The 142,789-nt window shown below is 46.2% G+C and overlaps 3 long non-coding RNA genes across 5 annotated transcripts; all 3 read left to right on the top strand.

The window, feature by feature from the left end:
• The first annotated feature begins 42,081 nt into the window (after positions 1-42,081).
• On the top strand, positions 42,082-45,035 carry LOC135329597 (uncharacterized). The gene is made up of 4 exons (XR_010391160.1): positions 42,082-42,168; positions 42,625-42,766; positions 43,223-43,414; positions 44,842-45,035. It is a non-coding gene; the product is annotated as an uncharacterized LOC135329597 (long non-coding RNA).
• A 14,461-nt stretch (positions 45,036-59,496) lies between these two features.
• Positions 59,497-83,144, top strand: LOC112988871 (uncharacterized). Its single transcript, XR_010391306.1, has 14 exons — positions 59,497-59,842; positions 60,096-60,204; positions 63,975-64,090; positions 67,234-67,402; positions 68,915-69,048; positions 69,303-69,419; positions 70,347-70,484; positions 71,360-72,121; positions 73,814-75,030; positions 75,483-75,601; positions 76,382-76,471; positions 77,194-77,340; positions 78,668-78,880; positions 83,040-83,144. It is a non-coding gene; the product is annotated as an uncharacterized LOC112988871 (long non-coding RNA).
• Positions 83,145-87,065: 3,921 nt separating this feature from the next.
• Positions 87,066-99,213, top strand: LOC112988868 (uncharacterized). 3 transcript variants are annotated; one of them, XR_010391305.1, is made up of 6 exons: positions 87,066-87,184; positions 91,893-92,071; positions 92,279-92,381; positions 93,107-93,313; positions 96,181-96,274; positions 96,996-99,213. It is a non-coding gene; the product is annotated as an uncharacterized LOC112988868 (long non-coding RNA). The 3 variants fall into 3 exon arrangements; XR_003260645.2 differs by having other exon boundaries at positions 91,893-92,381; XR_010391304.1 differs by lacking the exon at positions 87,066-87,184 and adding an exon at positions 90,325-91,400 and having other exon boundaries at positions 91,893-92,381.
• Positions 99,214-142,789: the final 43,576 nt, after the last annotated feature.

The raw sequence follows: 142,789 nt of genomic DNA, 5'->3' as shown, positions 1-142,789 counted from the left end.
AATTGACTCTTCCTTGTCTCGGTGAACGAAATAATTGTGCATCCGCAAATTCCTCCTTCCAAAGTGCAGAAGGGATTGCCGTAGCACTTTATTCAATATTTATTTAAATTCAATTTCTTTTTTTTTTTTTTTAAAAAAAGAGAAGAACTCATCCTGGTATACGAGGAACGCAGGAACGTCAGATCTGCAGCTGGTTTGGCAGCAGCAGCTTCAGGGATGCTCTGCGAAGCACGGCCAGCGGAGGCTGTTAGGAAAGATAGTTCGGAAACGCATTAATTTTTAGAAACCGTGACTGAAGAGCCTCATTTTAAAAAATTACCCCATATAGGCAGTAGAAGTATATCGTCGAGCTTAGCAGGACTGGATCTTAAAGAGAATAGCAACCTTGCTCTGCCTGCAAGCCGCTGCCCTGCGTCGCTGGCGTTGAGCGGGCATGAGCCACCCTCGGGCAGGGGGACTGCTGAACGCCCTCTGTGCCAGGGGGAAAAAGCTGGTTTTTCTAGCAATTGAAGGAAAAAACTAAAGCATGCTTCAAGCTGCGGCGTTAAGTCACTTCAGATTTTCCTCTTTTTTTTTTTTTTTTTTTTGGAGTGGAAATTGAGGGATGACTGAGTGATGTAGAGAAAATAAAGCTTCCAGTGAAGCTTCACCAAGCGTGGGGTCTCCACGGCTTCTGGCGAAGCACTAAGGAACGTGACTGAGAAGTGGCACCTCAACACCTCAAAACAGTCTCGATGCAGCCCCGTCGCTCTTGGCGTAGCTTTCCACCAGTACGAGTGAGGTCAGTCTCTTTGCGATAGATTCAACACGAGATTGGAAAAGAAATGAGATGTGTTGTGATATGATAAAACTAGCATGTTTCTGGGAGTGTTTAAACTGAGAGTGAAATACATAGTGAGGTATAATATTAAATAAAAGCGGTATTTTTCGTATTCGTTTTGCAAGTGGAAGTTCTAAGTCAAAATTAAAAAGAAAATGCAAGAAATGCTACTGGCGTCGAGTCTTCGAAAATCATGTGTCTTAGGGTAGCACGTGCCGGCGCGGTGCTCCGCGTGCCACAGCCACGAGCATCGCTGGGGAGAGCGGCAGGACAGCAGAAAACACTCAATGCACTCAAAAATAAGATGTTCATCTTAAGAAGAAGCTTCGGCATTTGTTTTGAAAAGAGCACGTCTCGAAACCCCACGGAGTGTTGGTGCAAGAGATGCCATCGAGGTTGTTTTCCGTCCGCCCCAAAAAGCAGCGCAGCTCTGCACTCCAGGAAAACCGCCTCCTTGCTGGTACCGCACGTGGCATCGAGCCGTCTGCATCAATTCTCGGCGCGTACGGAGGACGGGGAGTGCCGCTTTTAATAAATAATCGTGCTTCCCTACTGCATCAAGTACATTGCCAAAGGGATTAACCTGGCTTTCTGCAAAATGAGTTTTAAAAGGACTTTGATGCCTGCAATATTGGCATATGCTGAAATGCAGTGCAGGGGGGACTCAAAAATTCTTGTAGCCTGGGGATTTATTATGTATCTAGTTTTTGAAGATTTTCATCCTTCTGGAGCTGGTAAGCAGCTGGGCTTGTACCATTTGATTTCCCTGGATCCTTTTAATTAAAGCTGAGAACATTAAAGTTAAGGAATTAAGTGACCATTGCTTAATTTTTTTTCCCATTAAGATTTTTTTTCCTATTTCTCTTTCTCCAAGGATGTGCTGAGTTCAATTTGTTTCAGCAGCGTTTTGCAGTCGTGGTGCGATTTGCAGGGAGTCTGAAAGAGCGCTTGTCCGGTCGTCCTGTGCAGCGTATTTGCGCGGCCCCGGCTCGGGTGGCATCCAGTGCTCCACAGGTGCAAATTCCTCCTGAAAGGGAAAGAGAAGAAAGCATTGACTGAGAAACTTGTTAAAAATGTCCAGGGTTGCTGGGTGCCTCGTGTCTCCATGCACTTTTCCTCAGACCATGCTTCCTCCTGGATTTGGTGGAGTGCAGACGTTTATCACACTTGGTGTTAAGTGCTGCTGCTCAGCAGGTGTAATTGGCTATCTAGTAAAACAACGTTCAGTGCCTGGCAAATCAAAGAAAATCAGATAATTTACAGTGCTTCTCCATCGTACGTTATCTCAGACCAGATCCTGAGCATCAGGTCCCACCTCTCCCACTGATGTGGAGTAACCTGCTCAACACAACATCCCCTTGATACCAGATGACAACCGGCAACCCGCTATGATAATGTTATAAACTGAAATTCTGAGTAACAAATGTAGTTTTGGGCTCGATGCTTTCTGGTGTGGATAGTTTTACATTTATATTTGTATGACATTGATTTTCTGCTGGGTCATCGTTGCCAAGGTTTGAAACATTCAGACTTGCAGCGAGCCTGTTTCGGAAGTAGCAGCCCTGTTGCAGCGTCCACGTGCACGCGTTCATCTCACGCTTTCATCCTTCTCGAGAAAGGCTCGCAGATGTGGGTCTGAACCCAGGTGCAAAACAGACTGCCTCCAAAATTTCAACCTCCCCAAATCCATATCTGCATTCCTTACAGAGGCAGAGGCTCAAGCTAATAGAACAGGGATGTAAAAAAGAAATAGAGGTGATGCTAAAAAACAAAATAGGCAAAGCAGCTCTCGCCACACACAAAAGGAAGTGTAAATTGCAGTTGAAAAATGGCTTCTATAGAAGGTGGTTAACTCTACTGGGTGCTGTACTTCACCGTCTGGCAGTACCGTGCTCCTACTATGATGTCTAAGTGTTATTGTATAGCTTGACAAACAGGTATTTTTGGGAGCCTGTAAAGAACTCCCAGAAAAGTATTTCTTAAAATTAAGCGGCACAAGAGTAATTGTTTGCGTTTCCAGATGTTCTCCCTGCGGAGGAGCTTTGAAAAGGCCCAAAGCATTTCTGTGAGCGCTAGGAATGGCCTGGCTTTTCTGGTGAGGTTGTTGGGTGCATCTGCTTCCAGCCCGATCCTGCTCAGATACCCAGCTCATTTAGACATTTCCTCCTCTCTGTTAAACTGTTCTGGGCTTCTCACCAACGTGCGTGTGGTCACCCCAGCTGCTTCTGTCTCCCTTCCATTAAAACCGGAGCAACGCAAAATCGAGACGTGGGCTGCGAGGCGGAGATCGTATTGGAAACTGGGATGAATTAATTGCCAACGTTAAGAAATGGAATTGCACAGCTGCCCTAATGAAATTCATGGCCCAGGCCGCAAGCTGATTGCCTACGAAGGTCAACGAGAAATGCTTCTACCCGTGCACTTCGTTGCTCGGCTGGCTGTGCAGTCCTGCCCTGAGGTGCATGGATATATTGTAGTCATTAGGATATGGAGATTAAAATGGAACCATTGCGTCTGGAATTGTTAAGTGAGTTGTACGTGCAATATATTGCTTGTTGGACCTGTGCCCTACCTCTTGCTTTCTCTCCCCTCGTGGTTTGAAGGCCCTGCTTCCCCGCACGCTCCTCACCCGCGGGCTGACGAGCAGCAGCTCCCGCCAACAATGCACAGCTGAAGCTGCTCGGCCGGGTGATGTGACGCAGATGACGTGCAGGTGAGACCAGAGCCAGCCATTGGCATGGCCGTCGTTGCTGTGGTAGCCAAGGTCTGCCGTGCTCGGAAAGCCTGGAAGTGCCGCCGGCTCCTCCGTGTTTGATAGCTCCTGTGAGTGTTTCCTTTCTGTCTTGGGAGTGATGAGCTCTCTTTTTAATTTTCATAATTCAGAAATAGAAAAACTGGGGGGTTTTTTGAAAAGAGAAAATGAACTGCTATGAGTTCACACATTCAGAGAGGAAGTGTGACTCTCTTAAGGAGCTATGGTGAGTTGTATGTAGTGAGTGAGTGGTTCCACGCAGTATTATGTGTATTTTAGTGCTTCAAAATAGCTAATTTCCCAATGGATGAGGAAAATTACAAGCAAAATTGGCTGAGAAGAAAAATGTGGCCATAAACATTGGAATGGAAACTGGAAGTCTTTACAAAGAGTTTTATTAGATGACTAAAAAGATTGTGATTCCCCGTTAAGAGATGTGACAGCTTTTGGTGAAGATCTTCTATAGCTCAGGCCATCAAAAAAGGCAATAATTAGATATAAAAAGTGGTTTTGGCTACTCCATTAAGGTGTTCCCTAGGAGTTGTCGAGTTGCCTGAATAAGTTTGCAAATGCTGAGAAACCCTGAAGGATCCAAATTGCGTTAATATTGTCGCATGTTCGGAGGGGCAGGTAGGTGACCCAGTTTATTACTGGCCACTTATCCTGATGTGAATCCTGCTAAAATCATTTCAAAGCTGGTACAGATTTGGCTAATGAAGAGGTAAGGAATTGAATACATTTCACTGTGATAGATGATTTCTATTGTGTTTAGCCATGTGCCGTTCATTATCCTGTCACGCTACCAGGGGAGGGGAGGGAAGGGGCGATGGCTTTAGCATTTAAAGGCTGTCTCGCCTTCCTCGGGAGCTCCCTGCGAGGAGAGGCTTGGGAGGACCTTCCCCAGCGTCTGCCCTGCGCGAGGTCCCAGCGCGGGTCTGGGGTCCCCTCGCCCCAGGGCTTCTCCCTGCAGCTTTGTCTGAAAGAAGCCCTGTGTACAGAGACTTTTACAAGGCCTTTAACTCGGTGTGATATCTTGATAATATTGGTACTGTTATAAACAAGAAGTTACAGTATGTGATCTGCCCTTCAGCTGTTTGAATTCGCAATATCTTGATTGTGTTTTCTACATCTCTCCTGCTCTGTGCCTGCCTCATAAGTGCTCAAACTCGGTGAGCTGCTCCCAGCGTCTCGAGGACAGCTCGGGTGCCCTTAGCTACCGGCACTGTAGACACGAGCCGTGTCAGTGCTTGCGGAGAGCCACGTCTTGGATGCCGTGGAGTAGGTGGAAGTGAGCGATGGAGGGGGCACCGGTCCGCGCGGGCAGCCTGGCTGCTTTGCGGTGGGAGCCCCATGCGCCTCCATGCCCTGGTTCTGCAGCAGCAGCTTTGTCCGCGGCGTAGTAAACCCCAAACCCCAGCAACGAGGTGGAGGGAAGGCTTGCTTTGGAGGCTTTGTCGTCCTGCGTGAGCCTGCAGGTACGGTTGCTTCTGAGCTCTCTGAAACGCGTGGAGGGAGAGCTCGAGTGGGCACCTGCAGCAGGTGGGACATCTCTTGGTGGGACATCTCTTGGTGGGACATCTCTTGGTGGGACATCTCTTGGTGGGACATCTCTTGGTGGGACGCGTCTGTAATGAAGGCAGATGCACCCACGACTTTGCACGCACGAGACCGCACGTGGACGTTGCAGAGGGCTCCCTTGGCTTGGCTTGTCGCGCCCGCGCCTCTGCGCGTGGTCTTTTGCCGGGGTGATCTGTTAATAGCACCATGCATTTAACGTGCTCGTTCATAGGGGAAAAGAGCCAACAGGACTGTGGGTGTAGCACCTTGCTACCAGTCAACTGTATTTTTAGAGAATAGATGGAAGCCTGTATGTGTTTGATATTTTTTTTTAATAATGGAAAGGAATTCTTTACAAGGTAGCTGTTTTTATATTAATAATTTATATGTTACATTAAAACTATTTTTTATCCCCTCCTCCTTCCCAGTTTTGGAGCGTGTTGGGGCAGGGTCATAAATTCATTCTGAATTGTGCATGTTACGGTTTCATATTTCTCTTAATTTATACTTCTTCCCAACAGAAATTATTAGCAGGGTCGTTATTCAGAGAAGTCGGGTGGCGGGAGGAAAAACAGTGCTGGGAGCACAAGTCAGGGCTCCGGCTGAAATGAAGGAGAGACAGAAACTGGTTTTTGTGGTTTAATATCACTCGCATAAACAAAGCTGAAATAAATATGGCTATTGCCGCTTGAAAATCTGGGTGAGAATACTGGTGATTTGGGACTGCACTGAGGATTGCACTCTCTCTGAAGGTGTTTAACGTCATTCACGGTGACTTTTAATCTGTGGTTTTTATGTTAAATGTTTATAAATGCAGCACAGAAATATGACCCCCATGAAAATGGGAAAAAGGAGCAACATGCACATATAATGTGCGGTTTTGTGCTCCATCAATAACGCCGCGTGACCTGGGAGAGCGCGCTCCCCCCGATAGGGAAATGCTGCCTCTCTTGAGCAAATGGGGGGGGTTTAGTTTGGGCTTTTTTCGGAGTGCTCCCAAATAACTGCCTGCCGCTAATTCCGGTGGGAGCTGGATCCCCCCAGACTGTGTTTAAAATACTCGTTTTGATTTTTGAAGAAAGCCGGATGGATGTTTAGGCCCGGTTCTGGGCGGCTGTGGGAGGCAGCAGCCAGTGCCGGTGGTGCTGCGTTTCGGGAGCGTGGCGGAGCTGCGGTGAAGTGCAACGGATCAGACCCTGAGAAGGAGATCGGAAAGAAATAGCTGGAAAAAATTGCCGTACAAAACATGTTAGGAGCTCACATTATTATGCCAGTTATGATCCGAGCTGACTCTTGTCATTGGCCTCTCTGGTAGAGAGTTTTCCAGGAGCAGCCTGAAGCCTAATTGCACCGTGGCAAACTCGGCTCAACTGATAATAGTGGATAAAAGGTGAAAGTAATGAAACTAAGCTTAGGTTGTAAATTTTTCTTTCAAAAAATCCTTTGAGTGTCTCATTACTGTTACAGCCCTATATGGCAAAATAGGGAGCATCTCGGAGGTGGCGTGTGTCCCTCAGGCTCTGCTAAAATCGGTGACAAGCCTTCATGAGCTGTGCAGGGTCGGGGTTTGTCCACTGTGGCTCTTGGTATGTCAAGCATTTAAATACGGAGGTCTATGAAAAAACATTGTTGGTTAGGTTTCTGTGTATGTGTCAATACATAATGTGCACGTTATATGAGTATGAATATATATAGAGACAGATATTTTCAGACATTGGGGAAAAAATAAGCATAATTTGCCCTTTACAGTATGATGTTGCGAACAATCTTGAAAGAATTTTTTGATTTAGTTGCTGTTTCAGAAAGTGCGTTTGTCTTTTCTCCATGCTCACGCCTGTGGGTTGGCTGATAGAGGATACAAGGGATCTAAACATATTTCATGTTTCTGTTGGGACAGTCGAGATTGCTTTAAGATTGTGAAGATAAAAGGTGCTTTGAGGAGTTGATGCTTTTTAGCTCGCTCTTGAAAAATCTCTTATGAGCAATATTCTGTATCTAACACCCTACTGGGGATAAATTTGCTTTATTTATGTGTATTTAAAGTGCATACTTACTAGCAGTGTATTTGTTTGCTCTAAAACTTGTCATCTGGATGTTGAGGAGAAAAAATATTGCTTCTCTGCTCCAATCTCGAGTGTGTCAAGTGAGAGCCGGGGACATCTATTAAGCCGTATCTAGGCTTCCACGGCTTCCAAATCTCAATGGTAATCTCTCCAAAGCCGTAATTACTATAACTTATCACTTCTGCAGGTTACGTACCGGGATTTGTGTTAGCACTATTCCAGAATGATTACCCCAAAGAAGTACAAAAATACTACTCTGCTCCAGAAGGAAACACAGACGCGGGGTTGCCTTCAGGACAGACCCTGTACCCTGCCCAGGTGTGGGAGACCTGCAGCTGGGAGCTGCTCGCTCGCGCTCGTGGCCTTCTGCTGAGCTTGGCGACTCGGCAGCTGAACAGGTTCCCAGGCTTCTGCTGACTTACGGGGACCTGGGAAGAGTGACGGGGAGGGCATCGACACACGTTGCTGCGTGCCCATGAAAATGGTTTAATCCGAGGCTGCTAGGAGGAACCCTTCCCGGTGGACGCCGGTGAACGACCAGGACCCAGCGGGTCAAGGCACCCGTGTTGCTGCTTGAATGTTTTGTTCCTAGATGCCAGGTTGTTTCCCAAAATCGCGTGCTTCCCTGTGCGTCATGCTGCGTGCCGGGTAGGTACATGTGAACATCTGCCTCTCGCTGAGCTTTGCATTAGGATCACATCTCGTGGAGATCCTGCCAGGACTTCTAGCGTCCCAAGATATTGCTGCTACCTCGAGCATTCGAGCCATCTGCAGCAGATTAGCTTCCCCGGGCTTCTCTAAATCTCGCCTTCCTGTGGTCTCCAAGCACCATCCACAAACCCCCAATTTAGCCCTCCAGGTTGACCTTTAAGCCTTTCTTACCTCAGCTGAACCTGAAGTATGTGAGTTTATTTCTAACGCTTTATTTCCAGCATAGCAGGGTATTACAGTATGAATTTTCACCATATGGCACTTCCTTCACACTACGTCTTTGAGAAATTGTTTGCAGGTGCAGGGACCTTGCAGTCTGAGTCTCCCTGCAGCAGCACGGTGACCCTAGTGAATATTTTTATGGAGTATTTTCTCTCTGCAGGCTGTCAGCTGCTGAGCTCGCTCCTACTTTTCTTCCTTGCTGTGCCTTCAGTGACTCACTACCGCAGAAAAATCAAATAGGTGGAATAACGGCTTAGGTCAGAAATATTCTGTTGTATGACCTTTGCAAATCCTTTTTACTAGTGGGTGATATGTGATAAATTAATGCTTTAGCGAGAAAAGGTCTCGGAGCAGACATATTAAATAGCGCTCGTTTTTGACCTGTGGCATCATCAAGTTGGAGTTTTCCAGATTTTCTTGCACATGTTTCTAGCTATTGAGCTGGTTTGTAGCTGACATGTTTCTATTCATTTGTGTCTATTAGGAAAGCAACTGAAGTATTTTCCAGCAAACACCTGAGATTCAGCACTCGCTTTCCTTTCCTGAATGCAGATCACCTGCAAGTGTCTGTGGTTAAAAGGAGCACGAGTCCAGCCCGCTGATGCCTTGGCTGCAGCAGTCTCTGCTTCGCTAGCTGTCAGCCTCTGCCTTTTTTTCTTTTTTATTATTACTTGGTGTCCAGATACCTGTATTCCCTTTCTTCTCCGGAGATGTGCTTCTGCACAGATTTGAAAGCCATGTTGCCCTATGTGTTTTAAAATAGTAATAGTTATATCTTGTTCCAAGTGCGATGCTGTACAGAACCGCCCAAAGCCAGACAGTGAGAACAGCCTGCCTGGGCCCGTAACAAGGATGATGATGTATACGGGGGGAAAGGATAGGATATTCAATGGAAATGAGTGCCGAGCAATGGAAATTACAGTACCCCAGTAGAGGAGAGGCCTCGGCTGCTTGGCGTGACGTAATAAGGCAGGATGGATAATCCCAGCTGTAGATTAGCGAGAGCTGGCCCGTGAATTTTAGGCATAATTCTGAAGACTTTTAATGAATCCACATCTGAGGGGGTGCCACCCTGCAACTGGAAAATTATCTCATGTAATACTTCCCTTTTAAAAGGGAGAACGTGAGCCGCATAAGAGGCAGCTCCGGGTCAGCACTGTGCAAAGTGTTAGATACTTGGAAGAAAAGAGTTGTCATGGTCATAGAGGCAAATGGGAAGTGGCATGCACTGGAGCATTACTACTATTCCATTGCAATCTAATCTAATATCCTTTTTCCATAAGAGATCTCTTTTTTAGACAATGATATGCAATTGATGTGATCTGTGGAGATTTAAGTAGAGCATCTGACACACTGCCTAATAGGAAATTACTGTTTAAAGTTGATATGATGGTGATTAATATTAAAAGTATAAAGTAGACAAGGAGCTGGCTAAAGGGGAGGCTGCTGGGTTGTGTTTAAAAGGGAAATCGTTGAGGGGAACATCAGCAATGGTATATAAAGGTTTGCTCGCCAAGTTTGCAGTTGGCACAAATTTGAGTAAAATTGGCAACAATAAGGAGGTCTAGATGTGATATGGTAAGAAATAGATGGCGATATCAGGGTAATAAAAATGAGCAGAAACTGAATAGCATAAAAAGCAAAATTACGCTTTTACAGCAACACTTTGCTACAGCCTGGGACTTGTCAACTAGAAATGATGGAGAGGGAAAAAGATCTGATTATAATGGTTGATTGTAGGGTGACTGAGCTATCTGACCCACCTGTGAAAAGATAATGTGATTTATAGGCTACATTAGGTTAGTAAAGACTAGAAAAGGTTACAGCCACTGTGCAAGGCCTTGCTAGGACCTCTTTTAGAAGAATATCTTGTGCAGTTCCAGGAATTATGTCCCAAAAGATGAAATTAATTGGCTCAGGTGCAGAAAAGGGCCTCTAGGATGCTTAGAAGAACGTAGGATCTTATATCACAAGAGTTTGGCTTGTTCAGCCCGATAACACAGAGGTTAAGGGGGACAGCCTGACTCTCTGTAAATGCATTTGGGGGGGAAGAGTTGGGGGTTTTTTAGTTAAAGGAAAATAGAGGGTTTAAGATTAAATGAGCTATGAATTGAAAATTAATAAATCTGGTTGTACAATTAGGAGGTGATTGCTAGCCGTTCAAGGAGCGAAGTCTTTGGAACAAACAGGAGGGAAGAGGGAGCGTAGCACGCGTCCTTAAGAGCTTCTTTTAAAACGGGTATGTCTGTGCTTGATCCGGGCATTAGAAAGCAAAGATTAGGACGTGACTCCTAGCTGCCTAATTTCTTTCATCCAAGGGCGAATAAAGGAGATCTGGTAAGTATTTGCTTGTCGCTGCTTTGCGCTGCGTCTTCACCGTGTGACGTTCCGGGAGCTCGGCCACCAGTTCCCCGCAGAGGCGCAAGATTTTTCTTTTCCATCACCTTCTTTTGAAGCATTGAGAAATCGCAGGCTTTAAACGCGGTGCTGAATGAGAAAGGTTGGCTCCCCTAAGAGAATTAAAGTCTCTCGAGTGCCCGGTTCGTACACTTTGGTTGCACTTAGTGTTAAACCGGCCGCAGAGCTGGGATTAGCAGATGATTTTCCCCGGCGTTCGCTGGCGTGCCTCAGCTGGCTTTGTTCGGTCTCGCTGTTCACATCAGATCATCTAGGTGTTTTCCGTATGGATTCCCCGCTGTTGCGGGGATCCAAGACGCAGATGTCGTTCGTGGCCGCCGCTCTCGCCTAGTAGCGTTGTAGCTGGGACTGCTGGAGGCCGGGAGGTGCTGCGGGGCGACGGAGGGGCCCAGGAGGGCTGGGTGAACGTGGGTGGTGGAGGAGCCCGAGCGGGCTGCCCGGCAGCCGGAGGTCGGGCTGGGGGCTCCCGCGGCTCCGGGCGTTTGGGTGGGCCCCGTGCTGGATACGGGCACGAACGCGTGAGTTTTGTTAGCATCCCGCTTCCTCCTTGCAGGCTCTGCGTGTATTTTCTCTTCGCCAGTTCCTGATGGCTCCTCGTCTTCTGTTCCCCCTGGATTTCGTCCTCCAGCCCTTCCTCTGCTCCCTGCCTTTCCGCCTTTCTGCAAAGCAGGATATAAATCCTGCAATACTCTTGAGTCAGAGCTTTGGAAAGTGCGTGTTTGAGTGAATGTGAAATTAAAGTGGAATTAATTTCTTTTGCTCTAAATGTTATATTAACATTTCATTTATTTATACATTATAGCAAATGGATTCGAACGAGAGATTTATGTGCCTCCTGGAAGAGCGGTTTGATGGAGTCTGTTGAAATAAGCGGGAAGCATTACGAGATGCCTCTTTCAACTCGTGGCCCGCAATTAAAATGAAATGATCGGTGTATTGGCTAATTAAGAGAAGACATTTGTAATTTAAGTTTTAGTATTCAGTATAACCGTAAGTCACAGGGTAATGGTGCTAGTTAAAACAATATTATGAGAAATTGATATTTTTATTCCAGTGGTGAACTTGCAAAATGAATCAACCAATTTAAAGTGTAACGATGTCGTTACTGCGACTGAGCATGCATGCTCTCCCCCGGCCTTAAATGCAAAGCTGCCTTAAACAGGAGTTGATTTGGGCTTATAGGCAGCAATTCAGTTGAAAGGGGCTATTATTTGATGTCACTTCAACCTGAAGTGAGCACCAGTTTCCCGAGAAGGGAGTGAATTAAATTTGATTGCAATAATGCACATAAAAAGCCTGCGTAAAATCAAGAGTTAAATGCCCTTTTATTGAGGTGAGAACTGTTAGCTTTGCTGAAGAAAGTTTAAAATCTTGCAAAAAAGGAAAGAAAAACAGTTCTTTGCTTTACAGAGCGCCTCATGCTGCGCTGCAGAACGGCAGCCTGGCCTTTGGCACGCACACATGGACTTGATCCACTTTTCTTCCGAGTCCCTGCAGTTTAGTGTACCTGCGTGTGACGTTAAAATCGCCCGTGGGAGCAGAGGTGACGTCCCCTCCCGGCTCCCTGAATTCCCGCTGCTCGTCGGCATCGTAGCTGCATCCAGCTGATGCCGCGTGGTGGGACCTCCGGCGTGGACCGGTGCCGGGGGTTTGCGGGGCTTCTGCCTGCAGAGCTGATGAGTCCTGTCCCTGCAAAAACGGATCAGTTGGTTTGCGTGGGAGACTGCTGTGCGTGCGATAACGTGGTGGTGGGGTCATCATGGAGGTAGCGCGTGCCGAGCTGATTGCACGGGTGGTGCAAACTCTGGTGGCTGATTTAGCATCATGTCTGGTTGGTACTTCATTAGGTTGCGCTGACGAAGGACTTGTGAAAATCGGGAGCAGTGCTCGCTGTTCGAGTAGGGGCAACTGCAGCAGGGCTCTGAAATTCCCTCTGGGTTTTTCTCAAAGCGGTCGCTGAAGACACAGCCCTGGGCTGCGGTACCTTCGCGTGTTGGCAGCAGCCCCCGTGGTCCTGTTCTGCACCTCGGGGGGATGCGACGTTAGCGCTTCTAGACCAAGCAGTGAATAACTCAGCTCACTGATCGGGGGGGATGATGCTCGCCCAGCTGGTGGCCCTGGGTCCGCACTAAACCCCTTCGCTTTCGGCCTCTTTGGGAATAACAACACCAGCAACACTTTAGCAACAGGAGTTCGGGTGCTCTGCGGCCCCCCGAGCTTCCAGGGAGACCGGGGAGGTTGGACGGGCTTCGGGATGGTGCCCTCTCCTCCCTCCTGACAGCGGCCAGTAATGGTTTGCCAGTGAAATCCCTCAATAAATAAAAACTGCAAAAGGCAGTTTTTATTGGTGTCTTGTAAATTCCCAGGCTGGGCTGCAGTTGGCACCATATAAGCCAAGAAAATGCAATAAAAGCTGCGGTACGTGCCAGACAGACCGGGTTGCCTGTTCCCATCGTGCAAGGTGCCGGTGGGAAAGGGCTCCGTGGCACTTGACGTGATTTTAGGTGACGCTGTGTCTTAAGCTTGTGGTTAAGTATTGGGTGCACTGAGCCACTGAACTGCTTTAGTTGATATCCGTGCTTGCTTATCATACCTCGTTGATATATAGACACGGGTAAAGGTAACGGCAAGAGTAGCAGCCCTTCGTTGTGCTCCAGGGATGAGGAAGGCCAAGTCTTCCCGGGGCGGGAGGCGAGTGAGAGTTTTGCCAAAGTCTGGACTAGATCTGTGAACCTTGTGCACACACGCAGGGTTTGATCGTTGGATACTCACACTCCACGTCCAGAGTTGTTTCTAAAAGAACAAAATTAATTGAATTAAGGCAAGTAGCTAAAAACAAAAGGAGGAACTCACAGTTTGTTCATAAGTGACTTGTGAGCTTAAAAAGAGGCTACGTTTGTTGACTGAATCATTCACAATGAATTATTTGCTCAGCCCTAGTTGGTAAAAGATTTACAATAATTTCCTCCTCCTTTTCCTGTGCTCCTCTGTCTAGTCAGATGGCTGTTTCCTCTGTGGATACTGTATTAAAATCTTTATGTACAGTAAACACCATTTCTTATTGCAGGCATCTATCTTGAAAGCAAAAGTTAAAAAAAAAAAATAAAGGAAAATGCACCATGAAGATTGATTTCTTTTATGTTTATTGCAGACTTGAAAAGAATTGAAATGGGGCCTAATTTATCATCAGATCTGGTCTTTAAATAAGCCTCTTTCTATCGAAATATGTTCACAACATAATTTATGAAAGTAGCAATTTGGCAGATTGAACTATTTTTTTCTGAATTGAATCCCTCTTCTCTCTGATTTAATATTTTAATAACTGAACCATATCTGCTAGTGAACTAGATAGAAATGACAACTCTTCGTTGCAGTCTGGTTAGGGGAAGAAAATCCCGTAGGCAACAAATATCTTAGTTTACAAAGGATGCGTTTAAGCTATGCACTTTCTTTTCCTCTTCAAAATTCTCATCATAGTTTGAACAACCTTGAATTAGCAAATGTAAATTAGTGTTTTAAATCCACTTAAATACTTCAGAAAATTCTTGAAAATAGCTATTTCTTGTGAAGGGCCAGAAACTAATGATCTTTTCTAGAATTTCAAAAAGTGTGTAAGATTTTGTTTGGAATAAGATATTTGTACTGCAGAAGTAGGGCCCATATTCTTCATGTTATTAGAGATTTATGTAGCTCTAAATAGATCTGCACTGCCATTGGCTTGGGGGAGGCCCGTATTTAAGTCAAGCCTGATCTTATTTTAAAAAAATAAAAAGGGGAGGAGGTGGAAAGTCTCTCTAGTGCTGCTCATAAATTACCTTTTTTTGAGAAAATATGTCCCTTATCTTCAAAGATTTAACAGTGTAGGGCCTCTCACGTGGTCTCTGAGCTGCATCGCTAGACGCACACGACCCAAGAAGCAGTTGCTGCCTGAAGCAAAGCTGACATGAACGTTTGGGAGGTTTCGTTGGGTCTGAGCGAGTCGGTGTTTGTTAGGGATCGTCCCGACATGTCCCCGTGCTCCCGGGGATCCGTGGCAATGCGTCTGGGTCTGGTGCATGCCGCGGCACGCGGGGCGTTGCTCTTACCGCCGCACTCTGCTGCGGGGCAGCCGCTCTTCGAGAGGAGAATCGCAGCCCTGGTTGCACGATTTGGGCCCATATTACCCGCTTTCTTTCCTCCAACACTGGCCCCAGTGCAAACTGCAAGCCTAAATGTGCTTAGTAATATAATTACATAATACTTTAAAATACAGAAAGAGTCATAGCAGCATTGAAGCACAAAAAGCCCTTTGGCTTTTCTATTAAGCTGGCAAAAAGCAACAAATTTTGATTTGCCTAATGGGCAGTCGCCACCTGCTCAGCACACCCGCAAGTCCCCCCGGGCACGCTCTGGTAACAGTTAAACAGCTTTAATCTTGCTTTTTATTGTGTAGCGCGTTGGCAGCTTGCAGGCTTGGCATCAATATTTGGATGCAATCGGAATAAAGCAGTGTCGAGTTGTGGTAGTGGGAAACCAAGCTCCTTCGCCTGCGTAGCAACCTCGCCTTCCCTTGCAAAGCAGCTTGTCTCGTCCTTGCCGAGCATCCGTGTTTGGGGCCAGTCGTGGTCTAGAGGGGAGCGAGGGGGAGCTTTTAAATTTCATTTTGGATTTTTTTTTAATCGTAATTGTGCTTAGTCGTCCCCAAAGGTGTAACTGGTTTCTGCTTCCTTGCAGCTGCTGGGCAGCATCGTGCAGGCACCAAGGGCTCATGCATCTCCTCTCGCCCGGCGTGTCCTGTCTCTTGTCCTCTCCGGCGTGTCCTGCCGGCCGCAGCTCCGCATCCCGCCGGACAGGCAACAGCACGTGGGTCAGCCCCAGCAGCCGCTCATCCTCGTGCCAGGTCAGGCCGCCATGCTTTGTGCTCTAGATCGAGTCTTAATACACAAAAGCAGTTCTGCTTGTTTATTTTTAAATGATGCTAATGGTCCGAGGAGCTGCAGCGGCGGCTCGGCGTCCCCGGGGATGCGGTGCCGTTCGCGCCGAGGGGAGTGGGCACGTCCGCGGGAGGCTGCACCATGTCCCGCAGACCCCCGCCAGGCCCGAGCAGCTGGCGTGGCCCCTTTTAGCATCCTCAGGAATGTGCTCGCCCTCTTAAAAAAAAATAAATAAAATAAAATAGCTCTTCCCAAGAATCCTGGGACAGGTGAGAAACACGATCCCCAGACCAAATGGCCAACAGAGATGTCTGTTCAAGGAACGCTTAAAATAAACCTGTTACTGGGGAGGAGTGAAAGCTTGGCGGTGGGAAAGCGTAACAAGACTTGTAATGTGTAATTAAAATCAGATTTATCAAGGCTAGCATTCATTACACGATTTTTTTCCCAAACCCCGGGAACTATGAAGTTCTTCGAGCAGTGATCAATAATCCATTACAATAGTGACACAAACTCTGAACCTAATTACCAGCAGCCGAGCAGCAGAGCTTACCTAATGAGTTATAAGAATTACTGGAATGGGCAAAAGTGTGTGGGGTTAATATCCTCCTTTTGGTATATTTTTATCTATGTACCTTGATCTCTCGAGCGAAGCAGAATTCCGGCGAACGGGAGGATAATTAGACTTGTCCTTTATCCAGCGTTAAACTGCAAGCACAGCATCTATTCTTCGTGGCTTGGATAAAATTCTGCTTTTCTGGAATGAGGAAGCCCCTCTGTTTCAGTAGTGTGGCTACGAAAACTTGCTGTGTTTTCATTCTTACTGAAGCACGTGGATGTACAATATTTACTTTTTTTTATTCTCTTTAAAATGGGTAGGGTGCATAATCCGGCTTCCTGTGGCAGCTGGGATAATCCGTTGTGCTGGCTCCAGTGCTTTCTTCTCCTGAGAATAGCCAAGGTGATATACTATAATCAGATCATCTCTCCATCTCTTTTTTTCCCCTAACCTAGTTTGAGGTTTTTTCGGTTTCTCCCTGCCAGGCCTGGAGTCGCTAGGGGCATCTGCAGTTTTCCTTCAGTTCTTTAAACCACGTGGAGGAGTATTGGTGTCCGGCACCGGAGCAGCGTTGGTGTCCGTAATGCTGCGCGCAGAGGTACAAACCTTCCTTACACCTATCGCTGTCCAGGTAACTCATGCACGCATACATATTTACATATTTGTATATGTATTTATTTATATTTAGAGATACAAACATAAATTATCTAGGAACCTGCTGTATGTGACTGTACCTACCTGAGTCCAGTAAAATGAACATTCAGCCAACTTCCCCAAAATGCTAAAGCAAGAGAATTTCTGGAAATCATCACTTTATGCTGGGAAGTTATGAGCTTTGTGTTCTTAAAAAGGCAAAAAATTGCACCCAGTTTTAGCTAACAAAGCAGAATTTGGCTTCAGAGGCTCATTTAATCGCTACAAGGGCTTAGTTAGGAGGAGCGCCGCAGATGGGTGATTTATCTTTATTTGTCAGCTCCCCCAGGTCGCCTTCTCGTGAAGGGCAGGAGGGAACGGGAGGCAGGAGCAAACGGGAGCTGGCTGGTTTTCAACCCGAGGCTTCACCGGGGCCGGGGCGGCTCCGCTGTTGCCCTCGCCGAGCTCCGCGTGCCGCTCACGGTGCGGCAGACGAGTTCACGCAGTATCCGTTGGCTTGGTGCGATTGTACTTTCACGCTGTTTCCATGCAGCAGCAGCTGCGTGGATGGGCCTTATCCAAAGCCCACCAGAACCGATAGAAAGACTCCTCTTGGTTCAGTGGGGCTTGAATCTTACATACTGAAAACTTCACTAAAGACCATTTGCACAAATCCAGAGGAGCGTAAGGGAACTGCCTCCTGCCCTTCGTTTAGAGATGGGTCGCTCTCCTCATGCATGCCGAGTCCTCGGAAAGCTGTCCTTGGGGTAATTCATCACTTCGCGTGAGCAGAGCGTTTTGTCCCAGAGGATCGCAAGACGTTCCATCAATGACAGTAGCTAAGTGACATGCAAAACCTGCAGAAATAGGACAGTATGGTTGCGAAAATAAAGTGACATCTGGGAATGGGTATGTTAAAGTTCCCAACGATAACCTTCGCTCTTTTGCGTTGTGCTCCATGCTCGGTTTGTGGATGTGTTCGGGTTACAGCGTCCGAACGCGGTGACTCTTGGTGTGTTCTGGTCCTAGAGCTTGGCTCACAACCTGTCCTCTCCCTGTTGTGCTCTTGGACGACTGTCTCTCTGAACCCAAGTTTTAAAAAGCCTGTTCTCCGGTACTACGGTAGATAAAGCTAAAGTCCTGACAGCCAGTTATTCTGGTGGAACTGGTGGAAGTCTTCCAGGACAGACATATTTTCCATGGGGCTCTGCCTTTGCTGCCAAACATAGTTTTCCTTTTTTACAGAGTGGTAAATAATGTACGTTGCTATAAACTTGTGTTGTGGAGATGAAAGTCAGACTTCATCATGCTGTTGATTACTGAAATCACGCTTGTGCACAGGATATTAACGTTATTTAGCCACCATAAAAGCTGCTGGATTCAACATCGCAGCAGGGTTTAGCAGCGAGACAGTTAATGAACATCAGATGTCTCCCTCTAAACGTCGCTATCTTTATTCATAGCGAAGTCAGACAGTACCATTTCTCATACAAAGTCAGATGCCGCCTCTATCTTGCCTGCTGCAGGAAATCAGAAGTCATCTTGGAGAATTTACTAGACACATATAAAGCGTATAAATGGATGTCAGAGCTGTCAGTGTGTTGGGTAGCTTATGTCTGACACCGTTTCGTTACAAGATGAGCCCAGTAATGTATTTTGGGTTCATCGTAAAGCGAATCTGGATGTATGTGTGGGAAAACTTTCTTAAAATTTACTTTTATTAAGATTTGACAGAATGCAGTGAACTAATGCTTACTAATGACATTAACTAAAAATTTCTAAATTTAGGGTTTTTTTGAAAAATGCTGTTGATATCATAATGCTGTGTTTGATTGTCCTTAACAGAAATTGTGTTAAATATGCATGAGCAAAAATTGTTTCTCCAAAATGGTGTGATGAGCTTGGCTGTGATCACTGCTTTGGATGAGAACAAGAGGTTTTGGTTAGATGGAGTGCTCCGAGTTAGGGCTCACGCGTTTGCTTCTATCACATTATGGGGTTTATACGGCATTCCTTCATTTTTCTTTGAACATTTCAGTTTGGTTAATAGGACTTTAAAAGGGCAGAAGTCATCTTGAATTGATTTCCTTGAAGAAAATAATTCAGGAGAAAGTAAACCTGACATTTTGGTAATTATGATTGCTGTGGATTCTTTAGTTCCCTTGTCCTTTTTTCAATTTTTATTTCGTACTTTCCTGCCCCTGTTCATTTCTTACCTGCTGTCTTGTTTGGTGTAACCTCATTTAGCAGGGACGTAATTAAACAAGCTGGCCTTGCTGTTTACAGTGACGAGAGACTACAACCAGGAAAACAGGCAAGTAGTGTGTAGTAGTCGTCGCCTGTGGTCGATGTCAAATTAATGATTGATGCTTGCTTCTATATTGCACGTTAAAATGGATTTCGTCTGTTCTGGTGAGTGGATGGCACACACGAACTTCCAGTTTTGGCAGGTTCTGCCCCAGGCTGTGTTCTGTGAATTCCCTGTTCTTCCTGCTGTAGCTGGAAGTGCCGGGAAGCTCCTGCAGCAGCTCCAGCGTGAACCTGAGAGGGAAGGAGCTAGCAGGGATGAGATGTGAAAATTGAAATGGGTTGAGAGCCCGTTGGGAGGCTGCGGCAGTAATTAAAGCTGGCAGTAATTAAAGGTGTCCTAGCTCGATCAGGGGGAACCAACGGAGCGCCTGCGGCTCGCTCACCTGGGCAAGTGGTGCAGGGCTGGACCTGCAAAATAACGTAACTTCTCAGTTCTTGGTACTTTGTTGTAAATCACCGAATGCAGCAAGTCTCGGTTTCCCTTTGGGAAGGGTTGGGGCAAGGATCAAGTGGGACTGGAAGCGTTACTGGGCTGCGGCGAGAGGAAGGGGCCAGCGGCCACACTGCAGGGACGGCCACCAGCCCCTGCACCACGGGAGGTGTCCCCAGGCCGCGGTGACCGGTGGATGGTGCCAGATGAACCAGTAGCAGCCTTCATGCTCTCGTTTAAGCTCCATCCGCGTGCAAGTACTCGCTGAATTTTCTGCTCCCTAGGTGGTCACGACCACAGCAGGAGAGATATGGAGAGGATGGAGGAGGTCCTGCAAAAGGAGGAACAACTCAGTGTTGTGTAAACAAAGTGAGCTGTTCTTGCTTGTACCAGTATCCTGGCTTCAAGGAGACTGCAGCAAATAGCTAGAGCACAGTCAGAAAGCAGTGCCGGCTGGCTGCCTTTGTGTAAAATCTTCTTTCCCTCCTTCCTGCCCTTCGTGTTGAGGCCGAGGAGCTGTGAGCGCAGGTGCCAAGCTGCAGGCCGGCGAGGGGTCAGCCGGGGGGGACCCGCTCCTTCCGTGCCCGAGCCCCTCGGTCCCCTCCAGCAACCCACTATTCGGCGGTTCCAGAAACGCAGATCTTTGTTCCAAAAATCATTTTGGGTTGCTAAGTGACAAAAGCACACTTGCCTCTCATCACTTACTAAACCCAACTGCTAAAAGCAAGGGAACAAGCAGTTAAAGGCGTCCTCCGGCGCAGCGTGCTGGGTGTCACGCGTTGTCCTCGCTGGGTGTTGTGGCACACGGAAAGGTCCAGGTCCGCCCGTCTGTCCGGGGAGCTTCAGTGCTGCTGGTGGGAGAGGCACAGGGAGGACCTTAAAAACTGGACACGTCCAGTGTGTCCCTTGGCCACGGGGCCACGCACGCGATCACGCGTTTCATCAGCCCTCGTGCTTTTCTCCTCCTTTTGGAAATGCACCGACTGTTGCAGAAATTGCACAAAACCAGTTTTTAACTCCCACTGATGTTTTTTCCCTTCTGTTTCATTCCTGGAAAACCAGCTATCATTGTAAACAACGGTCTTTTTAAAAGATGTGTCTCCTTCTGAAGTGCCTTTCAGTGTCAAAATCTGGGTTCTGTTGCGTTTTGTACCTCTAATCTGAGTTTTCTCGGGAGAAAGAGAGGAGCAAGCAAACGCTTCCAAAAGGTGCACAGCACCCCAGCCCGGGGCAGGTTGCAGCTTGTAGGTCTGGTGTAAGCTCGGGGGCCGTCCTGACCGTGCTGCGTCGCACGGAGAAGAGGAACTGGAGGAAAACCCCTCCGCCCTGGCTTCTCCAGTGCGGCCCGAGGGGTTGCGGAGGGAAGGCGAGGGGCGCAGGCTCGGCTGCCGCCCCACCGCGGGCCCGCTGGGATAACTCCCTTGGTGCCTATGGGAAAACTGTGCGTGCCGGATGAGCGTGTTGAGCTGCGTGCTGCCTCCCCGGAAGAAGGGGCTGGAATTAGGAGCAACTAAAATAGCATTGCTTGATAAAAGCTCATTAACGGGGCTTGCGTTGCTGGTCCCGGCGTTACCCGTGACAAAGATGGGCATTTCATGGTCCCAGAAACGAGTGCTGGTGAAATACGGATCACGAGGTCTGTGTGTCCTGCTCGGAAAAACTGGCAGACGTTTTCCGTCAACAGCAGTTGACTTTTCAAAGCTCCTTGTCAGCTGCAAGAAGCTGTTAGGGGACGTTTATGGACACATCTAAAATAAATTTCAGAAAGCATCCGTCATCTTTATCATCCCACTCCAAAGTAAAAGGGTTTATTTTGTTGATGGAAAAGTTTGCAGAGAACTGAATGAAACTAGGAGAGATGGGAGAGAATTGATGGGTTTTAGCATCTTCCCAGACATGACGCTGGGTTTAAACACAAGAAAAGAGGGAGAATTCCTGCTCCTGTAAGACTGCAAATGGGCAGTAAAACCCTGCTGCCGACCGCAGCCGTGAGCGGGGAATCGCTGCCGGCTTGCTGGAGAGCCCTCGTCGGCCTCGTGCATCGTTGGGAGGCGGATACGGACGGGAAGCGTCGCGCGGTCCAGGAAACGGCGGATTTGCAGGAATAACGTGGTGTTTCTGGTTTAACTTAGGTCTTAACCCCACTCTTTCAAAGGTACGTTTTAGTGCACTAAGTTCAATGTGCCTCAAAAGCATCCGCGGAGTGACGGGGCTTTGTCATTTTGGTAGCACTTGGAGTATTCAGGGCTGGTTCCCAAGAGCTGGAGGAGTTTGTTTGCCCATGGCTCTGCCAGCACCGACCGTCGCTGGCGTTGGAGAGCTGTGGAAGAGACTTCTGCTTCACACCTTGCTCTTTAATGTATTGGTAGCTGTTACCGATGTCACAACGGGCCTTGATGAATTTTAGTTTGATCCCTTTGGTTATAACTAGTTCTCTTCAAAAGACTTTGTCTTATGAAAAATACTGTTGATCTGTTCGCCGCATTTTGTTTTCATGTGCTCTGGAGATGAATTTAGCAATATAAAAGCTATCACAAGTGCTGACATGTTCTGAAAAGAGATTTGGGCTGTAATGCAATGAGCAGTACTGCTTTAAAAATTCATGCTCTGCAAACAGTAGGAACTTCCTTAAAACCTGCAGGAGTTAGAAAAATTGAAATGAAACTTTTAAATAGCAGCGATATTGCAGGTATGATGTTGTAATCCATTGTGCTTTACATGATGTGGTAATTACTACTGTTACAGGACATTTTAATTGCAAGAGAGTCGAACTTCTGCATCTAATGAAAGCTCATGACTACAAAAACTATATTATATATGCACAGATACAGTTTTCTTACTGATATTTCCTTTCCTCTGTGTTTAGCTGTTATTAGCAAATGATCGTTGCTGTCATGTGTACCCTGCTTGTTTAAAAATTTCAAAATTTTTCCACAATTGTGTAGAAAAAGGAGCATTTTTTTTTTTACTAGACTTTCCAGATTGTCTATGGACTTCCATTTTATAAATTTGCTTTAAAAATATAGTTGGGCAGGAAAAAATACTGGAAATAGTGATTCTGCAACTAGAGAGTGAATTTAAATTTGAGTGGTGGCAAACTGTTACGGATACTTTCTACAGGTGAGATCAAAAATAACATCTTAAATGTGACTTGACAGCCCGATCTTAACTCATCAACAAAATCACAGGTAGACACAGAAACGAGCAGGCAGGTTCTGGCTGAGAAATGACCGTAAGCAGCTCCTTGACCTCCAGATCCAACCAGGAGGTGTTGTGAAGACCGAGATAAGAGGTAGCGTTTGCCGTCTGTCGGCTTCGCAGGTTCTCGGGGGTTTCTGACCCGGTGCCATGGGCAGTGTTGAGTAGGTGTTTGGCAGTGAGTGATAACGTGGTTTTACGGCTCCGAGGGCTGTAATTGCAGCAGAAGCGTGTCTAGCTTGCGTGGCGTGGTTTCTTGAGGGTGGAAACCTACAACTGTCTTGGGCTTGACCTGCAAAGGCTTTAGGGGCAAGGTGGAAACGGCCACCATGAAATGCTTTGTGAGGACAGATTTAAGTGGCTAGATGTGGCACTAAAAGAAGAGTTAGGTATCAGCTGATAGGAGTAAGATGCACCAGCCAAACAGCTAATGGTGCAAATCCACGTGTAAAACAGTGGCTAGAGTTCAGGTGCAGTTAGGTCGTGTATTGAGTTGTTGATCGTTTTGGAGCAAGGACCATGGGAACAGGCCCTGTTCCGACTTCCAGGACCTCGCTGCCCCGCTGGGAAGTGCTCAGGTCTGCTGGTGCTGGAGACATGGGCTTTTGCTGGATGCACTCACCAGCGTTACCGGGTTTCTGTGGTACCCTGAGGCAAGGTGGCAAGAGCAGCAGTAAGGTGAGCTGTTACGGGCTTCGTGAGTCCATGCGTGCTCCAAGAGCACCAGCATATACTCGCGGGGATTTTCCTTTGATGTTTCTTTAGTCTTCAAGATCAAAATCAACCTTGTGGCTGAAAGCAGTCTTTGCAAAAAGTCTTTGGCCATCTCTTGAAGATTGCTGTGTTACTGTAATCTGCATTGCAGATATTCAGCCATCCCCAAACCAGCCTTTCCGTGTGACCACCCTTCCCTGTTAAAAATCCTGCTCAAGAAGAATGGGATGGATAACTGTTCTGCATTTTTTTAAAAAGCCAGATTTTTTGCGTGAGAAGCAACTATCTGTCGGGTGCTTTTGGGTCAGTAGTAATGATAACGGAGCACCTATGAAGGAGTATGTTGCAGGGAGGGAGACGTGACGTGTACAGCTCGTGGGTGTCTAAGGAGCCCTTGGCGGACGACGGGGCTCTGAGTCAGGGGTATCGCGCGGGGCATGCGTGGGCAGGGGCTGCCGCATCCTGAGCAGGTTCGGGATTTGGAGGACACCGCTTCCAGGAAGCAGGTGCCAGGGGAAGAGGGAGATGGCCTAAACGCTACGACGAGGACGGTAACTCCACCACAGATTGCCGAGAAGCAGGGACACTTCTGGCCATCGTGTGTTGTTATTTATTTATGACTCCGTGCTTTATTGACGTGAAAAACAGCATTGGAGATGATACAGGCTTTGCAATTTAATTAGTAGCTATGTGGGGTTGCTGTGCGGTGAGACTCTCGCCTGGTCTGCTGTGGAAGGTGCCTTCATTACTGTACTTTTCTCTCTGTAAGGTTCAATTTGTGCTTGGGAAAATGCAGAACAAAAATAGGCACAATGACTAGATTAACTACCTGGCAATTAAACTGCAGCTCTTCTCGGGAGCGCTAAGACAAGATTAATTCCCGAAAGCGTTCCTGAAAATGGGAAGTTTCTTTGCTAAGGGATTAACCAGGTGGTGGACACAAAGGACCGTTAAGTCCATCCTCTTGTGAAGTCCATCACTCCTTCAGGAAACAAAGATTTATAGCCACGCGGCTTATATTAGGTGAAGCAAATCCTATGCTTTAAGGTGTTTACTAGAGAAAACATTGTATTCAAAGTTCAATAGCAGAGGAGGACATACAACACATACAATTTTGCATCTCTGAAATTCAGGTACAAAACATGAATGTTTTGTTCAAAAACAGGACCGTTTCCATTAAGTTTAATGTCTATTATTTTAGTGTTTATTGTCTACTTTAATGGAAAAGCAGAATAATTGTTCTTTACATCTCAGTACCAGCACAAAGTAATTTTTTTAAATGAAAAGTGGCTATTTAGAGCAATCCGTTTATCATTTATTCTTCATATTCTTGTGGTTGTTCTTTGAGCTGGGAAGATTTGGGGATATGAAAACGTGGCACTGGTGTCAGAGGACTTCATGCCAGAGAGCCTGTTACCCCCTCGCATGAGGGGCGACAGAGGCTCACCCAAACCCCCGTCTTCGGGCTGCAGGTTTCAGAGCTGCTTGAAGACTTTGTCCAGCTCTCTCTGAGCGCGGAGCATCCACGTAGCCTAAGTGCCCTCGACAGTCACATTAGTAAAAATTAAGGTCGGTGTCTCTGGAAGCACAGGAAGAAATGGAGAGTAAGTAGCTCCGTATTTCTAGAGGCTAGGTTTCTTTTACTGTAAGCTTTTCCCATGGTGAAAATCTCACTTAAATGTTTACTGGAACATCTCTTTCTTAAAAATAAGTTCTTGCTTTAGGTTTTACTGGTAGTATTAAAACATTTGTAGGAACAATGACACTTTGCACTGGTGTAGTAGCTGTTAAGCAGAAAAATCTCTATTAGAGTGTGTTTATAGTTTGCAGATACAGAAATTGTACCCCCTGCTGCTCAAAAAAAATTAAGCATCAATGAATATTATGGGAACTGCTCTGCATCAGCTTCTGGTAGAGGAGAGCTTGCAAGTAGGCTCTTGCTGTGCAACCGGCACTGATGCCGCGATCCTGCCTGAGAAATTACCAGGGGCTTCTTTCAGATCAGCAGCAGGTGGGACCTCAGTCTTGCACCTTGATAGAGACATGTCCAGAAGTACGTAAAAACTGCAGAAAACACACCTTGCTGTCAATTTGCTATGAGCAAGACCCTTGCCAAGCTCTCTTATACACTAATTTGGGGGTTTTGGTAGCTTTTTGCTATTAGTTCACTCATAATGAGTGTAACATATACTGCATTAAGTGGGATAGCTCCAGGTTAGGTAAATAACCTTTGCATAGGTATTGCCAAACAAAAATTGCCGGGATCGCTCCTACCTGCCGGCTTGTCGCCAGCTGCGGTTACGGTTTCTGATTTACTTCCACTTCAGAGTGTGTTGCCTTACAGGATCCTGAAAAATGCTTGGAGGTTCCTCGAAGCGAACTGGTCCTTAGGGCACTTTAATGCATTTTCAGAGTAACGCACTGCTAATTAACACACGAGCTCCTTGCAACCGTTTATAAGACAAATGGGTGTTTTTCTTGATTCTTATGCATGGTTTATGTTAATTTTGAGCCCTACAGAAAGTGGCTGTTTCCATGAACAAATGCGGATAATTAGTTGTGGATAGTTATTATGCAAATTTAGTGATTTGCACCTTTCGAGCGGAGGTGGATGAGCAAGCTGAGCATAATGCCCAAATTTTGGATGCAAATGGAAAAGCTGTTACAGTGTAACATACATAGGTTGGCCATGTTTAAGATCAGCTGCAGAAATTAATTCAAGAAATCAAAACCAGAAGTCAACCCAACCTTCTCTTAGTCTCCAAATGTGAACGTGGTTGTGGTTGAGAGAGGCTTGGACTGTGACTTCTCTTTCCCCTCCGATAAAACAGGAGTTTCCCGAAGCACGGAGGTTGCCGGGCACGTGGAATAACGTGTATAAAGGTGAATATTGGCTGTTTTGCTGTCGTTGCAGCTGCTGGGAGGTCTGCTCTCCTCTGGAGGCGCTGGAGCAGGAACGGGTCGGGCAGCCCCGTCGCGGCGGTGCTGGTCGTGGCTCTCCAGACTTGGCGCTGGGCGCAGGAGATTCGGCCGTGCAAAGTGCCTTGGCATCACTGAGCATCGCTGTTCCCAGCAGACGCTTCCCCCCTCGAAGCTATGAACACATAAGCCGTGCTTTTAGGGGGGAAACGCTCGCCGCACAGCGCCGGCAACGTTGGGTTAGCGTTGGGTGCAATGATGGAGACCGTCTCTAACGAGCCACACGGCGCTGGCGGCGTTGGGTTAGCGTTGGGTGCAATGATGGAGACCGTCTCTAACGAGCCGCACGGCGCTGGCGGCATTGGGTTAGCGTTGGGTTAGCGTTGGGTGCAATGATGGAGACCGTCTCTAACAAGCCGCACAGCGCTGCAGCCGGGCTCGAGCCCTGCCCTCCAACGTGAGAGCACCGGCGGGGCGGGGAATCGATCCAACCCGCCGTAGCGCTCGTTGGGCAGCTCGGCTAACGGGCTGGTGCCGCCAAGGGGTGGCACGTTGCAAGGGCTGCGGTGCCGTGCCGTGCCGTGGTGCCGTGCCGCCCTGATGTTAGAGGCCCGTCTCACGGTTGCCAGAGACTTTTTGTGAAACCAGAATGTTTGGAGAAGTCTTGCTTAAAAACAGCTTTGTTTAGAAAAATGCTGGTCACTTAGCTCATATTCAGTTTTATGACTGTATCTTCTTATCTGGTTTGGTCTTGAAGTATTTTTTTTAAAATGTGGTTTTCGGATACATAAAAACGCTTTCAGCAGGCTGGAGTGGAAAGGAATGTTTCAGGTTTGGGGACCGAAGCATTTAAACAAAACCAAAGTATTTGTTCGCTATTTAGAGCATAAGCCATCCCGTGTGGGTGCGTTTGCTGTTTTCAAACTATCGAAACTTCCCGCGGAGTGGAAAATCCGGTTCCTGGCCGGTGTTCACACCATACGGGTTGCACGTGCCTAAAACCAAGGGAAAAGCTGCCGGTGGTGCAGCAGCGGTGGTGGACTGGCGGCCCGGCATCCGCGTGCAGCGGGTACCAGCATCTCTGTCGCTGCGTGCTGACTCCTCTGAAGGGCACCGGCAGCCCAGCTGGGCAGCGCTCGCGGTAGTGAAGTGCTGACTACGTAGTTAGTCAAATGGAGTAGGAAACGGCAATTCGTTTTAGGAGCGTTTTGTCTACAAGAGGTAGTCGTGCTCTTTCCCAACACCGAATTTATGGCTTGCGGTGATCTGGGCTTTCTGTTCCAGGTCTCGGCTCCTGCCGTGAAGCAGCGCTCGGCGTCCGCTGCCCCGGGGTGGGGAACACGCTGTGCCTCGGGCCGTTGTCACCGCGCTGGGGACGTGTCGTCCTGCCCTTGGTCTGCCTGCGGCCCGCAGGGCAGGGCTCACACAGCGCTGGGCTGGCACGGAGGGGTTTGCTCTTCCCCAGGTGCTCCGGGACATCCTTGGTGGCCACAAAGCCCAGGAGACCTCCGTCCTCTCCTCTCCAGGTGTCCAGCTTCAGGCTGGCTCCCGCAGAAGGCGGCGGCGCAGGTAAGAGCTGCCTTTGGCTCAGCATCGTTTGTGGATACGAGCCAGGGGCTCCTCTCGGCCAAGCTCCCCGCGATGCAAATCGGGGTCCGTGCAACTGCCAGCTTCGTGCGTGCTGCCCACTCCATGGCCCCGATGTGCTCCCCCAAACGCCGGGGAAATCGCACGCGTGTGGGGCGCAAACGAGGGCAGCGCACCGCAGACTCCTGCTCCTCCGAAGGAGGACGGAGCGAGTTATATTTACGTTACACAACGCGTGCCCTGACTCTAAATATTTTAAAGCTTTGATGCAGACATGCTAAATTCTCCACCTGAACTGCGTAACGCTGGATATTATCGCCCAATCTTTTGATTATCGCGGGGGAAAAACCGCATTTCCATAACAATAGCACTTAATGACCAGCGAGGGTGAAAATTCAAGGTCTAATTTTATATATGGAAATAAAGATACAACTGCTCGGCAGAAATATTCGGAACTTCTTTTAAGAAAAGATGTTGGTGGAGAACAGATGGCCGCCTGGCGCCATCCATATTCATGAGCGCATTTATTTCATTATGCCTTCCCCTGGGAAACCCGGCACTTCAGCTTTTATAAGTTTGCCTGGCCATCAAATTGAGCAGTCGGAGCCCTCCGTCAAAAGCGCGTTGCTGTAGGAATCGGGGAAAGCGTGTGAAGGGCTTTAGCACTTTTGTCTTGACTTTTATCCCCGGAACACCTGTTAGTTTGAGATCTAAGCAGGGATTTTTATAAGGTATAATCCATGCTGCGTTTTGATAGAGCAAGCGACGTGGTCACTCGGAGGAAGTTGCTTGTACCTTGAATTTGTGCCACCTTTGGGCAGTGCTGTTTGATAGCCGGGAAAGGTGTGAGACCTGCTTGTTCTGCGGGTTTCGGACCCTCTCAGCGCAGCCCAGCGTCGCCAAAAACTGTGTCGGAGAAAAATAAGTCACGTGGATCTCTGCTCCGTATGTTAATTTGCCCAGGATGAATTTTACAAAGCAGCAATTGCTCCGATCACAAAGAGAAATAAAACATAGAGATAGAATTAAAAGTAAAATTTGAAGTTGCCTTTTCACCTAGGGAAACATACTGTTGAGAATTACTGAAAGCTAAAAATGTTTCAAGAGTTATTTTTCATCTACATCTGCTTAAGACTTCCGTGTGAAAACTGATCTAAATATTTTGGATATTTCAGATTTTTATGAAATTTGGCCAAGAGCAGGAGGTGCCTTTCCCACTGACTTGTAGCATCAGGTCAAGTGATGCTTGCCACCTTCCCTGGGTGCTGGCTGCCCGGCTGCTCCGAGCGGTGCTGTTCGGGTGCCGGGGAGCCGCCACCTCCGGACACGGTACGTGGGTTCAGCGGAGCAGTGCCGCTCGCCCGGAGGGAGGGCCGGCGTCGCTGATTGATGGCGCGGCCACCGTCGGCCTCTCCCAGACGCATTCACTGCCTACCGCCTGTTTCGGGGGACGTTTGGCAGCTGTTCCTTTGATTTGCAAAGCGAGGTTTAGTCCCAAAGAATGGGCCCAGATAGAGGGGATTCTGGAGGTCTGAAGTTCCCTTTTATCTCTCTCTTTTTGTAACTTCGCCCCTTTCTTTTGGGCCAGAAATATGTTTCGGTGCCTCTCCGAGCGGCCCCGGAGGGAGGGGAGCGGAGCGTGCCCAAAGCCCAGCCCGGGAGAGCTGCTGGGCCGCGAGAAACGTCCTGCTCAGCCGTAATCATTAGCAGGATGCAGCCCTGAAATGCGCTTTTTGGAGAACTTTGCTTAAGCTGTCGACTGTGCGAATACAGACAAAATTTGGCCAGGACAATAAGGAGCCTCCAGTGTGCTATCATGCTATTTTGCTAAAAATAAAAAATACGGTTAGTATCCTCCCGTTTGGTTTACTTGATAAAGAGGACAGTTTAATTAAATAAAATGTGCACAACTGAAATTTTTTTGCATTATGGAAATGTCAGTTTAGTGCACAGCTCCCAAAGGGTACTACAAGGATCATTTAATTTTAAAATGATTGTAGCCTTGAAATAACTTAAAAGGCACTAATATATTTAATCAAAGGAGGTAACTAATAATCTAGAAATAAATCATTCATGCGTATACATAGTAGCGCTCCAATGAGTGGGCAAAGCCAACAGGGAAAATGTTTGGAAGGAAATGCTTTCCTTCGGCACCTTTGTGCCAGTTTCTCTGAAGCCGAAAGACCGGTTTTGTCAAGGGCCAAATTTGGCCTTTATGTGTGCACAGTATATTGAGATGCCCTATAAAATATCTGTATTTATGCCTATACTCGTATGCATAATTTGTGCATGTATTCACTACAGAAAGCATGTATTGACTGTTTCCTAATTTAATAAGTTAAACGCCTCTCTAAATGTCAGGATTCAGGTTGCTCAAATAACCTTACTTATACCCTTTCATCCTGCACACTGAATGAAAAATAATAAAGAAGAGGAAAGTCGTACACGCTCCAGCAGTTCGGGTGTCTTTACTGAGACGGAGCCAAGGTTACTTCATTTCTGGTGTTACTTAACTTGTGAGTTTGCCTGGCTTCGCTGCGCAAAGAATGCGCTCCTAATAGCGGGCTTTTTTGTGAGTTTTTGTGGGTGTTTTGGGCTTTTTTTTTTCTTTAGATAAGGCTTGAAATTTTTTTTGGAGGGACGAGCGGCGTCCCTGCCTGCGCGCGCTGCGTCCCACTAGCACATGCTAGCTTCGACGATGTCAGCGCTTTACTAACGCCACTTTCCAGCTTTCTTGCTTTTTTTTTTTTTTTTTCTCCTTTCTGCCTTTGGGGTCAGCTCTCTTGGGCTGCACCCGCACGAGAGGGTTGTCTGACCGAAGCCCGGGGAGAAACTTTGCGGAGGAGCGCGGCGTTCCCGCTGGCTCTGCTGGGGTAGCTGTGGTGCCGCTTCGCTTCCTTCCGAGTCCTTCAAGCATCAGCATTTATGGGGATACAGTCTCCTTTGAACCCATTGCTAGTAGTCTTGGAAGTACATATTTCTGTTGGTTCTTTTTAATTGTTGTTTTATTTTTTGATATAAAATATACATTGTTGACAAGAGGATTTTTCCCCGCAGTCTAGCCAGAGCAAGTGGGACGTCTGCTGTGCTGGCAGCTCTTCCAAGGCAATTGAAGCTCGCTTCGAGTGCACTTTACGTTCACTTAAACGTCTGCAGCACTCAAAACCTATAAATCTTTTGACAAAGTACCCACCACGAACTTGATTTTTGTGCTCTGAAGTACGGTATTTTTGTTTATAATGCAGAAAATCTCACTCACAACTCATATTGGCGTGAGGAGATAGACCATTCAAGTTGGTCCTTCTCCTCATTTCAGAAATTGAGTCTTGGACCATCCAGTGCAGCCCTTACAATATTATTGCTATGTAAATAACTAAGTTTTAGCTGAAAGATGTGTATTGCATGCCATATCTGTTGTTACAGCTTTCAGCTTGGGTGGCCTTCTGTATCTTGAAGGGCTTGGCCTTAAAAAAAGAAATCCCTTATAAACAGGCATGAAGTTTAGTGTCTGCAGAAATCCTTGCAATGGCATTTTCCAGTAATTCACACAACTACCGCGTGCGCCCTGTTTCTCCAAAGCGTGCCTACGTGCCCAGCGCCAGCGCCTCTCATGCCGATGCTGGGCCAAGGTGGTAGAATAGGGGCATTTATTGGGGTAAAGACAGCGCAAGTGTTTATTGGGGTAAAGACAGTGCAAGTGTTTATTGGGGACAGCTCGAGAGCTGGGTGATGAACCCCTCCGTCTGTCCGTCCGTCCCTCCCGTGGGAGGTGCTCCCCATCCCTCCCTGCTCCCTGCGGGAGAAACCCGACATCCCTCCAGGTCCTGAAAGAGGAACCAAAGCGCCCTAGAAAAGCAGAAAACTGGCTCGTACGGAAGGAAATCTGTACTTTTACAGGGAGTCGATGCACTTTCTGCTGGTGCCTGGTGAGGTCCAGCCCTGCACCCCATTTCCCTGGGGAGCAGAGGCAAACATGTGCTGAGCCAATTAGATAGAAAAAGATTTTGGGGAACATAGTGCTAAGAAAAGAACCAGAGAATGATGTAACTACTGACGCTGCAAGCGAAGCGCTCTCTTACTGCCTTGTGTGTCACCTGGGTAATATCCAGCGAGCGGCTGTGAAAAGCTTGCCCACGGCTGAACAGAAGGTTTTAATAATAATTTTGCAAGCAGTTTACCACCAATTTCAGTAGGCCTGGGTGCCGGAAAGGACTGGAGGCCCTTCCAGTCCCTTGTGAGCCTCGCAAGTCGTTGTTTCATATCCTGCAGTTTTTCTTTATTTCCGTGAGTTGTTTGTACAGTGAGCAGGTGCCGTTTCGTATCTCACGGCACGGTTTGCAGTCTCCGTAGCGTCGTTTCAGGTTGCAATTGGAGCTACCCCTGGGCAGCTCTCGGTTGCGTTGGGTTTTGTGTGCCAAAGTGGCTGCAGCTTCGTAAGTAGAAATCGGGTAACTCAGCAGAAGAGCTTGATAAAGTTGCTTCCTGCGTGTCCATTGCGTTTCTTAAAGCAGTGTTCCTAAATTTGTAGGTGGTGGTGTAAAATATTGAGGCTGTCGATGCCACTGCAAATCTGATGTCGGTAATCGGCCCCAAGTGCGGCTTTGCCTGAGCTGCTTTTCCGTGGGCTCTGGGTGTGAGTCATGGTCATTTGCCGTGTTTTAAACAAAACCATCAGAAACAGGTTTGCACAGAATCCACCGCACCTCGTGCTGGGCTTCCTCCCATCTCGTGTTTGAGCGTGCAGGCGGCGCGGGCAGCACCGCTGCCGGGCGTGGGGAGATGCGCTCCCGGCAGCGTGCCGGGGGGGAGAGCAGGGAGAAAAGCCAAATTATGTTTCAAAGCTAACAGACCTTTAAAAAGGCATCTCCGGTTAAACAGATGGGGTTTAAATAACATAAATTGACTGTGTCCCTTAACGTAGAGGTGATAAATCCTAAAAGTACCGTAAGTTTCCCCAAAGTGCGGCGGAGAGGCGCTTTAAGCTACCTTCATTTCTGTATGCCAGGAGAGAGTGTTCGCTGTTCCCGTTTAAATTTTAGACTGTGAAGCAGCGGTTTCAATGTGCTGGCCGTCACCGTGGGAGGGCTACGGCCTCGTGAACGGGGAGCACGTTTTGGTGTTGCATGGCCATGAATTTTCTGGTCCTCACAACTACGGGGAAAAAAATCTTCTGCAGACCTTCCCGCGCGCTTGCACCGTGCACAAGCCAGGCCAGGCTTTTCCGCCGTCTTGGTGCAAACATCCTCTCGATAACAAAATCAAACAGGTCACGTTTACCTAGGATAGACTGTTTTGTCTAATGTTACCCCGATCCTTAGATCAAAACTTTTTCTCAAAACCAGCAACAACCGAAGTTTTTAAAGGGAAAAACGTGGGAGGACTGGAACAGCAGAAGGGTCTCGTGCCCTAGTTCCTACAGGCTGGAGCGGCTCCCTGTTTGTCCCTCAGATTATTTGTATGTATAGCGTTGGTTATTGATATGTAAAAGGCTCCAGTGCTAAGCGAAGCGGGTGGCTGCGAGGGGCCGCTGCAGCTCCCTTGGTCGGCTCCAGCCCCGCGCGTCCATCCCCGTAACTCGTGTTCCCGGAGAGATTAGACAGCGGCGAAGTGCTGCGTGCTAGAGCTGCTCTTCCAACGCATGCTTGTGTTTATCTGGGGAGCATTTGCAAATGATTGAGCATTTTAATCTCTTTCTTGCGTTTCCTCTTGTGTATCCCAGTAACGCGCACACAGTAACAGCGAGTGGACTATGACCCAGGAGGGATTTACGGGTCGGGAACAGCGTGTTCCCGCTGTAATTCGTTTCTTGTCTTCATCTTCTCCGGCTGTTTCTCCACCTAACCGAGCGCGGTGCCGTGGGAAAGGCCGTTCCCGGCCGCGGTGGCGGAGGGCTCGCCCCGGCCTGGCCCGGCTGCTCTTCGGGTGTTGCCCCCGGGCTGGTCATCGTCGCGTCGCGTGCACCTCGCGAGCCCTCACCGTAGCTGTGCGTCGCGGCTCGCTCTTCGCTGGTGGTTCGCTAGCGTCTGCTTTGGGCGCTTGCTTGGATTTGGGCTTGTGGTGTTGCGTGGCGTTTTCTTAACTCCAGTTGCAGAGACGCTGATGATAACCTGTGGCTCCCTTCCTGCACAGTGGCACGTCGCAAAACGGATAGGCAGTAATTTGCTCTGGAATTCAGAGCAGGAGTCTTTCTCTCGTCCAACCAGGTGATTAACTCTCTCAGCTTACGCTGAATAATTGTAGTCTCTTCTTCGTGCTCCCGTCTCCGTGTTGTTCCTCTGAATACCGCCTAGTGCATCTTCCCTTAGGGCATCACGACGTTTTTTCTTGCCACACCATTAGAATTTTAACACCTTCTAGTTTTCCTCCAAAAGGGACATAAGGAAATTAAAAAGTCAGATTTCTTTTAAAATAACATAGTTCTTGCTCTTCATCATGGCATATAATACCATTGCAAAAGGAGTTGTCTTTAAAGCGAATTATGCTGGCTGCTCACGCTCCACGTCAGAGCGTGGAGCTAGGACATGTTCCTTGGTGTCAGTGCCCTCCTCGTGCATTGAGCAGATTTGTCTTGCGTTTGGAGAGGGAAACCTTCATTTAGGAAAATAAGCTTAAAGAAAATGAAAATACTTCATGATCTCTTCGTATCAGATTGTCGCCTTCCTCCTTGAGTTGTTGTGTTGCCTTTGATGTGACTTCAGGCAGGGAAATGGAATAATTACTCGCAAGGGTTGCAAATCTGGCCTGCCCCATCCTGCGTTACCTCTCCGGAGGCAGCAGGTCTTCTCCTTCCCCATGTGCCGCGTTGACAACGTGCGAGATGAGCAGGAAACCGGAGCCCAGAGTCGTTCCTACCCTGTCAATGGTGAAAGAGTTTGTCATAGCTCTGTAAAACGTGGTGTTACACAAGTGTTTCAGCTTCTGTTTTAAGAGAAAACCAAGTTTCTGTTCCTTGCCATCGTTAAGAGGAAAAGGGGGGGAAAAAAAGTGTAATAGGCTCTCGTGGTGCTTAGAGCAACCTGGAGGGAGCAGCCTGGTGCCCGGCCATGGGCCGTCCCAGGCGGGTGGCCAGCATTGGGGCCCGTCCTGGCACCGTGTGTCCTTCCCTGTGCGTTAGAGATGTTCCCGGAGGTCGTCTTTTCTGGGAGTCATGCTGTTTAACAGTGTAGGAGAAGGTTCACGTACTTCATCCCCAATTTTAGTTTCTCTCTTCATCTCAACATCTTAGTAAAAATGAGTTTTAGGCTCCAGTTTTAAGTCTTGGAAGTCTTTATCATTAGTAAGGCAGTGTTTATCTGCTGTTTCCACACTAATGGGGATTTTCATGTTTTCACCCTATTTTTAGAGCTTTTAAAAATCTCTCTCTGTTCTTAACCTGGCGTGTTTTATCGCCCTTGGTGTGCACCACCAATGCGAACATGCCGTATGCTTCACGTAGGAAACGTTATGGATGTCAACCACAAGGTGCAGACTGAGAAACAGCAAAGATCTCGGTCGCGGGGAGATGCATGGAGCCTTCTCGAAGGTCACGCTGAAGAGCACGCCGCACGCGCGGGACCGCTGTGCGCCGAGCAAAGGGCCCTGCAGAGCACACGGGTGCCGGTGGCCACCACCGCCTTTAGGTACAGGCGGAGAGTGGTACCGCGAGTGAAGGCTGTTGGCCTTCTGGGCTGGACACGAGGCCGGTCCTCAGCTTTGTGCCGCAACGCGAGCGCGCGCCGTGCGCGTCGGGATGGATGGCAGCGCTTTCTGCTCCTCCCCGGACGCTGCTCCTGGGGTTATTATTTTCATACGAGGAACCAAACCCTATCTCAAAGTGTTCTGGCGTGACTGATATGAATAAACGGCACCGTCTTTGTGCTGGGGAAGCTTATTAAAAATCTGTCCCGGTATCTTTTGCCTGATGCAGATACCTGCATATTCTGTTTATTTTCAATTATCTGATAAAAGAGAGAAAGACCTTGGCTTGTGCCTTGCAGCATGCCTTTCGTTCGCGCCGTTTGCCAGGGCTGCAAGGGGAAACTTTGGGGCGGAGCTGATGAAATATATTTTGCAGCAGCATTAGCTGACTGATAATTTAACTTTTCTTATTTTATTATGCTGCTAAGCAACGTTTTAAAGCATTGCACGTTTCCTTTTTGTATGAGTGCCCAGAGAGCATGTACAGTCTTTATAATATGTTTTAAATCTAACTAAAAAGTTAAGTATATAGCACTCTAAGTCTTCATTGCACTTTAATAGATTTATTTAATCATCCTTTATGAGCTAGGTTAGCAGTTACTGCCTCCATTTTGCAGGAGGGGGAAGTGATATATCAGGAGGCGGCACGACTTGCTCGGGTCCGTGGAAGTGCCGTGGCTGAGGCACGCCAGCTCTCGGTCCCGCAGCCCTGCCGTGCCGGCCGCGGGCAAACACCTCCCCAGCTTTAATCATTTGCTTTTTGCGATGGTCCTCGTCGCTGCTCCAGTACAAATTTTGGCCGTTCCCCGGTCTGCCTTTGCATCAGGCTGTGATCGCATAATGTCGGATTGCGCAGTGTCTAGATTTTTCCAGATTTTAAAAATTGTAGTCGAAGATTTGCACTGATTTACCTCATCTCAGGACCTGACTCTCAGTTTGCAAGTTCGGTCAGAGGGAATTAACTGCTAATTTATCAGCTAGCAACATGATTGCTGAGCGGGTTCGAAGGAAATCCAGTTCCCATCATACATATTTCCTATCTGATCCATGCAAAACACCAGTCCTGCATATCAATGCCTGTGGTTACCTGGGCAGGCTTATTTAATAACCTCATAAAAAAAGATGGAAACAGATACTTAATGAATCAAAATGCACTCAGATTAAATGATTAGAAATTCCTAGTTAATCACCAGAAAGGAAACTAATTAAATTACCATTCAGCTTTTATGGGGGCCTTGGGATAGTATGCTAAAATAAGTCCCTTCAATCACTTTTTTCATTAGATGGGACAGGCGTCTTCAAGGTTGGTGAAGACAAATGCAATGTTCTCTGCTCCCTCTTGAAATTATATTGTTTAAATAGTGCTTTATGCTTCATCACCTAATACTAAAACTAAAGTACCCGGGTGAGAAGCAGCCATGGCAGAGAAAGCTCAGCAGACAGACACGCAGAAGAGAGGTGAAAATTATGGAATACATGAATCAAGGTTTAAAAGATTTTCATTTAATTATTGCTTAAATTTCTAATTGGATTTTCCCTTAGGTATAAGGTAGGTAGGTTACAGGGGAAAGTGAGCAGTTGTAGTTCTCATGTTCTTAGTGTATAGATATTTTCCTTACTTAGAGCAGTAGCCACTCATCACCGTAGCAGTTTCTGGAGGCAGCACTGCTATTTTATGGATGGGAAACAAGGAGCCTATAACCACAGGAATTTCTCACAAAATGGAAAATCCCATAGTGCTTCAAAACCAGAAATCAATATAACTCTCAAATAGAAGGCAACCCGTAGATTGAGGAAAGAGTAATAAATCTGAGTTTAACCATAGTTCTGAATATTTTGGTGTTTCTTTAAAACTGAAAGAAAAGGCAAAATTCTGCAGGCTCACAAATGTAACAAAAGATCCCAGTGATATCTCTCTTGTTCGGCACGAGGGAGGATTTTCAGAAGAAGGTTAAGTCGGTGAAATCTTTTCACTTTCTTCCTTAGCTTTTTAACATCCGTATCCAAGGTTTCTGACACCTCGGACTTGCTTGGAAAGTTAAGAAAAGAAAACACAGCTGCAAGACTTCAAAGCAGGTCACAAACAAGTCAAAATAATCTCACTTCAAAATCTGGGGTCTGCTTGTTCCTGGTAGGCTTTCCCCTGTATAACCCATGGAGATATTCAAGGAGACATCAGGTCATCTAGGTTGCTTGTTAAATTGTTGGTGACTCCACCTAGAGAATAATAACTAGTCTTTTGCCATGAGTGATCAGTTGTTGATACCCGAAGCCCACAACGCCTTGAGGTGTTGCTGATTTTTGTTTCTGAGTAATGCTGGCCGTTGCCGTACTTTGCCGGTTGATGGGATGGCATCACCCCGTGATTATCGCGGCTTTCATTAGAATAAGGAGCACTTTTCTAGGTATTTTGATATGCCTAAGGATTTTCTCTAAGAGCTTGAAAGTACAAACATAGAGGACAAGAAAGGAGCATAATTGTATTATTTTTCAATTTAGATGTTTTTAGACGAACATCAGCATTTTGGGGGGGGGCAGCATGTGGTTTCAAAATGGAGCTAAATATGCTTTTGTGAGTTATGCAAGAAAATACTCTCAAATTTTCTTCAGATAGTGGGAACTGGCTTCTGTGATATTGCACAAAATGCCTCGAGGGAGTATCTGGGATGCGAATGGGACGTGGAGCTTTGCTCCTCTCCAAGGCGTCCTTTCCGGCTCGCAACTTTTCTGGGGTCTGCACCGGCGCGTGGGGTGTCACCGGCCGCTCAACCTGGGCTAGGCACGGGGGGCCGGGAGCTGCCATCGTGCGGGGATGGTGGTGCGCCCAGCAGAGCCTGTGGCTCCGGACGGACTCCCCATGGAGCTGCTTCCCAGCTCCTTCTATCAGGGAAGGATTTTGGAGTTCTTTCCATATGTTTCTTTGCTTCGTTGCCAAAGTAATTGCCAAACCCTGCCCATGGAGTTTGTGTGAGGCCACTGGTGTCATTTTGGTGACCAAGAGTTGGAGATGGCTTTTAGGAGGATTTGCTTAGTGATAATCCGTTCAAGCAGACCCACTTCTTCTGGCAGTGGGGAGAAACTCTTTAGACACATTTCCAAATACCCAGTTATATAACTGGATTTGTGCAGCCTAGCTGCAGCGGTCGCTCGCTTTGATGTAGTTTGTTTGCATGGTGCTCAGGTGGCTTCGGTGGTAAGAAGCAGGGAGCAGCTCCAGTCGAAAGCCACGTAGGGTGTGAAGCTATGGCCGTGGAGGTCCCCAGTGCCGGTACCCGCTGCAGCAAAGCGGCGTCAGCCCTCGCGCACTGGGCTGGTGCCCAGCACCTCGCCGCCCCTCCAGCTTCAAGGCTGCATAAATCTTTTGGAGGACTTGCGGTAGGGCACGGGCTGTATATTTAGGATTGCCTGGTATCGTGCACTGTCCTTTGTGCCCTAAATAAGAGGGTTCCTGAGTCCCTTTGCAGACCGAGACCGCACCAAGGAGTGATGTCTCGGCAGCACGAAGCCTCGGCGAAGCGTGTGAGATGAGGAGACGCGTTGGCGGATGATCCTCCCCCAGTCTTGTCTGAGAACGCCGAACCTCGTTATTTACTTGTGGTTCATTGAAGCAAAATTTTGTTTCATGATCTAATTTCTCACATGGTTGGTGTTTGTCCTGTATTGCTGTGTTTGGCCTTAGTATAATGTCATGGGAAAATGGCAGCAATAAGCATTAAAGCCTCCGTGATGAGCAGAATAGCTTTTTACTGCTTTGATATGTTCTTCATTTCAGAGTAGGAGTAGTTCATTATGGCAGTTTATAGAGGCTTAAATATGATTATTTCTATATTACCGGTATAGCAGTAGTGCCTGGAAACCTCACTCACAGCCCAGGAATTCACTGTTGCAGCATGAAACAAAAATGTGTGGATGCACATTTAAATAAATAACTGCTGGATTTTACTCTTTGTTGAAGTAAAAAAGGAACAACAACCCAAACCCAGAAGAAATGCGAGAGGGTGAAAGCAGAGAGGCCCAGAGACCTGCATCCAGACAGCTCATAGAGCAGCCTTCTCCCAGCTAACCTTCCCCGCGCTGCAGCTCTCGTGTCCAGTGCTGGCCTGGGCCGGGTGGCCCAGCAGCTGCGTCTCCTGCCGCAGGGACCTCCGTCGTGGTCCCAGTGGTCTCGCTCCCAGTTACCGACTTCAGAGCTGAATAACAGGATGGCTAAATGTCGGGTGGCTTCTGTAGCTGCTCTCCCCCACAGCTGAAGGCTGTGTCTCACGTTTCAGGCGTTTGATCATTCACTGATTATTTTGTCATTATTTTGTGAACCTCCCAGTCTCCTGCAATCAAGTCTGGCTGGAATAATTAAGATGTGCAGAATGAAGGTAGCAGAAACCGTGAGTGTGCAAAGAAGTGATATTGTGAACTAATGAGAACAAGGGCACTGCTATTAAAAATTGTGCTGTTTATTATTTTTATTCCCAGGCACTGAGTCAGGTCCCAGGGAGATCTCCTGCACTCTGTGCGCGTGCACTGAAACACCCGCGGGCAGCACAAGTGTAGCACTGAATTTCCCCTCTTGTGAGGGAAAACTTGACATTGCGTTATATTGGATAATTGAATCTAAATATTTTACGGATTCTGTGGAAAAACTCAAAAAAGCTGAGAATCTGGCAAAGCATCCTGTTGAATTCAGCAGGGCTGTCCATAGGGTCTAAGGGGAAGGACTCAGCTGGATCAGGACCTTAATCTTTAAGTGAGTTATACCGAGATCATGGAGACCCTAGAAATGAGTTTAAATGGTCTGAGATCCCGTACAATATCCTGATGAAGTCTTCAAACATAGCTGGCACTTGAATTGGCGATCAGCCTGAAGGGAATGGGCAGAGGTGGCTGAGTGAGGAGTTTGTCCATACGGATGTGATAGAAAACACAAACGCTTGGGCAGATATCGTCAGATGGATTTCGATCTATAGGACTGATCCTATATTAAAGTGAGACAGGTATTAGGAAATAATTGGGGAATGGTAGGGAAGTGTGATGATATGGTTACGATAGGGCGTTATACTCAGAGTTGTATGAGCAGTCCACGCCGGCGTGCGCAAGGGTTTTATGTCTTTAACGACTTAAAAGTAATTGCTAGACAGGTGTTACATGGTGAATGGGGTCTCCTAATGCCTTTGGCAGCAGAAGAATTGCAAAAATAAAGGAAATAGAGGTCTGGGGAGCTGCCAAAAGCCTGATGATTTTCCGTGTGCCCGAAGCCCTCAGTGCACTTGTCGGTTTGCTTCACGGTACTGGGGGGAGACGATATCGATGCGAAACATCCGCAGCGACTTAGGATGAGGAGCAGGGATTTTTTCAGTTTCTTCCTTCTTTGCAGCCGTAAAAGCACGGTCTGAGGCTCCGAATGCCAGGGTGCTGCTGTTTCCTTCCTGCCGCTTCGCAGGGGAGGTCGGAGCAAGAGCAAACGGCGGATGAGAGGCTTTGAGAAGGCGTGAAACCCCAGCCATGCCGAGGGAGGGCTTGCAGAAATGGTTCCCAGGGAGCTCTGTTAAAAAAAAACAAATACTGCCCTTGGGAAGAGCCACGCGATAATTGGTAAGAGGAGCCAAACGTGGCTTTTGCATTGTTTGAACGAAACTCTCTAGGCAAGAGAAAGAAAAGCCCAACGAGGCATTAAAACGTGAATATTTGAGGAATGTTTTGCATGTCTCGTCACCAGCACGTGAGCGATGGGAGTTTGCAGGAGAGGCACCAGCTTTGGGCAAAGAGAAGCTCCAGCGCCTATCACGGCCTCACCAAGGCTTTTTGGAGAAGGGACCGAGGACAACACTAACCGGGACGCGAGCACGCACCAGCTGCCCGGCAAGCGCAGGGGTGGAGGACGCGCTTAGCCCCGCTCGCGGCAGCAGCCCCTGGCCCTGGCAGCCACCTAGTTCTCGGCAGTCTCAACCACAGCTGGTTCTTGCAGCTGCTTGGCCTTTTCTCTTTCTCTGCAAGGACAGAAAGAGGAGGAGAACTTCAAAAAAGCTGAAATTCGAGCGTCATCTAAATAAACTGAAAATACTGAAACATTTTGAAAGATTAAAAATTTCCTCTCTAATGCCTGGAGAATGGAAGTTACCTAAAAACATACATTTTGAACAGAAATGCCAGGGAAGGCTTGGGCCAGGCGTGGGACTGTGGGCTTGGAAGTGAAGCTGGAAGTCAGGTGTAAAGTTTGGGAGCTGCTACTGGGGAAAGGGCAGTTGGTGGTCCAGATCCAGTGTCCGGGATGCAGATGCTGGTGTCCGTCTTGGTAACATCAACATCAGGTTTCCTTTAAAAATTTTTAGGAGACAGTTCTGTCCAATGCAGAGGTTAAATCAGTGGTGAGGCCATCAAATACACCACGCAATGAAAATGCCTAAACAATGTTGGTATAATGCATTTATGTTTTGAAAATGGTATGTTGGATGGAAAGTTCTAATTTTCAGCTTGTGATTGACTGAAAATAACGAGCCCCAGAGAATACTAAAGAAAGCAGACAATCTTAAATGACTGGGTGGTAAAGTGCCTTGTTTTGCTTTTTTTGTTTCATTTTATTTCATTTTATTTCCCATTCAGAAATGATATTTGCAGAGGAGTAAAACTGTTTGGGAGTCAAATTCTCCTTGACAGAAGACAACCGAAATCTTGTGGATTAACTCCGAGGCACGTGAGTAACAGGAAAGCTTCCTTGCTGCGTTTTTTGCTGCTAATAGTGTCACTGTTACAATGCAGGAAAAATTAGCACCCTGTGAAATTCCAGCTGAACTGCTGACATACTCTCTCAGCAGAGCACTTACGTGTGAAGGATACCTGCAAATTATTCCTTTTGCAACTGATTTTATTTTGATTAAAAGCTATTACGCATTTTTGAAGTGCAGCGTAGGAAGTCCGTAGCAGCAAAATCAGTGGGTTGCAAGACCCCGATTGAGATGGAGAGGGAGATGCCTGAGCAGCAGTTTTTAATGGTTATTTGTTAGCTATTATGTAAGCGCATAAAAATGGAAAGTGCTATACAACTCCTTCACATAGTATTTTATGAGGAGACCCTGCCTTGAGTAGCCTGTTGAATAGTTGATTTGTAGGCCCGGTCCGCAGATGGTTTAAATCAGCGTTGTCCCAGCAGTGTCAGTGTGCATCGCTGGAGACGTTGGTCCCCTGTCCGTGAGCCGCGCGAGGCTGCGTGATCGGCATCACGGTTCGTGTGCAGCGGCGTGGGTGAACCGTGGCAGAATCCAGCGACACCAGTAAAAACCATCAGATTTCAGGTTTGTGATAATTCTAATTTGCATGCAGAAGGCTAGCCTAGAAGGATAGCCTTTATATGTCAGCCTTTATATATACATATATATATATGTAAGCCTCTATATGTCAGCAGATTGCATGTTGGACTCCAGTCCCTAAAGCATGCATGCTCACTTTATTATGAGGGGCGTAGCTAAAGCAAAACTCCACCTTTTTTAACATTGCCGAAGGTTTGACGAAAGTCTTCTCTTTGCTTGGGAAATGTTCAATGTTGTCATCCTCCAGTTGCTCCAGAGGCTGCTGGGTCTCTGCCCCCACGCCTGTGCCGAAGCCCGGGCAGAGGGGAGCAGGTCTTGGAGCAGGAGAGCTTCACTGAAGAGTGAAGACCTCAGTTCAAGTTTGTTTTGGGGCTTCTCTTTCTTTTTTGCTTTTTTTTAAAATTCCTGTTTAATTCCTTTTTTAATTTTTTTTTAATTCAGCCGAGGCCAGACGCACCTTCGCCCCGTGGATGGGGCTGAGCTGTACTGCTTTCCTCCAGGCAGCTGTGTTAATTTGCCAAAATCTGATCCGAGTCCCCAAAATATGCCTCCGTGCCACGTGTAGCAGCACACAGCTTTAGAAGAAGAGGGGAAAAAATCCCTGTGATGACTGAAGCTGAGAAAATTGCCATGGTATGCCTGACTCTGTGGCGGGGGGCACTAATATTAAGTTCTTTAATTCTTTCATGGTTTAATGATATTTAAATGACTCAAATGGTTTCAATAAATGAATACCTTACAAAGATAGCATTCAAGAAATTGCAATAAACTGTAATGGACTTCGCAGTTCATTAGTTTCAAAAATGTCACCTTGTTATTAAAAACACAGGTAGAGGTAGTTTTACACGCGATTCCATTATCGTCAGGTCAATGAAACATTGCGTGTGCTGAGCAGTGTGTTAGAAATGCTGATTTTAATCTGATGCACTCTGAAATGACTGCGCAGTGCAGCCCGTGGAGCAGCTGGCTGCACCTCCAGCGACTGCGTTGCCTTCGCGGGCAGCTAACACGTTGCTTTTCCTTGTGCGGCCGCTTGTGCCATGCACAACCGCTGCGGTTAGCGCAGGTGAGTGGGGTGATTTCCCATCAGAGAGGAAGCGGTGCTGCGTTTAAATAAGCGTCATGCGATGGAGGGGGCTTGCAGATCTTTGTATTATTAAATGCACTGCGTGGAGTTTGAATGTGTATATATTAGTATATAGTAGGCTTGAGCGAAGCTGTTATAAGGACTAGTAAATCTCGAAGGGTTTAATAGGTTGTTCAGAACCTCGTGCACGATTTACTGCAGCTTGCAAGGAGGTAATGCCAGGAGCTGTTTGTGTACCCGCAGTTTGAACTGGCCTCTGCTGGCACCGAGAGTAAAACTCACGTTGCAGAGACCGGGAAAGGAGCTGAGCCATTAAGGAGGCATAACCCGGAGCCGAGAGCAGCTCCCTAAGGACTCGGCCGGGCTTTTTAGCCCTGGCCGTCTGCCAAAGCACGCTGCCGGAGCCGGAGGCCTTGCAGCAGCCGGGTCTCAGGGCGGGAAGGTTGCGAAGGTGCTTGGTTAGCTTCACCCCGCTGCGCTGGAAAAGAGAGCGAGGACCAAAGACACGGCCTGGGTTTCACCCTCCCTCCCCCGGAGGGGCTGACGGGTGCTGACCTGCGCTCGAGAAGCTGCAGCGGTGCAAAGCGCTTGTAAACGCTCCCTTCCTTGCACCGAGCGAAGCCCTTTTCTCATCGTTGCCTAGAAGAGATGTACTTGAAATATCACGAGTCATTACATTAATTAGCTAATGCCTAAAAAGTGGTTTGGAGAGGAGAAGCATTAAATAAATAGGAAGTAGTGCTAATATTATTTTTAATAAATAAGAGAGCCTGATCCATAATAAAAGCCTGTATGATGAAGTGTTTCTTCGCTGTGTTATTCTCCCATGCCCCTTAGCAGCAGAAAAAATTAACAATCTGCCTTGTGACTTCTAGATTAATCTTCAGGCACTGTAAGTAGCTCAGATTTTTATTTCCCTCAAAAATAATAGGCTAAAAATTGTATTCAAGGCTTTCTGTGCTTTATACTTCAGGAAGATGAAGAAGGTCAAGATGACAAGCATCTCCATCACAACCTTGCCTCCGATACGCGATGGGGCTGGGAGCGCTTCCGAAGGACGGCTCCGTCACTATGGGAATCCTGTCCGAATCCCTCGGAATAAGACACAAAGGGGGATAAAGAAATCTGGATCGCAGCACGAAGCTCCTGAAGTGAAGGCCAGGCACAACAGAGTGAAAAGCAGTTCTGTTATGTAAGTACATTATTTTAATTGAAAAGCAAAATGTCCTTAAATTTCTTGGGAACAGATTGTGTCATGGCCCATAAGGGAATACAGGGCGTGAGGGCTTGCCATCATCTCCATTTACAGACTGTCTTGCCTCGTTGAAATCAATAGGAGGGTTTTTTTATTGACTTGAATAGACTTTGGATTTTGCTCCTTGGTTTTCAGCATTTTGATGCAAGTGAGGGCTGCGGTTTCTTCACCGGCCATTTTTTACTCGAAGGTTGGTCGTGAGATGCGTTTGTTACCTCCCACTCAGCCCATTTCGTAAGACCAGCAGCAGACAGTAGATAACCCCGTCTTTGGAGAGACCCGCTTGAATCTGGAGATCTTCCAAAAAGCTGCTTAGCCAGTGCTATATGGCTCCTGCCGGCTCTGGCTTCGGCGCAGGTTTTTCCTCCTCCTCTTTGCAAACCGGTGGTAGCAGCTTCTCTGCTGTCGAGCTGACCGGGAGAAACCACAGCCTGGCCTAATTCATTATAAAAATAACTCTTTTACTGAATTTAGGCTTTTTTTCTGGCAACAAACTGTGGAGCAGTTTATGTAGCATGTCCGTGTGATCATTCTGTTCAGCGAAATGTGTGTTGTGAGGAGCTCCGGTGCGTGTTTGTAGGTAAATAAGGCAACAAGTGAGAAGGGGGTTTGCGTTTGATTTTTTACTCACTAGAACAATTTTCGCATCGCAGCTATCAAGGAAAACTGTGGCTTCTTGCTTAAAAAATCTGAAAAATATTGATTTTAGTTTTTCTGGTTTTTTCTCTCTTCTCTTTTTTCCTCTTTCTCCCCTTTACCATAAAATGGGCAAAAAGGAAAAAAACCTGCAGCTATAAGTAGCGCCTGCTTTTTCAATGGGAACTTGAAATTTTGGAGAGCTCTTTTCCCTCCCAAATCTTATCTTTTTAGGTATCTTTTAGGTCTGTTGAAGTCTTTGTGGGGGAGTGAGGCCGGAGGGGGGTTTCTCGGGAGCGCTGCTCTAGCCGGAGGCAGGGCCCGGTGTCGGTCTCTCCGTGCACCAGCGCACGGTACATCTGGGTATCGCTCTCGTTCTCGTAGCCATCTCTGCTCTTGTCCTCTGAGATGGTTTCTGACTTTGTCGCTTTGCAGAAGAAGCAATCGCACGGCAGGCGCTGCGGGGGTAAATGGGAGCCCTGGTGCAAGCACGGGTAGGGCTGGTCCTGGGGGTGGCATGGCCAGGTTGTCCTGCCCTGTGGCCACCCTGTGCGGTGGCCGCAAGCTCCACCGCTGCTGGGAGACTTCACCGAGACAGGCGGCACCAGCAGCTCCATGACTCACTTAGCATCCTAAGCGAGCACTCGGATAACCTTGCACGCTGCTTTCTGGAGAGCCAAAGCTCAATCCAAGGTCATTCTTCCAAAACTTAGACACTTTAGGAATAAGTATGTATATATATGGCCTTAAATAGCAAACCAGTGGCTCAAACTATTGCACACAGCACCAAAAGTTACAGTTGTTTCAAAAAATGCTATATTATGCCCCACAAATCCAGTAAGGTGACCCAGGAGTGTTCATTAGAATTTATTTTAGCCTCACTTATTGTCACTTAACAGACTAAACAAGAACTGATAGCTCTTCAAGCGGTAATAGTAAATTATAGTTATGGTGAACACAAATGCCTCATTACATCTCGTCAGGGTCTATTTCCCTTTTATAGCGATAACTGTAGGAAAGCATTGTTTTTAATTTATGGATGTGGATGCACAGGAATCTTAGCTTTCCTATTTACATAAACATGATGGACAATTAATCTTCTGTAAAGTAACTAGAGTGGTGTTTAAAACACACAGACTCCTTCGGAAGCGCATTAGAGGATGCCTACAGGATAGTCGTATCATAGTGCGTTTTAATGGTGCTCTGACAGCAGGAAAATGGACAATTTCTTTCTTTCTTTCTTTAGCCAAATTTTATGCTGTATGATTCCTTCAGCAAAAACTGATGCATGGATTTTTATATGCTGAAGAATTGGGGTGAATACTATGCCAGAGTCATAAAAATAGCTAAGATAGCAAACTATGATGAATTTTTATTGCAGTATTGCTCGTCCCATCTCCTTTATGTGAAATATTTTTATGATTTTCAAAAAAGTCTTTTATACTAGTGTTGCAGTGTAAATAATGGAGTGATGGAGAAAAATTGAACTTCTGTAAGTGTCATGATTAGTCCTGATAATAAGCATCTTTTGTTTTTAATAGTTTACTATGTTCTTGATATATTACCTACCTATATTCTGCTAAAGAGCCATGTGACCGACACAGATTTTTATATGCATTACAGGCAAAAAAAAAAAAAAAAGGCTGATATACAAGGTCCTTTTTTTCTTTCGATCTTCATAAAAAGGCTAATTGTGTTCTGTGGATATTTAATTACTATTAACGGGTGGATAGGAATGCAGGATGGTGTAAGCACTAAGCAGGGCTGGGTGACGGTCCTGGCGTACGTGGGGCACTCTCGCAAGCAGAGCTCCTACTGCTTGGCAAGAATAACGAAAAGAGCCGGCAACGTGGACATCCCGATAGTAAAAGGAGAAAAATGCCTTTGTCTCATAACCGTTCGTGAATACGCAAAGCGAAAGGCAGTCACATTAAAATCAGTGGCAGTTACGTATAAAAGCCCCCACATCATATGGAGAAGAGGGCTACAAACTAGCACCAAGTCCCAGTTACAGAGCTGAATCTTCCTTCATTTACAATTCAGTAAATTTTGGAGGGCCAAATTTGCCTGAATTTGCCAAATTTGGCCTGAAAATCTTATTTCTCGAGCTGTTGCATGAGCCAAAAAGAAATTAATGTGGTTTTCAAATCCTGTAGCAAGTCTTCTGCTCTCCTGAGGAGGAAGGGAGAGGGTGTTACCTGTAAATTGAATATGTTTCACCTTAACGTCCTTGAGAAATAATGGAAACAAACTCCAAGATGTTAAAACAAAATCACATCTGAACATATTAGCTGTGTTTCAAACAGAAAATAATTTTTGCAATCGTTTTTTTTTCCCCACTTTCCTCCAAAGGTTTGCCTTTTTCAGATCAGACCTTTCGCTTGATCCTGTACGCGTTTCGGCTTACCTCGCTGTTCCTGCCACAGACAAATTCTGAGTGCTGCCTGCATGAAATATTTAATATTATTTTTTGATGCCTTGGACGTGGCACAAGTGTTCTTTGCCATCTCCAGGACTTTCAAGATGAGTAAGCTGATTCATCTAGCTGTACATAGCTATTTCTGTGAGATGAATTAGCTTCCCGGCATTACACTGAACTCATCTTTTCACATGGAGACTCCTGCCTGTACCTGTCTCATCCAACAGAAAGTAATAAAATGTGGAAATCATAATAAATATAGTGCAAAAAAGTATATAAAAGGTAAAAATAAATGATAGATATGCTGTATTCAGCAGGGTTCAATGACTCACTGCCGCTCTGTGGGATTAGACTTGCAAGTCCTATTCTTATAAATGATTTTGGCACTGAAAAGTTAGGAGTCCTTATAACCCCTTCAGAAAATAAGACAAAAACTTACTTTTGGATTTTTGTGGTTGCAATTTTAACCCGTCATTCTACAACTTGATGTTGTGTTTGTCTAAAAGAATGAAATCATTGAAAATTATCCCATGGCTTCCATTTGGAACACAAAATGAAAGGAATTACTCTTTTTTTTTTTTTTTTTTTTTTTTTTTTTTTTTTTTTTTTTTTATCCCAGTGGTTCTCCAAATTATTGTTGTGTTAGAACCCAATTATTTTTCAGAATTTTACAAATATACTTAGGCCGCCTTTATTCTGATCAGTGATCATGTCGTTTAAATGGGTGCCATTGGCATGATCATTTCTTGGTATTTCATTTGGCAATTGAAAAGTTTTGAAAACTTCTAAAAAGTTTCTTTTTCTGAAAGAATAGCATCATTAAAAGGCATTTAAACCTTGCCTAAGTCGTTCCTGGTGGCATCCTCCTCATCCTCCTGAGCACTTGCAGAAGAGCTTTCAGCCCGACTCAGTCCTGGCTAAGTCACTGGTGACGTTTCTGTCCACGCCACTGCTGAGCACTTTTTGAGTTTTTTTCCAAGCTTACTATGAGTTATGAAAAAACTGTGAAACAAAAGCTGCTATCGACTGCAGAGAGCAATTAGCACTGAAAAATGCTGACAAAAACACATGGATATACTTTAAATCACTTGTTCTACTTGCCAGTAGCGTTAGTGTTACATGCAGTCATGCGAGGTACAAAATTATACGCAAACGTCGCTTTGTCTCGAAAATAACATCCTAGAAATAAAATGTTTCCTGACAAGAAAATATTTTCATCGTGCAGAAAATCAGCATTTACATTCTTCATTTAAGAAGCGTTTAGGCGAAGATTCACAAAGTTGAAAAACATACTTCTGGTCTATTTTTTTAAAGTCAGACTGAGTTGCTATTTCCATGTCCTAAAATAAAATTAATGTAAATGATCACTTTGCTCTTCTTAATAACCGCAAATAATTCCAATTAATTCAGACGGTCATAACTCACCCTGCTTTGCGCAGAACCCTACTGGCTCTCCAGGATGCATTACACGCCAGAGCTTTCAGCCTCGTATTGATTGATTCTTTGCAATGGACCTTAAAAATCCATTAAGGAAGAAGTTAGAAGATGTGAATTAATTCTAAATCCTTTGTTGGTATGTGCAGCTGAAGAAAGCCCTTTTAAAACCATTAATCATAACTCAAAATAGACTGCTAACTTTAAAATAAACTTTACAGTAAATTGGAGGACAGACCAACTGAGGTCTGTAGCTCCACTGTCCCCTCTCCCCCGTGTGCATCGAGAGTGTTTTCAAGTGTGCTACTGAATGTATTTTCAGTATTTTTTCCATTTATGTTGTTCTGATTAAAAATACGTTGACACGCAGCCATCTGTGCCAAAAGTGAAGTAGATTGCTGTTTAATAGATAAGGTATGTCACCAGTTAAGAAGAGTATGAAAAGCAAAAACAATACAGCTTGGCATCTCCTGCCAGGTAACACCATTAATCAGGCAAAACTTAATTTAGAGCATTAAAAAAAAACCTCCTTGCGAAATCTTCACCCATTATTAATTATTAAAATTAATTTTGTATCGAATCGTTTGTACACCCACTGCTCCCGAGAACATCTCAATCTTAGAAATGAAGTTACAAAAACTTTAAATTAAAACTGAGATAGAAATGATGCATGAAAGCAAGATGATATTGAATAGAAACAGAGAGATCTTGACTGCAAGAATAGCTGCAGATTTATTCAAATCTAGCTCTGTTTATGTACTTTGTAGTTATTAAACTGTGTAAAGCAGCCTGAGGGTGATTTCTGTAGGCGCTTGTGTTGCAGGCGGCGGAGAGTTTGGGTGTATATGGGGGTCTGGGCGCACGGGCTTCGGGCGGGCAAGAGTTTAGCGTCTCTGACCGCGTGCTGCCATCCCACCGGTCATCTGGAGGTGTTGGAAGCCAAAGGGCTAACTTGTGCTTGCCTTCTTTCTGCGTCATTGGTATCGCCAGCCAGTCTGTCTTAATCTAACCAATTACTGACTTAAACGAGTGGTCTTTCCTAAGTAGAGCAGATATGGTTTGGTCACTCTCCATCGTGGGTCTCCGCATTTGGTCAGTCTCCATCGTGGATGGCCGTTTCCCAACGAGGTGCAGCGTGCGGCTGCTGCCGTCCCCAGCGTCATCATCGATGCCCTCTGGGTGATGGCGAGGGTGGTGGGCTGTCCGTTGTGTCTGGGCTTCTGAGTCCCCGCCGTCCACCTCTGGTTTATTTAATGGCCGGCAGTTTGACGCCATTTAAAATATAAAGCTTTGGTAGCACCATTTTGGCATTGTTTTCCAAGGGTTGCTCCTATCACACGTCCCGGAAAGGGGGATGCAGCCCCCGCAGCAGCCTGGCACGTCTCCGAAGCAGCGTGGGTGCATGAGGATGGGGGCCATCCAGCTCTCCGTGCACCCGTCTCACCCTCCACGCGGTCTCGGTTAGATGGTGCTTCCGGAGGTGGGTGCTGGACGTCCGCTTCGATATGCTGCTCCGTGCTGGAGAACAGCCCTGTTGTCATAACAACTGGAAACAGCGTCGTGAATCATCCTCATAAACAGAACGGAAAGATTTTTGTCCTAAAACTCAACAAGGAAAATTAGGAATTGCATCTTCTAAGACCTGAAGGTGAACTTGAGAAAACACAGGAAATATTTTTGTTGCTCCCCAGAGGTCCCATATACAGTAGTAAATTGCTAAAGTAATTGAAGTGAAACTGGTGAGCTGTGTAATAAAGATTAATCCTTCCACACTTGGAGAACACACAGTACCTGAGACAACTGTTCTCGTCTGAGAAGTGTAACGCTGGAGCAGCACAGCTAATTTCCAGGTGGTTGCTAAATTCATTAGTGCTTTACGTCAGTCTGAGAATAAATTTGCATGTTGATAAAAAGAAAAAAGGAAAAAAGCGTGCATCAGACCGCAGAAGTGTGGAGTGCGCTGTGCAGGGTGAGCTGCGTTGGGTGGAAAGCCCTCGAGCCCTTGGGGTGGTGCGATTTCAGGGGTGCGATTCGAGGCTGGTTTTGGGGAGCCACGCAGTTCCTCTTATTTAGGTGATAGGTTGTTATATAAAATGGATAGAAACTTGGAATGACACCTCAACACGCAGTTGGAAGCAATTATTAAGCTATGCAGTTTGTGAGTTAAGAAAAGTTACTTTGAAGAACTATACTGCAAATTTTGCTGTTGGAAACAGGTGAATTGATTTCCTGTCTCATTATACTAGTTCCTGTCTCATTATACCGGTACAACTCCATGTAGCTTGATGGATTGCTCTTCTCTCACTGATGGGTAATACAGCACCCAATAAGGGGCTTTCTTGTCTTAATACTTTGGGGCAAGGTTGCTTTTAAACTGTAATAGGTGTTGTGGACCTCATCCAAGAACCGCTATTGATTGCAGCGGTTAGATGAGGACGTGCACTAAAAGGAGATGAAGACGGCTAATAGATCCCCTGAAGGTCCATGTAGTACGGTAGCTCAGGGGGGCACGTTTCAGTGCCCTTACAGAGCATGTTGGCTTGACCGTTAATGAAAATAATAAATTTAAAATATTTTGAAATGTTATTTGTGAAACTTCTCAAGAGCTGAATTTTCTCTTAATCATCCCTTTTACTTTTTTTTGAAGTTCTTCCTTTGGAAGATGTACAAAAAGCTCCAAAGGCTACCATGTAACACCAACTGTAACATAGCATCAATGGTATCTGTGCAGTAAAAATTGTTAAGCCAGACACTGTTATTTCTATAGGATTTTCTCCTTGATTTGCATAGAGTTATCCTTGGTTAAAAATTGCTAAAAATACTGTGCTAAAAATTGCACATATGTATGTCAGTGGTTTTTTTGTAGCAGTTGTTGTCTTCTAATGAGAATGTATTTTCTGCAGATACCTCCTTTTACTTGTTCTAAATGTGCTCTTTATTGATCAGTCATAATCTTAGCGTATGCAATTAAGAAGCTGCGTATCTTGCTCTAACCGAAGTTATCTGCTCCAGGGAAGCTCAAGTTTGAAATCTCGGAGATGCCGTAATCTGGGGCCAGCGCTGCTCTGCGATGGGCAGGGCTGGGCGTAGGCGTTTCCCCAGGGTTTGGATGTGCCGTACGCGCCCGCGAGGAATTGCCGTCCGTAGCCTTCCTTTGTAAGAGCAGGACATGAGCAGCCCTGCGACGTGCCCGTTAGCCAGAGCCAAGCAGGACACCTTGGCGTGCAGGTCGTTACTCGGCTCATTTCATAGACCATCGTTCTTCCTAACTCTTCTAATTCCATTATGAAGTAGATTAGAAATTAAATAGATATATCAAGGTCACCCTTTTCACAAAGTTACTTGTTAGCTTGCAAAATAAATGCCTGAAGTCAGAAGTCACGTGCGCAGGTCGTCTTGGGGTATGACACCGGGTACCGCCAACGGTGAGAAGCAGCGCCGGCTGTTTTGCGGCCACCGCCAAGCGATCCTAGCTCTGCGCGTCCCGCATGATTGATGCCGCGCTATCACTGATGTACGCCAAGGCGAAATCCAAATTGATTGCTGAGCGGTAGGAACAGGCCGGAAAAAAAAAGCCTGTCTGCATCTGTCCTTGCCGTAGATGCGTTGAGTGCGGCAGAAGCTCGCGGCGCCTTTGGGGAGGGTGGTGCCTGCAGGCAGGAGGGTCAGGAAGCGACGGCTGCAGAGCTGTTGCAATTCCTGCGGAAGCGACTAAAGGAATGATTTGTGGAGCATAATTAATTTGACAGATGCTACCTTTCCTCCTCCTTTTTTTTTTTTTTTTGCATATTGTCTTTGAATGCACGGCCACTTTCTCCTGCGTGTTTGACATTTGCGGTGTGTTCTCAGAGCTCTCCGGGTGCAGCAGCTCCCGGGCACAGCGCAGCACCCGCGCGGCCCAGCTGCAGCAACCAGGCCCCAGCCCGCACTGCTCCTCAGCGCGTTTATTTGCTCGGTGTTTTGTTATTTATTGTTTGTCTGGCCAAAGGTCAAGTGCAGGTACTTCCCTCTGTGCAGCAGATGCATCCTGCATCGGTTAGGTCACGCTAGTGCGTCGCAAGCCCCGTTCGGTGGCAGCACCGTTGCGGCCGCATGCGGCAACAGGCCCGTTGCACAGAGCGGGAGCCTGCTGCAATCGTTTGCAACAGGTTGTTAACACCAATGTTATTAAAAAAAAAAAAAAAAAAAAAGGCTCTAAATGCTGTGATGAATTTTTAATGCAATTAGAGAGTTCTGCTTTAAAGCAGCAGCGAGATGATTTGTTCTCAGAGTTTTGTGAGTTCCTCTGGTGGGTTTCTTAGGACATCCACCACTAATGATTTCTTTAAGCTCTTTTATAGTGCATGTGGTCTTTTTTTCTAACTGGTAATGGGTATCGACTCCTTCCTTCACTTTTTTGTTTATTAGCTCCCAGTCATAAAATTTGTGCAGACAGGTGCTCACGGTGCGACCTTTAAAAGTGCGTCCCAGTGGTCTGCCTGTTGTCCTAGAAAACTGTCTCCTGTGAAACTGTGGAGTTGTTACTGAAACTGAGCTTGTTATAGACCTGCAGTGTAATCTGCATTTCCCAATACCGAATGCATCCGGCAAATGCCGTGTGCTGAGAGCAGGTTGCCCGTGCTTTGCAGCGCGGATCCCTGCTTCCCCCGCCTTGCACGACCGGGCGGGTCGCGGTGGTCCCCGTCCACGCAGAGCTCGGCAGACCAGAGGGAGCGAGCCAGGATGTGGGTACCCCAGCGAAGGGACTGGCTGAGCAGGGCGAGAGCCTGGAGACGTAGCAGCTGACGGCCGATAATCCCCAGCTGAGCAATCGGGGAGTCATCGCTTCCATGTCCTTCTGCTCTGGCTTTTGAGCTGCGGAGCAGCACATTAGCCTGATAGCTCACTGCATATCGGAGAGCAAGAGTGAGTCATTATTCGCTCTTTATTATCTGCGAATCCGTCCCCGGGCCCTGAAAGGAAAACCTGGCAGTTTTCTGTTGGTGCAGTCTGCGGGAAAGCCCTGTCTCCGGGCTTTGATATCTTTTCTTAATAGGTTTTTCAAAAGGTTAAGGCTGAAGTGCATGGGGTTATTATGCTTGGTTATTCAAAGAAATGCTGTCCTTCATTAGCGGAATAGCTCCCACTAGAAATGAAAATTTATTATGAAAGAGAAAAAATATATGAGGAATTGAGCAAAGCAACTTGGTTACTGGTGTTCTGAGACATGCCGCTGTAAAGGCTGTTTCACACTGATTTTCTTGGTAATTCTCCAAGTACGGTTGTACATGTGTTTCTCAAATGTCCACAAATACAACACAGGGACACAAATCGTAGAATAAACCTACGGTTAATCTATCAATTCCCCATCTCTCAAAAGAAGGATGCTCGGAAACCCTGACTGAAGTGTGTAGAACGATACCGACGGAGGAGCAGTAATCACGCGATACACAGAGCTCCAAAACAAGCAATTTGCGTGATTTTCTGTCAAGTTTTGGAGGCTGCTGTGACAAATTGGAGGTGTTCTTTGGACACCTGTATTCGTTAGAGGGAGAGTTTGTGCTTTAATATAGGTGGTACCATGAACATACTGTGTTGTTTCACATTGCCGTTGTGGCTGCTGGGGGTAAAACTGTGAAGTCAGAGTGTGGTAAATATTATCAGGGCCAAATGTCCGCTTGCGTTTGGAGATCACTTCTGTGGTTGCGTTGTGCCACGCGCGGGGCTGAGGAGCATCATCGCTTCTCTGCCTTCCAGCCAGACCGTTAAGCAGGTATGAGATGAAAATAACACTCAGTGCTACATGACGGTCAGCTGGGGAGACCGGCAAAGGGGAACTGCTCATCCTTAGAGGTGGCGTGGGTTGTTGGGGAGCGGGCCACGTTGTTACTGACCTGAATATTTCGCTTCAAGTTAGAAGAATGAACCAGAGTATGGGATGTTTGGGTGTGTGGTCAGCCGCAGAGGCACCTTGCTGCCCACACGCACCCCACGCTCAGAATGGAAGAGCCTTGGTCTACTAAGAGTTTTGGAACCTAAATCACTCTGTTTTTTCCCTGCTGTGTGCACCGGCCCTGTAGCAGAAGTGCCTTTTCTCTGCTCGGAGCATGCTGCCCGCAGAGCCCGGGTGGCGAGGCACAGGTCCCATGGTGGGCCACCAGCGGGACTCCCACCGCGGGACCTCGCAGGCAGGTGAGTAACAGCCATAGCGTTAAAAGCCAGCGAGTTCCCAGGACCACTCGCCACGTCGCGCTGCGGAGGGGGATTTGCCTTTCCCGGCGCCGTCTGTCGTCTCACGCGCTGCCGTCCTCAGGACGGGACGGGTTTCCTTCGGAAGGACCCACACCCGCAAGGCTGCAATTGCCTCCTGCATCAAAGTGGTGCTCCACCAACTCAACTGCGGTAGCCCAACCGCTTTTCACACGTGTTGTCTTGAAAACGCGATACAGTTTGAGCTGTTCGACTCCATCTGACTCGCAATCCTTGCCTTAGCGTCCAGGAGGACACCAGCAGAGATTAGTGTTTGCTGTCTTTCTGCCTGACACTGGAGTTGTTTCAAAACCCTTCTGCAATGTTTTATGTCTCATAGGCAAAAGCCGGTGCCTGCCAGGAGGGTGACATCTCTCCGCTTTCTTCCAGAACGAGGTCAAGTGAGTAATTTGCACAAATCCCCCCAAAGACACTGTGGGTATTTATGTCATTCTTCGTGAAATGGAAACGAAGGAAGGCTTAACTTAAGTGTTTAGCATATAATCCAATGTGGATGTAGTGGCAAGGGTCGCAGGCACGATGTTTCTCTGAGTCCCAAACTTTTATTTCTTTGCAGTCAGCTATAAACCATTTCATATATGCTAAAGGAGCCAAGTTGGCTCTGGAAAGGTGAAGGACTGGCCTCTTTCTTGAGATTAAGGGCATAAAGCTTTAATAAAAATCAGTGCACATTTTATGCAGTAAAACTGACTTGGATTTTTTGTGTAGGCTTCTGGAAAAATGGGCACAGATGTTTTCTAAATGATCTTGAAAAATAAGATTATTTCTATCAAAAAATGAAAAAGCAGAAAAATTGAACTGCCTTCACTCCGAAGACCTTATCTGTACAGTTCTGTGGAGCCACGTTAGCCGATGAATTTCTCAGTGCTTGCAATGGAGTTCAGCTACTTATATTTGAGAAATTATAAGAAACTATGAGAAATTACGTTGTCATACTGCATTTATGGACTTGGAGAACTGCTTTTTACTTTGGGGAGCATAGAGAGTATCATAGTGGATATGATAAGCTGAAAAGCATGTGGGGAGGGCACAGGGCTGCATCCCTCCGCCCTCTCGTTCTGCAGATGGGTCTGACCCAGGTTGGAGATAGCTGTGCACCACCAAAATCATGCAAAAATACCACGTTCCCCTGGAGAGTGGGGGACTCCAAAAGCCGCTCTGCTTCGCTGGGGCAGAACTTCAGGTTTTCCTTGAATGCAGCGTGTCTGCGTTGTCCACTGCCATGGGCTGTGTCTTAATGACACGCTAATCTTGAAAGGATTGGCAATATGTGAGTGGTTCTTTACTTCTTTGTTTTGAACGAAATGTCTGCAGGGCAGCCTGGGAAGGTCGGGTCTGTGTGACACTGCCAGGATGCTGGTGTTCCTGGAACAACCATCTGTTCAGGGTGCAGTGAAAAATGGGTCTGTGACTGCCCAAAGTCACTTTAGCTCACGAATAAAATTTTAAAAAAAAAAAGTACACCAATAGTTTACCGCCACAACAAAGACATGGATTTTCTTTTTTTTGGAAAATCGGTGTTTCAGTCTCTGACTCGGTGAGTGATGGTTCTTTAGTGATTTGGTTTAGTTGTTACCGGCCAAAAGAAGGACAAGGGAATTGAGCCCCTGGGACTTCCACTGCACGACTGAAAAATCTCTTGGTCAACGGATCGGTTGTAATGAGTCGCACAAGGGCACGCGGGACGGAGGTCAGGACTCGTCGTGGTGAACCACTCCGGCAGAGCTTGAAATGGGAAAGTAAACGGTCTGTGGGCTCCCCCCTATCCAAGGCTGAAACCGATTTGTAGACTATTTTCCCTTTCTCTCTACTACATTAATGCATTGTATAAAACTGTGAAAACTTTAGCACTGTGGAAGTCTTTTTCCATTTCTTTATTCCCTTCTTTTTTTCTCCTAGCAGCTTCAACATTTTCGCTTCCCTATTTTTTTCTTCTTTATGATTTTTCATGTTCTTACCAACTGCTGCATTTTCATTTCTGTTTCTCTTCTTGTCTTGAGGCATGATCCAAAAATACAATCCAGTGACTTCTGTGGATTTCATACTTTGCTGATGAGCCCCCCAACGTGCCTTGTTTTTATCGGTGACTTGTACAAGCCGGGTGCTTGCAGACCGGCACGGCTTGGTCGGTCTGTCTGGTGGAACATTGCTGATCTAGAGCGTATTACTATATAAATTAGTGAAAATGCTTTCCGCTTGAATAGGGTGATTGCTGACCAATGGATGTGTTTTCCAGGTATACGATGGATTTTTTTTCCACTGAAAATAAGTATTGTGGTATAAAATGAAACCAAATAATAATTTAAGAATATACTAAAGATAAAAACTGTTGTCCTGGCAGTGAAGGCAATAAGGTGTAGCAGGTTCACATTTGGCTGAATTTTCCAAATTAATGAGTTTTCTGGACTAATGAGTCCAGCCATGGTTATGCTAGGCTTTCCCAAGAGAAACGTGTTTTAGTGCCTGCTGGCTTTCGGTTTTGTGCCGTCTTGGTGCCACGTTTGGAGAACGGAGAGCAGCGTGTGCGGAGATGCTGGAGGAGCAGGAGAGGAGAAGCTGGCTATCAAGAGCAGGCGCAGCAGGACCATTATCATGGAGAGGTCGGATACTGGGAGAGCCCAGGGGCCAGCAGCCGTGGGGAGGTCCCTGCTGCTGCAACCGAAATTGGAGTCTGCGGCAATAAAGGGAAAATAAGCAGCTTCAGAAAGATATTGTACACGGCAGGCTGCTGAGGATGATTAAAATTACAGAAAAGCTTTCCACTGTGGAAGAAGTTTCATTAAAAGTCACATCTCTGAGTTCAGTCTCAATTTAATAAGAGAGAACGTCTCCAGTTTCTTAAAATTTAATTTGGTAGTTTATGAAGGAAATAATTAAAACATACCGTGGCATCAGTCACTTTTTATTTCATAGAAAGTCGGTGGAAAACCGTATCATCCACACAGCAGCCAGAGCTTTTATTGGCCTGCAAACTTTATTTGTTCTTATTGACACAACATTCGCTAATCCAAAGTAAATGGGAAGGAAATGATTGATTTCTTTTTTTTTTTTTAATAAAGGTTAATTTTGACCTTGAGGCTACATAAGAATGAAAGTTTGTGGAAACCTTGGAAGAGTTGCAGCTTTGTGGGGAGAGCAGGTGTTGCTGGTACGCAGGGGCAGACTGACGCTGCCTGTCCCAGGGAGGTGGCCAGCAAGAGGAACGCGGAGTTTCTGGGGCCCTCACTCGTGTCAAATCCCTGTTTTTGCAGTATTTTCGCGCTGACTTTGCTGAGTTTTGTTTTGGGAAAAAGCATCCTGTGATCGCTTGTTTTCCTTGGACTCCAAAGCTGGAGTCCCTTCATCTGACATAACCCTTCCGGCCGTGGCTCTCGCCACGGCTCTGACGCCTGTTGTGATGGAAAGATGTTCAGGAGCGTTTCCTCTTCAAACCCTGACAGTAGGTTGCAGTGAGCTCCTGGGAGATTTTAATGCCTCTGGAATGGTTTTAATCAAACTATTTTTACCTCACTCTTTGGCCATCTTACAGTTTTCAGTAACTGCCTCGAATCAAGTCCGTAAGTGTATCTAACGTGCCCCAAATAGATTAATCTCAAGCCTCTATTACAGTTACCGCTTTGGACTTATGTGTCACTTATCACTTAAGTGGTTTACAAGCAATTGCGCACTAAATCTTCCAGAACCTCTTTGACGCAGTGTATTTACTATCCCCGTTTTACAGAAGAGAAGCGGAGCGTCGGAGGGATTGAGAGCCCAGTCTGCGACGTGCCGGGTTGCAGCAGGGACAGCGGTGACGCGGAGAAGGGAGGTCGGTCCTTCTGCGAGCTGGCTGCAGGACATTTGCCCAAGGTCGTGTAGGGGCAGAGGCAGAAGAAGGCTCTCCAGATGTCCTGCTTTCAGACCCAGACTTGAGTGCCAGCTCGGTGTAGTCAGCGCGACGCACTGCCGCTGAAAGTCTCGCTCTGTTCGTGAATCCTGATGGTAAGGAGTAAAAGCCCGTAAGTCAGATAGATAAAAAGGCAGGTAGATTTTTTTCAAGTCATTGTTCGTGTGAAAACAGCATCAAATGAGAAAGATAAACTGTGTATTTGACAAGCTGCTTGCGTAAGTCACATTTAATCCCTTCCTCATGGTTTCTCAGTATCGAGCAGGAGATTATTTGTGAATAATGGGAAGGTGAAAGAATACCTGGTAATGCTATATCTGTGGTCTTTTCTTCTGTTATTCCCTTGAGGAACTGATAATACGAACGTGGAATTGAGCCCTGCCTGAGGATTGCGTTCCATAAATTCCTGGGAATCTCGCAGCGTTCTGGAGCAGATACCGGTGTCTGCAATCGGCAGGTCTTTACATCTGTATTTTCACAAATGTTTTTTCGAATTAATCAGCTGTTAAGTGGTCTGTTAATTGCATTTGGTTTTAGATATATAGAAATTGATTTGGTGAATCAATCTCAGCCTCCCCTTATGTAGGATTCCTTTGGGCCATGTTCGCCAGGGCTTCAGAGCGAGTCGTGGTCCCTCCTGACAGAGAGGGGAATGGCATGGACGGCTTTCCTTCTGTTCCCGCATCTGCAGAGGTTACTGTTTTAATTAAATACAACACTGGGAAAGGCAGCAGAGCCTGCAGAAATACACAGGCGTGGAAATGTCAGCGTGTGCAATAAAAGGTAGATAGCACATGGTTAATCTGCACTGTGGTGAAGAGCTCGGAAGAGGCTCGGCAGTGTGGTTGATGTACAAAAATTGGACAATGTTAATTTAGACACTACCGAACAACGATTTTTGGAAAACAGGGTTATTTTTTATTCTGTTCAGATTAAATAGAAAGATGGCATTTTTATCTCTGCTCTCAACCTTCAGTGCTGCAAGGCAAGAAGGGTGTAAAGAGGAGCTGGAGATCCTGGCTCCTGATAGCGGAGGTCTCCGTGATGAAGGACTTTCAGAAGACGTGTGCTGGGGCCTGCCAGGGTCTCGCTGGCCGGGGAGGCATCCTCCATGCCTGTGCCTCATTCCTCCCAGGAAACGAGAGCATTGCATTATATTCATAGCAGATTTTGGTAGGACAGGTTTGTGACTTATGTCTGGAAACTTTAGAACCAACGATAATGTTCAAAATACGATGATTCCTGGTCACGCTGAGTTATAGGGTCATTCGGCCTTTTGTGCTCAGAATGCTACACTATGCAGCGCTATAAAAGTGAATAATCCAAGCAGTGTTGGAAAGACATCTTATTTTTCCTCAAGGGTTGCTTAATTCATTTCTTTCAACTTTTTTATAGTTTGACGAACGTTATTTCAATCTACTGTCAAGGGAAAGGTGAGGAGGGAAAAATGAACCACCTACATACTGCTTCTAATTCAATTGCATCTCCCCTGAAAAACAGAGAATTGGAAAAACAGGTGTTAGTCTATAAGCTTGACAGAGAGCATTGATGCTTCTACTTTAATTATCCTTGTCAATGCATTTTGTAAAACAAGAAATTATGTAAGTTAAATAAAAGTCAGAGATAGGCTGGGATATTCGAGGCTCCCCTTTCAAACAAACAAAACCATCATATTCCTGTTTGTATCGTTGCCTGTTACCCATAGACCTTTTATGCCACATTCCTGTTAAAAGAAAAATGAAAAAATATGAATTTGTTTTGTTTGAGAGAAGGTTATTAGGCATCTGCTTGAGGAAATCTAACAAAACTGGAGAGTTGTGCAGTGTTTTGTGTGTAGCAAAAAGGCTACAGACTGAATTATGTGCGCATCTTTTCATGCCCCGTTATTATCATGATCGAACTGAAAGGCTAAATATTTGCAGTTGCTAATGGTTCAGGTTCTGGTGGTGTTTGGAGGCATCTTATTGTAGACACTGCACTAACGCAGAAGCAATATCCTCGTTGCAAAAATCATAAAGCAAATAGTTACGACAGGAAAAAAAAGAGTAATTCTTTCTATTTTAAAGATGAAAAATGTAGCTGTAGAGCAATTTAAGGTAGGAGTCAGTGCTTCTGCAGCTTTGTGCCTAGACATGCACCAACGAGCTTCATCTGGGCTGAGCTGAACCGGTCCAGTCCGTGGCACGGGCCGCCGTGACGCACAGCTGCGCATCAGCAGGAAAGATGAGGCTATTAGACATTATCCTAATTGCAAAGAGTCTTAAGGTAGCTGCCCAGATTCAGAGTTTTCAGGAAGATGTGTACACTCAGGTTATTCATTTGCCGATCGTACGCTATTAATAAGCTTGACCTGTGTGTAGCTCCTTTTTCAAGCTTGTCTTGCCGTGGCCTTTCTTCCCTTCACAGTGCTGAGCGAGTGTTTCATCAAGAATAATTTAGGAATGAAGTTTCTCTCTAAATAGAGCCTCTTTCTTTTCTCATGTTTATTTGTCGTTTCAAAAATCTTTGCTGAATAATTTATCAAAATAACCCTTTTTCTGTAGTTCTTTTCTGAGTAGGACATATGAAAATTTTCTGCTGCCTAATTAGAGGTTCTTAGAAAAATTTTCAAACTTTCTACTGTGAATACACATGAATTCAAAGCATCTGTTTTATGAATATTTGCTCTAACGTGAGTGAGTTGCTCCTGAAAAGCTTTCTGTTCTGATGAATGTTTCTACCAGAAAAATTCCCCATTACAATATTTGTGGAAAACAGACAAAGGACAAGGACACAGTTGAAGTGTCTTAATTTACAAATGTGTTTGAATATTCATGGTGCATATTTTAATATTCACCCATTTTCTACTCATGTGAATGCAGCATGTCTATTTTAGGGTAGAATACATCTGTGGCAATTTACTTTATTATCAGAAACATCCCGTCAGAAAAGCCGGTGCAAGACTTGGCCAGCAGAAATCCTATTGCATGACCGAGGCCTTAAATAAACTCGTAAATCACTGAGGCTGTCTTTCTCCCCCGACCGGGTAGCATGAATAATGAGTATTAAAGCAGAATATAGTCCCTGCTTGGGGGGTGATTATGGAAGTTACAAAGGACGACTTAAGCCCACAACTTCATTCAGAAGCGGTTGGGTGCCGTGGCTGGACGCGATGCAGCCGAACCCCCTCCGCCCCTTTGATGAATCACTTTTCATCATACCCTGCACGAAGACGACTCACATGTTTAAAGGAAGGCAAGGATGAAAGCACTTTGTCGGAAAGAAATTCATTTTCCATTTGCAAACAGTGCTTGTGAAAAAAGCCAACGCTACTCGCTCTGCGCTGCGTGCGGCGTTCAGCACTTTTCTTCGTTCGTCTGTTCCCTGTCAAGAGCTCTTCAAATCGTCTTGTGGGGAGATCTCCTCCTACAGGTCATTTCAGCGTTTTTACCCTATACCCATAAATGATGTTGCCAGCAAGGATTACTTCTTTCCAGGACTGGCAAACAGTATTTCTTAACTGAAGCCTTATTTAGAATACAGTTGCAAAAAGCCATAAGGCACATGCTGGTAACATTAAAAAAAGACCACGTGGGAATAAAGGGAAAAGGGAGATTTTTATCTGCTGCGTGGTAGTTGGAAACACAACTCTGATTATCTTTGGATTGTGTAATTTTCCTTCATGTACCTGCTGATGGGGTACTGAGCTCAGAAGCGTGGCTGTCACAGGCCGCCGGCTTCCCGCAGTGATGGTGAGTGCGGGCAGAGGAAGGTCCCGCTGTCGACTCGCCTCTCAGCTTGCTCTGTGGGGCAGTGGGATAGGTGAATTCTGCTTAAACCAACCCCGGGCCCCCAGCACTCAGCCAGACACAGCAAAATTTGTTATTTTTGTATGCTACGTGCTTTGGTTCCCGTAAAACCCAGTCTTTCTGTTCATCTTCTCTTTGAAGGTACAGACGTTCTTACTGCTGAAATATCCTCGCGGCTCCTTGGTTTGGTTTCAGGTTGTGTGAACCACCGTGACGCCAACTGATCTCCTGCCTCTGCCGACTGCTTTGGTGCAGTAGCTATCAGAGCTGCTAAGTGAGAGCTATTTGGTAGCTGTAAGAGCTATGCTTCACGTACCTGAGATCCTTGCAGACCCTCTCTACATCTAAACTAGTTTAGTTAGTTTGAAAATAATGAAAATTGCGCTGGTTGAATGATTTGCGTGTTTGGAGTCTCTGTTAAATAACTGTTCTTTTGTAGGTGCTGCTGGTCTTCAAGGTCTTCATCCAATGTTCAGAGAAGTCCATGGAAAGAAGGTACTCCATTGCTTGAAAGAGCATTCGATTCAAACCCGACTGAGAATTCCTGCAGCAAAGGTGATTTTGCTCTAACCAGTAGAAATTTTTAAAATTAACACAATTTATTCTAGTTCTTCCATGTGTGTTTCTGGGAAGTGCAGTGCACTTGTTTTCACAGGCATAGAATCAAAAGTATTGAGAGATATCATGCAGTTTTCTACCTATATTGTCTTTCAGTAGAATATCAGTGCTTAATTATTTATGTAGCACTGATTTGTATTGATGGAGAGAGAATTTAGAGATACCTACTCTATTTTTTTCTAGAGATGTCATATACACCCTCCAAAAGTAACCTGTGTTCAGAAGCAGAGAATTCATGAACTGTTTCAAAGTATAATCTGAAAAATCTCAATATGCTGTGTTATTTCTTACAGTTATATCCATAGTCTCTTTGTTCTCTTTTAGCAAGACTGAAGTCCAGTGCCAAATTTCCTTTTTCATATATTTGTTGAACTGTACTAGGAAATAACTTGTTGAAAAGGAAAAAGTTATCACCAGTTATTATTTTATTAGTTGGTATAATTACAGGATAGTACCTAGATATGCCGGGAGGGAGAGGGAAGAGCTCGTTGTCAAGTTTATTGAGACTGTTTGGGAAGTCAGCATGAGCCACCATAAAAGATTTCATTTCCAAAAACAGCTGTGTCGCTCTTCCAGAATCTGTCCAATTTAAAAAGTGTGAATGCCAAAGTAGTTATCTGTATTAACACGTGAAAATCTTGGCCAAAGGATCTTTACGAGGCGACGGGATACTTTGGCAGTAAACAAAGACTAGAAGATTCTTACTGTGTCAGGTGTGATGGGAGAGGAGATGCACAGGGCTCTAGGTCTTAGCTTAGTCCTGTGTGATTAATATAAATATATGGATGGTTTCTGGTTTTCATGCTTGACCCTTAATGGGAGAGCAAGGATGAGGACAGAGAACAGCTGTGTGTCCTGAAGCTAAACCGACTTCTGAAGGATCAGCACATTTCCCTCAGACGTCATCCTGACCTCCGAAATTTCAGGGGAAAGCCATCAGTCCTGGAAAGAGGTCTCTTGAGGATTTTTAGATTGTGTGTGTTCTCCCCCTCTCTTATTTCAATTGCCTTAATGTTTATATAATTCAAACATGTACTTCAGCACAGCAGAGAAAAGTAAAGAGCAGATACTTTCCTTCGCTGTGCAGCCCATATCTAACACAGCATCAATTTCTCTATTATAAGATGCAAGTGTATGTGAGACGTATGCTGTCAGTGGTGTCAGGAGGACGGTGGCACACTGCACCATTTCTGGGCATTAATACTTCCATTCATTTTCAAATAGTTTGCAGAGCAGATGCCACCTGGCATATAGACTATGCACCATTAAATCAAATTGAATAAATGAGTCTGAAAGAGTCTCTGGAATTACTTCAGAGTCTGTACTGTCACTGCAAGGCACAAGAAGAAACATACGCTATTAAATTTTTTCTCCTAAGAGGCAGTTCCCTCGCCCATGCCCTATTTGCGCAGAAGTCGCTCTGATGAATTTTGGGTCCATGCTGTTCTGCATTGCAGTGGAGCATGCCCTGAAGCCTCGCTGCAGCATAGCAGGAGGCAACGGCACGTACTGGAAGTTCTTCCCGAGGAGCCGGAACAGCAGCCGTTAAGGTATTGCAAGTCGTGCAAGTCAGTGGCCCTCAAAGTATAATTTGATTGCAGTTCAGAAGGTTACTAAACGGAAACCCATACTGGGCTGTAAGATAAGCAGAAGAGAGAAGTGCATTTCCTATGAATGGTTAAACACTAGGCCTGTGAGTCCCTTATCTGTTTTGTCTGCAGTTTATCACCACTGAAGACAAGTGAAAAGGGAATCATATCTAGTTTACAAGAGAAAATTGGATTAAGCTTTCAGAAAGGTCCTATGGGAGTTGCTCCCATTTTGCTTTTTTTCTGGATGAGCCCAGCTCCTTCAAGCTATTTTGAAATCTGTAAAGCAGAACGTATTGGCACATGGGAGGGAGGGAGGATGGCCAGTGGTTGGTTTTCTCAAGGAAGGATTTACTTTCGACTTCTGTAAAGGAATTAGGAGACCTACAAAATCCTACCTGAATGCAGGGCTTCTCTTGCTGTGGAGCTTTCTTGTTCTGGTTGCTTTTTACTGTGCAGCCTTATTGCTTTATAATGGGTGTCTCCTATTGTGGATTGTTAGAAGGATTATTTATTAGAAGAAAGCTCTGTGTGTGTTTTAATTTCTTGCTGTGGCTATACTCACTGCCCTTGTCTGCAGCTCTAAGTACTTCATCTCAGTCTATGCATGTGAAATAGCTAATGAAATATTGGAGAGGTCGTGGGAAGCTTGAGTTTATGGACTACAGTGCTGATTTTTCTTATGTTATCTCTTTGTTGTATACAACCTTGGAGTAAGCCCTTTTTAAGATGCATCTAAATAAAAGGTAGATGCAAGAAGGGTGACAAAGAGCAACGTTCCTCTGTCTGCAGACAAGCATGGGAAGATTCCTAATGTGCAAAAAGTGCAGCCTGTCCACAGCTGAAGAACAGGCAGCTAAACTGAGAGAGACAGTGTGGACACTTGCCACAGACGTACAAGAGATCTGCAGCGCTAAATAAAAATTACTCAGACAGAGAGGTAACATATAGCAGCACATGTTGGTGTTTCCGATTAGACTCTGACAGCTGTCATCGTGGCCTTTAGTTGCCTTGCAGGAATCCGGAGACAAAAGGTGTCCAGTCTCTGCAGGATTCTAAATGGCTCCCTGCTATTTTGAAATAGTCCTGACTTTTCTATACTTTATTTCTGTACAAAATGCAATTCTGTAGTATCACAGCTCAGGATACACTTTACGGTGCTCTGATGCAGGGATAGGATGCCCCTGGTTTTGATATGATAAAATGCAGTCTTTGTCAGTGCCGCGTTATATTCATGTTAGTAGAAATAATACAGTCTGTGAGTGCAAGGTGGCTCTCAGTCATAAGTATTTTTTTGGAGCTGGGTGAATCATCCAGGTGAGGGCTGACTATGGAGAGGAGAATATTTTGTGGTTCATAAGTATTTACTGTCCAAGATGTTTCAATTTTTTTCCTAGACTTTTTCAGATATGTCATAATTTGCCTTACGTGTGTGTTTGTGAAAAAGAGAATGCACTTATGGCATATTATGTTTTACTGTTTTACTGACAGCTTAACTTAGAAGAAGTGATCAAAAATAAAAACTCAGCAGCTACTACCACACTTTGCAGATGGAACCAGAAGAAAACCTCTGCATCTCTGCAAACCTCTGCATCTCTGCAAACCTCTGCATCTCTGCAAACCTCTGCATCTCTGCAAACCTCTGCATCGGCTCTGACAGGTAACTGCAAGGACATTTACAACAGCTTTGGGACCTGAAATGGAGAGCAGCTTTCGCTGCTTTCTTGTTTTGAGGAGGCAGGTGGTGCCTCTTTCTTGCCCACTAATGGCCAGTGGTGATCAGCACAGCATCCTTCCATTTGTTTTGGACCTTTTATTTTCAGGGAGCACACGGTTCTTTTTCTAAGACCTTTCTTATCTCTGTCTGGTTCCAGTTGTAACTGCTCCATCTTCTTTGAGCTCCTGGGCACTACAAGACATCCCATAGATGTTGAATCTTGTCATTTTTGATAAATCTCTGTGAACCACAGAGCTCGGCTGAAACTGCAGTTCAGCATCCTGAAGTGCCAGTTTAATCTATTTCTAGCATTAAAAAAGAATGAAAAAAAGAAAAAACCTCATAGCCTTATACCAGTAATAAGGATGGGAAGGAATTGGCTTTCAGAAAATAATTCAATCTCTGGAGTATTGGAGATAGTTTTTGAGTCTTGTTGTTTAACAGAGCCTAAGGCAGGGGAAGTGCCTTGCTCTTGTGGCTTATAGATAAGGAATACTTTTCCTCCAAAAATTCATTAAAGTGCAGTTGCATGTCGCATATTACTGTTTTCCAGACTGCAACTGCAAGTGGAACAGTCTTCTCTTGGAAATCTTATGGGTTGTTTCTGCTTTGGCATAGTCAATTCAGCAGAGACAGGGTCCTTGACATAAATAAAAAGATGGAACACTTTTTCGTGCATACATGCCCTTCATATTGTTTTGTCTTGTGATCTGAGGGATTTGAGTATTAATTATGAGGATAGAAAGGCCAGTGGCAGCTCTTTTTAAAAGATGATTGATTACTCACTAGGAAAGCTAGAGGAAGGTTTTAAAGCCAAAAATGGGTGCTGGGTACCTAATTGTCATTCGATATCCATCAAAATTAGGTCACTATGTCTTAGTCTTGAAATTTCCCTCTGGATTCACCAGTGGAAGAGGACAAATTTCACTACTGTTTTCGTAATTCCATCTAGGCTAAGACAGTCCTTATCACAGCAGGTGCCATCAAATTAAAGTCAGATGAATGCCACAGAAGTTGAGAATTAAAATTCTGGTGCTGATTCTCCCTAGTTTTCAAGATCAGACAGAGTTCGTTTCCTCATGTTTGCTAATCAGCAGCTTCACTAGCTCTGGACAGGCTCCAAGTCTCCCAGAAGTAGCAAGGAGTTTCTAGATGCCACAGGGTGATGATAGACAGCAGTGCATGTGAAAAATCTGCTGGTGTATCTGTAAGTATATAGGATATAGAGAGACAAATGCAAGTGTATCTATAGGTCTGTCTAGAGGCCAGTTATTAGGGATAAACAGGATGACCACCTGTTTGGTATTTAAATTCATCTATCTAAACTACCATTTTCACTTGCACTGTGGTTGTGACATATAAATCAATGCCCACAAAACAAAAATGCTTTGTCTAGTAATCTTTTGTGCTAGGGTTATCTGTAGTTCATTAGTCTTGCTTTGCATCTGTCAATAGAAGGTGCAGATGAGAAAAAGAGCACAAGGAAATCACAGAATGGTTGAGGTTGGAAGGCACCTCTGGAGACCGTCTAGTCCAACCCCCTGCTCAAGCAGGGTCGCCTAGAGCACGTTGCACAGGATCTCATCCAGGTGGGTTTTGAATATCTGCAGAGAAGGAGACTCCACAACCTCTCTGGGCAACCTGGTCCAGTGCTCTGTCCCCCTCACAGTAAAGAAGTTTTTCCTCATGTTCAGATGGACCTTCCTGTGTTTCAGTTTGTGCCCGTTGCTTCTTGTCCTGTTGCTGGGCACTACTGAAATAGTCTGGCCCCATCCTCTTGGCACCCTCCCTTAAGATATTCGTGTACATTGATCAGATCCCCTCTCGGTCTTCTCTTCTGCAGGCTAAACAGGCCCAGGTCTCTCAGCCTCTCCTCATAGGGAAACTACGACTCTATTTAGGGAAGGAGTCATCTTCCACTGTGCCCACCCATTCTGTCCTTCCAGTTGAAGAATGCACGGTATGGTTGCAATGCACACATGGCTTCAGTTCTGCTCTCTTGAAATAGCTTGGAGGACAGTGTAAGGTTTCATTTACTTCTGAACAGCCCAAAAGGGGTGTGCAGTCTCTGAGCTGACTCTGAGCTTCACGTGCGTGAAACCTCCACAACAGGATCCGTAACCACAACAGGATCAGTGATTATTCTAGCTGTCCCTTGGGTTTTGCCACTCGTCTAAAAGGCACTCATCCAAAGGCAGTGTCCCTTCCTGGCTGGGAGTCAGTGTGCCAAGATGACAGCATGCCATGTGCTGACTAATGAGTCTCTCTTCTTGGGCCATCTAGGTGCTCCTCACTAATTACTCGGGTTTATGGAGCTTGATGTGAGAGATTGGATGTTATCCCAGCAAGGTGGTGTGGCTTCAGGCCATGGTGTTTTACTCACATAATCTTGCCAAGTTCGTTTGAGCTGCAATTTGTGATCCGATTCCTCTCAATCTGTGTCACTAAACCCCACAAAATATGCCGGAGACAATCTGTGTAGCACTTCTGAGTCAAAGTGAACTAAACAAAACTTCAGCACACCTTTGGTAATTTCAGCTCTTTATCAGTTAATTAAAACTCTGCATAGTTTGACTAAGAGGTCAACAAATAAATAGTGTCATTAATTAGATACCAAATAATTAGTTTGATGGCTCCTGGGATGCCACTTGGTTTCTTTCACCATGATCATTATATAGTTAAAGCAAGTTTTACTAATGATCGGCACACAATAGTTCCATAATTCATCAGGCCAGTAGGTGTCAAGTGGTGTAGCAAAATATCCGCATGAGAAGGGTGTTTGGAAGTCCCAGTCTTCTACAGTAGTGGTGTACTGGGTTGGAGCCTTGGCTCTGAGCACTCGGTTGGGTCTGAATGGGATTTCTGGTCACCAAGGTACTTCTCTTAGTTACCTGGAGGTGGAAATGGGACGTGCGGGCACGCTGTGACGCACCGGTTGTGCATCTCGTCCTGCGGTGGAGAACATCCTGCGAGATGGAGCCTGGTCTAGCTTCCCGCTGGCTGGGACACCACCGGGACTTTGCAGGTAGGATGTGTGCATCAACTCAACGTATCTAAGGCCAGGAGTTTGTGTAGCCTAATAAAGCAATAAAGCAAAGACCTTAAGGGATATGTAGAGCTTATTCTGGAAAAAAAAAGCAGCTGAGACAGAACCTTCTGGGCTTCTGATGTGCTAGAATCAAGTTTTTTGAGTATAAATAGACCTACTGAAACTACTTTGTCAGTGGATCGTTTTCATGAAACCATTTTGATTTCTTCAGTTTTTCCTTTTAGAAAAACATTGATCATGGTTTGGGGTATTTCTGGTGTGAAAAGTTCTGCTTCTTCTGATTTATTTTACTTCCTTTCCTTTTTGCTGTAGGAAGAAGAACAGTAGGTTAAAAAGTGATGTCTGTCTGCAGTATAAAAAACGGTTTTCTCATATCTTTTGTTTCAGAATGTATTGCTGAAAATGACAAATGTAAAAACTGCAAAAAATTTGCAAACTGAAAAAAATGTATTTTGAAATATGTCACAAGATATATTTGCCTTTTTTAAACATCAACTTTATTCATATGTTAGAAAAGTGATAGAAGTGATCTGATACTGCTAGGCTGCAGTGGAGCAAAACATTTGTATGCAAAGGAGTGGGTGAATTTTGAACTTCCTCTTGTGTTATAGCATTTTTCGAATCAATATTTCATCATAAATGCAAGTTCAGAGACTTACTTCGAGTCTTGCTTTGCTGGCTCAGGTACGCTGTCCCTCTATTAAAATGTCAGTCTTCGATTGTTTTCTGCGCTGGTAAAGCTAGGAAAGAGAATGAAAAGGGACAAACACGTATAGCTATCCAAAAACCAAAGAGAGAATGAAAGAATTTAAGTTCCTTTTGATACGATTACTCTTGCTTTTTGTCTGTAGAAGTCCCTCCTTCTCCAAGCAAGCCCTAAGTGTGTGGCTGCCGTTCCTGCAGACACTGACCCTACTTGCCCAGATGCGTTGCAATGGACAAATACTGCTCTCGACCACCTTCTCCTGTGCTTCTCCACGTTAAATGTGGCAGGCTGAAAAGTAGTTCATTAGCAAGTGATGCCCTGGGCTTATGAGGAATGCTTGAAAAAAACTGTATTCATGAGAATTAATCATGGGAAGTTTCTAATCTTTCTCCTGCTCCAGGCCAAGTGCAGATGTGTTTGTTCTTCAGAGAGATTATTCAGTGGAGCGAGGAACACTGCCTGCCTCCCCTTAAACTGAGCTTTCCCCAACTATCTTCTTAGATATTTTTGAATGAAAATTCTCCAGTGTCCTCACCACACCAAAATAAGAAATACTGTCTCAGAGCTGTAGCTCAGTGCCATATGGTCAGTTAACAAGAACTGCAGCAGCAGACAATACTAAGCAATGGGAAAATGGACCAGTTATAAGGTAAAAGGATATTTGGCGAATTTTTCCATTGCTCTGCTTCTGTGAAGTTCTTCCGAAACCCAGCTGTAGTGCTGACCATCGCACTGTACTTGGAGACCAGATCCAAGAGAGGATTTGGGGCCCATCTGCACTGGCAAATGACTTCCCTCCCTCGTTTGCGCTTGGTCACGACTGTCTGATTGTCCGCACTAGACTGTCTTTTGAAGTAAGCCAACTAGTTCCCTGCAAGAAGAAACTCTCCAGGACCTGCTATCACAGGTACAATACTTTTTCTCATTGTTATGCGATAGAAACTTGGATGAGCTGCAAAACATCTCTGGTATTATCTCAAGCTATCTGAGACTACATTGCTGGTCTGCCTTAGGATTGCCGTATGGGTCCCAAACCCAACTGCTGTGACTTGTGGATGTGGTGATTTCATTTAAAAAGGAGCCAGTCCTGAGCAATGTAGACCTCTGCCACTGTGCTCCATTTGGTCTGGGGACTGCAGACTTCCTTGAGGCAGATGCCATCAGTAGCGACTACTTAGCTGTTCATGGTGCCTCCTTTTGTGTATTGACTTCCGAAACGATGGTAGTAGTTTAAGAGCTGCCTCCCCTCTGCTCTCCTTTATTCCTCCTCAGATGTGATAATTGACTTATGAGTCTGTTGCTTGTTCCAGCACAAAGTGAAAGAGCAGATTAACCCATGTCCAGTATCTCTCACAGAGGACCCGCCAGTGGGAGCGTAGGCCTCTGTTATTTCCAATTGGTATGTTTTCCACAATGGCCATGTATCAGGGAAAGTGTCCAAGGATGGAGGATGGATGTTCAGATTTCATCTTCCTTACATCAGCATCCTAACCACTGGCCAGAAAGTCTCATGCTCCTTCATCTCTTCTCGCTGCTGCAAGGTAGCTTGAATCCTCCTTACCCTGGAGATGCAACTTGAGCTGAAGGGGTGGAGAAGCCCTGCGTCCAAGGCAGGCTGCAAGTTAGCACTGGGGAAGTGAACGAGCTGTGGGCTCAAAGCCCGTAGACCAAGGGGCAACTGAGCCCAGGACTCCTCCTCCTCGGGGAGGATTGTGCCTATGAGAAGAGGGTACAAGCAGGATCACCACTCATCAGTCACCTCTTTGGGGAGAAAGTGGTGGTTACCAATATGTATGTCCTGGACAGCATCACCTGCGAGGAGCACCGGTGCTTCTCCGTCCCCGTACGGCTCGGGCAGGAGGGCAGCAAGCTCCTTGGCTCGCCTGGCGTGGGAGCGGTACTGGGCGTTCAGCTCTAAGCACTGAAGACTTTCAAGGTTAAAAAATGAAAGCACCTATATGTTTTTAGGCACCTTCTGAGGAAGGTGACCTCTGAGGGGATTTATATCAGTTTCAGATTTAGTCGCCTAGTTTTTATGAAGGCAAATTTAAGTGCCTAAATCCTAAAGGGTGGAACTGGGGAATTGGGATGGTTGGTCACAAGTGAAAAAGTTGTTCAAGAGTGAGAGTACAGCAGGGACAGTTAACCTTGACGGTGCAGCACTGCTGTGGCCATTGTGGGAGTTAACCTTGGTCATGATAAGGCGCAGTTTTAGTAACGATTAAAAATTCACAGCAGACTGTGAAGCTAACTTTGTATGAGAATCCGCAGCTACCTTACCTTTTTTTTGGTTTTATCAACAAACATAGCCTCTGCTGTCCTCTTGCCTAGCAATTTAGTTTTGAATGTGTTATAAATAGCTGGAGCTCGGGATCAGGTCGGTTCCCTAGGGAAATAAGTGCCTGCCAGTTATATATTACAGGTTCCGTTCTGCCCTGCCTCCTACCCCGCTGAGTGCAGTGTTAGGGAAGTGTACGGCAGGGAAGAACTTGATACCATGTACAGAAAGTAGTTTTAAACAATTATGCCACTGCGTTTTTAGAAAACTTATTAAAAGTTGGATTTATTTCGTCAAATGACCAGTGCTTATTTTTTTCAGAAGATGTTAGAAGACAATAAGCTCTGAACTACGTGCTCTGACTTGGATCTTGACATTAAAAGTACAAGACTCGAGTCAAAGCTGTGCTCGGTGTTGGCTGAGGGATGTGGCCCGGTGAGACAGACGGCAGGGCGAGGGTGAGAGATCTGAGCTCGCTTCAAGCAGCGAGCAGAGGAGCAAGCAGCAGCCCAGCCGTCCACCGCAAAGCCCGGGGCAAGCCGGGGCAGCTCGCCAGCGCCGTGCCTTCCCTCTGTGCCTGGAGCACAGGCTTCTCCTGCAAAGGTTGGGAAGAGGGATTCTCCCTGCGGGGAGAAAGACGAAAAACGAGGGATGCGCATAATTATATGGCAACTTTGTTGATTTTCCTGGAAATGCTACCTGACAGCTAGTCGTGCCGGGCACGCCGTGGTTTGTCCCTTCATCTCTGCCATCTGCTCGGGGCGGTTGCCCTCGTCCCTGCGCACGCCCGAAAGAAGAAATGTCGTTGTCTTCGTTCTGCTGCGTTTCGTGGGCAACGCCTGATCCCCCTGTGCCACTGCCGCCTGCGCTGGGCTGCTGTCACAGGCTGCTGAGAAGACGTGACTTGAAGGAGACGTAGACGTGGACCTCGCTGGGAGGTGCACGACACCCCGCAACACTTCGGTTCAGCTCCTCAGTTAGAAATCCCATTTGAGGCTAACCAAGAAACCAAAAAACGTGAGGTTTGAAGAAACCTTGATCTGTCTCATGCACAGGTGAGACAAAGTGGCCGTGGGACTCGTACTCCAAAATTCGCAGCAGCAGACTCTTTAATACTGTTGACACATGTACTATAATTTACTGCTTTCTCATAATGAAACACGTTCAGATGCTGGTGAAAAAAAACCTTCAACCTGTTTTGACCCTGTGAAAGGTCAAAAGAAAAAGCTAGCTGATTCAACACTGCTTTTTTTCCCAAGGATAATGATCCAGCACAGAAGAAAACAGCAGGACTGGAGCCAAGGAGAGGAGCAGAGCGAGCGAGTAACGACAGCACAAATCAGCAGTAAAGAAGCAGTCTGCTGCAGCACCTGCACCGAGGGCCCGGGGCCGGGGCGGAGAGCGGCAGAGGGATCGCGTGGGGAGCACCATATGCACCGAGCGCTAAAAGGCTGGCGGCAGCGATTTACGCTGTCCTATAGATCGGCGGAAATGTGCCTGTCCTTGAGGAAGGTCAAAGAGAGAGAGGAATTTCTGAGGTGGGCAGCTTGGGACCATACTTTTAATGTTAGGCAAGTGGCGGTTTGTTTTTGTATAAAACACCGTGTCGATGCTGCTCAGGCGGTGTGGATGTTTGCAGGGCTGCTGTTTACTGCGTGCAGATAAGAAGCGAGCCTGGGCGTTGGATGCTTCTTTGTATGAGATATAAACACATGGTTGCATGAAGGTTACATTAAAAAGGAATCCATTAGTCAGTCCAGCAAATTAACCACTCCGAATGCAAAGTAAGGAGAGCTTTTGTTGTGGTTTGTTTTTTGTGCTCTTGTTTCGAATAGACAGAATTTGATGAAGAAATTATTTAAAAGGGGAATATAGTTGAATAATATTCTCAAAATAACCTCTTTCACTACAGCTAATAGGACATCTATAATCTATATAATGCTGTATTTCCTACTAAGTGTATTTTCTTTCTAATTTTGAATTTCCCTAGTCTGCTGAGCCTGTTCCAGAAGAAAATATATTGTGTAGCTGGAAGCAAAACCGGTCGTTAAAGCCATCACATGGGAGGCAGGGCCCAGATTAAGGGCCCTTCACTGAGTCAGACAGATGGTAGGTTATTGTTTTCTGGGTTTGTCCTACTTTTTGTTTCCTGCTTTTTTTTTTTTTTTAATGGATAACGTTGGAAGATGAAGCATGGGCCACTGAAGCACCTGGCTTTGCTTCGGCAGCGAAGTCAAGGAGAGAAGTGGTGGTGGAGGATCGTGGGAGGAGGTGGACAGACAACCTCCCGGTCGGAGGTGGCAGCTCCCGCTGTCCGTTTAGGGATGATGCTCGGCTCCGGTCGCCCGCGTTTCGTTAGGGGCGGCTCAGCTGGGTCCTTCCGAGGAGCTCGCCGGAGGTGGAGGATTCCCCTACCAGCACAGCTTGGAAGAGGGCAGCACTGGTAAACAGGGTTGTGGTCTGGGTGAACGCAGACTTACCGTCTCCTTCAGCCTTTCCGTCTTTAGTAAGAGTATAAAACGATGTCTTTTGGATGACGTACGTGTTTGGCTTCCGTTTTTGCTTGGTCAGTAGGTTACGTTGTGAGCTTGGAGCTTAAAGTCAGCGTTTTCTTGTTGAGCTCCGTGGCGGTGGGAAGCAGCTGGTGTGCCCGGCCGTGACGTGGGGAACGTCCCGGAGCCGGCCGGGGTGACCCTGCAGCGGGGTGCTTGGCCGGAGACAGATCTGTCCGAACCCAGGGCCTTGAGAAGCCGTTTGCAAGCTCTTTTGCATAGGTCTCCTTTTATTCTTACCTAAATGCAATGACATAAGGTTGGTCAACGGAGTTTGAAATTCTTCTCGGTTCATTTGCAAATGTTCTGGTTCGTTATTCTGTTGTGTGTTTTGCAGAGAACAAGCCAACATCCAGAAGGTAACTTATGGTGGACGATCAGAAGCACACTGCTTTTTTTCCCGTTTTCAAAGGGCAGCTGAGATAAGGTAGAAGACTTCTGTACACTGAGTTACAGTTTTTGATATATAACCAAGGTGTCATGCAGGTCATTTTTCCGTAATGTTTAGAAAAAAAAATCACTGTCCACAACCAAGACTAATGACTGTCTCTGGTTTTATTAAAAGCAAAAGTATTTGATCTTTTGAAGAAAGAAAAAAAAAGAAAAAGCAGCTTCTGTATTTTTAAAATATTTTGCACTTGGTCTTGTCTAAAAGCATCAAAAAGTGAAAAATCGAACCTGACATTTTACTTTCTAGTGGCCCCTAATAGCCAGTCACTCTACCAATTTTCTAGGTTTATCTTTAATCTACTACTCCCCAAACTAATTAAGAACTGAATGCCTTTGGACTGATTTTCATTTTGTCTTAAGTTATTGTGACATCTTTACTACAAATTCTTTTTCAGTCTAATTAAATTCCTGCAGCATAAATGTCATTATTAATATCATCACCGTTGGTAGACTAACTTTGCTTCAGTCTCCTAATAACTGCGTTGTAGAATAACTCCCTTTCTTCCTGGTTAACATTTGAAAAGTTTGGCGTGAAGTAAGAACGTCTCGAAGCTTAGCATAGACAGAGAATCTATTAATATAATTATAATAATTCAAAATGATGGGATTTTATTTAAAAAATCCCATGATTATGCTATTATATTAGTTTTTGGAATAATATTTCCAACCTTGCTTTAAACTTTTCTTTTTATCTTCAAGAATTATTCCTGGGTTGTAAGAACTTCAGTAACTTGAGGATTAAAAATAATTCCCAGGTATACGGCTAAAATTTCCAATCAAGTCATTAATGTGGGTGGAAAGGAGTCTGCCTGGGAGAAGAGGACGGCAGAGGACGGCCAGAAAGGGGTATGGCTTTCTTCAGCCCAACGGGAGCTCTTCTGTGGTCCTCTGCGGAGGGCCAGGGACGGGGAGAGCCGAGCGCAGGAACGGCGGGCGGCTCCCGTTGTCCTCGGCGGTGGTTTTCACGGTGACGCTGTCCCGAATGCTTCCAGGTGCGACTGTGCCGCCGTCGGAGAGGCGCTGGAGCCACCCCGGGCTGCGAGGGAGGGCCGTGAAACAATGCAGATGCCCACAGCAGTATTAAATTCACATTTAATATTGAAACAGATATTACAGTTCTTTACAGCAGGTGCATAAAAAGCATGAAAATGAAGGAAAGTTAAATATTCAACTGATGAGTATTCAGATATCATCGGAGGTGCACGTTAAATTCTAGACTATTAGGTGGGCTTGCTACGGTCTGCTCTGATGCTAACCTGTTTATGTATGGGGGGAAAGGTTAAAAAAAGCCAACGATAGCATTTCTGTCAAAATATGACACTTATCTTTCTATAAATTTTGTTTGCTTGCTTGTTGAATTTTGTTTTGTTCTCCAAACAGTTTAATTGACAATTTAATTAAAGGAATACTGGGAAGGATTAAAACCAGTTCACATAAATATAAGAAAAACTACCATGAAAAAATTTATATGAAAATTGCATAATCTGTCAATTAGTTTGGGTGACATTACCTTGATAATGTTTCATTATTGGTGGTTTTAATAATGATCTTTTGCCTCTAAATCTATCAGTCAATAATGTAAAGATTTTCTGAAGGGCACAGGTAGCCGTGAATTACCTTTTGTGCAAGGTGTATTAGGATTAAATCAACAAATTGATTCCTAGTCTAAAGAATGATTAATTTCTTAAGGCAAAGTTTTGATCTTTGGTGTCTCCAAGTTCTGATGAACATTAGCAGTATTACAATTTTGGGTGCAGACTTCCCGAACAACCTATTAATTTAATAGACAGCGAGAGTTTGAGATTGATTGCTTTAATCATAACAAGGAAGCTAAAATCTGTTTTGTAGATATAAATAGCGCAGAGGGCCACATTCTGGCACAGGTGCCTGGAGATGTACTTTACTGCAAAAATCCCCCCGTGAACTTCAGCTGGACTGAAAGGGCGAAGAAACTGCTCTTCAGAAAGGGCGAGACTCTCAATTTTGGTGCGCAATGGCACTATTGCCTGGATTAGGCCCACATAATTAATGAAGGTTTCTGCAATGTTTCGGGCGATGCAGAGAGAAGCAGAGCGCTCGCTCGCCGTGGGGAAGTGCACGTCAATGATTACATTGGTCCAGTGCAGTCGCTACCTTACACGGTTTTTTTCTTGCATTCTTGCTTGCATTTTAGGTATCCGTGAAGAAGGCCGCGCTTCCAGAAGTTCCTCGGTGCTCCCTGCTTGTATATACGCCTTACCTGTCACTTTGTCCTCTGCATTTGTCATCGTGATAATCAAAAGGGAAAGGGATGTCTCGCATGCGTTCAAAAGTCAGGCAAAGTCCCCGAAGCGTGAAGGGAGGCAGACCGTCCCCGCACACCCAGTCAGCTGAGAAACCCTCTCAGGTGATTTTAAACACAGCACAGTGTTTCATCTGCTAAATAAAACCTAAATGATAAATGTGGATATTTTAATGAAATAGAAGTTTGGGGATTTCACGTAAGAAAGCTGCTGTCACCGCTTTAATTTATTAGGGGACAGTTATGTGCAGATGGTATATACAGAGTTATTTCCTGACTGTAGTCCAAAGTAAGTTGATTTGTGGTTTAATGACTTTTATCAAAATGAAATAAGCATTTGATCTTTGGATTTGATCTGACTCTATCTGCAGCTGCTACACCGCTACAGCAATTACTTCCAAACTGGGCTTTTTGCCCAGGCAAATGGAGTTTGTCCTTGTTTCATGTCTCATTGACTGTCCTGATAATACGTATCGTGGTACTGTAAGTTATTTCTTCCTCTAAATTTGATAAGTGTGAAAACTTAAGTAATAAGAGAGTAATTGTCTTTTTCTTAATATCAAAGTGTTGCTTTATTATAATATATTTGTTACCACTGGTGGATTTGAATCATATAAAAACTTGAAGCTGCTCCTAGCTGAAATTTAGTATAAGAATGTTTTCTCTACATAATCCTGCTATGCCCTTTTTACAGGGAAACAAGGAATTCATTTATCAATTCTAAACCTAGGAACCCTGGTGGTAATCTCCACATCTGTCTGTGTGTTCAAGGGAGAAATTGTAGTGATACTTCGTGTGCACATACTGGACTAAATCTGCTGAAGGCAATAGAGTTATGCTAGGAATAAATTTACCCCCGGTGTCATTTATGAAATAATGCTGTTTTTCGCCACTGGCTAGCTAATTGCTTACAGCATTAAATTGGAGCGTTTTAACATTAGCAGTTCTTTCTCCAGGACAGTAGTTTTTTGTTTATTTACCCTTCAGGACAAGATTCCCTAAAGTTCAGCCCCAAAAGCTCCTAGTGAAAGGCCGTTGTTAAGATTAACGTTTAAGGTGCGTGCCGCCAGCTGTTAACTTTGACGAATAGCCCCAGCTCAGGCCAGTTGTAGTGTTGACCTCGGGGTAAGAGAGAGTAGTTAATGTGATAGCTTATGGCCAGCTCACCTAAGTGTGGACTAGCAGAATAAAGCTTCTGATTTGCAGTATTTGGTTTATTCTCTGCGTAAAGGCAGCACTGGGTGAGGATGCTGTGGAAACAACATGTGTTCTGCAGCTAGCAGATCTCCAGGCCAACAGTGGCAAGTAGGTTCAGTTGCAGAGAATTGCAAAACTTAATTAAACCATCTTATTCTCCCCTTTCTTATAGTCACATTGGTGGAAGATGCACCACACTTTGTGTCATTGGCAGCCAGGTTTTAAATTGTCCTTTTCGGCAGGATATTTATTTTATAAAGAGATGTGATAAAAGTGGAAATAACTGGTAAGTGACTGGAAAATGAGTTGGCTGGATTTGCAGTCCTATCAGAAACGGTGATAAAACGGCTAGTCGTACGAGCTCTGGAGGGATTTCCTATGCCAGGATTTCTGCTCTGTCTTTAGCAAATCAAACTACTTGTATAGTACTTGCTTCTTAATCCAGAAAAATTAAACCCGCCAGTGATCGCTGCATTGTCTAGCCATCTGCTCGCCCAGGTGCTGCGTGCCGTGTCGGAGATGGAGCGATGTGACCTAGAATCCTGCTGCAGATTTGGGATTGTTCCCGGCAGCCCCGAGCTTCAATCTTTTGCATGACATCAGATAAAGTAAACATCAAGATTTGATGTGAGAACATATGTCCATTGCATAATTCATTGGAATTTTGCTGTGGAACTATTTTTAGATATTTTTCAATCAGATTTAGAGGGTGACGGGATTATTCAGGAAAAAAGGGTAAGATAAGAAAAATACGGTGGTTTTCAGAAAAATGGGTAGGTCCTTCTCCTTAGCCCGAAGACAAATTTGGCCATTCAGTTATGTGTGTTTGCGTTTTAAATAATTATTTCAGTCTTGGATGGCTCCACAGTCCTTTAATACATCTCAAGTGTGAGCTAGTGTAAATCAAATAGTGGCGTGGGAAACCGGTTCCTTCTCTGCATAACGCTGCTGCTAAAACCGTTGTCAGGTCAGAAAACGTAATTCTTATCTCTCACCAATTTCATAGCTGTGTAACTCCATTGACTCGTGTGTGGTTATTCCCCATTGTCAGACGCAGGAAGCATTCAAAGCTATCTACCTTCTGTTTTGCAAGTTATCCACAAATGTTTGTGCCATTTAGCAGGCAAAGCAATAGTTAGCCTGCCCGCTCGGTGCAAAATGCGTTCTAGCTGCAAACCGTTGCACTGCCTGCAACCTGGTCTCTTGTGCCAGCAAGAAGATGCGAAATGCCTTCGGCTGGTGGGACCCCCGGGAGGTTCACGGGCTCTCAGATGAGCCATCGCGTGCGCCCTTTCCTCTGCCTCCTTTCACCTGACACCCACGGTACGAGCCAAGCGCTTGGCGGTGGTTTTGCTGCAAGGAAGTCAAAAAACCCCTTCCAAAACATATTGCGCGGTACGCGTCACTGAAAAGCAATGGAAGGAGGAGCCGTTTTGAGGGCTTTTACATCTTCCTCATTGCTAGGAGGCTGCTTCCCGCGCGCGGCGTGCTCTCCAGGCTCTCCCCAGCTGCCTCGCTTACGCTGCAGAGTCGAGGGCAGTTTGCAGGGTAGCTTTGTGCAAGAGGAGAGGCACGAGTGCGGCTGTTACTTATTTCATTTCTCAGGGTGTCTGGGACAATCGCGAGTATACGGGAGGGAAACGCTGGCGTCGAGGAGAGTGTTGTGCCTGAGACGCCGGGGGTCTCCTGGGCTGATCCTGTGCTTCGCTCGGGGTGCGGGACAGGCACAGGTTGCTCTCCCCATCGGGCTGTTTGAGGCCTGGGGCTGAGAACTGGCGTGCTTTACACACACCTTCGTGTCTCGGTTGCTCTGAAAACAAGGAAAACAGCACCCATCAAGTTCATGTAGTGCACGCACAGCTCACAGCTCCTACGGCTAGTCGGGGTGCGCGTGACGGCTGCAGAGCAGCGCTGGGACGAAGCAACCGCTAGCGATGCTGCATCAGGAAAGCGATGCTGAAGTCGTCACTGATACTAGCCAGAAAGGTTTCAAAGTGATGCCTGCAGCTTTCCCATTCCTCTGCCTGGGACGAGGCCGCACGGGCAGCTACCCGACTAGCGGGTTAGTCGTCTTTGGGGCATTCCCAGCAGTTATTTTTCTGGGGAAAGCAGGATAGGTGGGGCCAAGGTTGGACTCAATTTCTAATTCATCCTCTGCTGAGAATTATTTGCAGATATTGGGCCTAGGAGCAAGCAAGGTAAAGCTATCAATATACCCTTCTGTTCTGAAGTTGTGCCTTTTTATACATTTTGTGTAGGCAAGTAATGGATCGCATTAGGGGGTGCATGCAACATCGAAGTTTAGGCATCTGAGCCTGCATTTGCAGTGTACTAAATCCAAGCTTAGGGTCCTAGTGCAGATCAAAGATGCCATGGTGCCGGGAACGGCTGTGAACTCAGTCTATCGGTTCGGATTTGTTCAGAAAATGTTGGTGAGCCGGTTCTCTGTACAGCCAAGGTTAGACTGCATCGTGCTTCGTTCGCCTGCCTGCCAGGGACGTGAGGGTGGATAAACACACAATGACAATTTAGTCACCATACCTTGTCCTCTAATTTGACAGTAGTGTGATTATGTAACTATGCCAGGTCTGGGTTAGGTTTGTAGCACTAGGGAAGCCACCAGTGCAAAAATCCAGTGTTACCAGTTACAAAGCCCCAGCTGTGCCTCGTCCCTGGCGGTCAGTCCCTGGGTGCCGCGGAGAGCTGCCCTCTGAGCTGCGAGTGCTCTGAGTGGCACCAAATCGGATGCTCAAAGTAGCCTTGACTTGCAAGTGTGAACAGCGGTTGGACAAACCACAAATGACGTGAATTTGTAAAATTCTCAAACTCTCTGGTTGCTTCTTATTAAAAATTGTTTTCTGGAAGCTGCAAATTTTATTAGCTACCCGAAGTAATCTGATTAAATTGGGATTGTAAATGGACAGGTCTCTTGGGGGGTCTAGTCGTGAGCGAGTAAAGCCTAGAGAAGCCGAATCTAAATAGTGAGAATGTGCGAATTTAACGTCTAGAAGGAAGTTATGAGGCAATTGTATAATACTCTTTATTGTATTTCTCACACTAATGCCAGATGGCCTGGAATGGGATCCCCCATGTTCTCCTCCTAATCTAAGAAGACAAGAAAACAAACAAGCAAAATGTCTGTGATGGTATTAATTGGCTGCCTCGTAAGGTGAGTCACTGCTTTCGATTGCTGAAATAATTAGGACTGTTTTCTCTTCTAATTTGATCACCATGTTAACTCTTTCTGTTCTGTATCCTCAGTTTGTTGGTTTTCCTGCAATAATTTGTCCTTGCCAAAATTCTCTCTCGGATGCTGTCCTTCTCACGTCCCTGGCCATGCCTCTCAGACTCTGTCATCCCTTCTTTACCTCCTTTAATTCACACTCTTCCCTTGTGCTCCCTGCTTGTGTCTAAAGCAAAGTTTCAGCAGAGCAGCCAAATGTCAGGTGCCTTCAGCGCTGTGCTGTATAAATAGACTCTCAGATTCCGGCAGATGCAAACAGTATGCTAGAAAAGCTTTCTTCAACAAAAATTAATACCTAGAGGAGCCATCTCCAGCATGTCCCGAAGGCAGGCCAGATGGTCGCTGCTGGCGTGGCCTGCCGGCTCGCGGCCGTCCCACCACCTCGCGCTCCCGCCTGCGCCCGGGGACTCTCGCTTGGCTGCTTCACGCCAGCGTGGTCTGTAATCCAGGAGGTTGTTTTCCTTTGTAAGTTTAATTTTGGGCTTTGACGTCCTGACCGTCGCCGCTGCCTCCTCGTCGGAGCCTGCCTCATCTACCCGCCCGCAGCAAGCGGGCCCGTGGCAGGCGGCCGTCTCCTGCCGCGGCAGCAAACCTGCCGGCAGATGAAGCCCCGATAAGAGGTCGCTGGCGAGCCGGGTGCATTTGCCCACATGCTTTTGATCCGGGATTGGTTCTTGTCACTTCCCCATCGCTGGCTGGACTTTGAAAGTGCCTTTGATCCGTCCGTGTCAATGAAACGGAGTTGTTTGAAGTCTTTGATCCCTTGCGTGGGTGAGCTGTGCCCAGGAAAGTTGATGGGCTCAGAACATCTCTGAGGATTTCTTCCATTTTAAGAATCATGAAGAGGGAGATTCAGCAGCTCTTTCCATTGGCTTATTTGTATTGTCTGAGCAGACCCAGAAAAGGCCGTTTTGTACCAGTCGGTGTGTTAGTAGAGAAACCCAGCTCTGTCGCTCGTGTCACGTATGGTACCGTCCTTTGAGTTATCAGGACTGTCAGGCTCAGCTGCTCTCCTGCTACAGGAAGAAAATGTGTGGAGAATTGCTTGGAGACGATTGCTTGGGTGGAAATACTCAGGGGCAGGCTTCAGGAGGATGGAGATGTGGCAGGACCAGACGCACGCGCTAGAAACACCGCTGCAGGTTCTGTGGCAGGCGCGGATGGGAGCCCGCGGGGTCTGACCCACGCGTGGGCACTGCCCTCAGCTCAGATTTTATTTCGGAGGTGCTCGGCATGCGGTATGAGCAGATGCTCCCTGAAACCGGTTGGTCCGTGCTGCACGCGTGTACTGTGTTTTGCTCTGTTTACTTTACTTTGAAAGTATAATATGCTGCATTTCCTACGCAGATAGTGAACCAAGGCAGTTTGCTTCCGTAGTGAATGAGGGAAATAACTGGGCAAGTAAAAATGTGTTTCTTAAAAGTCTTGTTTGTGACAAAATCATGAACTAAATCTTCACACGACATCAGGGCTGCAAGCATTCGAGTCACATTTGGACAGAAAAGCCAACTGCGTGCAGCTTTCATTACAATATTTCCCTCAAACACAGTCTTTCTCTCATGTTTGTCTGAACATTGTTTAAAGAACTGATGAAAGGGCTGAAAACTTTTCAAACTTTCCTTTTCTTAGAGTCTCTCCAGCTCAGTCTTTCATCGCACAGTCAATAAACAGTTGAAAAGGACTCGTCTGAACTGCAGCGGGAGGGAGAAGGAAGAGGGGGAAATTAATGATATCACTAAATTGAAAACTCTTTCAAGTTCCTTTTAATTGCAGAGGGCACAGGGAGCTCATTCAGCCTTTAGTTCTCTGATCTCCTGGCTCTCCCAGAAGGCATCGGTCTTCCTCTCCTCCTCCCACGTTACGCGCATTTTTCCCAGGGCGGTTGAGGCTGGTGCGACGAAATGGGGTGGAAGTCTGGCTCCGTCTTTGGGGCTTCGGCGCTGCACAGAGCTCTTCCACGCTGCGATTTTCAGCCGTCGACCAGCAAGCTGCGTTGTCTGGACTCCACGGCAGGTCCAGGTCGGTTGAGTACTTGCCTGAACTTTGCTTTTGTGCCCCGAGACATGAGAGCAAGTACAATTCATGGCGTCAGAGGAGGTCCTTGGAGGTGCAGTGTGGAGGCAGAGGATGCTTCCACCGTTGTGGGACACCGCTGCCGGCGAGAGGCGAGGTGCAGCTCAGGTGCCTCAAGGCTGTCTCTGCGTTCAGGCAGGTGACGGTATCCTGGTCGTACCATGCCTATGCGTTTGACCTTCCCTTCACAATCATAAAGGATTAAAGTTAGATGCCCTTTAAGCAAAGGCTGAGGAAGATTTTCTCCCGTGGTGCCCCCGGCGTTGTCAGTGCCGTGTCCGGCTGCCCTGGCCCCGCACGGGCTGCCCGCGACTTCCCCCTGAACCATGCTCCTTACACCAGGAGCAGATCGAGGCATCTGGAAAGCTCTTCTTTCTATGTTTAATCTTCCAGACAGGAAGATAGAGTTTTTAGAGCAGAATGGAGAGCGTGTGGGAGGGTAAATCACATTTAGTTTTTTGTATTTAAGCTAGATAATGAAGACGAGTGTGCACAGAGACGCATCTGTAGATTTGGAATTATTTTAGGAGTCTCTTCTAACTAGTTGGCTTCCTTAGGAGGAAAGTATGACGCTTTCTGGAACCTTGTGAAATACCGTGTTTGTTAGAAATGTCCTGACGGTATTTGTTGCCGTGTGAGCTGTCACTGCTGGTGGAAACCAGCTTGCAGCTGGCTCCTCTGGTCCTGTGCCTCGGTTACCCCATCTGTCCAGCGCCGAGGGAGGGTTTTGTGTCCACGTAGACCAAGGTTTAAAGAGAAAACAACAAAACCTCCAAGACTGAGAAAATGGAGCAAACTCCAAGCCTGTCCGAATATCAGCAGTGACCACGGAGGAGGTGCACAACTGCGCCCGTCCCGCGTGCGTGCTTCACATCTTCGTCTTCCAGGAAACGTCAGTGCAGCAGCCTGAAAATTGCTCCAAGAGATGTTCCCACGGTTTAAGAAACTGAGGGTTATAGTTGCAACAGGTCCGTGAGCCACAAAGCACTGAATCCAAGTCACACTGATAAGTGTAACAAATAAAGAGACAAGAAATCCCTTTAAAATGTTGATGACAGATGCTGTTTTGAGGAAGAAATACTTTGCAGGAATTCTGAGTGTATTTTTGTGTTAAATCTGGACAGAACCTCTTCTTCCTTTTGATTTTCTTCCTATTTTTCTTAGTGGAGGAAATAATAGTAAAAAAGGTGAGAGCGGGAACCATGAAATGTAAAAATGGAATGTGGAAAAGGGGGAATTTTCTAAAAACTGGAAATATTTCATCCCCAAACGCTCATTCTCTCACCAGTGCCCATGGTACCCTGGAGGTGATCTTTATAATCCGTCCTGCGCTGCATGTTGAAGAGCCTTGAGAAATCTGTCTCTCTCACTGAGGCACCAGATTTCATTATATTCTGCCTCTGAGCTGAATATTTTAATAGGCTAAACTCTTCTGAGATCATCTTGCCGTTGATTCTGTTTGTTATCCCTCGCTTAGGATGTTCAGCTGGCCAGCGTGACCTGGCGTGGTGTTTTCCCGTTGAAAATTCATTGCTTCGTCAGGTGAGCGGTATGTTGTGTTTGCAATATGTTCCCCGTGGGCTGGGCAGGGTCAGGTCAGTGCTGCTGAACCTCTCAGAAGTGTCCGAGCAGCGCACAGGCTGGCGTGGCGTGCACATCGTGCTGATTTGTCCGGCCACGTTGTGTTATAGAGCACAGCCGTGCAAAGAAGGAAATTACTCTTGTGGTCTTAATGTGTGTAAAAAAATGCCATGTCATTTGACAGGTGCCGTGCCAGAGCTTTATAGAGTGTGGTTTAGCTCTTTCAAAGTGCTGCTGAAGGACACCGGAGCTACCAAACCTCTGCGCGCTCAGATGGAGGAGGCCACGCACACGAGGTTTATCGTCAAGCCACGGTACGGAGCATTTCTTACTTTTGGCTCATGCAGAAGGTAGGGTTCTTCTGTGAGGTTACACCAGTCTGTCTGGAGCTGCAAGTGACTGATCTGCTCATTAGCGGTTCAGAAAGGTCTGCCTGCTCGTGCAGCGTGCAGCAGCTTGGGCGTTTCTGTGTGCCGACGTGCACTTGCTCCAGCCCACGCTCGAGAGCCTCAGAGCTCCCTCAAGGTTCTCCAGAGGACACAGGAGTAAGAAGGTTTGCAGCTATCGTAAGAAAACTTTGCATCTCTCTTCTTTTTATTTTTGCTTGTTGCTCTTGCCGAGCAGACACCCTGCTCTGAGGTTTGTGCATGCCACATGACGGAGGTGGAGGCAGAAATCAGTGGCCAGCCTGAGCCTCTTTCTGTTTTCTTCCTATTTTCAGACTTAGCTTATTAGTTCTGTTAAACTCAAGTCTAATTCCAGTAGCCTGTTATGGTCTCCGATTTTTACTTGCTTTGCACCTCTTGAAAAGTGTTCTCTGACACAGAAATTACGGCAGATCACGGCTCTTCAGAAAAACCCAGCTCTTCAGTGCAAGATTTAAGCAAGTACTTCAGTTTTCATTTATGAAAAAGAAATGATACAGTGCTATTTCAAAGGGAAACGAGTATATGTTTCTGTACTTTCCTGAACTCACCCCTGGCTTTTAGCATTGCAGTTGATTGAACTTGTTGTGCATTAATTCTGGTCCTGGGGCCACATATGGCACAGGGACTCCCTGGGCGTTGACATTTTGGGCCACAGTTTAGGTGAGCACATCCCTCCCTGGGGGTCTCTCGGCTGCGGGGCGAGCATGGACGATCTGCCCCTCCCTCGGCAGCGGAGCTGCAGGGGTGCTGCCGGGTGAAAGCTTTGCAGCCTGTGTTTTCTGGTGGCCCGCAGAGACGTCATGCAAGCTCTGTGAACTTGCAAAGCTGATTTCCTGAGCGTTTTATCGATTTTATTCTTCACCGCTGTGGAGCAGTACTAGTGCGAGCTGCTGTACTCAGACTACTTTAAAACTCACTTGCAGAATGAAGTGCTTAATTTACCCGTCCTTCGTCCTTTCCCGGAATGGTGCAATGTCCAGGCATCACTGTGTCTCTTGTAGAGCAGGCTTCTCTTCTTGCTCTTCTCAGTGTGTTCGTGCAGTTCATTTCTTACACCTTCCTGTGATTAAAAAAAAAAAGAGGTTTATCTCCTGAAGTAATTGCTCATATTTGTTATAGAATCAAACAGGTGATCATTTTTAAAGATACGTTTCAGATTTCTGGAGATACATGTTAAAAATTGTGTTTGCTAAGCATTCGCCTAAAACTCACGGTACTGTCAGGTCGCAGCTGGGTCTGTACACAGCCTCTGCCGCGGTGAGCTAGGTCGGAGAGCCTGGTACCAGCTCAGCTGAGAGTCTGGTAAACGCTGTATTCTGAGTGATACGTCCTCTCACAACCTTTGAGTTTAAATGGCTTTTTTGACTTGATTCTTTCCTGCTTTCCCTGTTTGCATGTGATCAACTCGGGCGTGAAATGACACCAAATCAGAGGTAGGTTCGTCCATCCCCCGACCGCTTATCTGTGCTGGGGGGAGTGACTGCAGTCAGCACCGTGGAGAAATAATAATTAGCCCTTAATTGCCCCTGATTAGTCATATGTAATGTAACAATATTAGTGGTAATTTCAATGGGCAAAGTGTCTGAGGAAACAATTCCCCGTCATTAATCAAAGATGTTTGTGAGGCTGGAAAGGATCCTGACCCACCTGGGAGGAGCGTGGGAGGGAGGAAGGTGCTGCCAGCTCCAGGGGCATCACGAGCTGCTTCGTATTTGGAAAAGGCAGGTCGAGATCCCGTGGCCTCTGTCCCCAGGGATGTCCCTAGGGATGTCCCACCCCATCCAGGTGCAAAGAACCAGGGAGGTGGCCCTGCCTCTGCCCCGGTGACACGAACAAGCCTTCTCCAGGGCCGGAGCCACCTTGGCCAGCTGCACCCTTGCACTGCCCCATCATCTCCTGCTTCTTTCCCATCCAGGAAGCCTCTTGCTTCATCCCACCGACGCGTCCCCCCGTGTCCCACCGCCCGGCTGTGCCACGGGTTTGGGAGCTGGCTGGGAGCCGGGGCGATGCGCAGGGAGCCGTTTCGGCTCCGGTATTTGCATGGCTGGAGGGACTCCACTTCCCTGCTGCTTCTGCCTCTGCTGATCTTCCTGCTTATCTGCAGGCCACCAAACGGCTCGTTGTCTTTCACTGCAAGCGCCAGCCTGGCTCGTCAGCGGCTGATAAAGGCCATCTTGAGTTATAATTGTGTTGTGCCTCATGGGCAATGCTGAGGAATGCGTTTCCTGCATTTCCCCTGTGCTCTTTTTGTGTTCTGCTTAAATATCCGTGTTCAAATTTATATTGAATTTGGCTCTGTCCTCTTGAGCCCATGATGGATAGCTGAGCCTGAAAAAAGCAAAACACTTGGACCAGGACTAACCATGTGCTCAGCCCTGGCATAAACATCTCCCCTGCCAGCGGTGGCTGGCATGTCAGTAGGTGTTTACCCTAATATTTATGCCAGCTCCTTGCAGAGATCCGTTCCAAGTAGCCACTCGACATGGGAGGCAGATGCTTTCGAAAGGAACAACACGTTTAATCTCAAGCCACATTTAACCCTCTCCCTGCCCTGGCTGTGTAGGTGGCTGGAGAGGCGGTGCGAGCGGCAGCGTGCCCTGCGGTTGTTTACAACCAGAGGTAGGGAATGGCTCGCGGTTGTGTGCAAACCGGGAAGATGAATTCGGGTGGACGAGGCATTTCTTAGCCACGAGCAGCTCTGAATCCAGCTCTTGCCTGCAGCCTTCCCCAGCCGCGACCGCTGGGTATCCTTTACGCGGCACAGTGCGGTTTTGCTGACTTAGCTGGAGGTAGCAAGTCCTGGTACCTGCTTCTCATCACCTGGCTAGTGCCTTTACAATGACACATTTACTCTAGCACCTAAAGTAAATGAATTATGATAAGCCTCTGCACATGGTCATAAATATGATAGTCTGCGTGAACTGAGGTAGTTGCATGCTTTATATATGTGTTTATCTTTACCGCATTGCACACACAATGTGCATTATGTCAAAAAGATGATGAAAAGCAGCCATAATACTCCTGAGCTGCATATGTCTCTTTAGTTTATGACTGGGTCTCGAACTTACGTTATGCAAAGTTAGCTGCAGTAGGTTTAATATAAATTAACATACTTATGAAATGTCAAGGAGCATTAATTGATAATTTCGGAGGCCTATCTCACTAAATACCAATCCAATTCTGAAACCTGTCTTTGCAAGTTTAATGTATGGAGAATAATGCTTATTCATGAATAGCTTATATAACTTGGAATTAATTATATGGTAGCTACAACTGTCACAGTTAGTCTTTCTGTAAAATAAAGAGCCTAAAATAAAGTTTTGTGCCCCATAAGGGAACTACTGAGATGGCTATTCAGCACTTTGGAAAACCAGGCCACATCATTTTGTGTGTAAATATTGACTTACTAACCTAATTTTGGGCCCACTTTTGCAAGCGAATTGGCCTATATAAAAGCATTTAATACCGGCAGCTTCTCCTGAATTGTGAATGAGCGTGGCGGAGGTGAGCCGGGCTGGAAACGCGGTGTAGTCCCCAGCCTGCGGAAGCTGGCCCAGCACAGCGCGCCCGGCGAATAACCCCCTCCACAGCTAGCACGAAGGAAAGTGGGGGTGGCAGAAAAAAGACCCTGTCTTTGTAGATCTGTCAGTAAATCTGGAAGAAGAAACCCAGCCTCCTGATCTGCAGAGTGGCCATGGCGCCGAGTATCTCCGATTAAAATAGGCGAAAGAAACTAAAGAAGGATCATTTATTGGAATAATGGGAAAAATGTTGGTGGGTTCCTTTGCCCGTCCTGTCCTGCGGTCTGACCACCATTTCAGCTAGGAGTCATCACTATTATGGGCCCGTTCAGACGTGTTCAGGCGAGTATTAACTATTGATTAATATAGGCCTGACTTATACAGAATATGAGCTTCTCTCTTCACTCCTTCATCCCATCCATCAAAAAGTGTTGACATCTCCGAGAGCACCTTGCCTTCTCCCCTGCTCGGCTGCGGGAAGCTCGTGCCGCTTCCAGCAAGGAGTGTGGGCAGCTTTCTCTGAGCACCGCGGTGGGCCGGGTTCATCGCTCAGGGGACCTTTACTGCCTGCCTGAACAAAGGTAAGTAAGGCTGAAGGAAAAAATTCTGCAGCATTTATTGACCTTTCTTTAATGCGTTGTTATTTCTTTTCCATCACTAAAATATTTACTTTCTCTAATACATTATGGTATAAGAGTGTTCCCAGAAAATGATGTACGTGATGTTATTTTCATACATAGGCATACAGATATAAAGTGAAAGATTGCCTGTAACGCGCTTAAGGGAAGTTATACAAACACGGTGTAGAAAATCCTGCTTATGTTAGCTCGCAGTCTGCATCTGGCCGTACCCGTATTGCTGGAGTCGGCGTGGGAGCGGGAGGTACCGGCCCCGCGCGCCGCGGCCGTGCGAGGGGCTTTGCCAACGGTGGTGCCGGCGGCGCGGGGTTCCTCTGGCAGCTGGAGCCATCCGAGACACCTCTGCCTGCCCGGGAAGCTTTTGCCGAGGGATTGGTTATTTTACTGAATAGACCCGCTTCCCTTTCATCTTTTTCTTTTCTCTTTTCCACCTAGCTGCTGCTGAGACTCAGGGCCCGTCTTCCCATCTTCTGCCGCTCAGGAATCTCCCGGTGAACTCCACGCATCCCGCCACAGCGCCCGGTGGCCCGCCATCCCCGTGGCCTCCGCTCTGCTGCCGGGGAGGCACGTTTCCCCGCGGCCGTTAGTGCGGAGGCGCTGGGCCACTGCCCCGGGTGAGCGTAGGCTGCCGTGATTTCCACCGAGCTCCAGCCAGGAAAACGCTCCATCAAAGTCTGTTTGATTTATGAGGCCAGCCTTGCCTCTCCCACGGAGCAGATCCGTCCCTCCGGGACAAACCAGCGGTTCCAGTGGGGGAATAAATCCAGGCAGGCTGAGCGAAGCGGTGTACGCCTGCGCAAACCCACCACCCTGTCTTGCAGGAGCACTCTGGGAACATGAGGATGAACAAGGAGGCAGAGGAGCTGAAGGCAAAGGCATAGATCATCAGGTCTATGGGAAGGAGCAGCCATCGGTTTAACATAGGTAACCAGCAACTCACGACTGACACCTGAAATGAGATGTGGCAGCTACACACATGGGCAGAGATACCCGCGTGTGCAGAGCCGCTGCTTTGGTGGCCCCTGTCCTGTGCAAGGGACACTGCAATAGTTCTGCTCGGTGGTGATCAAACCCAGGAGCAGGTTGCCCAGAGAGGTTGTGCCATCTCCGTCCTCGGAGATGTTGAAAGCCCGATCAGACACACTCCTGGGCGACCTGCTCTAGGTGCTCCTGCTTGAGCAGAGGTTGGACTGGGCGACTTCCAGAGGTCCCTGCCAGCCTCAGCCGTTCAGTGATTCTGTAATCGATGAAAATAGCTTCGGGTAGCATCTGCCACACTATGCCAGTGAGAGTACAGATGTGCTGTAGAAGATGGTCGCTGTTGCGAAAAGCTCCCCCGCATAGGGAAGACAGATACTGAGGAAGGATGGAGGGAGGACGGAACTGTTTCCCCTAAATTAAGTGCTTCCCTAAGGTCAGTGTCAAAAATAAGGCTAGAAACCATTGCACCACTTCCCAGCCTCCTGCTTGTTCCCCCAAACCACGCTGCCGTTGTCGTTGTGCTCCTCCATCCCCTGCTTTTCCCTTCCAGCCACCGCGCAGGAACCTGCTGGCAGACAGCCTCTCGCTGCACAGGACCTGTCCACATTCCTCAAGCACTGTGTAATTGTGACTCTCTCTCTCTTTTTTTTTTTTTTTTTTACTTTTAGCACTTAACAGCAACGCTGGCGCTTTGGAAGGTGCTTCCTTCCCTCCCTGCCCCAGCTGGTGCCACAGATGCTAGCTGTCCCTGCCTCGCAGTCAGAGGGGAGCTGCACGACTCGAGGCAGTCGCAGAGAGAGCACGTCAGCAAGAGACCGCGGAAGAGCTCGCTCAAGCTGAAACTCCTCCAGGCTTTTTTGGAGCAAGTCAGACAGGTACGTGGACCTAGCAGAGCAGAAGTATTATTCAGGTGCAACATACGCACATACGCAAGCTGCTGCTTCCCATGTACCTAAAATCTGCCCACCACGATCATTTCCCTTATCTACACTATAATGGGTTTTAATTTTATATAGAGTACCAGTAATCATTTTGTCTTCTCTTGCTTGAAACATAAAAAATCTTTAACCCATCTGTGAAGCAACTGCTTCAAATTAAATTTTGTGATAAAAACAAATGAAGCGTAATTGAGAGGAGACAAGAGAAACTTGCCCTGAGAAAAGAACGATAAGAAATTCGTTGTGACAATGGTGCAATGTATATTGTCACTCCCCGGTACACCAACTGTTCCCACTGTCTGTGAGCTACGAGCATGAGCTGCAGACTATGCTATAATTAGTCCAGTTTGCTGCTCTTCTTGTAAACCTTGAAGCATCTCTTTCCCTTCCGTGTGAAACCACTTCTCTAAGATTTACACATGCTAATGTAGAACAGGCCTAGCAGGAGTTAAGCAAAGATGTACTGACACGTGTTCTCGGAGATACTGCTGAAAGAAAATGTATTTTACAAAGAGGTTTCGATGCTTCCTCTAGATATGAATATTGCAGAACATGCAGCCACTGTCTCTAGTGGGTTGCCTGACCATGCAGTTTCCCATGAAATGTGAATCTATTGTTTATTGTGCTAATTAGTAACCCAACAAAGTTTATTTAAGGCTCACTAGAAAGCACAAAGAGATATAATAGTGTGTTAATGGAAACGAATTCAAGAAGCTATCAGGCTTTTTGATTATTTAAAATAATGTTATTCCTGATATTTAGAAATTCTTGAGAGAAATGTATTAAATAAGTAAGGGAGATGAAGGGATGTTTTAATATAACCGAGTGTGAAAATCGCTTTCAGAATTTATTTTATTAATAGACTTTTGCAACAAATTCCTGTAATTATTAAATTTCAAATTTACAGGTTTTAGTAGCAAAATAAGAAATAATAGCTCCAAATTTCCTTTGAAATACTTCATAAAACGCTGTTCTTTAAAGTACTAGGTGGCTTTCAAATGCTATCGAGTACTTCAAAGAACGGTATTCTGTACAATATTTTATTCAGTATTTCTCTGCAGTTTTCTACATTGCTGACAGTTGGCTCTTGTTTTAAGGACTGTAGGCATTTTTTCTTCAAACTGGTCCCTTAGACATGTGGGAACACTCAAGGGAGATCCCAGACTCAACCTTTTTTAAGGGGAACTGATAGTGAAAATAAAGTAACCTAAGGTTGATTGGCCTGCAGGGAAGAGTCCTCGCAATGTCATGGAGCAGCAACAGGTTGTAGGAGACTGTAGCATCTCCTGACTGCCCATCCGCAGTACAGAATCTAGAAAAAAAGAAGTGAGGAGAACCTCCTGAGCGGCGAGTGCTGCAGCGGCGTTGGCAAACCAGCTGCGACGTCACGTCATCCTCGTTGGAGGAGGCTCTGAGCAGGAGGCACAGTTGCAATTCCCGTGGCCGGGATAGGGTGGAAGCCAGCGCTGACTGGCAGTCGGGCTTGTGCGCTGCAGTCGCGTTACGGGAGGGCTGCTAATTGTAAATTCATGCAGGCAAGGGATTAATCGCCAGCAGGTGTCAAAGATAAGAAATTTCTCTCTGATCTGGGCAGGGGGTAACTCTGTGTATTTTCTTTTATTGTTCCATTTTCACCATTGTTCAGTAGAACATAAAATGAGCCTTCATTTGAAGAAATGGGATAAATAATTTTGCTGTCGTTACAGAAAAGAAAAAAGCAATTTGCCAGTGCAAGTCTTCAAAGGGGAGAGACTGTTAATTAGAAAATTACTACATGAAAAAATATAATTGTGGGGGCCAGACAGCTCTTACAGGCTCGCCTGTAATTTTACAACCTGCTCTCGGTAAACGGCTGTACATGCTCTGCCCAGCCATTTCCGTGGGCTCCTCTCCTGCCCGCGCTGTAGGAAGACGAGTGATCGCAGGCAAGTAGTAGACGTAGCAACTGTCAAGTGCCTCCCAGTCATCACCAGTTCCTTTTCCACACCCCAAGATCTAAATTGCCCTTTTTTGTTTGCCTTTGTTGTCAACGTAGGCAAAGCGGTTTCTGTAAGTGCAGGGCATTTACTGCGCCTGGAGGGCGACCTGGCCTGCACGCTGGGGCATCCGCGAGGGCAGTTACTGCTGAGAAACAGCACGCGGTAAATTCATGCCTTTCTTTGCTCTCCATCCCCACGTGGACAAATCCCAATAAGCCGTGTAACAAGCTAGTCCTAGGCATGATGAAGCAAATCGACTCAGTCTGATACTGGTTTGCACTGTCAGACCCAGCATCACAGCAGGAAAATCCAGGTTAGAGAGGAGCAGTTGGAAGTGCAGCTACTCTGACAGATTTTCAGGACGTGTACTACCTACATCCTTTCAATCAATACATGTAAAAGAAAACTCGTGGCACCACTGTAGTAATGGAAAAGCAATAACAAATAATTAACTATGCGGTAAGTGCCGATGCTGGCTGACTAGGCTGTTGGCTCCTGTATGTGAAAAAATGTTGCTGGGTGTTGTAAAACAAACAGGAGCTGGAGTAGATCAATAATTTGGAACTTCTGTACAACACTGATATTGATGAAAATGGAGAACTTTGAGAACTTTGCATAGAGAATGCGGCTTTGGGGATTATGTAAAAAAGAAAAAAAAAAAAGAAGCCTGCAGCCTTGCATGGCTTTGCAAGCATAAGGTTGCCAGCCCACACACCCCATAAAAAGCCAACACTGTGTTTTTAAATTAACACCCAGCTTCTTGCCAAAGGAAACAGAAGAAACGAGCAAGTCATCTGAGTTTCTCTGCCTCTGATCTCCCAACAGGCTACTTCAGCTAAGTATCAAAAGCAGATGCCTGCAAGGAAGGACATTTATCCTGTGCAGAAGAAACATACTTATTATGCGCATTGGCTGAACAGTAAGTCTTGACTAACCATCCAAGAAATGAGAGATCCCTGTGCTTTCTGCATGCTTTCTGTTAAAGAAAGACTGTGGATCTGTGACTGACATTTAGGAAATAGAAACAATGCTCAAATATCGTGCTTTGTGGCATTTTCCAGTTTTCCTGTTTTCCATAAATACCATTGTTAGCACTTGTGAAATGTCCCTAGCAGTGAGTCCATTGTGTCCCAAGGCATCAAGGAACAGCTTTTAATGCTTTTGCCTGTACTAAAACAGTTTCTTAATGGTGTTATGGGAATCTCTTCATTTTAATTTTGATCTTTTAAGTAGTTAAGGACAAATTACAGATCAGTGCAGCAAGTACTCAATTATTCAGTCCCTAGAAGATGTTACTTAGATGATTCACTTTCCTATGAGTATGTTGAACAATATCTTAATCCCCTGAAATGGCAAATATCTGCCTTTGGACTTTGCTAAGCCTCTGTATCCATTTTGGACCATGTCAATACTTATCAATGAAATGAAGTAAAAGCAAACATGACTGACTGAAGCGCAGAGAAGGCTGTAATGGGCATTTTGTGTTTTGACAGCTTCTCCCCACTGTCCTTGACATCACGCTCATAAGCATTCTCCAAGCATAACCAAGTGGTTCTTCTGGTGGATATCTTGTGGAGTCCATTTTCCTGAGCAGAAGAGCTACGTTTCCATCCTTATAGGCTTATTTTCCTTTATTGCAGTGAAAGAAACATGCAGCTAAGCAGAATTCAAAGTCACTGGCAGAAAATAAGGCAGCAAAATCAGATGAAGGCAATTGGAGAAACTATAAAGGTGTAAGCAATGGACGGAATAGTAATGAAGGAATTAGATAAAAGATGGGGAATAGGTATCACTTTGAAGAGTAAAAGGTAAGCAAAGCAAAATGCCCAGTAAATGTCCCAGTGACAGTATCCCAGCAACAATAAATTCTGCTTGTGATAGATCAGGCTGAGAAAATGCCAAGGACTGTCAGTTTTCTCATCTCTTGCCAAAAAGACATGATCGGTGGTGCCATTCTGTAGTGTTCAGTGTGTTGCTTAGGTGCGTATGACTTTTGTGCAGCAACTCCTGCCAAGAAAATTATTCAAAGAGACAGGAGTCGTCAGACGGTACTGATGGTCTGCGTTAGGGCCTTTTGAAGAAGTAGCTGTTGACTGTGGGAGTTAATTTGACTTCCAGTTAAGCTGGAAGGTGCTGACAAAGAGGTCACATTGCTGGCTTGGCAGCTTTGGGGTTATTTTTTCCACTCAGAAGTGATGTTGGCCTCTTAGCTTATCTGCTACCAGGAAAAAGGAACGGGATGGCATGTTGCCACATGGATCAGTTTATCAACTTAACAGGGCTGGACAGATTAAAATAAATTGGAATTTCGTATAGATGAGCATCTACGTGGCAGTAAACAGTATCAGATGAAGGAAGACTCATGCATTTCTTGAGGGGCCTGGGAGGAGAAGACTAATGCAGATGCACTTAGGTATTCTGCCAGTGTAAGGAAAGAAACTCATAAACAGTCAGATGTCTCAGAAAAGTCTGAGTGGAGGAATAATAGCCATCGGTAATGACAGACATTTGAATTGGATGAGTTCCCAGTTCTAGAAAAGGGTATCAAGATCCTAAGTTTATTACTGATGGCACTGAAAGGTTTTTTTTTTTCTTTTTTCTTTTTCTACTCCCATGATCTGGTTAGTATCTCAGCATATGAAGGCAGGTGTTAGAAGGAGGCTGGAAAGAAAATGAAAAAACTGCATAAATGGGCTAGGACAACAGCTGTACATTGGCAAGGACCATGAAGAAAGTAAGAAGAACCGGAGATAATCCTGAATGACAAGGGCTTTGTTTTTCCAGCTATCACTAAAACATGGTGCAGAGAGTCTGAGGAAATGGCAAGTCACTATTTCCACAGCCTTTCTGAATCACTGAGCCTCTTTTTCTTTATATGATGCCCTAGACCAAATTTTAAAGGTACCCGCGCACCAAAAGACTGATTAGCATATAGGAAATTCACTGCTCCCCTATTCAAAATCTTACACATTTCTAGAATTTTAAAATTGTATCCTGTGTTGTTCAGTTAGGGGTGCCGAAATGAATTCAGGAGATTATTGCGTGGAGAATATGTGAATACTCATGTGAGTAACTCTTTCAGATTTCCCCATAGTGAAATTATCTCGAGCAGTGAATCATTTTTGGACTTCATAAAGGTCATTTTAAGTTCCCCTGAACTTTTAAAGTTAGCTATTTAAGAAAGAAAGAAAGAAAAAGAAGGAAAGAAAGAAAGAAAGATTAGTGTAGATAAATGTCAGTCTGATGAAGCACCCTGAGAAGCACTCCGGCAGGTCATTCGTGTGACCTCCCTGGTCGCGTTTGGGGAAGAGAGAGAAGTCAGCAGTGTTACTTTCCCTGGTGAGAGTTTGCAATTGAAATACCATCTCTGCTTCTTGCAGCGTGTTTAAATGGAAGTTCATTGCCTTCCTGGGCTCCCGGATCTTTTAACCAAACTCTCAGAAATGACAAAGGCAAAGTTCGATCTCTGCTTATAAGTTAAAGCCAAAGCATGATGATCTGGACTGGCTGAAGGCAGCTGGTTCTTTGCAGGGAGAGACCTCATGGAGACCTGCCGTCCTGTCCCATCGTCTGGGGAGGTTGCACCTGCGAGGGGGTAAGGAGGACGGGGCCAGGCTCTTTTCAGGGGTGCCCAGTGTTAGGACGAGAGTCAACGGGCACAGACTGAAACACAGGAGGGTCCATCTGAACATAAGGAAAAGCTTCATTACTGCGAGGGTGACTGAGCACTGGAGCAGGTCGTCCAGAGAGGTTGTGGCAACTCCATCCTTGGAGATGTGCAAAACCCGACTGGACACGGTCCTGGGCAGCCTGTTTGAGCTGAGCCTGCTTGAGCAGGGGGTTGAACTAGACCGTCTCCAGATATATATGACATACATACAAACATTGTGTGTGTGTGTACATACATATATATATATATATATACATATATATATATTCAGAGAGCATTAATCACACCAGTTCTGGAGGAGTCCATTTCTTTGGGGACACAGATCTTAGTTTTGGCCCTCCCAGAAAGGCCTTGTTAAACAGTATACCCCGTGGTCCCCTGACGGTGGTTCTGGTGCTGTGCTTCCCAGCGAGTGGGTCCCTATTTCCAGCGAGACTTACTGAAAAGCTCAGTTCATCTCCTCGTGATTCATAGTATCAGGATCTGGCAGGCTAATTCCTCCTGTATTTCCTTTTGCTGTAATTGCTTTTAGCTGCTATAGGAAGGCACGCTGAGAGGAAAAACACCAGTACGGTACCATATGCATCAAAAAACTGCAATTTAACGCAACAGAATTATGTTTTCATTTATTGTTAGAATAATCTCAATTCTAGGTGCATAGATTTTTTTTCTTCTTCGTCTCCAAATCTGTATTTGCCAGAAATGAGAAATGGTTTGGCTTTTAGACTGTGCTGTGCTCCAGGTCAGCTTGATAACATGGGAAATGGCAGACTAATGACAGTTTAACACCAATTAACAGACCACTTTATAATAGATTAGCATTCTGAGTCCATTCGACTGATAATTACAATAATTAACTCCCTGAGCTTGCATGCACTTTCGAACAGAAATTTGGCACTTTTATTTATGCCGAAGGAGGAAATGCACAGAATGGACAGGGATCGTTTGAAGTGTTGTAGTCAGCAATGATGGTAAGTTTACTAAGCTTGGGCTTGCTCTTGAAATGTGCTCGCGAGTGACATACTCCTAGGTGGAGTCATCTGTAAATGACTATATAAATGACTGCTTCAGTATAAGCTGAGCACGGCTGTGAGCAGAGATTGAGAGTTTAACGTGTTCGTGTAGTTCAGATAAGCTCTGAAAAGCATTTGTTCTACGAAGTCTCTTCGTCCTAGCTCCAGGATGCCTGATTTCAAGTTGCTGGGTTTCCCACATACTTAGGCCGGTTATTTTCAGCACTTAGCACCCACAGCTGAAGTCACATTTTCAAACATGTCCTTTGCTGTTGGGGCAGGACCTGCGAGACCCGCTTTGCCGGGGGCAGCTCCGTCCTAGCGCCTGCAGTCAGATGTTCGAAAGAGCTTGACGTCCGCTGTGACCGCCTGTCCTAAATCCTTCTGGGAAGTTCAGTTTGGTCTCAAGTCCTTCGGCAAATGAAGCTCTGCCGTCACGGTGATTTTGGTGAGTGGTTTCTGGAGTGCTCCTGGCACTCTGGGGTTGTGTGTGGTTTTGCAGCTTCATTGAGGACCGGGCACGGGGCACAGAGACGTCACTATGGTGGAGACCTGCTGCCTCTAGTGAGATCTAACCAGATCTCCGGTTACCTTGTCCCCATGGGTTGATGGCTGCAAGATCTCTGTTATAATTCTTGTATTACTGCTGACTTTGTGCATCTCATTTAATTGCACTGTGGTGGCAACTTTGACCTCCTCTCTTAAACACTGTGAAATCTCCCTACGAGAAATGCACTATTATTTACGGTTATTTCTTAAATGAGAAATGCACTATTATTTATGGTTATTTCTCAAATATTTGGACAGATGATAGGAGAACTTTGCAAATATAACTCATTTGGGTATTTCTTCAGTCCTGCCCAGATTATCACACTGAACCACTTGAGGTATCCAACACTGGAGAGCAGGAGCTCTCAATCCTGCTTCATTCAAGTGTGGCACTCGTTATCTTTAAGGAGCCAGGATCCGGCCTAGCAACAAGGAGGAGGGGGTTTAACAGATATCTGGATTTTTAAGCTGAAACTTTATTCCAGCAACCCTAGGGAGCGACTGCTTTTGTCATGCCACGCTGTACCGGGCTAATTGGATGTGTGCACCGTCAGCGCTGTCCATCGCAGCAGCCGGGTGACAGCGGGCTTGTCACCGAGCTCCGCGAGGACCCGCAGAGCCGAGGCTGCAGCGAAAAGCTGGCACCAGCTCCCTTCACCCCGGCACAGCTCCTGTCCCCGGTCTTGACATTTTGTAAGATTACACCCGCGGTGAGCGACACTGTTCCTGCCTTGTTTGAAAGCAATTTAACTGAGCAGTAATGAGGCAGGATCGTAGGCCCAAGCGGCATTAACGATACGCAGCTGTGAATACGGAAGGCTTGGCTTCTCCCGACGGATGAGGGCTCGCGGGGGTTGCGGTGTCAGCAGGACAACGCCTGAGCTGCGCGGTGGAGGCCCACGGAGCTGTCCCCATGGACTGTCCCCGCGTGTAGGAATCACGGAGGACGGTACAGAAGAGGTGTCCATGTGGAGGAAGGTCCTCTCCTCTGCCTCAGCTGTGCCTGGGTATGGCACTGCCTGCGCTGCTGGAGAAGCTGGGGTGCAAACCAGCTTCTGCCATGTGCTGGCCCCGCCGGTGGAGCTGGTGGCCTTGCCCGAGCACGGGGGCTTTGGGGAGGTGGCAATAACTCATGGGAGCACGGGGCACTAGCTGCTGTCTCTGATGGCGGTGGGAAAAACACCTTATCAAGGGGACTTCGAGTAGGTGGCTTTTATTTGTAGTGCTAACAGGCACTCAGACCTTCTAAAAACTACAGATGGGAATTTTTAACGTCACAAGTCTCATCTGAAAAAAATGGCACGTCTGACCATCTCGGCAGGAAAAGATTAGTGTTTGCTTAGCGACCAGGTTTCGTTGCGAGCTAATAGGTTAAAGTAAAAAACAGTGACATGTGTATATATGGTGCCTTAAAAGAGCCCATTTCACAAGGCTGAAGACAATTTTGTGCTCAATCAGCTGGGACAAGGAATTTGGTAGAAAAATGTGAGTAATTAGAAAAGCTGACCAGAGTCCAGAATTCCAGCGTCAAGCAGGGTAGGAGCTGCCCTAGGTAACCTCAGCCTTGTTCGGAGAATTAGAAATGTGTTTCCCTTCAACATCGCTAAAGAGGAACCAATTCTGTTTTTTTTCTTTTTTCTAGGTATTATAGGGCGTTCGGTTTTGTGACTTGCTGTTCAACATAAGATAAACACCATGCTGATCCACTTAAAATATAAATAAGTAGTGTAATGCGCTCTGTGGGGGCATGAAGCAGATGTTTGAGAGCACATCTGTTAGGCATGCTCGTTTTTACTTACTCTCAGCTTTTTAGAACCTAATCTCTTCTTGTGATTGCCGTAAAGAATATTTTCTATTCCAAGCGTGCCCCAGCCTGGCTTCCTCCTCGGCCTCTCTCGCTCCTGGCCCTGGGCTGGAGGAACGTAGGTGCTCCAGGGAAACAGGCTGTTTCTGGGGAGAAACTTGTGCTGTTTGACTTTGACGTGTCTGGCTGATGCAGGAGTCGGGTTGATGGGCTGTAAAAGGCACCACGTTGAGTTGTCCTCGGCGAGAAGACTGATGGCTGACACGGAGGTGCTAGAACAGCTAATGAAACGATGGGGCCTTCAGAGATGCCCGAAATCCAGAGATGCCTTCAGAGATGCCTCCGTGGGGCAGGGATGGACCAGCTCCCTGGCAGGGCTGCGTTGCTGTGAGTCACCCGCGGATCGGGCTCGTGAGAGCTCAGCTGGTCGCTCAGCAGTGTTTTATTTGCTGCTCCCTATGCCATATATCAAAACCCACAATTGTTTGGGGCTTGTTTCCTGCAACGTGTGGAAAGAGGACAGGTTTCAGAGCTCTCGGAGAGGCCTTGCCTGTGACCGAAAGCCTGCGGACGAATCTGTGTTTCTAACAAACGTCTTCATAATATTTAACATTCAATAGAGTGAAAGGAGAATAATGAGCACTGCAGCTATCCCAGGTTAGTAATTACCACCGTCATTATTAATTTTCCAGAGCAATCCAGTCAAATGAGTCATTATTATCTCAATTCCTTAGCCAGGACTGATTGATTCTTTCTCCCTGTTGTGCCTAATTTCATATAATGTATGCGCACAATATAGAACTATAGAGCAGTGTAGTTCTAGTGCAGAGTAACTCTAAATAACCAAATCCCTTGCCTACAGCCCTGTTTAGATCTGATGCTTTATATTACTTAATTGAAATAAATATCCCCATTCAGAAAGGCACATTATTTTAAAGATAGTTGCAACTATGTCAGAGGAATAAAAATGATATCAGAAGTGATTCATTTTAATGTGCGTTCTCTAAACACATCTATCACTGTCCTTCATTCAGCCCTTCTAAGTAAATGCATTGTTTCTGCACAATGCAATAGATGTGGCATTAAATTAGTCACCACAACTGTGCTGCTTTTGCAGATGAGTCTTTCTGTGCCAGGATAAGCGTTGCTGTCCATTTTGGATGCGAGACGGTCTGCTACCCAAGCTCTCGTGCAGGTTGATACGCTCATCCCAACCGCAGCCAGCAAGCTGGGGACGCACTCAGGAGTCCTAGTGGAACCGGTGACGGGATGCTGTATCCCCTGGCAAGGCAGGAGGGCAGCTGTCGCTTAATGCAGGGGAGAAAAATCAAGTGAATTTCGGTTGTTATAGGTACCGTCTTTTGTAACGCAGTCCAAATACTCAAATCCTGTCACTTCCCACTCTCCTTCAAAGCTGTCAGAATCCCCCTGAAGACATTGATTTACGTCAGCCCGGGATCTGGCCTGCGAGTTTCAATGTTATATCTGTATTGGCACCTACCAGCGATCTCGCAGCGCTTTGCAGGAGCGGTATGGAATAGTCTGAAATAAGTGCCGATAATCATCTGCATTTCATAATGCTCGTTTTAGCACGCCACATTGAATAGAAATGAAAAACCTTTTCTGAGGAAGAAATGTCCTGGTTATTTTTGATTGTGTGGATTTTTTTATTTTTTGGACAAGAGGTTAAATGTGATGGTTTTATTAGCGCTTTGTTTGCAGTCTTTTGTCAGCTGACCTAGGTATAAGGAAGTTTAGCCCAAGACTAGGAGAAGGATCTTCATGGGAATAGCCATGTTTCTAAATCCTAGAGAAACAGGAGAAAATAGAAAATGATGTATTTTTCCACTGTGCAGAGGAATTGGTTTATCAAAGCCTTTAAGAAACTTTTTGATGGGGTAGAATGATTGCCTTCCCTTTAAAAAAAAATTGGGAATCCCACTTTTTGCATTCCTCTTGGGCTGGAGCGAAGAAAAGGACACAGCAGTTATTTTATAGCTTTGACTTTTTTGTCTCCCAGACTTCAAACACAACCAGCCTGGAGAAGGAAAAAGAGCAGACCGAAAGCCCAGGGAGAACAAGCGGCAGCGCTGTAGGTGATGGCTGTGGCGTTCAGCCGGATTTTTGGGCTGGGGAGATACGATGGCAGTCTTGAACTGAGAGTCCCGTGGGATTCGCAGCCTGGAAATCTCGGTCTGCATCGGTGGGGGAGACTCAGGTGCCGCTTTGTCAGTGTAAACAGCAGATAAAGCGGATAGCAATTATATTTGCACACACTTTAAGGCCCCTTCCTGCCGCTGGACCAAACGCGGCAGAGAGGCGTAGGTGCAGACGAGCCTGGGCTGCGGCGCGTCTCCTCTTGCCGGCAGCAGTCGCGTTTTGCGTGTGCTGCATTTGCGCTCGGGCTCCGAAGCTCGGCTCTGCGACCCTCGCTGCTCGCACCGCTCGGAGGGGCGAGACGCGGAGCACCTGGGCCCCTCCTCTCCTCCCAGCACCTCCCGGCTTGGCGTTTCTGGAGGCGGCTTCGTTCCCCGGGGGCAGGCGAGTTTGGGGCCAGACCTGCTTGTTTCTGCACTGACGTTTGAGGGTATCGGTGCGGGTTGCTCTGGGTTGGATTGCGGAATTAAAAATACTGACTTGGACACTAAATAAATGAGGCGAGTCCTGGGAAATGGCAATGCCTTGACCATGCAGCTTTTGCTTTTCTCCATGGCCATGTATTGAGGCAGATCCGTTTTAGTGTGTCACCGCTGGATTAAAAAAAAAAAAAAAGCGATACTCTCCTAGCCTGTGAAAGCAGAACTTAATTGAACACCTTGAACTTCTCTCAGCTGGTGTGTTTGAATATTTAAATCAGGAGAATTGACATGAGATATCTGAGCTTTTGTGAATTAAACTTTTTAAAGTAATTTAAAATCTTTTGTTATGACAAACTGTCAGGGCTGCTCTCAATTCGCCCAGCACAAGCTCTCTGCCTTTGATCAGAGGAAAATTAAGCCTCGCTTGGCGTTACTAGGAGAGGTCAGATGAAATGAAATTTCCTGCTTACATGAATGGTGGAGGGACTGGACCACAGGTTTTAGTGTCTGGTCATAAAAATAATGCCGCTGAGTCTCCATCGGCTGTCACTTGTGCTTGCTCTTGCAGATCTCCGCTGGCTTCCTTGGCGTGAAGGGAAGATGCCGTGAGCGCCCGCCCTTACCCCTCTGCTGCGGCCGCCGTCCCTTGTGCCAGGTGCGTCACACCGGCGGGTTGCTGAGACCACAGCAAAAAAAATAACCTGAATACATATACTTGCAGCGATGTCCGTGAAACGGGGAAGCCTGGTGAAGAGTTTGCTTCAGCAGGTTTAACTGGGTCATCCAGCAGCAGAAGGGCCACGTTAGTGGCCTAGACCAAAGCCCTTTAAATTCAGCGTGGTCCTTCCAGTGACTTCAGTGGGTTTTGGTGCTGGGCCATGGGTGTTTATGTTTAATGAGGAGGCTAAATTATAATGCTAAAAGTGTCTGATCTTTGTTAATTTTAGGGTCCAAACCATCCCTGACTGGCAGTGATTCATATAGAAGAGGTGATGGAAGGTGGGTGAGGTGGAGAAATAGGGAGCATTTCTCTTTGTATCTGCATTAGTCAACTTGATCTCCTCTAACAGATCCATGAAGCATTAGCAAGACAGTGTGGCTTTTGAGGCACTAGCCTCTACATTTTGGTACTTTCAAAACTGGGCAGTGAAAAGTCCTACCAGGCCCATTGTTGGCGACTTTCCCCTGCGCCTGGTGTAGTCAGGTCGCGCGTCCCTTCTCCGGCTCCAGCAGCTCGTCCCGGGGGGCTCGCGGGGTCTCCTGAGACCTCACGTTTCGCTCCTGAGCACCATCCCCAGCCTTGATCTGCTCCTGTGTGCAGCCTGCCCCAGGCCTGCTGCTCACATAACGGAGTATATCCTGTCATAGTCCTCAAGATGTATCGCATAAAAGCTGTAAAATGTGCATTAACGTTTTATGATTTCCAGATTTTTAATAGAAATAGTTCATAATATTAGTGCTGCCTTCTTGGAGACATTTCACTACCATTAATCTTTGCTTTTTCTGATGTTCCTCTCTGTCATACAGGTTTAGTCAGCAAGAAGAAAATAAGGTGCTGGTTTTACATGTTATTTTTTCTTGCTTACAGTCAATAATAATACCTTATTTATAGTAATTATCACCCGTGAAGTTTGCTAGGTTGGAGATGTTGAAACAGGAGCAGAGCAAACCTTTACCTGGTTGGAAAGTCCTTACGGGCATGCGGAGCGTGCTGCTGAAGCCGGTGCATCCTGGCTGCTTGCAGAAGGTGAGCGCAGGGCTGCGTTGCCACGTCTTGCCCCGGAGCAGGGCTCAGACACGTCCAAGCCTTGTTCCACCAAGACTAGCTTCTAGCTCGAGGTCTGCTGCAGCCGTTGGCGGGGTTGTGGCGTGGTTAAAGGCTCTTCCTCTTAACTTCTGGCTCCTTCCCCGGGAACACACGTACGCCTGCGTGCAAAAGGCGTCGTGTCAGTGGTTGTAGTTTGAGGAGAAGTGGCCTAAGTGTAGGCTGCTGGGTTTGGCCTTTCTTCCAAGCAGTGTGCCCAAACGTACAAATAGTGCGGGCTGAAATCAGTGGGAAAAAAGCGTGCTCAAAGGTATGTCCACAGGACTGTAACACCCTGGCTCGGTAAAAAAGTTTTGGTATAACAACAAGAATCCAAACATAAATTAAAGTAAATGCAACTTCTTCCATATAACCAAGCTTGGAGATAAATCTCCATGTTTTTATAATAAATGCTGCTTTATGGCAATCGCCATATGCTACCTCTCGTCCTGTTTGGAGTATAAATCATAACAAGCGTGTATCCTAAAATGCTTTATTGTCTTTTTATTGCCACATACGGCTGCTGTTCCTTCCACTTGTGATTAATTTTTTTAATGGTTCCCCCTAGAACCTAAAAAATAATTACAACTAATGAACACTCCGCAGCGACAGTAGAGGAATGAGCATATTGCCTCTTTTCTCACTTCGCGGATCTGATCAAAAACAAGTGTAGAGCTGTGAAGTTGCAACACTGACGTTTTGTACTTCACTTTCGACCACCTCCTGAGACCGAATGATGACTTTGCGGAGGATTGTGAATAAGAGTTTTCATTGTTTTTGTTTCCCAGGAACAGTATGGAGATAATAGAATTAAAATTAGTTGAAGTAACAATGTTCATTTCTTAATGGAGTCTCTTTGACAAATTAGGCTAATATAGAAAAGCTCTTTAGATTATCGGGGGGGGGTTGTTGCTTTTTTGTTTGTTTGTTTTGACTTCATCGCTGCCTTCTGGCTTCAAGGTTTGACGTACTCCACGGAACAGGACTGGCTGGGCTGTTTGTTTCAGTGAAGCGTTGCTAAGAAAACAGTCCCTTTTTATTAAGAAATTGCAAGCCATATATGTGTTCGTATACGTAGATTAGCGTTTCAGGCTTCTGCATGCGTTTTGCATGGGAGCACAGCGAGCTTTTGGTATTTCTTTAAAATTCACGTGCCGAAACTGATGTTTACCCGTGGAGGGAGCGATCCCAAGATAAATCTCCGGTTTTCTCTGGCTTGGCGCACGGATGGAGAAATCTCACCCGGCAGCGTGCGAGCCCGAGACCCAAGGCCGCCAGGAGCCCTTGCTGGAGGGAGGTAACGCCGGGGCGGCGGGGCCGTGAGCCCGGCACACTCTGCCCCCAGGCAAAGCTGAACTGCCTTCGCTCGCTCCTTCTTGCCGGGACTGTCCCAGCGCCGCGTTACCCACCCCAAACCCTGGTGCATTGCAGGAAAAGGCTGTTCTTGTGCTGAAGTTCTCAGGGTTTAGCTGCAGAGCAAATAGCGGGGAAGAAGGACGTGTCGTTATCTGCATAACCGATGGGGGAATAAGTTATCCAGCATCGTTTAAGAAGTCAGTGGTAGAGCCATAAAATTGAATCCCTGTCTTCTGAATTCCAGCTTAATGTCTTAACTGTAACACCACTGCTTACTATTTTATGCCTTATTTTGATTCATTTCTGATTATAGCAGTTTTAACTATTTAGTTCAACTTGCTTTACAAGCGAGATAAAAGCAGAGCTTTAGGAAAGCATTTTTTCTGTTCTGCAGATATTTGTTAATTGATTCCAAAGGGAGAAAAAGTTTCAGTGAAAAACGAGAAATGTAAAAGAAAGGAGGGTCATTGAAATCAATGTCAAGAAAATGCTAGCTGGTCGAATTTTGCCGTCCTTACTCCTGCTGAAGGAAACCTTGATGACCTCAAAGTTAACGTTTTCTGTACTGGGCTCGCTGTGAGCTTCCGCCTTGTGCAGTTGGGGAGTATCATGAGTTAAAGTGAACCAAATCTAAACTGTTGTGGCATATAAAAACAGCAAACAAAGGCAGGCAGCTTTTTTCCCGAACCCCCTGAGATTTATTCTGACAGTTTGCAACTAGATGAAATGGATAATGGAAGGCCCTTGTCACAATAACTCAGTTTAAATGTATTGTCAGATTAATAGACTCGGTTATCCACTCTTCCAGGGAGAAAAATGACTTGTGGTTTCGAATCATGCCCTCGCTCATAACATCCAATCAAATTAACCGAACAGTCCAAATTTAGCTTCCCAGCAGAAGCCAGGCGTTTTATGCGTGGTGTCGTAAAAGGGGGTTTATTTCTTTATTTTTAATGCTGGCCAAACGATTTCCAGCTGCCGCGGCAGCATCTGTCGGTGGCGGTGCAGCTGACGGCTCCAACGCAGGTCCCGCACGGAGGGTCCTTCGCGGCGAGTGCCGGGGGACTCGGCTCCCGCGGCCGCCAGCCCGGCCCCAGAGGCCTGCCGCCGAGCTAATTGAATTGCTGCTTAGATAGGGTGATAAAAACGGCTCTTAAAAAGCCTGCAGGGCTGTATTTTCGCCTGCCTTAAGCTGACGTAGAGGGGTGTCGGTTCGCAGCTGGCGCGCTGACTTTCCGCGGCGTTTCTGAAGCATGATGTACCCTACCTGGCTTGCACAAAAGCTCTGCGGAAAAGCTCATGCTGTCCTTCAGATTCAAGGCAGAACAAGTATGTTAGATCATGTCTATTAGCATCTCTTTGTCCTTTTGCTCAGTCGTTCCACTAGAAAATTTCCCTTTCTTTCCAAGGTCACTACTTTGCGCAGCGTTACGCAAGACAGGCAGTAAAAGCCTTTCCCGGGTAGATGTCAGGACAGGCCGTTTATGGATTGTGGAAGTTGGAGCAAATTATTCAGTGAAAGGACAAACAGTTTCAGCTGAAATAAAGCAGTCTGTTCGTCCTTGGCCTGATGCACAGCTGTCCTCTTGCAGCAACGTGGGGAAAAGCCTCGTCGGGCGTTTTGCAGCAGGAGAAGGCACGGTGGGAAGCTGGGGTGAAGCTGGTTCCTCACCCCCGTGTCCCGGGGTCTGCTGGTGGCTCGTTACACGCTGTGTAGGCTGCACACCTCTAAGGCTGCAGCCCCATCTCTAGGGGTTTTTTAAGAGTCTTTTTATGCTCTATTTATATGTAGTCACATCTGCATTTTCAGTCCATCGCGCGCGGTGCTGCTTTTAAGAAGCCGTGTCATTCATTAGTGCATGCACAGTGCCGTATCCTGGTTCGCATCTGGAGGGTGGCAAATTGCTGGATTTAATGGCCGTAAGCTCCTCTGACGCGCGCTCGCTGTCTGGCGGGGTGTTTGATGTGACAAGCCGCTGCGAGGAGGACCGCGAGGGTCCTTCCCAGCCTCTCCGGGGGACGCCGGCCGTCAGCCGCCGACACGTGACACGGGAAACGTGTGGTTTTGAAGTCCCAGCCTCCGAGCTCGAGCTGCTCGCCGGCAGCAGCCCACCTTCAAAGTTCCCTCCCTGCCCGCGCTCGCCGTCTCCTGCGGTTTACGCCCCACCGCTCGTGTTTCCCCTGCAGAAAGTCGGGGGGTTTGCTTTCTAAAGTCTTGTCTTCGTCTCTTAATTAGGCACTTCTGCGCGCTGAACCGTATGGGGGTCGATGAAGAAGGTGCTGCCGTGCGGTGCAGCCCGGCTCTGTCTGTCCGGCATCTTGAGATGGGGAGCTCACCGGCTTTGAAGGCTGTGTGTTCAGAGAGATTTCCTCTGAAATCATCAAATAACCGCAACAGAGAGGCAGACGAGCCGAGGGCGGCTGTGCCGCACGCCTGCCCTGCCCTGCCCTGCCGCAGGTTGCGCGGGGCAGTGGGGATCCCACCACAGCATCTTCCACTGCCCGCAGCGGGGCGGCACGGATGCTGCGCGCAGCCTGTCCTGGAGCGTGCTGGACATCTTTTACTTTAAACTGCATCCACGAAATGGGGAAACAGCCCAGCGAAGCAAAATCTGCCCTTTATTTTTGCTGTTAACATGCAAAAATAGAAGCACCTGCTGCCTGCCGGGCTCGTTAAATAAGCCTTTTTATTTTCATAGATCACCACGGTAGCATTTGCCTAATTTCCTGGTAAACCTGAGGCTACACTAATTTCCCCTCGCCAGGTTTTTGTCACCCGTTTCTCGTGCTGCAGCCTCGGGGCCGTCCCCCCGCCGCGTTGCCCGCCCGCCTTGCCGGGAAGGGCCTGGTGACGGCAGGGAGCTCGCCAGCTTCAGCCGCAGCCCAAAATGCTAAATTATGCATCGCTATATAGCACATCAAACGCTTCCGAATTACTCACCTGTGGGTCTTTGGTTGGTAAAGCAATGGCAAACCCCGCATTTGTGTTTTGCTAATATGTGGGGCTGTTGTTTTACGTGCTCAAGAGTCATGTTACTGGGAGGATGGGGGGGGGCAATTTTTTCTAAGTTAGGCTCTTCAATCAAAGCTTCATCCCACTGTAAACCCAATTAGCTCCAGTCTGCCAAGTCAGCTCGACTGCAAAAAAGTATGTACGGCTATGAATAATTGCTAAACTCAGTTTTCTTTCTATCTAAGAAATGCCACGAGGCTTTTGTTACCACTAGATAAGGTGCAATGAAAAGCGTACGCTCTCTCTGCTGGGAGCAGACGGTGTCTGTAGCTGCCCGGGCTCCTGCCCGTCAGCGCAGCACGTGCTGTAGATTGGCCAGTTGGTGAGTATGGGATGTTATGTATGTCCTAAGGCAGAGGTTGACCATGTTGACTTATTCAGTTGTTTTAAGCAGAACATGACTTGCCTATCCGCGGTAGAGTCTCCCTTAAACATTTACTTGCCTACACAGCGCACGCATAACATCCCCTGTCTCTCTATGGGCCACCTAAAAAGTTGTCAGTCTAACCCGAGCTAAAAGAGTCCCCGTCTCGTGCTTTGAAATGGGACCATGATCTCTCCCAGCATCCCTCAAGGATGGTCATGTTCTAATGGTAACTTGAAGTCTCTCCAAATGTTTTCTTTCAGATCTTTTTTTCAGCATCCCTTGAAGTCCAAGGTTCAAAGGCAGTCTTATACTCCGTGGGATGACCACTGGTTATGAGCTGTGCGACAAGGTTTTGGTGCTTCAGGGAATAGGCTAGATGTTTTGCAAGATTTGAAAATATTCAAATTTTTATTGCTTAAGTATTAAATGATGTGTATTTACACTGATACACACATATGGACAGTATTTTTTTTCCATATAGGGCATTATATAAAGTGGCATGACATTGTTCCCTTTGTCTTCTGTAGCATTTGCCACAATATGGTTTGCACTGTGGCTGAAAAATTTAGATATGAAAGTATTTCAATGCTACAGGGGAAAAATCATCATTTTGACTAATTTTACTATAGGAGGTAAATAAGTGAATGTCTGTTTTGACAGCTATGAACTAAGTTGCCCAAAGTAGGAATGACAGTGTGATTCCCAGCAGAAGAAGTCGGTGTCACACTGGAGCTGGTGGCTCCAGCTTCCCTTTTCCTACAGATGACGGTGTCTGTTATCCTCTGTACACATATGTCAACAACTACTTTCTCAGTTACTTCAAGTGTGTATGTGAGGGTGGCACAGAGCAACAGGTGATACCTGTTAAAAATAAATTATCAACAGAGGAGGATTTCATTTTCTTTTATAGAATCTGTGTCCAAATAGCTCTAAGACTTCCAGACACAGTGAAATCTGGAAGGGAATTTAACTTTAATTCTTTGCTGGATTATCTCAAAACAAGCGTACATCTCACTTCTTTTGAAAAATGCATTGACAGGCCGATGCCTGCTGCTCCTATATCTGGGTGTGAGCAACCATATGGAGCCTGTGAAGCCTGGGGGTCCTCTAACGGCTCTTCCAAGCAGTGTAAAGCACCACACAGCGTATAGGTGCAGCACCCGGGAGAAATAACTGTGCCTGCTTTATTAATACTGTTTGGAAGATGGGAGACCCTGGTGGCAGTATGTCCAGAGCGGGGCAGTTTGCTTATGAGTCGGAGGTGCCGCAGGTCCAAGTGTGCCTCTGTGCCTGGGTGGGCAGGAGCAGAAGCTGCCGCGCGGCCCCAGGGGCTCCCTGCTGTTGCGCGGGGGTTCAGGTGCCCCCGTAACGGATGGAGGACTCGTCTCGGGAAAGTCTAACTCAGACTTGGTTTGTGCCATTAGGGAATTAAAAATACGGATTAACGTGATGGGCGATAATTCAGGATCGTGATTCAGGTGGAGCCTGTGAGTGTTGGTTGGCATTATCATATCAATGTGCGCCTTGTCAGTCCCTATATCTTCACTTTCTTGCTGGTAGAGCTTGTTACTTCTTTTTTGCCTGGAGGCTCCTCAGAGCACACGCTGTTCATGGTTGATTCTTGGTCAAGGTTGCGTCCGAGTAGGTGTGACTCATCTGGAAAGAAGTACAGATGTATTAAATGTGGTCGTTGCTGCGTGTTGAGAATTTGAATATTCGTTGTTCCGTGTGTTTGCAGGTTAGTTCAGCTAAAAGAGGAGGAACTTCAGCCTTCCCTCATGATCTGTGAAGAGCAGCAAAAATTGTCAGAGCACTGTGGGGGGATGCAGAAAAATGGCTGTACTGGTTCTTCCCTATTTCGTTAGTAACCATTTCAGGATGTTCATTACCAAGGACATTATCACAAATTGTATTTTGTCCCGGGTGATTATGCAGTTGACTAAAATGCCAATGATAGTGCATAAAATAGCTGGGAAATTAGGGATAATTTCAGCAGTATTAATGAACTACAGCCTTGCTTAGTTAATAGAGTCATCAGAGAAAGAAAAAATGAGGAGAAATTTGCTTTTTTCCATATTTATGTACTCCGAGCATTATCACTGTTATCGTGTAGGTGCAAGAGAAGTCTTCCTCCCATTTATTTTGATTTCTGGCTACTTGGTTGATTAAGGCTTCTCCATGTGCAAATTCCGGGTTTGCACGCAGTGGAGGCCATCGCCGCGCACATCGAGGGAGGCGGATCGCGGCACATCGAGGACGCGCTGCTCGGCGCTGCGGGGAAGGGGCTGCGCCGAGGGAGCCTCTGCGGCGCGCGACCGCGAGCGTTGCTGCTCCGCAAAAGCCAGAAGCAGCGCTCCATGGCCCTGAGCATCTTCTCGTGGCCTTTTATTTATTTCTTATTTCCATGTCACTGTTTAGAGTGCTGTCTTAATGCTGAGAGGTTACAGCTTTTGGCTATTTAAAAGATATCAGGAGCCTATCGCAAGTTGGGCTTCGTGGTGCTTGTGCTCAAAGGAGAGAGGAATTGGTGGGATGCAAGTGTCAGCGGGATTTAGCCTGCTTATCTCAGTATTTTTAGCTGAAAGGAGTGCTGGAATGGAACAACACACGGAAGCTATTTTAGAAGATTTTATATATATATACCTATATATGTATGTATGTATATGCATGGCTTTAAGTGAAATTAGGGAGATTCAGAGAAAGGATTAACATTAGCTCATTAAACGATGGCAGTTATAAGTGATCGCCAGAGCAAAGAGTGGCAGGGTGTTGAGCGGGCCAGGCTGCACAGCTGCCCTGTCCGTGGCCGTGCTGGTGGCCTCGGGCCGTGGAGGCAGACGGGCTCCCGCCAGCAATCCCGGGAGCTTCCTCGGGCCGACTGGATAGCATGATACTCGATAAACTCAGTCCATAGAATATGGTTGTTTATAGCCCAGTAACCCACAGCGTCTTTAAGCAGCATGTCCAACCATAGGTTCACATGGAGGAATTTGGGAAACTGGACTGACAATTGCAGTCAAAGAGTAAAGTGCCTATTTTTCGCTTCATTTGAATGTTCAGGCATGTCCTGTGATTTTTTGGTTCATTCAAAATGGTATGGAGGGACTCTGCAGCATTGCAAACACCTCTGCATACTGCTTCAGGCTTTGCAGCATGCATGATATTCTTGTGAGGTAGATGCTAAAAAATTTTGCACCCCGTAAATGGAAATAGACTGCTTGGAGAGAATTCCTAGTCTTTGGGATTGCCACCGGTCGGACCCGTGAGGTTGGCTAGGGCATTCGGTTGTGCAGGGTTTGACCCCATCAGTGCGGCTTGCTGCTGTAAGAGGTCCCTCAGCCCGGCAAGGTGCATGGGAACTTCAGGATTAGACCTGAGTCATGGGACACCAAAATCAGCGGTTCTGCTGCAACGTCCCCTAGGAGAGCTTTAACTGAGGAAGCGGATTTTCAGGACTATCCGAGGGGATCAGACGCGCTTTGGTCCCTCATCGTTACAGATGGCAGCACCATCAGCTCAGCACCACTCGGTTGCAGCTTAGAACCAGTTAGTTTTATGAATCCTATTTGGAGCTCCTGCTCCTCCTTACATAATCCTCTTTTGTTTCAAATGAGCAGAGAACATGCCCCTGAGATTCTAGGCATACCTTTTTAATAAAGTTTAAACAGAAATTGTTACCTACGGAAGCTAAACTTAGCACTGATGTATGAAATGGGATGAGCAGAGTCCTTTTACATCTCCTATTGTGCACTAAATAACGCAGCATTTTAAGGGGAGGTGGAGGAGGTGACTGCGTATTGTTGTGAGCATCAGTATTAACAATCTATTGTATTTATTTCTCCAATAAGCAGAAGTAGATTAAAAATGAAAATGCGGAAGTTAATTGGGTGGTTGCACAGCCACTGGCGTTGGCTTTTTTCGGTGCTCCGCGGGAAGCGGCGGATAGCAGCGTGCCGCCGCGGCCGCCTGGTCCTCCTGGGCCATCCACTGCTTCCCATGGAGCGCCGAAAATCCATGAAGATTGGACACAGTGTATGGGTTTAGAGCGCGGGCACCTGTTACGGCTGCTTTGGCCACGGGAAGGGATGGTAGGCTGATACTACGAGGGTGGTTAAATGCTTGAATCAGGATCTTGGTCTAATCTGCCCACTCCAAGATTCCTTCCACAGGTTTGTGATTCACCTGTAAGGATATTCCTATATAACCTGAGGCACGAGAGAAACAAGATGCTTTAAGTTATTTAAAGTTTTGATGAGCTAAACTGAAAAACGTTCAGCTTTTCTATTAAACGTGCTGTTAAAGAGCACAAGGATGCGGGGAAGGCAGCAGGCACTTCACCTGGGAAGCACCAAGTTTCATCATCGTCGCGAGCGGCACGTACCTTTCTGAAATCAATACAAGTCAATTTTGCCTCCACATGATAGATTACCTTGAGATCTCAGTAGAATTTTTCTACCAAATGTGATGTGAATTGGACAAGGGTATTACAAATTATGATAACCCTGGACTCGGTGTACATTAATTTTCTAGCCCATTTTCTATGCCACTGTGGGAGCAATAAACAGAAATAAAGAAGATTAAAGCTCATCTATGGGCTCTCCAGTGGAGCCTCTGCATATGGAGGAGCTGGTAGGAAGAATCTGTGGTGTGGGAGATAGCGGAGATTTACCCTGGGCGCAAGCTGACGTCCAGAGGAAAAAACTTTCTCTTAAGAATTTTTGGAGCTCTGCTTTAGCAAGGTGTTTTTTAGCCTTTCTCTATTGCAATTTAGGGCTGGTTGGATGTGTGTAGAAGGCAAATTCCCTACCACCACGAGCAGCTCTCCATGCAGAAACTGTTAAGGCAAATTAAGTTGCAGAAGTATATACAAGAAAAGATTTGCTTTTCCTTGAAGGAATACTGGACTATTTGTCGATCTGCCTCTGTTAGAAACCTAACAAGTTCAGGGTTAAGGATGAAAAGTAACTATAAAAAAAACATGAAGATCAGATGAAAGGCTGGAAATTAGCATTCAGGTAACCCAGCTACCTCACCACTGTCACCATGGAGATCCCCGACGATCTTCTGTTCTTTGCATGCAGAGTGTGCAAAACACTGGTTTCATAACTGGCACCATGCATCTCTTGGTAGATTAGGCTTGTGTGTGAAATAGTGCTCATCTGGTACTGGGTGATACTCGGGTAACTAGCAGGCATGCATGGAGTCCTGTGGCCTCGTGCTACGGTTTTCAGGCCAGGGATTATTTGATGTGTTTCCATGCACAGCGTGCAACCATAAAGATGACTGCATGTGCAGTTAGGGCATTCTGGTTTTGTGGCTGTAAAGAAGATAACCATGTTTTTGATTGATGAATACTGTTGTATAACAGTCTGTTGCGAGTATTTCTGCATTCATTGTTTTTTTAGATTTCTGCACTTCATCTCTGATTTCCATGGATTTCTGACTTGGAAAAAACATCTTGGCACTGTTTAGAAGACTGGCGTGGACCCCAGCCTTAACTTTATCCTGTTTTTTTTGTAGAAGTTCAGTACATGTGTGCTCAAATGCACATTTCACAAAAGAATTATGATTAGCTTAGCATTTTAGATTGTCTTTATGATCTGCCCTCAATGCATTAGATAGTTGTCTTTGAATTCAGTTGATGAATTTTCTTCTTTTCCCACTTTAGCTTGTTTCAGGGTACACGCAGAAAGCAGGCACATTTGTGGTTATGTCTTTAAATGAAAAGCAAAACTTGCATTTTATCCTCTGTGTCCCTAAAACGATTTAGTGTTACTGTAGTTATTAGCATTCTCATTAAAAACAGTTTAGCTAAAAATCAAGACGCAAAGATACAGTGACTTCATCAAAGCAACACAAATCCAGATAAAGCTAGGTTTCTAATTTGACTTCCATGCTTTGAAATAAATCCTCAGAGCATCAATTACTGTATCTGTTGTAAAGCAATTAGTATCAGCCTCCATTGCTTCCCTTTACACATTTTAATTTAATTATTATTTCTGCTTTAAAATACAGAGTAAGGAATTTTACAGTTCCCTCAAAAGAACTAAAGCAGAAAACAACAAGAAATATCCATAAAAACAGAAATTACTTTCTTTCGTAATCAGGTTGATTAGACTCGTGTATAATCATACGCAGCAGGTGGGAAGATTAACATTTCACTAATTCCTGGTGGTCATTACTGCAAGGAAGTTTAATCTGCAGAGTTCACAAGGCCTGGAGTCGCATGCTGGTAAGGCTCATTTAAAAGACAGAGCAAAAACAACACAACTTTATATTCTGGAATACAGTTTTACTCCAAACTGTTCTGGCTTGCAGGCAGTACACATACAACTGTGTATTGTATTTAATTGCAAAATAGATTTTTATTGATCATGAGCACTTAACAAACATTCTGAATCTGCATCTGCTTTCAGTTGCTGCGGTGGGGAATAGGGTCAGACCCTCAGCAAATTAAGCTTGTTGATAAGACAGATGCTGGTACAGCACAGATCTTTTTTCCATGCAGTGGCAGTATTAGTACACAGTGCTAACAGATTCAGTTCTCATAGTGGGATCAATTCAGAATAATTCTGCTGGAGTCAATCAAGTATTTCTATTTTAATATGAAAATAGAATACGAGATCATTACTCTGATGAGATTCTCCTGCCCTAACCAGGATGTTTTTCTTAATTTAAAACCCCAAAATAAAATGCCTGGCAGCTTCAGATGTGAAAGTTATGGTGCTCTGCTACTCCTGCGCCTATGTGTCTAACCTGCAGACTTCTTTCTTCCAGCTCCCACCAGCAGAGACTCTGCGTTCGGTGGCGCAGCCCAGCGCGGTCCGTGACGACGCGGGAACGCTTGCCGGAGTGTTGCATGGTAGGTAGGGTCTGCTCCGCTACCTGCATCTCCTTGAAGAGCCCAGCGGTACAAACATGTCAGGAAGATGGGCTACAAGGCTGGATACTGACAGGAGACGTTAGCTCAGGCACCAGGGGAACGCCACGGCTTTCGGCTGTGCACGAGGTAGTACAGTAGTGATGATGTGATGTGAGCTCGGAGTCCAGATGGGGCTCCTCCTTTGTCGGTTCGGCTCTTCGAGACGAAAGCAGAAGCTGAGGTGCTGCAGCTCCAGAGAGGAGGTCTCAGAGAAACAGGGATGGGAGGAATCCACACTGTTTCTCCAGTGCTTCATCTGTCTGCTAAGGTCCTACTTCATGTTCCCTCTAGGCTCCAAGCAGTGACGAGCTGTGTGATCTATTCCTTTCAGTTGTACAAAGCAACGATAAGGTGGCCGTGGCAATGTCTTGTCGTTTTATCTTGGTTGGTTTTGTATTTTTCCTGGCTAAACGAAATGGGTTAAGAAATGTAAGTATGTAATAAACACAGCTTAACAAAGAACGTGCAAAACTGGCACTCCTAGTACTGGTTACTATGATACAGTGATACTGTTTTTCTCTCCTGATTTGGCACAGTTGGTAGGAGACAAGACAGTAAGCCCAGTCCAGTCCCTATAGAAGCTGGTGGAAATTGTTATGAGCAAAACCAGATCTCTTACTCATGTAACTCATGCTACAATATCTAGGTCATGACAGTTTACATCAAAGAAGTGAAAAGGAATATGAAGAAGAAAGGGCAGGAGCACATTTTTGCACTGACCATTGTCCTCAAAAGTGTATCAATCACCGTGCTAGGCAAGAGAGACAGGGAGGTGACATTGAAACTGAGAATGTTTCATTCTCTATACTTGGGGAAATCATAATGAAATGTGTCTCTGCCATAACGGAACAAGTAGTTCCATGGCCAGCTGCCTCCCTTTTTATCATTCCTAGCTGAAATTGTTTTGAAGATGTTTCCTAACGTAGCACCTCATCCCATACATACCCACTGAGAAATCTGTTGCGTTTTTCTCAGAACGTGTCCGTATGACGTTGGGAGTAGGACCCACCTGAAGTCTATGAAGCTGTGTAGGCATTTCTGTGCCCCTGTGCACCAAGGAGGTCTTAGAGGCAAGAGCTGGGTGCTACAGAACAATAGATGTTTTCAACTCAACTCTCCCTACTTTGCTAAATAACCTCTAAGATGTCTTTAAGTACTAGCTTCCCAGAAGAAGGATGCTATTAGATGGTGATCTCCCTGGTTGCAGGTACGCGTGGGGGTGCTTACGCTGCGCAGAACATTGCGAGCTTGGTGGCTTTTCTCTGTCACCTGAAACGGTGAGTACCCAAATGTGCTTCCTTGCAACCCTCCCGTCTCTGCGCTGCCACTGTGGAGTTTAGTGCTGACACTGCTGTTCGTTTCTTCTGCCAGCTGGAAGCCCTGTGTCCTCACTTGCTTTGATCCTACTCCAAACACTCTGCTCCTGCCCCCTTTGGAAATACCAGCGATTCTCCTCTTGGCTTAGTTGCACTCATTAGGCTCATTTTCTTACCTAAATCTTTAAGGCCAAAAATATACTCCTTTGATCTTTACAGCTTCGAGTATAGATTATCTATATTGTTAAAAAAAATTATAAAAATTACCAGATGCCACAGTAGCTAGGTTTGCCCTTGCGTTAGAGTAACATACTATTCTGAAATAAATAACAATGTGTCCCTCCAAATAAAACAAGTGACCACTGAGTATATGTTTTATTAGTTTTGTTGAACAACAGCGATGATTACTGTGCTAATTATTACTATTATAGCTATTACAGTGATGCAGTGCTGGTGTCCTTTTCCATACAAACCGTTTCAGCGAGCGTGAGCTGCAGTGGAGCTGCTGACGTTTCCTCGACTCCCGCAGGCCCCTGGGCTTGCATGAGAGTGCCTGAGCTGAGGCTCAAACCTCTGGCCCAACTCTGCTGCTCTGTCAAAGCTATCCTTAGCACAGAATTAGCAAAGCCAAACTGAGGGTAAATACAATCAAAATAAACTCCTGCTATAGCAGGAGTTACTTCCACTTGTTTTGCAAAGTTTGAGTGCAAAAGAACAGCCACAAAACATGCAGCAGGAATCAAAGCGCAGCTGAAAGTGGTTAGTAGGGGTGTAGGCGATGGTTTAAAAATCAGAAACAGCTGAAACAGATGACTGCATTGATGTTAAAGCTGCATTAACCTGATAAAGAGAGGGAAGATAGAAAGGGATTGTCACTAGCAAAGGTAAGCAAAATCAACCAGTCAAGTAAGAGGTAAGCATTAATATCGATATGCACAGTAATAAATGACAACAAGTTACCAGAGATTTGTTGCTTTAATGATGCTATTGTAAAAATGGTGTTCCTGAGCTATTTCTGATCACATATACTGGATTATGGCTGATTCTTATCAGTCTGTCTGCAAGAAAGACTTTGTATCGTGCAGCTTACATGAAACAATCCTTTGGACAAGAAGAAATGGGTTGCAGGTGCAAACAGGCATGAAATGAAATTCTACTAATGAGTTTCCATTAGTAGCTAAATACGTAATCAAATAATTTTTACCCAACGTAGAGCAGTGAGAAAAATCAGTTCATTCTCTGTAAGTATTACTATGTGTATTGCTGCTCTAGGATGTCTAAAACTGGTGTTGTTGAGTGAAAGCTTAGCTTAATTTGAGTTGAAGTTCAGCTAGTAGCAGCATATACCCCTTCCTTGCTGAAGAGAAAGTAGCATAACCTGAGTTTTCTTTTATGGAGTGTGAATGGAATAAGTTTTGTTTGGAAGCCCTAAATAACCTAAGGTGAAATGAGGTATTAGTTATAACGAGGAGGATTTCTGCCTGAAAGCAGGAGAGTAAAACGTTTCAGAAAGACAGATGAGCGTTTTTCCATCTGACTTTACTTACAGATGTCTGCTAATGAAGGAAGCATTGTTCTTCCCTCTAGTCTGCAGCAGTGGTTTCCTTAATTTCCCTCCTTTTTGCCTTAAGCAACATCTAACCTGTGAGTTTTTGGGCTTCTAACCAGAAGAGGCACCAGGTTGGTGTAGTGTGTGATCAGCACAGTCGTGTGTTTCCATGGCCTCGTGCGTGGAAGAAGAGCTGTCCCGACGGGTTGGGTTGTGTGCTGTCTCCGTAGCTCTGCACGCAGTAAGAACGACCACTTTTACAAATAATGCGTTCGTGAATTCTAACATTTATTCTAAGAAAGTGACTGATATGTACAGTACAAATAACGTAGTGTTTCTTATAGGCCAGATTCTGTCACCTTTCCTTCCAGGGAGGTATTTGTCCCCTTGACTTCACAGGGCTGCTTGTGGAGAAGATGTGGTGCGGTGAAGTGGAGCTCATCAGCCAGGCGTGATCTGGCTTCCACGGTGCGGTATTTTTCATTATGGAGAGGTAGGTAGATTACTACATCATCCCGACAGCTCTGTGAGCTAAAAGCAATTGTTACTTCTGAGGACAAGGTAGTGAAATCAAGGGGAATTCTGAATGGAGTTAGACTTGGAGACTGACAGTGGTCACCTCATTTTAAGGCTCAGTATTTTATGAATCAATGTATATGTAGCATTTGCCAAACCAAAAGTCAAAGGTAGTCATCATAATAGAGAAGGAGAAAACCCAAACACTTTTTAGCGCATTTTTTCAAGGAGGCACTCATTTTGGTAGGTCAGCCTTTATTAAATTTTGAAAACGACCTCACCGATTGATGTTGCAGGGATCTTATATCAGAAGCAGTTACCTGATAGAGACGGGTTTCAGTGGACATTAGTTCTCAGTGGATCGCGTACATGGAAGTTGAAGCTTATAATAAGTGCATCAACTGAGAAATGAATGGGCTTGTTAGACACACAATACTTCTAGACAAGCTTTCAATTAATGTATAGCTGCATATAAATCTCCTAGTTTAGCATGACAAATACCTCCTGTCATAACATAAACTTCATCAAACTCTGTATTGAAATGTTCTGGCTGTTCGCAGTCCCAATGAAGAAGAGGCTGGAGCACAATTAAGCTAATCGTCACATTAAATGTTTCGCATCCAGTGATGAGCCTTGAATAGCACCTTACGCCCCAAATGGCTGTGTTGACTTGGTGGAATGATAGCCCATATTCACATCGTGCTCTTTGTTTGATGGGATCCCAAAGGGATTTACGAATTCGTCAAACTGAAATATAGTCCATTCACTATTGAAGTCAGCTTCCTCTGGTGCTAAAAGCATATAACTCTGCAAGACAAGTGCTTAGACCAGGGAGTGATGGATAACGTGCTAGGGAAACTAGGAGGGGGAATTTGGGCAGGCGCGCTGCAATTATCTGACTTGACGTTTGGCCAGAATGTAGAAGTTTTTACAATCTAATTTTTGAAAAATACAACCTGGCATCTTTCACGCATGCGGAACTCCAGGCCTGGGTTTCTTCTGGAAGCAGGTCCATAGCTTTAGGCGCTGTCAGAACCGAGGGCTGGAAGACAGCAGGAAAAAGCTGCTTTTGACCCTCCAAAAGATGTACGAGAGGTGAATAACTTCTCTGTTTCAAGTATTATGATTATACCATTGCCACAGAATATAACTTTGTAGGAAACTGGTGACGGTAGTGAAAACATAGCACTTGTCCCCTGTGGGCTTGTTGCCTCTGGCAACGTGTGTTCCTTATTACTCTTACCGCTGTCACCACTGCAGCCTCCGTGCACATGTGCAGAGGTGGACGTAGAGGTGACTCTGAAATCCGCGGAGATCAGCACTCTCGGGCTGTTTCCTGCTGAATTGCTATAGTTTAATGCAGAACAGATGCCTGACATGGGACAGAAAGCCATCAGGAAAGATGTCTTCGTCGTGGTCTTTCCCAGTTGTTGCTGTAGTAGTGATGGCTTTTGTGAGCTGGAGGTGGTTCTGTCAAAGGGGGTGATGGTGCTCCTGAGCGGGTGATTGCCTCCATGTTGTGCCATTACACCGCCTTTGATAAAGGCCTCCCAGCGCTCTGAAATCCATCAGTGATTCCATGATAAAGCAAAAATCAAACTGAATTCCAAAAACGCTTTTTCTGGTATCCTGTGTTTCAAAACGCGCTGTACAGAGTGAGATAATTTGTTTACAGTGATGCAATATAAAACACACTTCCAAATACCTTGTTTTCGTAAGAACCCCTTTAAATCTGTGGACTTTACACCAAAGCGAGACATAAAATTTTGGATGCTCTCTGGATAGTAATGAAATTTCTGAGGCAGCTTTATGCAGAGAATTGTAATTGCTATGAATTTTCAGCAAAGATTGGTTACTGCAGTACTGAAATTAAGCAGCAAGTGTTACAAGGCGTTTCTTGGCTCCTTCGTTGACAAAGCATGTCTCATTTGCTCAGAGGACTCCATTTTCACTCATTTTCTCTGAGAAAAGGCCTGTAATTTGGACCCAATCTAAAGGCAGTTTTCCCATTGACTCAAGTTGGCGTCATGTCAAACTTTTAGTGTGCTCTAAATCAGGCAAATGAGAAAACAAAGTATTTCTGTGACTTTTTGAGAAATGTGAATGCTGGAGTAATTCTGAGATAGTCCCGAGGTTTCATAGGTCATGTCCGCGTTGGGGGCTGTCTCGTTGCTGTGCCCGGAAAGCACACGGCGGGATGTATTATTTATATACATCTAAGTGCAGTAGCCATGACTCAGGACCAGGCTATGGTAGCTGCTGTACAAGCAGGGGACAAAATGAGTTTATTCCCAAAAGCTCACAATCTGAGTAACAGATAAGCAATGACAAATGGGAAACAAGGAATACAAGAAAGCTCAGAGTAAATATTGGTTAGCTTTCCAAGTTTTGTCAAAACATTAGAAGTGTCTACACAGCCCAGCTCCACCTTAGAGCCAGCTGAAGAATATCTTCCTTCTCATTTTCCTCTAAAACTGTAAATGAGAAACAAATAAAATTCTTCTAACCTTATATAGCTGCTGCCATAACCCGACATATCAGCTAGCATCCTTTATCTCTCACCAGCTGGAAATCTCACATTTTCATTGCCCTGTATCACCAAATGCATTCATCAAACATGACAAATATCTCCAAAACACTAAATCACTCCACTCCATCTCAATGGGCTACATAAGCATTGTCATACCGAGAATAAATTTGAAAATATCTGTGTTCCCAACTCAAAATACCTACAGCTCCTGCCGGGGCTGAGCAACTGCAGAGGAAAAGCAGAATTCCAAATAAGTTTTAGAGCTTTTCATCCTCCTAAAAATAACATCTAGAAAAATGCAAGCATTTTTTGGAGGCTTTCTGATTTCTTTCTAGGAAAAAGATTTTTTTCTACCCACAGGAATGATTCATGTAATAAGAGATGTTTTACAAGAAATAAGGTTATATCTTCATAAATGTGAAAACGTAGAAGTGAAAAAGCACTGCTCTGCTTTGCTGGGGAGTCGTGAGTTTTGTGGTCTCGCCCACCTATTGCTCTGTGATCCGTCCGTGTCCAGGAGCGTCCAAACCTCTTCCAGGTTTGCATCGTAAGGGCCTGGGAGAGAGCCAGTGTCTTTACAGCTGCCGGGAGGAGAGAAACACATCTGAGCATCCTCCTCCTCGTTATCCCACAGGAGCCCTTCGTAACTCCACTCCGCAAATCCTGTCTGCCAAAAAAGACCTTTCTTACCGTTCTCGTCGAGTTCCCTTTGATGCTTTGACTTTGTTGACAGCCTCGTGGTGTCTTTGGGGCTCGGCGAGGTGGTGGTGCTCCAGCTTTCCTCCCCAAGAGGAGAATCGCTGCCCTTTCCAAGGGGCAAAAATCTGTACTGTGTTGAAGCTGGGTTTATACTGCTCCAAGCTCATGTAAAGACAAAATGATTTAGTAAGGAGATTTCTGGTAACCAAATTCCAGGGAGTTGTTTGGATTCCAGCGGAGGAGGGAGCGTGCCGCGCTGCGGCAGGGAGGCGGCCGCGCTTCCCTCCCCGGGGCTCCCCGCAGCCGTGGGAAAGGAGGCCGTGCAGGCCCCTTCCTAAAAGAGTTTGCACCAGGTAAGGACCTTGCTGGCTGGGTCTCGGCAGAGACACGTTGCGAAGAGAGCAGCTATCACGGGCGCTGGTGTCCTTCCCAGCGAGGAGCGACTGAGCATTTCAAGGTCGGGCGCTGCTTGCGGGCCAAACCTGCGAGGAGGTGGGTGCTGGGGAGCGGGACGCCCTGGAAAAGGCTGGTACAGCTTAAACAGGGAAAAGTCAGGCTTTGGACACATGAGCAAATTGCCCTAAGGCTCCCATATATGAACTGATCCGCGAGCACCACTTCTATCTGCAGTGGGAGCCAGCCAGGGCAAGGTAACTTGATGGCCTTAATTAAAGAGATCTTCATTTTCTTTCTTTGGAGTTGGATGGCAGTGACTTCTTGTTACCTCAGATGACCTTGTTTTATCCAGGAGGGCACACAGGCGAATGCCGCAGAGGGGCTGGCGCGCGCTGGGTTTGTAGCTTACTGCACACAAAGCCGCTGTTACTTTCCCGAAGCCGGTACTCCCTGTTCAGTGTCTAAAGGGATGTTTTAAAACAAGGTCAGTAAAAGATGTATGGGTGTAAACATTTCCTCCCGGCGTTTGTTACCCAAGTTCAGGAGCCTTGTGTTTGTACACAGGATTGCAGTGTGGACACGTAGGAAGTCTTTATGTTCAGTGCATCGATGAATCTTGAATTTTTTAGAGTATGTTTAAATGCTTATATATAATATACGTTGCCTCAAAAACAGGGATAACATTTCCTGCTCTGTGGTTCTGCAGTGTGTCCTTAGGTCTCTGCCAAGTACTATTGCGTTTTTTAATTTTGAGTCGGTTCACAAAGGAGAGCTGCCTGGGATTTTTCACTGTTTTTGCCACCCAGTTCCCACTAAAGCTGACTGGAGGATTTTGCTGTAAAAAGATGCTGATTTTGCAAGAATGCAAAACCTGTGCTGGCATCAGTGGGAGCGCGGTACCTGAGATGATTAAAGACTAAAGCCGGTGATGTGACGGCATGGTGTTAGCCTGGGATCTGGGAAATCTGTGTTCTTTGCTGTGCAACTCTCTCTTCTTAATAAGGGGCAACTTAAGGTTACCGAAAAACCCAGTCCTGCTGATCATCCGCACTGTGAACTTCTAGATGCATCTCCCGCTGGCCGCCCAGCTTGACCTTGAAGGCGGTGAGGAACGTCCAGGTAGGAAGGCAATTTTCCCATCTTTCCCCACCTTTTCTCCAGGAACGCGCCTGTGTCCGCGGGCCCAGAGCATCTGCTGGTGGCAGCAGCCCGGTCCTCTCCTGGGGCTCCCCGGCCCCCGTGGTGGCTTCCCCTCCCGGGGCGAGCTGAGCTCGCGGGGAGGCTCGCGTCCGGCAGGGCTCTGCTGTGCACGTCGGGGGCAATTTATGTTTGTTGAGAAGAATTAATTAAGATGAATTACGAAGTTGTTAGTGTTTGTTAAGAAAGAAGAAGTGCTGGAGTGAGGTGGTGCCGAGCGGAGGAAATGCAGCGGTTCTTTCTCAGGTACTGCTGTAAAGGAGGATCAATTCGATAATACGCCTCTAGATAACTTCTATTACTATTCTTTTTCCAGACAAAAAAAAAAAATCTTCTGATTTACTCCAGCGATAAATCCAATATTCTGTATAATCATTCATTTCTGGGGAAATCTAGTTTTCCATTCAGAAAAAAAAAGGGGGGGCTACTGAGCAATTGACTGTACTGACCAGGCAAAAATTCAGCTTGTGCAGGCTCACGGTGTTTAGCATATGCACCCAAATAGTGAGGAAATGTGTTGCAAAAACAAAACAGCCTTATTATACACAGTGTGAGCCACCGGGGATTCAGAGAGCAACCGGGAGACTAGGTTCTTTCGAGTCCTTTGTCATAGCCGGGGTGTTCACAGAGCCAAGATTAGAATATCCGAAATCTTTTTCAGCTGTAAGGACTCTCTAGGTAATTATTCTTGCAGTCTAATTGCTTCCTAAAGCAATTTTTTTAACGTACTGTTCGATACAGCTTTACCTGTCAAACGGAAGGGAGGTGTCAGAAAGTTAAGTCTGTTTGCAAGAAGCTTATCCGATGTGGAGGCCAGCCGGGACCTGGCGGGAGAGGATTTTCCCGGCTGAGAACGACCAAAGGACGTCTTCCTTTTAAAGTGGAGTTCAGAGGCAGGCGTGTAACAGCAGCCAGGTACGTTTTCTAGCAGAAGGCCTCAGCGCAGGGTCAGAAAGGAGGTCTGCTGGCATCCTCAGTACCCCCGCGGTCCTTCCCTGAGCTGGGGGCCGTGCAGGAGGCCGGCACCCGTCGGGGAGCGGACTGGGAGCTGAGCCTTGCCCCAGCCTCCCTGCGGGCTCCGGAGGGGACCGTCATCCCGGCAGCCACCGCGTCCCTGCGCTGCCAGGCTGCAGCTGGGGCCTTGGCCACCTCCGGGTCCTTTCCGAGGAGCCTCCTGGGCCTTGCGTGTTGAGCAACTGATGTCTCGGGTTTTGCCCATAGAGCCGGGGAACCTCTGCCTGATCCCCAGTCCACACCTTAAGCTTTCGGTGCTCCGGTAGCACCGGCAGTTTGGGCTTTATAACCCTCCGCAGAGGCTCCTCCGCCATCTGAAGAAGCGAGGGAGGGTCCCGCAGGCTCTCCCCTCCCTCGGGTGTCTCGGCGCTGGCCCAGGAGCAGAGGACATGGACCTCGTGTGTGCAGAGGCTGCTGCAGACCTAGCGGCGTGCAGCCGCCTCCGTGGCGGTTTGTGAGAGTTTTTCTATAGAGTATTTTGGAAGGAGAGGAGAAACGCTGTCAGAAAGGGTTTGGGGTGGTATCACGTAAATAACCACATGACCAAACCAACTTTCTCCTCTTGGGATCAATCCATGACACAAGTGCTGTCGAGTGTGTGACCGTCCTCTAAACTGTCCTGGTCCTCCACCGTGACGGGTGTCCTCAGCCCCTTCCGTCGTGCCACCAGGCGCCCCACATCGCCACGCTCGGTTTGTCCCCAAAATGGTGTTTTGAAGACTGGTGCCCCTTTGCTCGGGGGTGGGAAATGGCTGAATCAGCGGAACCAGATCTCGGAAGCTTTCCTTGGAGGCTGCTTTTCCAGGCACTGCCCAGGACCTCCTCCAGCTCAGCCTGCCAGAAGTGCTGAAGCTGCAAAGCCGCCGGGTAGGATTTCAGACTGTCATCTTTTGTGTTAAAAACCTCACAAATAACCTCATTCTGTAACCTTGTTACAGAATGAAATATGAGCCTGTGTTTTTTTGTAATTTCTGCAAGCAAACGTGTTAACCTCCGCATACAAAGCTCGTTTCCGTAGTGGCAGCTGTCCAACCCAGATGCAGTTTTCAGGCAAAAGTGTCATTATTGTGATTACACAAAACCGTAATTAGTATGTGCTGCCATGGTTAACAAGGCTGCTTTTGGTTAGAGGGGCCCATGGGCAAACTTACCTCTATTCTGGGTACGTTTGTAGCCTTTGGTGTCCATGTCAGGTGCCGTAAATGCCCACAAAACTTAATGTAAACCTATAGTATTATTTAATTTAAGATCAAATCCAGATGTTAATAGAGCAGCTATATTTTGGCATCTGACTTGTTTTGTTAAACTGTTTTTAAAATTAATAATGTTAATACTCACTTTATTTTGTGAAATGCTTATACTTATTGCTTTGACTTTTTCAATGGTGCTGTGTCACTTGAAGGAAAGCATGTAATGGCCAAGGCGCAATTCAAAACCATGTCTTGGAAACCCTCCATCTAAGCCGCTGCTGTAACGCGGAACAGGTTTACACCGGAACAAAATAATTCTCCTTGCAGGAGTTCCAAGATCAGACTTTATTCCCTTAAATTAAACAATTTTTGAATCAAAACCATTGATTGGCTACAGTTAAAGTTACAATTTCACTCCGACAGATGCCCCAGGTCTTGCTGCCTCTCTTTTGGAGGTATTTATGTCGGCACAGAGAAGTCCTTTTCAATGACAGATCAGAACTTGCTGTTGTTTGTCTCTTCCCCCCGTCGCTGCCCCAGGTAACCCGTTCGTTCCTCCTCTGCAGAGGTGCATGATCAGAGTCTCCACTGAACACCAAGTTGTGCTTGAAGTTTTGTGCCTAGCAGTATACAAGGGATTGAAAAATGCTGAGAAATAGTGCGTTAAGTGTGAGACACTGCATCAATGGAGAGTTATGTCTCTGCCAGAGAAAGCCCAATTGCCTGGATGCGCTATGAAAAAGTGAGCACTTGACTTTTTTTATTCTCGAGGGACAATTTATGTTGTTCTTGCTTGTACCTGCACAAGGCTCAGCACTCCGGCCTGCCCCAGCAGAGTACTTGCTTTACTTTAACCCCACGCATAATTGCATTGACTTGAAAGCAGTCTACAGATTCCCCCGTATTTGATCTCTTTCCTTTCTCATCCATTAGTCTGAGAGATGCAGTCACTTTTTACCCCATTTAGTAGATGGGTGAACGAGATGGAGGTGACAAGACTTGTGCATTTATTACATCTGGTTGGGAACATAGTAGAAACTAAGACTATTAGTTTTTTGACTTAGTTAAGCTCTTGAGGCTGGTGCAGACCTTGTGCCTTTTGAATTGAACATCTACCCCTGTGTGAGGAGCACTGGTTTAATTTGGCCTCGCTGCATGGTGCTGATGGTCTGCTTTTCCAGAAGTGAGCACAGATGCCTGGCACTGGCAAAGCGAGTCTCTCTGGAATTGCCTTCACGCAGTATTTGGGGGCTTTTGATCTCTTTGGGTGTTGGGAGAAGTGGAACTGTGTGAGAAAATGTAGTACAAATAAGTAATGACATGAAAAATGTCAAGGTGATACCAGTTCAGGAGGTAGGATTTGGAGTGGGAGAAAAAATTTCAGTTTTTCCGACCCAGCTCACCTGTCCCCTGGGTGCGGACTGATTTCGGAGGTAATTGTTACATGATTTTTCTGAGTATAATCTGTTGTTATCTGAGCCCTGCCAAATAAAGCCACGTTTAATTCCGGGTAACCACAGGGATGATTTCACAGTTACGCTGCAGTGAGAATAAGGACTTGTTAATGATCTTCACAGACCACGTCATTTAATTCGGTGCCATTTGTAGTTAAACCAGAGTGGTCGCAAAGGGGGACGTGCTCCCTTCGGTGCAGGCGCTGCTCGTGCTGGTCTGCAGGGAGGAGGCAATGTGCCCCTGGTCGGAGGTGCCACCTTTGCGCGAGGGTGTCGAGGAGGCCGTGGAGACAAGGCCTGGGATGATTTGCTATTTCAGTTGCACAACGCCTATGCAAGGTGAAGGAGATGGTCTGAAGGGCAGGTGCTGCGTGCTGTGGAGAGCGCTTCTGAGGTGCTAAGAGCCTTTGCCTCCCTAAGCAGCAAATGTGCGAAATGTCCTGAAGCAGGAAGAAGTTACAGGCCAGCAAATGCTTATTGTCCAGCGGAGGCAATTAAGGGCAATGGGAACTCTGCTGGCTACTCACTGGTCTGCACTTAAAAAAAGGCACCGTGGAAAAGTACCAACTCCTCAGGAGACGTTGCTGCTATTTTTCATCGTTTCCAGTGCTTTCGTGGCTTCAGGTATAATTCTGCACTTTAATTAGCTTACGAAGGAGGAGACAATTCCCCTTAAGGAGTGAATAATGATGGAATCATATTTGTCTGTAGCTATCAGTAGAGAAGAATAAGGAAACACTCAGTCCTCCTTTTCCTTTCCAAAATCAGCACTGAGAAGTTGTTAGATTGAAATAACATGATGAAGAGCCAAAGTCGTTCCCCCCCCCCCCCCAAAAAAAAAGAAAAGGTAAATTAGTTTTACCTTAGTGGAAAAAGGAAAAAAAGATCAGAAAAGACAACAGATTTGATGGATGTTTTTGACTTTTGTTTGTGGGATGGTGCCTTCATTTCAAAGTTAGCTAAAATCTGAGTATCTTAGAGGGCTTTAGAGGACCGTAAAACCTGACTGGTTGGACAAAAGCTACTCAGCCACCATGAAGCAAGTTTTTTGAATGTTTTCCCAATGGAACTTTCGGGGAGGGGGAACAAACCCAAAATTACCTTTTAATCCCTTTCTCCTATACTTCCCTTGGTGCAGAATGGAAAGGTTTTTCACATAGCTCTGGAGAGACCATCGCACTAGTCCCATCTGCCAGTGCAGTTCCGAATTTACTGCCAGCGTAACTGGCTGTGTAGTGTTTGGATTCAATAAAAGGTAAAACTCCCATGAGCCTTTTCTTTTTTTTTTTTTATCCCGCTCCCTCTTTTGAAAGCCTAGAAGGCACATAAAATGCAATTCTCAGCAAAAAGACAGTAATTGGGAGAAAACATAATAGATGGTTCACATTTTTCTTTCAAGTTCACATTGATCAATGTTGCTGGGACTGTTTTACTAATCCATAACTCAGAAACATGAAGAAATTGTCACTTTATTCTTTGGGTACCTGTGGTTTACCTCCTAAGAAAATAGACTCTGGACTCCCAAATAGCCTTTTATTCAGGTTTTTCTTGGAAGTTGCTTTAAAATGGGGAAGAATCAGGGCTCCAACTGTAGTATTTTCCTGAATGCAAACTTTCCTGACATTAACCAAAACAATGGTGATTTTATGATTTACGTTCTTTTTTATGTCTCAAACTTGTGTAAGGAAATTGGATACGTCTAATACTTTCCGCTCAATGAGCATGCATTTTGGACAGTCACTTGCTGAGAGCCAGTCTTAATAAGGAGACTAATATTACACCTCCTCTTAATTAGGAGACTAATACCACACCTCCTCTCTGCTGGAGAGGCAGCTTGGGGTGAAAAATGAAACCTTTCCACACGTAGAAAAACCATCTGTCCAAACAACACCTCAGAAAGGGACTCTTTTTTGGGGCTCGCATAAGTTGAGTCTACGTGCAATAACTTGTTTTCATAACGAAGCTCGTTAATAAGGCAAATTTTCATGCTGCTAATTACCAGAGCTGGGCTGGCAAACCTGCCTACAGTAGCTCTCACTGCCTCTCTTAGAAAGATAAGTGAGGGTTATAGCTGTAGGTGTCTGTTTCTGATACAGAAAACTCCTAAGAATCTCAGATTTTGTGTGTGCAGGAAGAATGCACCAGTATTTAAGATGCAAATTGTCCTGAGAAAATTCCTCTGTGTTGAGAGCTGACACTGCCAGGTCTTAATCTCTTTGTGTTTCAGTACCTTAGCTGGAGAAAAATCCTCCTCCACAGGCGGTTGCAAAGGGAGAAGTGTTTAAGAGCCCGGGGACCTTGTGTGCTCCAGTGCTGGGGCCACAGAAGTGCCTCGTGTAAAGAGGAAACTCGGAGCCGGAGAGGGCAGCCAGCCTGGGGAAAGCTCCCCATTGCCAGAAACAAAAGTGGAAGTATGGCTTAGGGGTTTTCATAGTCTCTTCCCTTTCCCTTTTCCAGGACGTAAAGCAAAACCGCCTCCTGTCCATACTGCCCAGAGGTTAGCGCGATCCAGCAGCGGGTGCACGTGTTCGGGTTCCTGCCGACCGTTTAATGAGAGGAAGCGGGAGAAGCCATGCCCAGGAGGGAGGAAATTGTGGCCATCCAGAATTCAGAATAAAAGTAAGTTAATAAATCATGAGTAGATTTGGAAACAAAATGAATTTTTCAAGGACTTTGAAAGACACGTTTAGAGTTGCAGCTGGGAATCAGCATTAGGATAACTATGAACACTGTGTTAGCTCACGTTAGAATGATGAGAGATTTGTTGATCACCTACTTTTAAAATATATATTTTGCACATGATCTGACATTAATGAACTGATCCATAACTCGCACACCTAGACCTTGCCCTGTGCAGATGGTCTGCACAAAGCAGCCCCTGCTCCCCCGGCCGCTCAGCGAGTAAATCCGACTGCAGAGCTGATGGGGTTTGGTTCTTTAGAAGGTATTTTCCCAAATTGGGTCCTGTTTTGAAGAAAAAGAAACGAAGTGGTGGTTTTTTGTTTTTTTTTTATGCCTTGAGTCACAGTGATGAGTTCTACCAAAATATCTTCCACATTTTTTTTAAGTCATGATGTATGAAGTTGCTGCCCTCTTATATACCCCTGCTTTTGCATTCTCTCTGTGCCAAACACACTGGTTTCCATTTTGGGACTGTCTTTTGGGTGTTTGGGGCACCTATTTTTGCTCAGGAGTCTCCTCTTCCGTGCCTAAGCATGCCATAAAGTCCTTCTGCACAGCCAGGCACTTCAGGACACGCCGCGATCGCTGTGCAAGTGCAGAGCACAATCCACACGGAAACATAATTGGGAACAATTAAATATACATGACAAGCAGGTATTTAGACGAGTCTAGATTTGTTAATGGTTCATTTCAATGTTTGAACTGAATTAAATGTTTCTTTCATCTATTTTTAAATAAGTGTTTATTTGGGGGTTTTAAAAGCCCTGCTCCATCTGTTCTTTGGGTGCTTTTCGTTTTATGTTATATCTAGCACCCACTGGATGCATCTGTGAAAAGCACGTATGTTTTTTATGCCACCAGAATGAGGATCCACACAAACATATTGGTAAATGCATGGCCTATAAAGATAGTTGGAGAAGCAGTTATTGCCAGATCTCTCTCTAAAGTGGGGTCCTCTGCATGTAGGGACAGTTGATGCTACGTGCTGGTGGCCAACCAAAGCCTACCTTCGTCTCAGTTGCTGACCCTGTGCTAATTACAGGGACTCTCAATACTCAAACGCAGCACAAAAAAGTCAGACAAAAGCTGATCAGGACTGAATTTAGAGGGAACACATTTGAATCTTGCAGTCAGGAGTGACGTGAGGGATATTGTGTTGCTGTGAGCTTCAGGGTAGCCTTGCAGTCTGCAAGCAAAAACACAGAGAGGTTCTTGTAAATACTTAAACCAGCAGTGCCGACCCACTCTGTGTTGTGCATTACGCTGCATGAAGGTAAAGATTGTCAGCTATCTGCAGATATTTAAATATGTTGATTCTAAAAACGTAGCTAAAATGACGACTTCTGCCCTGGAGGTACGGGTTTTTTAAATCACAGTGTGACAGCTTGATGACATAAACACCTATGTGTATTTCTGAGATGCTGGTTAACTTCATTAGTGCAAACTGCTTGGATTAAAAGTGTAGCAGGATTCTCTCAGAGCTGCCAAGGTGCTATCAGCAGGGACCCGGGAGGCACCAGCACACTTCCACGCTTGTTTTCCTCCTCTAGGTTTTTTCATTCTTTTGAAGTTTGCTGTTCGGTGACAAAGGCCTAGCTTCTCTTCTCGCCGTGGCAGAGAATGATATTAAGCATGACTTTTTGAATAGCCCTTCTGAGCTGAATAATGTATAAGGGGTTTTGTTTAAATGTTATGTTGCAGAAATGGGAAGGCAGCTTCCTATGTGCTTTTGCAGAGAATGGCCTCGCTTCCACCAGGACGGGCAGCACGGCTCCGAATGCTGGGGGAAAACATCGCTGTCATTTCTTTCTCATGTCACTGGGTCTATGCTGTAACACCGATGCATGGTACTTGCCATGAGCTCGCTGTCTCTTTTCCTCACCTCCGTGAGGAAATTGGTGCTTTTTAATGCAATCGCAATAGGTTGTTCTGTATTTGCTGCAGGGGGGCTGCAGCGGTAGGGCAGTGCCTCTGAGCTGGGCGCAGACCTGCCTGCCTGGACTCCCACCCCTCTCCGGGTTGTCCGCCGTGCAGCCGGAGCAGCAGAAACGCCCTTTGCTCCTATTGCCGGAGCGCACGAAACAAAGACCGTAACGTGGAACGCGTGAAGGAGACAAAGAAAAGGTATTTTTACGTTCCACCCCCTTAACTCTGTGGGGTCATTAGAGTGGTTTTATCTCTATCTGATGTGTGAGCTGTTGGCATTTGAACTCTGCTGAAGGTTTAGTGGTCGCTCCCCGACCCGGGCTGGACGCGGGAGTGGGGCAGCAGCTCGGGATGGTAACTGCACCCGGAATTGCCGTTTCTTGCTCTTTCTGATGTCGCCATCTCCAGGCAGTTAGCGACTGTGCTGGCCGTCGCTGGCAGAGCGCGGAGGGGAAACCTCGCGCAGCGAAGCCCGGCGTGGGCGACGCCTCGCCCGCTTGCAGCCTGCCTTGCCGGCGTGCGCATCGATTCGGGCTCCCGTGGCGGTTTGTTTGCTGCTGAACACTCCAGCTGTTGCAACTGAGAGCTGTCGAGAGCAGAACGACTTAGTGGAGCAAGTTGGAAAGAGCAATAAACTGCGAGGGAATTCGCTTCGTGGTTAACACTTGCACGTGCCATGAGAAACACGGTTGTGCAGGAACCGCGCTCCCATGCAGAGCGCAGTCGATTTGCTGACGACGTACCCTGCAGCACCCGTGTCGCACTCAGTATTTCTTAAAATAGATATAACTTAGCAGAGCTGGAAAGACATAAATTTTTTCCTTAAATGACGCACTGATGGGAGGTATTATGGAATTAATAAGTATGCAGATGAGCTTTGTAGCAGCCTCGTTGCATTTAATTTCACGTATGCCACTAAACCATATAAAAACTGCAGTAGTTGGAAAAGGACATGCTGGTATGTATCTCCCTTCTGTAGTATGTACTCTGGAAAGCCAGTACAGTATTTTTTCATAAGTATAAATCCTGGAATTGTCAGAAAACTAGGTCAATACATTCATGCCGGGCACTAGTAAACCCGTGTACAGCGAGTTCACCTCGCTGTGAGATCGCAGAGCATTTTTCACCGTTATTGACTACACCGTGGCTCGGCCTGGCCAGGGCTCCGCGGGGTGGGACGAAGCCCCTCCAGCCGCCCAGCGTCCCCTCGAGCGCGCCAGGACCTGCAGCCGAGCCGCGCTCGCTGGGGCAGCGTCCCGGCGTGGCTGGAGCTGTGCCGTTCAGCTGGGGCAGTCAGAAAAATTAGGAAAAAATCAGCAAACGTTCACAGAGATATTTGATGGCACAAAGGAGCTTATGAAATATTTGGAATTACACTGAGGCTGGTTGGACTGGTAGTTACGAAAAGCCGTCATTAAAAACGTGCTATGTTGCAAAGATAAAAGCAGGTGGCTTTCGATGCCGTTCATTAAAACATTCGGCATGGTAGTCGGCTTTTACACAACTTCTGCGTGGCAGCAAGCCAACCTAAGTAAATAAGCTGCGCAGCAGCATTAAATTTGCAATATTGGTAGGAGCGGAAGCTGAAGGAAGAAACACAAGCGCTAGTTTGAGTGGAGGGGGCTTGCAAATGCAGTAGGTACTATTTCAAGAATTATTTAGATCCCCGTAAAACCTTGTTATCCCAGTTTGTTCTTCCTTAAATTACCCGTCTTTCTGGCCAGTGTAGATGTGACAGCATTCACCGGTGTCACGTTCCAGTTCAAGGAACTTGGAGGGCATCCGTGAGTCGTTGGAAGGGATAATCCCACTTTTTTGTCAATTTGGAGGGGGATCGGGCACTGCTGGGCTGGGGTTTAGTCTCACCTAATTTATACCCTGTGGCTGGGCCTCTCTCTTTCATGGACGCTTAGTACCAAGGTGGGAACTTGAGGGGGATTTGGAAGTGGTCGTGAAAACCATGAAATGTCAGGAAAAATTTGGGTTGACACTTGACCATTTTGCTGTTTTGTAAATTCTAGAAGAATTTGAATTGAATTCATCATCTTTTCACTTGAAAAAGTTTCTGATGTTTTTTTTTTTCCCTTCTCCACACATTTTAAGAAGTAAAGGGATACGATTTCTTTTGCTTACAGCATTTTATAGTCTTTTTTTCCGCTGTCCTTGAAGAGGAACAAGGAGGTAGCAACGTCTGAAGATTTCACACTAGAAAATAATTCCCTTGTAACAATAGTCTGTCTTTCACTGGAGAAAAAAATAATTTGGAAGATGTTCACAGCTCCAGCTTGCAGTTCTGTGGGGACGGGCACGTCTGGAAAGGTGTGATCCTTAAATGCAGAGGGAGCTTAGCTCTGCAGCCCGGTCCCGGGCCACCCTGGGCTGAGAGGGGCGGGAGGTGGCAGACGTCTAAGCCGGGCTGGCAGGCGCGTTAGCCGGCAGCGGGAGCTGCTCGGATAAACCGGGAACGACCCGCTGGGCACCAGGATTAAGAGGTCAGCGGGGAAGAGGAGTAGAAAGAAAAGAGGGAGAAAAAAAGGCTGGTAACAAAATGCCGTGAGGATGCGGTCGTCAGCGCGTGTGAATTGGATTAACGTCCTCAAAGGCAGCGTCCGCCCGCTCGCCGGTCCGTCCTGCTGTCGGGATCGATCGCGCCCGAGCTGCCGGCAAGGGATGCCCAAGCTGCCGGTAAGGGATGCCCCAGCGCCGGTGGCGGAAAACAGCAGAGAAATGGAAAACCGGTCTGCTCATACGTGTTAGGATGGGGAGGAAGCGAGAAGGAAAAGGCCATTTCTTTCTTCATGTCAGCGGGCTCCTGTCTCTGCTAGAGGAGGAGGAGGAGGAGGAGGGATGGGAAGTGGCATGAGGAGGAGGAGGGTGGAAGGCTGCTGAGAGCAGGTGGTCTTTCCTCGCGTGGTGCCTTGGGGGAATTGGATCCTCTCTTGATAATAACAAAACAACTGCTGCTGTCCCACCACGTCTTGGCCAGCGCGACGAGGACTTCAGAGGCCGGGTCACTCGGGGCTGCCTCCCCCTCCCGCGTGTCCCCCGGCAGCACAGCCCGGCCTGTGCTGCTATTTTGGGCCTCTTTGGTGAGAGGGAAGTGCAGCCGAATCACGATGTTGGCTTTTCGGTCTATTTTTAACTGTGACTTTGTTGTTGTAACCTAGAATTCCTTCGGTTTGTCTTTCTGTGTACCAGCCCCGAAGCCGCAGCCCTAACCAGAGCAGAACTCCCCTGGAAATCCGTGCGGGAATGTTCCCGAGTGCAGAATTACGGGAAAGTGGGAATTGCAGAAATACGGGAATTTTCCTGGGCTTGAAGCCAACAGCACCTCTGGGACCAGGTACTCCTTCACCCTCCTCCTCCTCCTCGCTGCCAGGCAGCTGTTGTCATTCTTGCTCTTTCTTTGTCCGGGAAGTTCCTCAGAGTTGCCCTGCTTGCTGTCCTCGTGTGTTTTATTTAGAAAACTTTAATTCCCCTTCTGGTGTCCCATGATGGGTGTGATTTGGTCGCCTATTTTAAAGTACCCTTGGATAACATTTAAATGTGTAACAGCGAGCCGAGCTGTGATAAACCTCTCGCAACGAGTCAAGAGCAAGCTCATTTACAAAACTGCTTTGGTAGGAATTAAAATAAAATTTCCATTTTCCGCAGTTGCCTTCTGAATCTAGTTGTCATTAACTTACTCAAAAGCCCATTTGGTATTTCAAACTTTAGTAAATCACTGTGTCTTCCAGTTGACCTTCACGCTCCAGACAGCATAATGTGACTAATTTGATTGAACGCCGTCGTTTAAGAAGCGGCTGAGCAGTTCTGTGTTTCTGAGTCACAGAGCAGTTGTCGCAGACCGTGCACGCGCGAACAGGCAGGAGGCAGAGAGCCGAGGAGAAGACCACAGCGGTTGTGTGGGTTGTCCACTAAGGAGAAGCCACGCGACGTCCATCTCTCCAGCCTGGGACGGTCCAGGGCGCAGCCCCCGCCGGGCACGTCTATAGCAATCCAAAGTGAGCTGAAGTGATGAAACCTCTGGACGTAAGACTAGCTACGCGCTAGTATTTCTATCAGCAGAACAAAGACGTTAAATTACTTGGCGTTTAAGAAGGGTGAGAAGATGAGCGTAGAGGCCCAGGCCTGATCCCCGTTTCTTCCCGGGTGCTCCTGCCGCTCGGCCGGAGGCCGGGTGAAGAAACGAGCAGCGTATCTGAACAAAGATTTTCTCCATTGAGTCTTTCGTGTTAAAACTGGCAGTTTTGGTAAGGCGGTGAGCATATGCATGAATTTTCCCGTGGGCTCCTTTCTGCACGCTGCGCAGGATGGCAGCACGAGGCTGCAAGCTCTGCGCGGGAGCCCGGGCCACCGCCACTGCTCCTGGGCACAAAAATGCTGAACAGCAGACCTGCAGCAAAATCAGTATCACTGAAGAAGGCGTAATTCTTCCTGACTTTCCATTTCAGACATCCCTTCCAGAAGAGTTTGACCAGATGTCTAATCCAGAAGGAGAGCAACTGCTAGGTAACTTACCAAGCTAATCGCTCTTGGGCACAGCTGGAAATTTGGGCATCCGTGACCTTCCCATAGGGCAGGACCTTGGAAAAGAGATGTGCTAAATGCATCCCAATAATTCATGTGTTTGGGGAAAAAAGGCTTCCTTGAGCAAAAAAAGACAATCCCTTGAATACATTGCTAATTACTGACTTGAAGCACGTGCACCAAGATCTTAGAAGTGGAAGATTGCTGTGGGCATCATCACCCACTTTCAGGAGAATAGGGCTGAACACACCTCTTTTTGTGGTGAATGTGGTCCATTTTATGCCTAAGCACAAAAACGTGTCTGTGTTTTTAGAATAAGCAACTATAATATTGCCTGAGTTGTGGGAAGTCATTTATGGAGGCAATGCTGTAGCTGAACACGAGCAGGCCATATCTGAAAAAGCGGGGAGTTTGTTTAGTAGTAAACGGTGAGTTTATTCTCGTGTTTTTCTCCAGTATACGTATTTGCAGACCCGTTAAAAGCTCTGTTTAACCTCCGCTCCATTTGCGCTCTAGTACGCTGCTTGGGCACAGAGGGAGCGTCCGCGATGGCGTTCGGGTGGCTTCTTGCCGTTTGCAGGTCTGAGAGCAGAGAGCAAAACGCCGTTACATGTGTGTGTGTCCTAAACTTGTACACCAGCATTTGTTCGAGTGAAAACTTACAGAATTAATGACTTGAACATTTTTATTTTTAAGGGACGGAAGCTCCGGCAGCAGTTTAGAAGGAGAATCATAGATCCGGGTGACTTCTTGCTGCGTGAATGCTCAGAATTGTCTGCAAATCGGCTCTGCCGAGGCTGGTTCGAGTCCCGTGTCCGACGGAGGTGCTCGGGTGCACTGAGCTCTCCGGCAAGCGCCGGCCGGACGCGCGTGGGGCCGTGGGTGCTCGGCTGCCCGGCATCCCGCCATCCCACGGTGCTCCTCCGGTGGGAAACGCTGCGGGAATTTGCAGTCTCGCCCTTTTCCATTTATTTCGTCAGAAGAAAACAAGCCCCAGGTTTGCTATCTGAGCGCTGGGGCTAGTGCGGACGGGGGAAGCGTAGCAGATGTGCCGCACGGTATCAAAGCCACAGGCGATCTCTAATGGCCTGTTATTAATGTAGGGAGATCGACTGAAAACATTTTGCTTCGGCGGCTCTTCAGAAATTCACAGTTCGTTTCCAGTCATTAAAGTAATTACGTCGCGAGCTCTGAGCATGCCGCGCGGGCCCGGCCGTGGGCCCAGGTGGCCCCAGGCAAGCGGGGTGGCAGGTCCCGGGGCGTTTAGGTGCCAAACCGGTCCCGGGGATTGGCGAAATCCCTGGGAATCAGCGCCGAAGCAGCCTCCGGCGTGGCTCCCTCCGCTGCTGCCCAGGACGGGGGAAGCTGCCGCAGGGCTGCAGGTCGGGCTTTGGCATAACCAAAATCCTTCGTCCCCGGTGAACTGCGTGGTCTCAAACCAGCCGCAGCAGGTAAGTTGCATCAGGATCTTTTGCCAAAAGTATCACTAAAAATCAAGAATCCACCAAAATGACTCCCTGCCGCGTTGTGGTTTTCTCTCTCCTGCAGGGCCGCGGTACCAGGGAGACACAGCCTGGCTGCTGGCTTGTCTGTTCGTTATACAATATATATATTTAACTTTGAGAAATACCACTTATCGGGGTTTTAGAAATTTGGATTGTCAGTGTGTTGGCAATAGGAAAACAAGAAACCATAAATGTGGCTATCAAGATACTTGTACTATGGTGAGGGAATTTCAGGACAGCTGTAGGTAAAGAATTATGAACGGGACCAATGTTTCCACTGAATACACTCAGATTAGGCACTGATTATACAGAGTATTTAAAAGGCAAAAATTATAGCGTGATACGCCTTAGAAAATGCATCTATTTCCAACATGTCTAAAACGATACTTAAATCTTTGGAGTTATTACGCACTTCTAACCCAGCTCTGAGCAACTGCAGTATCAGCTTTGGAGCTGCCGCTGCAGGTAAGTGCGTGATATAGTTCAGCCCTAAAACCCGTAGCAGAAAACACATCACGACTTACTGTAAAATTTCATGGAGGATTAGGGAAAATATTAAGCCAATAGTTCTTCAGTTATTAGGGGCTTTTAAAATAATCAATACTTTCCAGCCATATTAGTGCCTAAGATGATGAAAAATGACATTAATAGCCAACTCTTCCTTTTTTTCATATACTTATGTGTTTTTAAAATGTAATCACTGTTGATTTACTTATTACTGCTACTTTCAAGTAGAATTTGATTTCAGGAAAACTGCTACTTTTCTTTTCCATACAAAAAAACTACCAGACACCCTAAAATTTTGGAGTGCCACCTGCTTTCACCTCGGGGGTGTTCATTTTTAGCAAACAGTGTGATAATGCAGCAGAGACTGTTTTAAGAAAACGCTAAATGGGATTGATTCTAAGAATTCTTTACAATTACATGATATTTTATACCCTCAAAGCATTGCATAGATGTTAATGAACCTTAGTTGACATCATTCAGCCCTGAACCTATATGCATACAGAGTTATTTAATAATCTAATTTTGTTGATGGAATAAATAATTTGCTTTTGATTCTTTTAAAAAATTACAGTAGTCTTTATATATAGTCTTTAGGGTTAATCCTTTTTATTCAGGCAACTCAGGAATATGACCAAATTACAAAATTTCAGATCCTTTGCAACAGTAGGGCAGTATTTCTGAATGTACTTTCATCTGTTTCCCACTAATGATCTGCTGGTTTTTGTCTGTGTTTCTCAAGCAGGAATTTGTTTAAAAATTCTGTGGGTATAAACTGTTCATGTCTGCACATCTAGCACCTTATCTGCGAACAAGGCGAGCGTCTCATTTCCCGGCTTTTGCAGTCCCCCAGGCCACTTATGTGATTGATTGCAGCTCAGAGTTTCAATAAGTCCAACCACCACAACAAAAATATTACGGATATATCTATATCTCTTAAGCTGTGATCGCCTTGGCTCTTTCCCATAAAGGAAAAAAATCCTGTAGCACAGGTATATTAGACTGTACCTGCTGGTTCTCCCGCCAGTAAGTGATGACCTCATGCATTCATGGAAAATAACGCTTTCTCTACTTCTTTTATTGCCTTTATGCAGGACTTTCAGTGTGCTGCATAACCGTGAGAGGCCAATGCCGCCTGCAGCCTTGGCAAGAATGGGCTCCTCCAGGTTACGGATGAAGATGTCAAATAGGACAAAGTTGCCGTTGCAAAGGAGGCTTTGCCTGGCAGCTTCATCTGTTCGCAGCGGAACATGGCTGTGTCAAAGCATTATAATAATTTAAATTAACGCCTCCGTCGAATGGCATCCTTTAGTTCTTTTGTAATTAACAAAATCATAAATGTTGCCATC

The sequence above is a fragment of the Dromaius novaehollandiae genome, chromosome 12 (assembly GCF_036370855.1).
Source record: "Dromaius novaehollandiae isolate bDroNov1 chromosome 12, bDroNov1.hap1, whole genome shotgun sequence".
Classification (NCBI taxonomy): domain Eukaryota; kingdom Metazoa; phylum Chordata; class Aves; order Casuariiformes; family Dromaiidae; genus Dromaius; species Dromaius novaehollandiae.
This window is presented reverse-complemented; position numbering and strand designations above follow the sequence as displayed.